A 144,179-nucleotide genomic window follows, 5' to 3' on the forward strand; every position below is an offset into this window, starting at 1 on the left:
GGCCTTGTTGCCCGGTGTCTGCAACCAAGTGCCACCTAGCTGTGTGAGCTTTTTCACAATTTGTCTAAATAACAATAATAATTCCGTGTCCAGAAACATCACCTGAGTGACGGTTTTCCACCAGCAATAATATATTCCGTATCCACTGTGACTACTGTATACGTTGCCCTTGCAGGCCTTGTTGCCCGGTGTCTGCAACCAAGTGCCACCTAGCTGTGTGAGCTTTTTCACAATTTGTCTAAATAACAATAATAATTCCGTGGCCAGAAACATCACCCAAGTTGTTGTTGTTTTGTAAAAATAAAAAAAATGCCAGGCAAAGGCAGGCCGCCACGCAGAGGCACTAGGGGCCGTGCTGCTATGATATCCTGTGGCCCTAGGAAATTGCCCAGTGTTCCGAAGGCACTTACCCTGAACTCCCAAAATGCTGAAGAGGTAGTTGACTGGCTTACACAGCACACCCCATCCTCTACCGTTTCTAACTTTGCCACAACATCCTCATCCTCCTCTGCCATGGACACCCCACCTACCACTTCCTCCACCACCACCGCCCCTTCTTCACTGGAGTCAGAGGAGTTATTTACTCATGAGTTTGAAATGAGTGATGCGCAACCATTATTGCCAGAAGAAGATGAAGGAGATGAGGACGTTACACCAGATATAACTCAGGCAGGCAACACAACAGAGATGGACATAAGGTGTGATGAGGTCCCTGCTGCTGCTGCCTTCTGTGAGCTGTCAGAAGAAATTGATGCATCTGAGGAGAATGATGATGAGGAGATTGATGTTTTGTGGGTGCCCACAAGAAGAGAGCAAGAGGAGGATAGTTCAGATGGAGAGACGGAGAGTCAGAGAGGCAGGAGGGGAATAAGACTTAGAAGAAGCAGGGACAGCTCGCAGGGAACAGTAGGGCAACAACATGAATCGGCACCTGTGGTCAGCCAGCCAACGCACCCGCCAGCTTCTACTGTTACCGCTAGAAAGCCCGCATCAAAAGGCTCAGCAGTGTGGCATTTTTTTAATGTTTGTGCCTCTGACAAAAGCGCTGTAATTTGCAATGAGTGCAGTCAGAAACTGAGTCTTGGGAAGCCCAACACCCACATAGGTACAACTGCTATGCGAAGGCACATGAACGCCAAACACAAAGCACTATGGGAGCAACACTTCAAAGGCAGCAGCCAAATGCTAAGCCACCCTCCTTCTGCTCCAGCATCTTACTGCTCTACCTCTGCTGTCCTTGACCCGTCTCAACCACCCTCCACTTCGCCTTCCACCTTGACCACAAGTTCTTGCTCATCTGCCCCCAGCCAAGTTTCTTTGAGGGCCATGTTTGAGCGTAAAAAGCCAATGCCTCCGAGTCACCCCCTTGCCCGGCGTCTGACAGCTGGCTTGTCTGCGCTCTTAGCCCGCCAGCTTTTACCATACCAGCTGGTGGACTCTGAGGCCTTCCACAAATTTGTAGCAATTGGGACACCGCAGTGGAAGGTACCCAGCCGCAATTTTTTTCCCAGAAGGGAATACCACACCTGTACCAGCATGTGCAGAGCCAAGTCACCGAATCTCTGTCATTTAGTGTTGGGGCAAAGGTCCATATGACTACTGACACATGGTCCTCCAAGCATGGTCAGGGCAGGTATGTCACCTACACTGCCCACTGGGTGAATCTGGTTATGGCTGGGAAGCAGGGAATGCGTGGTTCAACAACAGTGGAGTTGGTGTCACCGCCACGGGTTGCATGCGGGTCTGCCACCACCTCTACTCCTCCTTTGCTCTCTAACTCATCTTCTAAGTCATCTTCTAACTCGTCTTCTAACTTGGCTTCTTCCTCGGCTTCTTCCTCCTCTGCTGCTGTGTCCTCCTCCACACCTGTGCACCCCCAGCTTCCCATAGGCTATTCGACGTGCCAGGTACGCCGTTGTCAGGCTGTCTTGGGCATGACGTGCCTGGAAAGCAAAAACCATACTGGATCTGCACTCCTGTCATCTCTGCACTCACAGGCCGATCGGTGGCTGACCCCACACCAACTGAAAATTGGAAAAGTGGTGTGTGACAACGGAAGCAATCTGTTGGCAGCACTTAGACTGGGCAATTTAACACATGTGCCCTGCATGGCACATGTTCTAAATTTAATAGTCCAACGGTTTGTCTCAAAGTACCCAGGATTGCAGGACATTCTCAGGCAGTCCAGGAAGGTGTCTGGCCATTTCAGACGTTCCTACACAGCCATGGCATGCCTTGCTGACATTCAGCGGCGGCACAACTTGCCAGTCAGGCGTTTAATTTGTGACAGCCAGACTCGCTGGAATTCAACGCTCCTCATGTTTGAACGTCTGCTGCAACAACAAAGAGCCATTAACGAATATCTATTTGAACTGGGTGGTAGGACTGGATCTGCAGAGCTGGGGATTTTTTTCCCCCATTACTGGGTGCTTATGCGTGATGCCTGCAGGCTCATGCACCCTTTTGACGAGGTCACAAATATGGTTAGTCGCACTGAAGGCACCATCAGCGACTAGTACCCTTTGTGTTCTTCCTGGAGCATGCCGTGCGATGAGTGACAGATGAAACCGTAGACCAGCGTGACCAGGAGCAGGAAGAGTACGATTTGTGGGCGGAATCACCAGAACGAGCCCAGGCACCTGCTGCAATGCAGGGAGAGGTGTCAGAAGTGGAGTCAGAGGAGGAAGGTGGCTTTGTGGAGGAGGAAGACCAACAGGAGCAGGCTTCCCAGGGGGCTTGTGGTCACCTTTTGGGGACCCCTGGTCTTGTACGTGGCTGGGGGGAGGAGACGGTGGTGGATGAGGACGTAGTCCTTGATAATGAGGAAGGGGAGATGGATACCTCTGCATCCAACCTTGTGAGAATGGAGTCTTTCATGCTGTCATGCCTGTTGAAGGACCCCCGTATCAAGAGGCTTAAGGAGAAGGACCTGTACTGGGTCGCAACGCTACTAGACCCTCGTTACAAGCATAAAGTGGCAGAAATGTTACCAACGTACCACAAGTCCGAAAGGTTGCTGCATTTCCAAACCAGCCTGCAAAACATGTTGTACAATGCTTTTAAGGGTGATGTCACTCCACATTCCAGGGGCAGAGCTGCCGGTAATCCTCCCACGAGCACACCTGCAAGGACAATGCACTTTGGCCACTCTGTAACATCAGACAGTCCAAGGCAGCGCCAGAACCCTTCTGGATCCACCCTCAGAGAACACCTCGACCGGCAGGTAGCAGACTACCTGGCATTAACTGCAGATATCGACACTCTGAGGAGCAATGAACCCCTGGACTACTGGGTGCGCAGGCTTGATCTGTGGCCAGAGCTGTCACAATTTGCCATAAACCTCTTGTCTTGCCCCGCCTCAAGTGTCCTCTCAGAAAAGACCTTCAGTGCAGCAGGAGGGATTGTAACTGAGAAGAGAACTCGCCTAGGTCACAAAAGTGTGGATTACCTGACCTTTATTAAAATGAATGAGGCATGGATCTCGGAGGGTTACTGCACGCCAGAAGACTTGTTCTGACTGCCCATGCAGCTGTCCTTCTCTGCAAGTCGCTTGACACCACTCACAGCTGTCCTTTAGCGTCCTCCTCCGCCACCGTACAAACTAGGGTGCAAATCCTACTGGTTTGAGGCATGGATCTCAGAGGGTTACAAAAAAAACATAATTTTTCAGGAATGTACACATGCCTGATTTTTCAGGGTTCTGCAACAGCGGCAAAATTGTATCTTTTATGGTCACCGCAGGTGATCAATAAAGTAGTCCAAAACTGGGCCCACACTGCAGAATCAGTGTTTTTTGGTTCACTTCACTGACATTGAATTACCTCTGCCTGACCGTGCACGTGCGCACAAGCACGGTGACTGCTAAACACACCACTACAGAAATATTCCCACCGACAGGACGAACATTCTGGAGGTGACAAGCAACTAGTAAAAACTATTATTCGCTCACTTGACGGTATCATTAAAGCTTTTTGCGTTTTTTTTCGTTGCAGTAAACGCGGCGTTTTGTCTTTGTGTGTGAACTGGCCCTAACCTTTACACGACTTGATTGGCATGTAGACGCCGGACGTTTTAAAGCAGTTTATTACACAAGTTTAGGAATGTAGTGTGATTTGTGCCCTTTACTGCACAAAACGCAATGCTGTGTCAACAACGTATTTTTCAGAGACATTTTTGCCCTTGATCCCCCTCCGGCATGTCACTGTCCAGGTCGTGGCACCCTTTAAACAACTTTAAAATCAGTTTTCTGGGCAGAAATGGTTTTTCTAGGTTTTAAAGTTCGCCTTCCCATTGAAGTCTATGGGGTTCGCAAAGTTCGCGAACGTTCGCACTTTTTGGCGGAAGTTCGCGAACGGGTTCGCGAACTTTTTTTGTGAGGTTCGCTACATCTCTAATGCCCATACCTAGTGCTCTCTTACCTTCCAGTTTGTGCCTGTATGTTACCCAACCACTCAGATTGTAAGCTCTACGGGGCAGGGACCTCCTTCCTACTGTGTCTCATACCACATGGCACTTATATATATATATATATATATATATATATATATACATATATGTTTTTATTGTATTTATTTATTATATCACTCGTTCTCCCTGTGTTTAATTTTGTATTCTGTAAGACTGTACAGCGCTGCGTACCCTTGTGGCGCTTTATAAATAAAGTTATACATACATACATTTGGGGTTGTATTTATTAGCATTGGAGACAAACATTACGGGTGATGTTGCCATAGCAACCAATCAGAACTTTGCTTTTGTTTTCTAACGTATAGGTGACCATTAAACTCTAATTACAGATTGGTTGCTATGGGCAACATCACGGGTGATGTTTGTCTCCAGTGTTAACAAACATGCCTCTAAATGGAAGGAACACAATGGACCAGATTCAACCTGAGGAGAAAAAACTTATCTCATGGTTTATCATGCGAAAACACAGTTATGCAAAAATCTGAAGTAGGAGATATCTTTTTCTTCTTTTGTGCTTCTTGGATATACCCAGACAACTTACTTAAAGTTATGTATATAACATAATAGAGCTGTTTTGATAAGGTTACTCATCTTGCTTTTTTAATGGTTACTGTCAGAGCTCGTCTCTGGGCAATGGTCGGTGCATGTGCATTAACTAATTCGCTTGCAAGTATGCTGTTAAGCGCATACATGTTTATTCTCACGCATGTAAGTGTTCTCGCATGCACGTTTCGACGCACGTTTTGTTCGCACGCACTTGTGCGTGCTTTCTGTTGCATTCGCTTCTAGCGTAAATAGATGCCTAGGCCTATACTCTAGTGCGAAGTTATCATCTTTGGATGATACTGAGCGTTCCTGAATATCTCTGATCCTTGGACTTCTGACTTCGGCTTGATTCTGAAGTCTGTTGATCTTCTCGTTCTGACCCCGGTCTGTTTCTTGACTACTGCTCCCACATTAGTTACCTGCTATTGGATGCCAACCTGTGTTAAAAGGACTTTCATTTTCTGTATGTATATGTATATGTATGTATATCTTTATTTATAAAGCGCTACTTATGTACGCAGCGCTGTACAGTAGAATTCATTAATACAGACAGGGGGTTAAAGATAATGGATAAATACAAAGTACAACAATAAATACAAATAAATACAAGGTACAGTTGCAATAAGAGTCAGAAACACAAGATGAAGGAGGTCCCTGCCCCGTAGAGCTTACAATCTATATGGGAGGGGTAACTAACAGACACAAATAGGCAAATATAAGTGCTATAGGTCACAGTGGGTGACATTACAGTATAAGTGCCAGTTTCCAGATCAGGTGCTGGGCGAGTGCTCCATAAGGTAGTCTTTAAGTTTATTTTTAAAAAGACTGAGGGAGGATTCTCTCCGGAGGACATCAGGGAGGGAATTCCAAATGTAAGGGGCAGCCAGGCAGAAGGATTTAAGGCGGGAAACAGCAGTAGTAGTGGGGGGCGGAACCAAACGGTTGCTCTGCGAGGAACGAAGGAGTCGGCCAGGAACGTACGGAGACACCAGGGAAGAGATGTAGTGAGGAGCAGAGGAATGGAGGGCTTTGAAGGTTAAGAGAAGGAGTTTGTAAACTATTCTTTGTTTAACAGGAAGCCATGATAAGGCCTTTAGCAGGGGAAGGGCCTGAACTCTCCTGGATGAGAGGAGGAGAATTCTGGCAGCGGTGTTTAATATAGACTGTAGGGGGGAAAGATGGGAATTAGGGAGGCCGGTTAGCAGCAGGTTACAGTAGTCAAGTCGGGATAGGATGAGGGCATGCATGAGCAGCCTAGCTGTTACAGTAGAAAGAAAGGGCCGGATTTTGGCAATATTGCGTAAGAAAAAGTGACAGGTTTTGACAGTGGTGTTAGTATGGTCAGAGAAGGAGAGACTGGAGTCAAAGATCACCCCCAAACAACGCATGGAATTGACAGGGTTGATGAGGGTGCCTTCAATAGAGATAGAAAAGGGGGGAGTAGGACCAGGTTTAGGCGGAAAGATCATTAGTTCAGTTTTTGTTAGGTTGAGTTTGAGGTGGCGTTGGTTCATCCAATTGGAGATAGCCAGGAGGCAGTTAGAGATTTGAGTCTCAGTTTCAACTGTTAATGAAGGGGTCGAAAAGTAAATTTGGGTATCATCAGCATATAGATGGTATTTGAAGCCAAATGAACGGATAAGATCTCCCAAAGACAGCGTGTAAAGGGAGAACAACAACGGCCCAAGTACAGAGCCTTGGGGTACCCCCACATTAAGAGGAACTGGAGATGAGATTTTGTTAGCGTAGGAGACAGTGAATGACCGGTTAGAGAGGTAGGAAGAGATCCAGGATGCAGCCTGACTACGGAGACCAATCGAATGCAGAATTTGCATTAGGAGGGAGTGGTCAACCGTATCAAACGCAGCCGATAGATCTAGGAGGATTAGTACAGAAAAGTGACCACTGACTTTGGCAACCTGAAGATCATTCGTAACTCTGCACAACGCTGTCTCAGTAGAGTGCGCAGGCCGAAAGCCAGATTGCAGCGGGTCCAGTAAATTATGTGCATTAAGGAAGTTAGTGATACGGGAGAAGACAATGCGCTCTAAGATTTTGGAGGCAAGCGGTAAAAGCGAGACAGGACGGTAGTTAGAGAGACAGGACGGGTCCAGCGTGGCCTTTTTAAGGATGGGCTTGACACAGGCCTGTTTGAAAGAAGAGGGGAAACTTCCAGAAGACAGAGGAGAGTTGAAGATGTGAGTAAGAGCGGGAGTAAGCTCAGCAGCACAGTGTTTGAGAAGAGAAGAAGGCATGGGGTCTAGAGAGCAAGTGGTGAGCGGAGCCGACAACAGAAGCCGTGAGACTTCAGAGCCAGTTACGGGACCAAATGAGCTAAGACATGCAGAGGGGGGCTGAGGAAGGAGGAGCTGGTTAGTATTAGAGGGGGGAATTTGATTGCGGATGGACTCCACTTTGTTCAGTAAGAAATCAGCAAAGTCCTGGGGGGAGTGCATAAAGTCAGGTGATTGAGTCTGCGAGGGACGCAGAAGGGTATTGAATATGGAAAATAGGCGTTTTGGGTTGGATTTATTACTGTTTATGAGGGTGTTGTAGTACTCCTGTTTAGCCTTCGACAGGGCAGAATTGAGGCAGGCTAATAGGAATTTATAGTGGATAAAGTCTGCTTGCGTACAGGATTTCCTCCACATACGTTCCGCAGACCTCGCACAGGAGCGTAGGAATTTGGTCTGCACATTCAGCCAGGGGCGGGGGTTTTGCACCCGAGTGCGCTTAGGCTGAAGGGGTGCAAATGAATCAATAGTGGAGGCTAGTATTCTGTTGTACTCGCAAACCAGGGTATCAGGGTCAGACAACTCATTGAAGGAGGAGAGACTGGACCTGAAAGAGCGAGCTAAGGCCGGGAGATCTACGCCACGTGTGTTTCTAATTAATACAGCGGGGGAAGGAGCAGGTTGGGAAGGAGAGTGAGAGACAGAAAATGTAACGAGGTGATGGTCAGAGAAGGGAAAGGGGACACTGTTAAAATCAGACAGGGACAGATTCTCCTAGTACTCCTGCTATTCTTCAGCTGAACCTGTTACTGTACCTATTCCCAGTGTTCAGGTTCAGTGGAAAGCGCAGGAGAGGCTAGTCACCATCTGACTCATTGTGGAACCTGACACTTACATTGTGTAATGCTGTCTCGATATCAGGATATGTTTTTGCACATGCTCTCTTAATATATGTCCCACTGTGCTTCTCTAGTACAGTAATATACAGCAGTTTCCTCTGGTTTCATTCCAGTGAGTTTTAAATAAACTTCTCCTTTATTTGTGTCTCTCGATACTGTGATACGTCCCTGCAAGGACTGGGCATAGCGTGTATCAGCATCGTGCCTTAACCTTCCCAGCCACTCCAGCCCTTTCCCCGCAGGCTGACGGACCCAGTGAACTGCATATACTTTGGAGCTGTCAGTGAGGGAGGCTCCGGTCACTTTACAGGGCAGCTGAAGAACCTCTGATGGCTTCACAGTGACAGCACCGGGCTGTATCAGGGAGATCTCACATCTCACACCTACACACAATAAAGGAAAATTTTAGAGATGGCAAATTATTGCACAATCAATAGAATTTAAAATGTCACTCACATTGCAACAAAGTCAACACAGATGCTGAGTAAAGCAGATTCTTCATATTTATCATGTTCTCTGTTTCTTCTACTGCAACAGTGAGGTGACTTTTTCTACTCTTAGTATTTTAATAGGAAGTTCCATGATCATTTACATACATTATGTATAAGCAAAGGAAGCAGGCAAATATACACAGCAGCTGACATATTACATACATGCTCATTACTCAGAGGTAATTGTCCTGAACACCTCAATTCACTTTTACTGTAAAATAACCATTTTCAATGTTTTATTGCAGTGATTATACATGAGTAAAAATAGCACAGAAAAACCCACCACAGAGGTTATTTGCTTTCTGCATCAGAGTTGCATGAAAAAAAATCCCATGTATTAAAGCTACTTGCATCAACACAAGCTCCTTGCACTTCTGTATAGTTGTTGCATTAGAATCCTCAGATAACTTTTCCTCAAATCTTTCCTAAGTAGAAGAACATCAGCCCAACCCTTTTTCTGTCACCTGACAATTTCCTCGACTACATCACGGTCGGAAACAGAACAGCAGGTGGCGCTGTTGTAACAAAATGAATTCAAATTAACCGTACACATTGTCCTTTATATCTTCCAATCTAGAAAAAAAGAATGTAAATTGCTAAAGTGGTTAGAATAGCACTCTAGCACTAATCAATTTTACATTCACTTATTTTAAAGGTTTACTTATTGTTTCAGGGCGGCAATAAATATGTAGTATCTGTCAGCAAGTAAGTATGTAGATTCTCAGCAAGTCATTATTACAGTACAACCAGTTTAGAGTTCTAATTCCATTGCTTCATTATTCACATTATATAACCCTCTCTGCTTATAAAATTTATAGAGAGAGGGTGTGTGATCCAGTAGAGAAGCTTTCAAAAAGAATAGGGCTCATTTACATTTCTGATGCAAGGTGCTCCTAACTGGGGTGTCTGAAAGTGGTACAAGTTAGGGAACAGGAAGGGGGCACCCAGGAAATCTGTGTGCAAAGTGACAAAAAAAATAGAGAATTGCAGACTTTCTTTTGCAGTTTTCACACTGTCTTCCTTATCTATAATGTTTTTGCAACATAGCACACATATAAACAATAAAATGTTCATTTATATATACAGTTTATAATACAATTTTTGCACAATACGGCTCATTTACAAATGCAAGTACAAGTGCAAAGAGCTAAAATAGTACTTGATTCTATATATCCTTCTGTGAAACTTGCAGTGAATGCAATGCTGCTTTTTAACCTGCTCTGACTGCAAACAAAGGAACCCTGGAGTTGCCTTCAGTATAAACCAGCTGTTTTAATATAGTAGCACATTGAAAGTTACACCAATCAAACACAACTGCAGGGCAAAACATTTGTGCCAATACTTGAGCATGATTTTACAAAACAGGTCCTAATCAGCATCCAAATCAGTACACCATGTGGAAGTTGCAGGGGACCCAAGTTGCGTTGTGCCCAAATTATGCTGGAATTCTATGGTAAAATCAGTGGCACATTGTAGGATAATATTGTCCTACGTACATAAATGATCTCTTTAGTTTGCCATGTTTTTTACCCACAACACAGTATGTAGTATTCTTTCCTGTACTAGTTGTGCTTGCATCTGTAAGTTGGGTACATGACCTGAGTTTGTATGGAGGCATGTTATAAATCAATTGCCGGATACCTGGCTCCTTGAGGAATGAGCATTTAATACAGGCTGGCATTGAAATGAACATAAAATACACTACACTTGCGCATTGCAATAGAGTGAAAAACTGAACATTAACAAAAAGACGGCTTTTTCACTCTACTGTGCATGCATGGGCCCCACGGTTCCGAAGATAGAAGGAAGAGGATCGCTCCCTGGCAGTTATCCTTAGCCAGTGCAGTTTTCTTCTAACAAGAGCACCAACCCAGGGTATAAGGTAAGTGATTACAATTACTGGGGAACTTCATTAAAGGAAAAAGAAAGTCAAAGTCACTTGGGGGTGCCAAAATGTTAGGCACCCCCAAGTGACTTTGACCACCTACCTTTTACCCCGGGCTGGTGCCCCTGTGAGGAGGGAACAGCACCAGCCCGGGGTAGCTGCCGGCGCTTCCTTCTTCCTGATTCGCTGCGCGCGCATGCGCAGTAGAGTGAAAAGCCGAACTTAAACATTAAAGTCGGCTTTTCACTCTACTGCGCATGCGCCCACCGCTGGCATTTCAGCAACGGAAGCAGGAAGAAGGAAGCGATCCGCTCCAGGTACCCCGGGCTGGTGCTGTTTTCTCCTAACAGGGGCACCAGCCCGGGGTACGAGGTAAGCGGTTAAAGTCACTTGGGGGTGCCTAACATTTTGGCACCCCCAAGTGATTTTGCCTTTCGTTTTCCTTTAATACTACTTTTTAAAGTGATACTGACAGCCACTTAAAATTTTTTTACACCTGCTGTTGTGTTTTAATTTGTATCAGCTTTAATTCCTTATAAACTAAATCTGTAAAGTTTCTTTGCTTCATAATTATGGTAGCACGAATTACAAATCTGCAAAGCCCCTTCTGCTTTCAGTCGGTGTGTGACAAGCTCAGCTCCGTTGTCTATGTGTAATGGGGAGGGGGGAGGGAAAGCCCTTAGAAGCAGGCAGGCGCGAGAAAGCTTCAGCTGGCCTGCTATTTAATTCTTTGTGGGAAGAGCACAGAGGGGGGGCAGCCCTTTGAAGTAGGCAGGCAATGGAAAGATCAAGCCTGCCTGCTATTTAGTTCACAATGCCATGCGAGGAGCGAGTGAGGGAGGGGGAACTCTTTGAAGCAAACGGCAAGCTGAATCCTCCCAGTTTATGATGTAGTACTTTTGACAGATCGAGACGCTACAGTCGGGCTGCCAGACAGTCGGGTTCAGGATCTTCAGTAGGATTTATGTAGAGAAACAGGACTTTTAGGAAAAAACAGTCAACATGACCTATAGGTAGGTTTGGAAGTATGTTTATATTTTTATAAGACATTTTTTGGTGTCAGTATCACTTTAATATTACTTTTTTCTAATAATATTTGTCCCACTGGGCTTTTCTAATTAATATAAAGCAGATTCCTTTGGTTTTATTCCAGTGACTTGGGCGCGATGCGACGTGCAATGCGACGAGAAACTGATTGCAGACTAGGGGTAGGCAGGAGAGGCTCCTGCCTGGTGCCCCCCTATCGTTGCACCCTAGGCAGCTGCCTCTTCTGCCTACCCCTAGTTCCGGCCCTGTTTAGAAGCATATTTATTTATGGGTAAAAGGTAGGGTTCACTATTTGATAAATGCAAAGGACACAGCATCTATCTATCTGTCTGTCTGTCTGTCTGTCTATCTATCATCTATCTATCATCTATCTCTATAAGATATACAAAATACATTTACTAAAATGATTTCATTGTCAAATATCATAATGTGATGAATGCTATTTTGTGGTATTTTTCTAAAATCATTTATTTATAGGAGACATTTTATATGAAGTCCATTTTCAGTTATAATATTCATCCTCCCTCAAAATGTGAAATGATGCAAAAAAAAAAAAAAAGATGTTTTGAAAGCATTTTACCTCCTAAAACTGTCATTTTATGAGAGTTGCATAAACAACCTCTCAAGTCAGAAGCCAGAGTAAAATGAAAAATGGGAGTGTCACTTCAATCTCCCACAGGAAGTGGTCACAGCACTGACTGACAGGCTTTACTCAATAGTAGCAGGGAAAAACTCATCCCAGTTTCCTTCTTCTGTGTCTCTCTGCTTGTGCTGCTGCAGGGGGGTGAAAGAGGAGCAATCGGACTGCCTGTGACATTGCAAAGCCCCGCCCACCTTATGCATATTCACTGCACTTTAAGTAGCTGCTGCTCTGTTACTGAAGTCCATCAGGGCTGGTGGCTCCCAGCCACATACTGAAGAGTCTAAACCAGAAGCTTACAAAAGAGGTGGGTAGAGCACAGTTTTCAAGCAGTTATGGAAATATTTAAAACCAAAGGTATTAAAATAAAAGCACTTATTTCTATTCTACATTATTTTACATGGTTTAGAGCATTGTAAAAATGTATGGTATATGTCCCTTTAAAAAAGTACTGCATCCTTGTTTCAAACTTAAGGAAGTAGCCTGTTTACCATGGATTTATTTTGTATTTTTGCCCTTATTTTGCTGTCTCCAAGCGCTTTCTGTTGGCCAGGAATTGTTGGTGAATAGCTGAACACTCTTCTGAGTAGTCATTACAGCTAGTGATGAGTGAATCTGTGAATTTATCAAGGCGTGTATTTTATTTAACACCCAATTGCGGCATCTGATGCACTCCAGACCTCAGGTAATCTATGGGAAAAATTCAAGTGGCAGGTGTAAAAAAAAAATGCTAAACACTGTATTTTCACGTAGCATTTTCAAGGGGCTGCTGCGTTTTACTTTTGATTCTTATGGAGAAGTATGTGATCGCCTAAAAAAATACACAACTTGATAAAAACTCTGCTTTTTACATGAAGATGCCTGCAGATTACACAGTACTGTGTGTGGAAACCGATTTAAATCCATCCTTCATTTACATTTCTATGCACTGCAATCCTACATTCTGATATTGTCTGAGTTCCTCATTCTGTTCTGTCACTGTGTATCTTGCACAGTAATACATGGCAGCGTCTTTAACTTCCATCCCATTCATTTGGAGGTAGACCTGCTTCTTCCCATTGTCTTTAGTAATTGTAACTCTGTTTTTAAGTGAATCAGCTATAGCTGTGCTCCCATCAGGTCTTACAAATCCAATCCATTCCAACCCCTTCCCAGGAGGCTGCCTGATCCAGCTCACATAATAGCTAGTTAGCTCAAACCCAGAAACTGTGCAGGTCAGTCTGAGTGACTCTGAGGGTCTCACAGTTCCAGGACCAGACTCTTGTAATGTCTGAGAGAGGATACCTGCAAATAAGAGTGAGATTAACATGAAATATTTATTTAAAACAGTTACTTGGTGCTAAAATATATTCAGCAAATTCCTTACATAATGGGGCAAACACCAAGAAAATTAATAGAAAAATGCTGTCCATGTTAACAGAATAAGATGAATAAGATGCCTTACAAATACAAATCCTCTTTATAGTGCTGGAAAAAGTTAAGATTTGCATAGGGGATTTAACCAAAGATAAAACATCCTGAACTTTAAATTTAAAATAACTTTTTGACTAGCTTTGCTGCCCTCTGCTGTCTAATGGAATAGATAAGCCTATATGTACAGTTACATTAATGCAGTAACCCACAGCAGCCAGTCATCCTTTGCTTTACTGATTGGTTACTGCTGGGAATGTCCCCCTTACAGAGAAAACAGGACTTTTAGCTTGTTTTTGTGAAATATGGTGAGTTGTAAAACAATTGTACTATATGTATCAATGGAAATGTTTTCAAATAGCTTTTTCATGTTTTCAAGCATGCATTTAGTTTTGTTCTTCATAATACTAAAACATAATATTCCTAATGTTAATACATAATAAGTACAAGAACATTCATGTACCTTCATCACTTTTTCATTGTACAGTTAATAAAATGCATTTATAACCAAAGGGTTTGCTATTATAGCCTCTATATTCTCTTTTATTTAATACACTGGCACCCTTTTAAACATCCATGTTTGTACTTGTACTTGCCTATAACAGTTTTTTTTGGCTAGCTATGTCTGAAAGATGATTGATCAAGTAGGGAGACTTGTGAAGCTCGAGTATCCTTCACGTACAATGATCAGTGTAGCTTATTTAGCTATCTTAAAGGGTTTGTCAACCCAAATAATTTTTTGCCTAATAAAAGAAAACATAATTCTAAGCAACTTTGCAATATACATTTGTTACAAATTTGTATATATTATAGCTATTTAAAGCCGTGTCTGTCTTTTTCAAGTATCTGTCCTGGGGGTCTGACTGTTGAAAGACTGGCTTTTGCAACATTGTTTAAATAGTTAAGCAAATGCTGTTTTCAATAGCAATTACATTTAGAAAAAACATTTAAAGCACTCAACTTTTTTTTTGTAATTTAGAATTTTTATTGATTATTTCAGGCATGTAGAAATGACAAAATAACATGTGCAAGACATATGCTTTTTACAATAAATTCCAGAGGAAAAGAGTTATTGCAGTATTAGCTCACACCCATGGTAATGCTCAATTGTAGGCTGAGGTTAGGAAATGAAGCCTGTGCATAGTTAGAAAACAGTGGTCTAACAAGAAAATATATTTACAAGTAACTTGGAAGTTTCAAGTAAACGGCAAAACCTTTAGTAAAGAGAAAGAAAAAAGGAAAAGCCTGATTCCCTTGGGAGGAGTGACATTTTACAGTTATATATCAGGTTAACTAGAATTGCTATGCGGGGGTATTGTCTCCCTGACTGGGTAGGTTAGTTACATAATAGTCCCATCTGGACCATACCTTTTTCCATTTCTCTTGGCACCGCTGATACTGGCAGTCATAAAATCCATTTCCCTCATATCTTTCACTTTAATTAGTATATCTTTTAGTTTTGGAGAGTGCGGGTTTTTCCACTGCCATGGCCTGTATGCAGTTAGGATATTGTTTGTAAGTCTCTGTTCTGATAAAGTATTATCAGAGATAGGCTTGCCTACTAATGTTGTATAAATATCTAAGTGGATGTCCCTAAAAAAGACGTGGGATAGTAGCTTTTCCACTTCTTTCCATAGTGGTATAGTTTTAGGGCATTGCCATATTACATATTGTAAGGTTCCCATATGGCCGCACCCTCTTCAACATAGTGGAGATGTTCCTGGGAACATACGGCTAAGTTTCACAGGGGTGTCATACCAAAAGAACGTGGATTTATATATGCTTTCCTTCTGTCTGCCACACGCCACATTTTTTCTTGCATTATCCCAGATTTCTAGCCAGTCCTCTATCGGTAGAGTTGTAGAAGTAATCTCTTCCCATTCCAGCATAAATGAATGTTTGGGAAAAGGATCTTCAGGCAGCGCGGTCAAGCTACTATATATGATGGAGATCAGAGCTCTTTTGGGGACCCCTCTTACACAGAACCTCTCAAACAATGTAGTATAGGGGGGATTTAGATTCTTGGGGAGTCTGGTTTGTATAAAGTGGGAGATTTGGGTAAATTTTAAATACTATGTAGGGAGAATGAGGAATTTGTTCTGAATCTCCATAAATGTACACTGCTTGAGCGTTAGTGGCTTTAGGAAATCGTAGATTCTAAACAGCCCCTGTGAACCCCATTGTCTTTTAAATCATTCTGACATACCAGGGGGAAAAGATGGGTTAGCCAAAAGGGGTATTAAAGCAATCAACATTTATAACAAATTCATATTAGAAAGTTGCTTAGAATTATGTTTTCTTTTATTAGGCAAAACATTATTTTTTTGTGTTGACCTGTCCTTTAAAATTTTCCAGCTATATGTTAGGGCACACTGTTGCTGGGGATAAATTCCAAGCACTATAACATTTAGTACACCAATAGGTAGTCTGGGGGGGGGGGGCATTTACTAACTGCTGGATTTTTTTTTTCAATTTGGATTCTTAATGCTAAAAGTCACAAAAAAAGTAGCAACAATTTACTATTTGCCAGCTAAAACTTGCTGAGATCATGTAGAAGTCAATGGCAGATGTCCCTTCCCTTTCCTGAAAGATCCTTCTTTTGCCTCTAAACCTTTGCGGTTTCGGATTTTTGACGCTGGTTTTTGGGAACAATTCAAAAGATTTGGTACCTGTCTAGCTTGGAAGGGTTGAATGTGATGGGATTTTTTAACATACAATGGTTTTTTCAACTTTACTTAACTATGTAACTATGTCATTATGTCCTAATAACATAGTTACATTGTGCCTGCAATAATAGGATGAGGGAGGAGTCCCTGGGTCTGAGAGTGAGCAGGGAGCAGGGCTGGGTTGGCTGAGCCCACAAGGGTTGGGGCCTACTGAGATCCCATAATATGTATCCTACTGTTCATCTAGCACAGTAATATACAGCAGTTTTCTCTGGTTTCATTCCAGTGAGTATCAAATAAACTTTATTTGTGTCTCTCGATACTGTTGTAGGTGTCCCTGCAAGGACTGGACATAGCATGCACTGGCACTGTGCCATATCCCTCCGATCCACTCCAGCCCACAGGCTGACGGACCCACAAAACTGAATATATTTTGGAGCTGTCAGTGAGGGAGGCGCCGGTAACTTTACAGGGCAGCTGAAGAACCTCTGATGGATTCACAGTGACAGCACCGGGCTGTGTCAGGGAGATCTGACATCTCACACCTACAGATAATAAAGGAGAATTTTAGAGCTGCCAAATTATTGCACAATCATTAGAATTTAAAATGTTACTCACATTGCAACAAAGTCAACACAGATATTAAGTAAAGCAGATTCTTCATATTTATCATGGTCTCTGTTTCATCTACTGCAACAGTGAGGCGACTTTTTCTACTCTTAGTATTTTAATAGGAAGTTCCATGATCATTTAAATGCATTATGTATAAGCAAAGGAAGCAGGCAAATATACACAGCAGCTGACATATTAAACATGCTCATTACTTAGAGGTAATTGTATCCACTGTCCTGAACACCTCAATTCACTTTTACTGTAAAATGACCATTTTCAATGTTTTATTGCAGTGATTATACAAGAGTAAAAATAGCACAAAAAAACCCACCACAGAGGTTATTAAAGCTACTTGAATCAACACAAGCTCCTTGCACTTCTGTATAGTTGTTGCATTAGAATCCTCAGATAAATTTTCCTCACATCTTTCCTAATTAGAAGAATATCAGCCCAACCCTCTTTCTGTCACCTGATAATTTCCACGTCTACATCACGGTCGGAGACAGATGAGCAGGTGGCGCTGTTGTAACGAACTTCATTCAAATTAACAGTACACATTCTCATTTATATCCTCCAATCTAGAAAAAAAAGTGTCAATTACTGAAGTGCTTGGAATAGCACTCTAATCAATTTATTTTGATAAATTACTTTAATACTAAAATAGTACAGGTATGGGACCTGCTATCCAGAATGCTCGGGACCTGGGGTTTTCTGGATAAGGGATATTTCTGTAATTTGGATCCCCATACCTTAAGCCTGCTAAAAATAATTTAAATATTGAATAAACCCAATAGGACTGTTTTGCCTCCAATAAGAATTAATTATATCTTAGTTAGGATCAAGTACAAGGTACTGTTGTATTATTACAACGAAAAAGGAAATCATTTTACATTATAACATTAACATTTATTTATAAAGCGCCAACATATTCCGCAGCGCTGTACAATAAAACTTAGAATTATTTGCTTATAATGGAGTCTATGGGAGATGGATTTCCGTAATTCTGAACTTTCTGGATAAGGGATCCCATACCTGTACCTGATTCTATATATGCTTCTGTGAAACTTTCAGTAAATGCCAATGCAGCTTTTTAACCTGCTCTGATAAACTGCACACAAAGGAACTCTGGAGTTGCCTTCAGTATAGAGCAGCTATTAACTCTATGGCACCCAGAGTGCATTGCAGCAGTAGCTGAATTTGATTTCTGCCAAATGAATTGGATGCTAATGTCATTAATATAGTAGCACCAATCAAACACAACTGCGGGGCAAATCATTTGTGCCAATACTTGCGCATGATTTTCCAAAGGAAGTCCTAATCTGCATCCAAATCAGTACACCATGTGCAAGTTGCAGGGGACCCAACTTAGTGTGTGCCCACAATTATGCTATAATTCTATAAAAAAAAGCTGCATTGTGGGTAAAATCAATGGCACTTTTTAAGATAATATTGCACCACGTATGTAAATGATTCCTTTAGTTTTCCATGTGTTTTACCCGCAACACAGTGAGGTTCATTTATCAACATTAGGCAAATAGGAAACATCTAGGGGCACATTTATCAATGTACAATTGGGTCCGAATGGGAAAAATTAGTATTTTTTCTAATTTATAGAACTTTGGGTATTTTCCACAATATTTTCATTAATTTCCGCAACTTTTTCATGCTTTGCGTCAATTTGTGTGACTAAATCGTATTTGTCGCAATGACTACAAAAGTTTCAGAATTCATTCAAGCTTCAGTATCGTGACTTTCTTTTGGCCAGGTTGGTGCTGCAGAGTGCCATTGAGTCCTATAGGCTTCCAAAATCACGCATTGAAGGTTCAGAAAGGCTTTCATGTCATTTACGATCATTCGGATATGAAAATTTCATAACTTTTAATTCGTACCACAATATTTTCGTACAACCACAATACGAATTTTCACACAATTAGTGCACATCCGAATTTTTTCCAATCATACTTTTAATTATCCGAAATTCGGACTTTGATAAATCTGCCCCATAGTGTTTGCATTAATAATAATGCATCAGTGGTTATTGGGGTCTTCGGTTCCTGCTGTTTTACTATTAGTATGGTAATTTATATAATTCATTATATACAGACCCCAAAAAGAAGGACACATTAATGTCTTGTATATAGTGATAGGAGGGCTAACTAAGGAGGTAGAAATACAGAACTCTGTAAATTGAAGAAGGATACAGGGAGTTAGCAGCAAGGGGAGCAGCCTGTTGGCCATTTTTCAGGGCAGTTAGTCTGTAAAGCTGGTAGAGGAAGGCTGAGACAGGTGATACAAAGAAACAAGTGTGTAGCTGACTGAATACAATAGCGGACCTATTTATCATGCTGTGTAAAATAATTTTACTTTGGATAAACAATGTAAAGAGCTGTGTAAAATAAATGGTGCATTTATCAAGGTGTGTATTTTATTTAACACCATCTGACCACTGCATCAAGTTTCAAGTTTATTGTTATATACAAATAACAATGAAGCATCATTACTGTAATGAAATTTGTTGACCCGTGTTCCTCCCAACTTTACATAGACAAACAAAACAAAAAAAAACACAAATCTTGATGAAAACTCTGCTTTTTACATGGAGATGCCTGCTGATTACACAGTACTGTGTGTGGAAACAGATTTAAATTCCTCCTTCATTTACATTTCTCTGAATTGCAATCCTACATTCTGATATTGTCTGAGTTCCTCATTCTGTTCTGTCACTGTGTCTCTTGCACAGTAATACATGGCAGTGTCTTTAACTTCCATCCCATTCATTTGGAGGTAGGCCTGCTTCTTCCCATTGTCTTTAGTAATTGTAACTCTGTTTTTAAGTGAATCAGCAATATCTGGGCTTGCACTAGCCCATGCAGTTCCAATCCATTCCAGTCCCTTCCCAGGAGGCTGCCTGATCCAGCTCACAGCATAGCTAGTTAGCTCAAACCCAGAAACTGTGCAGGTCAGTCTGAGTGACTCTGAGGGTCTCACAGTTCCAGGACCAGACTCCTGTAATGTCTGAGAGAGGATACCTGCAAATGAGAGTGAGATTATCATGAAATATTTATATAAACCAGTTACTTGGTGCTAAAATATATACAGCAAATTCCTTACATAATGGGGCAAACACCAAGAAAATGAATAGAAAAATGCTGTCCATGTTAACAGAAGCTGTGTTTGGATAAGATGCCTTACAAATACAAATCCTCTTTATAGTACTGGAAAAAGTTAAGATTTGCATAGGGGATTCAACCACAGATTATAAAACATCCTGAACTTTAAATTGAAAATAACTTTTTGACTAGCTTTGCTGCCCTCTGCTGTCTAATGGAAGAATATACACACCTATATGTACAGTTACATTAATGCAGTAACCCACAGCAGCCAGTCATCCTTTGCTTTCCTTACTGTACTTGTGCTACACTGAGCAAAGATAATTACTGATTGATTACTGCTGGGAATGTCCCCCTTAGAGAGGAAAACAGGACTTTTAGTTTGTTTTTGTGAAATTTTTGTTAGTTGTGAAACAATTTTACTATATGTATCAATGGAAATGGTTACAAATAGCTTTTTCATGTTTTTAAACATGCATTTAGTTTTCTTCTTAATAATGTTAATACATAATAAGTACAAGAACATTCATGCACCTTTATCACTTTTTCATTGTACAGTTAATAAAATTCATTTATAACGAAAGGGTTTGCTTTTATAGCCTCTATATTCTCTTTTATTTAATACACTGGTGCCTATAAAAAAATTTTTTGGCTAGCTATGTCTGAAAGATGATAGTCCTAAGTAGGGAGACTTGTGAAGATGGAGTATCCTTCATATACAATGATCAGTGTAGCCTATTTAGCTAGCTTAATGGACTTGTCAACCCAAATAATTTTTTGCCTAATAAAAGAAAACATAATTCTAAGCAACTTTGCAATACTGGGATCCTGTAAAATGTATTCTGCTGTGCATCTCTAGCACAGTGATATACAGCAGTTTCCTCTGGTGTCAGAGTTGAGTACAGGGAGCACAGCCACAAGAGAGCACTGAAAGGAATCCCAGCCTTGTGGAGGTGGTACTTATAGGGTTCCCTCAGCTTGTGGCACCTACACATGCAACCAGTCAATCGCTAATGCCATTATTGACACAAATTCTATAAGAAAAACTTATGCTGAGATGCTGAGAACATTGCATTTTGACAAATGAAAATTACAATTTATGTGCATTTCATTCTCACTTGCACTTGTAGGTGTATAATTGGTGTCAAAGGTGGGGTGTACTGTAAACACCAAGGGGCCTATTTGTTATGCTGTGTAAAATAAAATTTGATGAAAAAAAGATGTAAAAAGCTGTGCAAAATAAATGGACAAGTTCGCTGTCCAAACACCAGATTTTACTCCATTATTTTACATATGTTCCGATTTTACGGTTTTTACGTGTGAAGCCTGGCGATGTATGCCAAATTTTGTCACCGTTTTTGACACTGCATAATAAATATGCTCTCAAATGTATTCGGATGAGTTGTACAATGTCCAAATAAGTTCAATGCAGTATCGTTGTGGGTTGAGAATACTTATAATACTTACCGTATATATTCGATTATAAGCCGATCCGAATATAAGCCGAGGTACCTAATTTTACCTAAGAAAACTGGAAAAACGTATTGACTTGAGTATAAGCCTAGGGTGGGAAATGCAGCCGCTACTGCTAAGTTTCAATAATCAAATAAATAATAAAAGGGCACCTAGCGTGACCCCCTGTGAACTCTTCATAAATATATCATGTTGGCAGCTGCAGATTAGGGAAAGGTGGATGGAGGACCCTTTGACCCTCCTGCCTTGAAGAGTTACAGTACAGGGAAAGAAAACAGGTACAGGGAAAGAAAAACTGCTGTGTGCGCACAATTCCAGTAACCAAATAATTAGCTAATCTCTTTGTAAATGTAGCATCTTCTTTATGAAATCCTCACAATTACAAGTATTTACAAAAGAGTACAACAGTGATTGAAAGACTCCTGGTTCCAGGCAGTGAACATACTTTCAATTTTACACAAATTAATTTTTTTGGGCTTAGATGCCCTTTAATACCTTTAAACTGCACTGAACATTAAAGGTCCAATTTTACCTACAGTGAAAATGGAACCATAATAATAAGATATTACTTACAGTTTAGGGGGCATTGACAATGTTACCAACTTTAAATAACTGATCGTTTGAGGTCATTAAATTTTTATTTACACACAATCTAGGAACATCATCCACAAAGCACAGAATTACTTGATTTTCATACAGAACAGCATCAACACTAATCCCTGCTCAACATCTCTACATGTTATCACAGCACTAGGCAAAGTACTGAACTTAAAAGACCTTTCAGTTGAAATGCTTTCCTGCTAAAGGGGACCACATTTATATAGACCATTATTTATATAGAGTCAACATATTTTAAAGACTTTACACAGATCATCTAAATCAGTCCCTGCACTAGGCAGCTTAGATCAGCAGATCAAAAGGGTCAATTACCTTTGAAGCCAATTTGCCAGCAATATGGATTCGTAGATGGAGATTGTTGTTGTGCGCACCCCCCCTCCCGTGGACTGACAAACGGACGTGCGTGCGGGACAAATGGTTATTCATAGATGGAGCTTGGTGTGCAAGCTCCCTCCCCCCCCCGTGGTCTGACGAACGGACGTGCATGTGGGCCGAATATGGATTTGTAGATGGAGCTTGTTGTGCACACCCCCCCCCCAGACGGCCGTGCATGGGTGCGCACAACAAGCTCCATCTACAAATCCATATACTCAAGTATAAGCCGAGGGTTCGTTTTTCAGCACATTTCTGGTGCTAAAAAACTCGGCTTATACTCGAGTATATACGGTATAAAGTTCACACACATTTTTTTCCGCAAATGGTTGTTTGCGCGTGTTTTCCCCAAACACGTAAATTTTGCACTGCTGTGCCCGTCTTTCCTTTTTTCCTAGCAAATAACATTGCGATTTGCATGAGCATGCCCTCTGTGCGTATTTATTATGTGCAAATATAGTGATGACTTTCTCTTTGTGAATATAAATTCAAATTAGCGAAATCAGTTTAGCAAATATTTTTTCTGCCACTAAAGTTTAAAGGACATTCACACTGCAAATGAAAATTTTGCACTTATGTTTGCACATTAAATGCACCAGTCTTGTCCAGCTTTATTAATATAAACATGGGCAGGACAAATATTTTCACAGTTTGAATAATTCTGCGTTGTGTGAATTTTTTAAATGACTCCCACTGAATCCACAGGACAGCAGTTCTGAGCTCTTTTTGCCTGCCAAGCCCACCACTATTGCAAGCCAAGCCCACTTTGGTACTAAAGAGGATGTCAGTGCCGCTATGTCCTTATACAGGGTTTATTTTAGGATATCCTGTCAATTACTTTGCCCTGCATGCACGGTTTAACATTTAAGTTCTTAGGTATCACAAACCTTTTACGTGAACTCTCATTATAGATTATTATCTTTTCTCTGCTCATTCTCTGTAATTCACAGTTCTATCTCTGTGAACAATTCACAGCTTGAGATATATATATATATATATATCAAAAAGGAGAAAAGCAGGCACTCACGTTTATAGAGGATCTCAGATGCCTGGGTGCAGTATACAAAATTGTATAGGATAATTGAATATAGATGCCGCACTCACAGGTCTTAGTGAAAATAAAAGGTATTTATTGTGACAGACTAAGTCTGTCACAATAAATACCTTTTATTTTCACTAAGACCTGTGAGTGCGGCATCTATATTCAATTATTATATATATATATATATATAATCCACAAAAAGACCAGCAACACCAGGATTTTTTAGTTAAAAACCAAATGTGTATTAAGTAGGAACATACAGTCAACTTAATATACATTTGGTTTTTCACTAAAAAACCTTGAACACATTGGCCTCATTTGGTTTAAATGAATATTGTTCATTTCTATGCTTCCTTAACCAGTGTTAGATGTTCTTTGCTACATCAGTCCACTACCTTTGCTGTATTTTTACTGTTTTATTTATTGTTATATCTGATATGGTTTATATATCTGTACAAAGAATTTTCTGCATTTTGGTATATTTACATAATTTTTAAATTCACCTTCACCGATTTGGTTATATTGGCAAATATGGTTTAAGTATATATGTTATATTATGTTTTTGGGAGATTATATCCTCTCCTTGGTGCAGGGCTGGGTTTGACACATGGTTTCTCATGTGACTCCATAGTAACACCTCATTGGGTCTGATCTGAGTTTGTGATTTATGGCAAGCCTGCAGTCTGAAATTGCCTAAGTTCCTCATTCGCTTCTGTCATTGTGTGTGTGTCTTGCACATTTATACATAGCAGTGTCTTTAACTTCTGCCCCATTCATTTGGAGGTAGGCCTGCTTCTTCCCTTTGTCTTTAGTAATTGTAACTCTATTTTTGAGTGAATCAGGGACAGTTGTGCTCCCATCAGTCCATGCAACTCCAATCCATTCCAGTCCCTTCCCAGGAGGCTGCCTGATCCAGCTCACTTGATAGCTAGTTAACTCAAACCCAGAAACTGTGCAGGTCAGTCTGAGTGACTCTGAGGGTCTCACAGTTCCAGGACCAGACTCTTGTAATGCCTGAGAGAGGATACCTGCAAATAAGTGAGAGTAACATGAAAACATTTCATTTTAATTATCCATACTAAACAACTAAAATATTTGTGAGAAATTCCTTACATAATGGGGCAAACACCAAGGATATTAATAGAAAAATGCTGTCCATGTTAGCAGAAGTTGTGTTTGGATAAAGTGTCTCAGAAAGGATACAAATCCTCTTTATAGTCCTACAAAAAAAGTTAAGATTTGCATAGGGGATTCTGCTACAGATTATAAAGCATCTGGAAATGAATCTAAAATATTGATGACCTTTGTTGCCCTCTGCTGTCTAATGGAAGAATATACACGCCTATATGTACAGTTACATTAATGCAGTAACCCACAGCAGCCAGTCATCCTTTGCTTTCATTATTGTAAACTGATTAAAGATAATTGCTGATTGGTTACCTAAGAGAGAAAAGAGCATTTCTTGCACATTTAGCTTGATTTTGTGATGTATGGCAAGTTGTAAAACCACTGTATAGTATTTTTCAAAATTGCTTTAAATAAGTTTCTTGCCTAGCCGTGCACGTATAGATTTCTTCCTGAGGAGGGAAACTTGTCAGGTGGGGAGTTATCAGTAAGCGAAAAGCTTATGATCAGAATTAGTCCTGAAAAATACATTGTTTTAGTATCATAGGGCCAATAATGTTTACGCGACAGTATATTTTAGGGAGATGCTGACAAAAGGATATGACTTTGGTTACTGCCATGGAGTGACTTACAAAAAACACTGGCACATTGTTTAGATACCACCTACTGGTAGGTACACTTAAGCTGGCCATTCACACACCAATATAATCATACAACACATAGTTTTGTATGATTTTCAGACCATGTGTGGGCTCCAAATTATTGTCCTGATAATTTCCGTATCATGGCAGTTGGTCATTTAGTCAATTGGGCAGGTTATAAAATTTGAGTTGGGTAACAATAAAATCTGTTAATGTATATTTTATCTGACAATATGCTTGGGAACCTACAATGCATTTCCAGGAAGTCCTCGGAAAAAGACTAAAATCTAAATGTGCATGGCCACCTTTAAGGAGTAAACTCCACGGGAGATTTTGATCAGTTTTTGTCGGTCAGATTTAATCTGATCTTGTCATGAAACAGAATGCAACACTATGCAATACAACACGAATTTGTAGGATTCTACAAAAGCTGATCTCCACAGGCTGAAATGTAAAGCTGGACCAGTCAAATGGTGTGCTTTGCTCCAGCATCTACGTCTGACAGTCAGTGTTTTTCAATGAGAAAAAAAAAGTCTGTCAGATACCATCAGATTTTATCTCGTTGGATGAAGATGCAGCATTCTGCCTTCCCTTCTGATAGTCATGTTGTGTCGGATGGCAAATGTTCCATGTAATTTACACATCAGTCCTATTATATTTTGACCCAGGTGACTACATCCGACTTGTAGGATGCATTTTGTCAATCTGACACCATCCGACAAAGGCTCCTGTGGAGTTTAACCCTAATGATTTGTATAAATGTGGTTACAGAAGTCTACAAGGTACCCAAAGGTAGAATCTCTAATAGAGAGGCTCTGACTAATATTTTAATTAAAACAAGTGGTGTACGTACTTTTAGTTCTCTTTTAATAAGAACAAGAGCTGGGTATCCTCAAGGTTCTATGGCTTGTCTAACAGCACATGATAAATTAAAATATCATTAGGTACAAGAGGGGTTAATGCTGACTTAACATTATTTCAAAAGAAAACAATGAAAATTTATAATAACTCTCTGTAAGTCCAAGAGGCATGATTAAAGAAATTAAACCAGGTTGGTTCCTGGAACTGCATTGGAATTCAACAAGTTCTTTTAATTCAATTTAAAATGCATGGCAGTCACATAAAAAAGTATATTTTGCGTTTATATGTGTTTTTTTAAATGCAAGTATGTGTGTTTTTGTGCACAACCCTCTATTCTATTGTGTTCTGAACGCACGCCAAGCACAAAAAAAATGCATGTAAAAAGAATGCTAAGAAACAATTACAATAAAATGCAGTCCTGTATGCATGAATGCAGCATATAATGCAATCAATTAGCTGTTACATTTGTTGTACAGCAAACTCACAAAAAATGCATGTATGTAATAGCCATTATGTGTTTAAATGCCGACTGACTTGAGTCTACACGTAATAGTCACATATTTATCTCTCCTGCAGGGTTACTGGTACTTGTAGGCTAACTTATTTGAAGGCAAGTTGCGGGTGGCGTGCGGGTGGGGACCAACAGTCTTTGAATCCCCAGCCCTCCACAGCAGGCAGTGGTGTGGTGGTCTGCACTTTAGCAGTGTGGACATTTTCCACATGCCAGTCTAAAGACCAGACGGTAGCAGTTTGCCAGCTCTGCCAGCAGAAAGTTCATAGGGGGCAGCTATAGTTACATATGGGAATATCAGCTTTAAGTTCACATATGAAACGTCATTATAGGATGATGTGGGAGCAGCACTGAGGTGGCAGGGCACCGGGGGGCAGTGATGCTTCCTGTCCACCTCCTCCCATTCCTCAGGGAATAGGTGCTAGCTCCCCCTCCCCTGGAGCATGGGAAGAGGATTCAGAGGCTCATAGTTGGAGGTGGCCACTGTGCAGCTCTGCCATTTCTGCAGCCCCCTCTGCCTCCTCCTCCTCCTTACTGCCATCTTCTGCCTGGCCCCTGTCCCACCAGGTTTCTCTCCCCCTGCCACCCCAAAGTGCAGCGGCTCAATGCCTGCCTTGCAAAGCTTCTGGAAGTGCAGTTGCTGCCCTATCAGCTGGTTGACGTTGCCCCCTTACGACTGCTGATGGCTTGCACTACCCCTAACTGGTGGATCCCCAGCCGCCATTATTTTGCCAAGAAGGCTGCCCTCAACCAGAAGGTGGTGGAGAATGTGTCCCTGTCCCTCGATCATGCTGTTGGTGGCAGGGTTCACTGTACCACAGACACGTGGATCAGCAGGCATGGGCAGGGGTGGAACATATCCTATACTGCACACATATCCTATACTGCACACTAGGTCACCCTGATGAGTGCTGGGGAGGGTGCAAGCAGGGGTTCTCTCCTCAGGCTAGAGGCTAGTGGTGATCTCATGGATTTGTGGAGAAGTTTCTTTGAGCCTCGACAGGCAGTAAGCCAGGGCAGCAGCAGCCGAAGTCTCCACCAGCAGCAGCTAGAGAATATGGTGGCTGACTTCCTGGGAGCCTGGTTTAATCCTACATATGGACCACCAGTAGTGTTACCTGTTGGCTTTTTGTCACTAATTAGTAAGGTCTCAGTCTATTTATGATGACCAGTGATGAGTAATTTATCCATATCTCTCCTTTTGATTTTATGTTTGATTGCTGTGGTCATTGTGACAGTACCGGTATGCACATACATCATTATACTTTTTGGCCCTTAGATTGTGGTACAAATCGGTTTTGAACTATAGGCTTACGTCACTAGTTTTGCCTATTTAATGATTGGAGGGCGTGATACTCGCCCCTTGTTTGCCCCTGATGAAGTCACAGCTGTGACGAAACGCGTAGGGTAGTGGGGGCACAACGCTATTAGTTAGGTAGTGAGCTAATTGATCCGGCACGCTTGTGCTGTGCGTAGGCGGCTCTTGATAGCCGCAGGTAGCATTGAGGCGAGACAGCGAGCTAACTATTCCGGCACGGCTGCGCTGTTTGTAGGCGGCTCCTCATAGCCGCAGAATAAAAGAGAGGTAACGGAGAATTCTGGCTGTGTACTTAATGGAAGCGGCTCCTAGGAGCCGGAGTCAGGACTTAGGATGGGTATCAGAGTGGAGCGGGGTGTAGCCTTGTGTGGGTACCTGCCGGGGCAGCATTATCTACTTGGGGAGTGGTTTGACTTTACTTGATCGGCTTGGTAAAACCGTTCTCAGCATGGGGGTGGTGGATGTTGCTAGGAGCTTGGGTTACAATTAACGATCATGAATTAGCTTTGATGGTAGTACGTTAGCGCCAATGTTTCCTGACACTCTCCCCTTGTGTTTGTTTATTTATTTATTTAACTATATACTTTATGATTGTATTATAATTTTTCCCTCATGTGCCCTTAGGCTACCTCCGTTCGTTGTCCCTCCCTTCTGTTTTATCAGTTTATGTGTGTATATAGATACAGATACCTCTTTTAGGCCCAACAAATGAATTTATAGCTATAATTACTACGCACATTTATCCACTCCCTCCTCTATAACTTAGGATGTAAATATATGAAATCAACTTTTAGTTGTCGGCCCCTACCTCAATCATGTTCTGATATCGATTATGTATGCATTAATCATGGGAATTTTGCACTCAGAACATGTGTTTTAAGTACCAGGAATTGGTTTTAATCATTTTTTGCACTAGTTGACACAAACTTATATATGTTGACAATCATTTTATGTTTTGGAGATTTGTATTAAAAGTTACGTTTTAATTCTATCAGATAAAGCACAAAAACAATTTCTCTGGTTTGTCGTTTGACACTGTGGGTGTGCAGCACACATTCCTGATGGCCCCATGGGCTTCTGGGTATTGAGCCTCTACCAATGGCCAGAACTGGCACAGTACACTCTGGAGGTGCTGGCTTGTCCCCCTACCAGTGCCCTGTCAGAGAATGTCTTCAGTGCTGCAGGTGGGGTGGTCGCGGAAAAGCAGACATGGCTATCCACTAGCAGCGTAGATATGCTTATATTTATTAAGAGGAATGAGGCATGGATAAGCGGGGATATCCAAGGATGTCCGAGATCAGCCTCCCCTCCTCCTCTCATATGTACCTTACTCTTTCTAATGCCTCATCCTCCTCTATACTCTCTTCTCATAGTCTCCTTCTCACTAGTTTTGCCTATTCCCCCTCTGGTTCATATCTGTGCTGCTACTGCTGCATTGTCTGCAAATTTATTCTGGCAAGGCTCCTACTGTCTGTCATTGTCTCTCTGTAATATGCACTTTTTATCTTGGTTAAGACTAGCTATCTCTCAAGCTGGGTCCTACCCTCTAGTGTCTACAGTTTGTATAATCTGTAGAGACACCTGCAATCATGCTAATAAGTCTATTTTAACAAGTGCTCAAATGCCTCTAAGCTGCTGCTGTCACAGGCCTACTAATCTGTTGTTGTCACAGGCCTAGTTATTTTTCTAAATCGTGCTGCCTTTAATGTCTCTAAGGGCTCTGGCACACGGGGAGATTAGTCGCCCGCGACAAATCTCCCTTGCCGTGGGTGACTAATCTCCCCGAAAAGCCATCCCACCTGCGAAAATGTAAATCGCCGGTGGGATGGCATACGCTGCGCAGGCGATTTCCCAAAATCGCCAAAATTGCCTTGCGAGGCAATTTTAAATGCTACAAAATTAGCAAATGCTACAAAATTGATGTGCACATATAAAATCAATCAATAAATCAATGTTGGCGTTTGGTATCATGTAAAAATTGGCGCACATACATGGGCACGCTTAAATTTGACGCACAAGAAATGCTTCACATGATGCATTACAGAATACATTAAACTTTCTTCTTAATAAAAAAAAAAGTTTCTTAATAAAAATACAGATGCTGATTTTCTAGAATTTAATTATTATTCAAAATGCATTCACCGCCACACATCTTATTTTGCTCTTTTTGAGCAAAGGTGTATTTAGGTGAATACTTTGAAATCAGGACCAGGTGACTGCCATATTATTGCAAAGAAATCAGCTATCAATTAGAAATGGTCTGCTGCAAGGAACACTCTTAAAGTTGTCCCTGCCCCATACCTGCCATGCTTATAGATGTCCCTGCCCCATACCTGCCATGCTTATAGATGTCCCTGCCCCATACCTGCCATGCTTATAGATGTCCCTGCCCCATACCTGCCATGCTTATAGATGTCCCTGCCCCATACCTGCCATGCTTATAGATGTCCCTGGCCCATACCTGCCATGCTTATAGATGTCCCTGGTCCATACCTGCCATGCTTATAGATGTCCCTGCCCCATACCTGCCATGCTCATTGATGTCCCTGGCCCATACTTGCCATGCTTATAGATGTCCCTGGCCCATACCTGCCATGCTTATAGATGTCCCTGGCCCATACCTGCCATGCTTATAGATGTCCCTGCCCCATACCTGCCATGCTTATAGATGTCCCTGCCCCATACCTGCCATGCTTATAGATGTCCCTGCCCCATATCTGCCTTATATATGTCCCTGCCCCATACCTGCCATGCTTATAGATGTCCCTGCCCCATACTTGCCATGCTTATAGATGTCCCTGCCCCATACCTGCCATGCTTATAGATGTCCCTGCCCCATACCTGCCATGCTTATAGATGTCCCTGCCCCATACCTGCCATGCTTATAGATGTCCCTGCCCCATACCTGCCATGCTTATAGATGTCCCTGGCCCATACCTGCCATGCTTATAGATGTCCCTGGTCCATACCTGCCATGCTTATAGATGTCCCTGCCCCATACCTGCCATGCTCATTGATGTCCCTGGCCCATACCTGCCATGCTTATAGATGTCCCTGGCCCATACCTGCCATGCTTATAGATGTCCCTGGCCCATACCTGCCATGCTTATAGATTTCCCTGCCCCATACTTGCCATGCTTATAGATGTACCTGCCCCATACTTGCCAAGCTTATAGATGTCCCTGCCCCATACCTACCATGCTTATAGATGTCCGTTGCACATACCTGCCATGCTTATACATGTTCCTGCCCCATACCTGCCATGCTTATAGATGTCCCTGCCCCATACCTACCATGCTTATAGATGTCCGTTGCACATACCTGCCATGCTTATACATGTTCCTGCCCCATACCTGTCATGCTTATAGATGTCTCTGCCCCATACCTGCCATGCTTATAGATGTCCCTGCCCCATACTTGCCATGCTTATAGATGTCCCTGCCCCATACCAGCCATGCTTATAGATGTCCCTGCCCCATACTTGCCATGCTTATAGATTTCCCTGCCCCATACTTGCCATGCTTATAGATGTACCTGCCCCATACTTGCCAAGCTTATAGATGTCCCTGCCCCATACCTACCATGCTTATAGATGTCCGTTGCACATACCTGCCATGCTTATACATGTTCCTGCCCCATACCTGTCATGCTTATAGATGTCCCTGCCCCATACCTGCCATGCTTATAGATGTCCCTGCCCCATACCTGCTGTAAGGTTTGATATAATATCCTATATTCTTATATTCATATAATCATATATGCATGTATTTTGATAACTTTGATACACTTTGATGCTTAGCATATCATACTCCATTTTATAAATGTATCTCCATTTTGTAACAGCAAACAGCAAGGTTTGAACATCACATAATAGTTGTTTTTCCCAAATAGTACCCTGGCACAGCTTACACCTTACGAAATATAAGCCTTGAAAAATAACTTAATCTTATCTGTGCACTGACGTCTTTTCTACTCCTTGTGTCCTCCTTAAAATTCCTGTCCCGCATTAGCCATCCTTGAAGGCCATCTTTGAAGCAACAATAGTCTTTTTCTTATTTGCTATAACACACCCTTATGTAGTTACGTGTGCACCGAAGGTTATAAAAGTGATGATCACTTAACAATAAATTGGACAAGATTGAACTTCCATTGGAGTTGTGTCGTTCTTGTCCCCGTATACGTCTTGGTCCTGCCAGGAGGTCTCCCTTTGGATTACTAAATTTACAGTCGGCAGTCAGGAACCTTACACCTGCCATGCTCATAGATGTCCCTGCCCCATACTTGCCATGCTTATAGATGTCCCTGCCCCATTCTTGCCAAGCTTATAGATGTCCCTGCCCCATACCTGCCATGCTTATACATGTTCCTGCCCCATACCTGCCATGCTTATAGATGTCCCTGGCCCATACCTGCCATGCTTATAGATGTCCCTGGCCCATACCTGCCATGCTTATACATGTTCCTGCCCCATACCTGCCATGCTTATAGATGTCCCTGGCCCATACCTGCCATTCTTATAGATGTCCCTGCCCCATACCTGCCATGCCTATAGATGTCCCTGCCCCATACCTGCCATGCTTATACATGTTCCTGCCCCATAACTGCCATGCTTAAAGATGTCCCTGCCCCATACCTGCCATGCTTATAGATGTCCCTGCCCCATACCTGCCATGCTTAAAGATGTCCCTGCCCCATACCTGCCATGCTTATAGATGTCCCTGCCCCATACCTGCCATGCTTATAGATGTCCCTGCCCCATACCTGCCATGCTTATAGATGTCCCTGCCCCATACCTGCCATGCTTATAGATGTCCCTGCCCCATATCTGCCTTATAAATGTCCCTGGCCCATACCTGCCATGCTTATAGATGTCCCTGCCCCATATCTGCCTTATATATGTCCCTGGCCCATACCTGCCATGCTTATAGATGTCCCTGCCCCATACTTGCCATGCTTATAGATGTCCCTGCCCCATACCTGCCATGCTTATAGATGTCCCTGCCCCATACCTACCATGCTTATAGATGTCCGTGGCACATACCTGCCATGCTTATAGATGTCCCTGCCCCATACCTGCCATGCTTATACATGTTCCTGCCCCATACCTGCCATGCTTATAGATGTCCCTGGCCCATACCTGCCATTCTTATAGATGTCCCTGCCCCATACCTGCCATGCCTATAGATGTCCCTGCCCCATACCTGCCATGCTTATACATGTTCCTGCCCCATAACTGCCATGCTTAAAGATGTCCCTGCCCCATACCTGCCATGCTTATAGATGTCCCTGCCCCATACCTGCCATGCTTAAAGATGTCCCTGCCCCATACCTGCCATGCTTATAGATGTCCCTGCCCCATACCTGCCATGCTTATAGATGTCCCTGCCCCATACCTGCCATGCTTATAGATGTCCCTGCCCCATACCTACCATGCTTATAGATGTCCGTGGCACATACCTGCCATGCTTATACATGTTCCTGCCCCATACCTGCCATGCTTATAGATGTCCCTGCCCCATACCTGCCATGCTTATACATGTTCCTGCCCCATACCTGCCATGCTTATAGATGTCCCTGGCCCATACCTGCCATTCTTATAGATGTCCCTGCCCCATACCTGCCATGCCTATAGATGTCCCTGCCCCATACCTGCCATGCTTATACATGTTCCTGCCCCATAACTGCCATGCTTAAAGATGTCCCTGCCCCATACCTGCCATGCTTATAGATGTCCCTGCCCCATACCTGCCATGCTTAAAGATGTCCCTGCCCCATACCTGCCATGCTTATAGATGTCCCTGCCCCATACCTGCCATGCTTATAGATGTCCCTGCCCCATACCTGCCATGCTTATAGATGTCCCTGCCCCATACCTGCCATGCTTATAGATGTCCCTGCCCCATATCTGCCTTATAAATGTCCCTGGCCCATACCTGCCATGCTTATAGATGTCCCTGCCCCATATCTGCCTTATATATGTCCCTGGCCCATACCTGCCATGCTTATAGATGTCCCTGCCCCATACTTGCCATGCTTATAGATGTCCCTGCCCCATACCTGCCATGTTTATAGATGTCCCTGCCCCATACCTGCCATGCTTATAGATGTCCCTGCCCCATACCTACCATGCTTATAGATAGTTACATAGTTACATAGTTACATAGGGTTGAAAAAAGACCATTGTCCATCAAGTTCAACCCATCCGAGTAAACCCAGCACACAACCTATACTAACCAATCTATACACTCACATACATAAACTATATATATACAACCAGTAATACTAACTGTAGATATTAGTATCACAATAGCCTTGGATATTCTGCTTGTTCAAAAACTCATCCAGGCCCCTCTTAAAGGCATTAACAGAGTCTGCCATTACCACATCACTAGGAAGGGCATTCCACAGCCTCACTGCCCTCACCATGAAAAACCACCTACGCTGCTTCAAATGGAAGCTCTGTTCCTCTAATCTATAGGGGTGACCTCTGGTGCGCTGATTGTTTTTATGGGAAAAAAGAACATCCCCCAACTGCCTATAATCCCCTCTAATGTACTTGTACAGAGTAATCATGTCCCCTCGCAAGCGCCTCTTTTCCAGAGAAAACAACCCCAACCTCGACAGTCTAACCTCATAGCTTAAATCTTCCATCCCCTTTACCAGTTTAGTTGCACGTCTCTGCACTCTCTCCAGCTCATTAATATCCTTCTTAAGGACTGGAGCCCAAAACTGCACTGCATACTCAAGGTGAGGCCTTACCAGGGACCTATAAAGCGGCAAAAATATGTTCTCATCCCTTGAGTCAATGCCCTTTTTTATACAAGACAGCACTTTATTTGCTGTAGTAGCCACAGAATGACACTGCCTGGAATTAGACAACTTGTGATCTACAAAAACCCCTAGATCCTTCTCCATTAAGGATGCCCCCAACACACTACCATTCAGTAGATAGTTTGCGTTTATATTATTCCTACCAAAGTGCATAACTTTGCACTTGTCAACATTGAACCTCATTTTCCAGTTTGCTGCCCAGTTTTCCAATTTTGTCAAATCGCTCTGCAAAGCGGCAGCATCCTGCATGGAACTTATAGTTTTGCACAATTTAGTGTCATCAGCAAAAATAGAAACAGTACTCTCTATGCCCACCTCCAGGTCATTAATAAACAAGTTAAAAAGCAAAGGACCAAGGACTGACCCCTGCGGTACTCCACTAACCACACTGGCCCAATTAGAAAATGTTCCATTTACCACCACTCTTTGTACTCTATCCTTCAGCCAGTTTTCTATCCAATTACAAATATTATGTTCTAGGCCAATATTCCTCAATTTGATCATTAACCTTCTGTGCGGTACTGTATCAAACGCTTTAGCAAAATCTAAGTAGATGACATCAACTGCCATTCCAGCATCAAGGTTCCTGCTCACCTCCTCATAAAAGGCAACTAAATTAGTCTGGCAAGATCTGTTACGCATAAAACCATGCTGGCACAAACTAATAGTATTGTGAACTGCAATGTATTCAACTATCCTATCCCTTATTACCCCTTCCAGAAGCTTTCCTACTACTGATGTCAGACTAACAGGCCTATAGTTTTCAGGCTGAGAACGAGATCCCTTTTTAAATAACGGCACCACATTAGCAATCCGCCAGTCTCTCGGCACCATGCCAAACCTCAACGAATCCTGAAAAATTATGTGAAGAGGCTTGGCAATCACAGCGCTCAGCTCATTTAATACCCTGGGATGAATCCCATCCGGTCCTGGACCTTTGTTTACCTTTACATGTTCAAGTCTCTTTTGAATTTCCTCCTGAGTGACCCATGCGCCAGTAGCTAAATTACTAGCACTGGGTATATTAAAAGGGAAGCCTTCATTATCTGGCTCCTCAGATGTATAGACAGATGAAAAATAAGAGTTCAAAATTTCAGCTTTTTCCCCGTTCTCATCAACCAACGTACCTCCCCGTGATAATAAAGTTCCCACCCCTTCTTGCTTCATTTTTTTACTATTCACATGGCACATACCTGCCATGCTTATACATGTTCCTGCCCCATACCTGCCATGCTTATAGATGTCCCTGCCCCATACCTGCCATGCTTATAGATGTCCCTGGCCCATACCTGCCATGCTTATACATGTTCCTGCCCCATACCTGCCATGCTTATAGATGTCCCTGGCCCATACCTGCCATGCTTATACATGTTCCTGCCCCATACCTGCCATGCTTATAGATGTCCCTGCCCCATAACTGCCATGCTTATAGATGTCCCTGGCCCATACCTGCCATGCTTAAAGATGTCCCTGCCCCATACCTGCCATGCTTATAGATTTCCCTGCCCCATACCTGCCATGCTTAAAGATGTCCCTGGCCCATACCTGCCATGCTTATAGATTTCCCTGCCCCATACCTGCCATGCTTATAGATGTCCCTGCCCCATACCTGCCATGGTTATAGATGTCCCTGGCCCATACCTGCCATGCTTATAGATGTCCCTGCCCCATACCTGCCATGCTTATAGATGTCCCTGGCCCATACCTGCCATGCTTACAGATGCCCTGCCCCATACCTGCCATGCTTATAGATGTCCCTGGCCCATACCTGCCATGCTTACAGATGCCCTGCCCCATACCTGCCATGCTTATAGATGTCCCTGGCCCATACCTGCCATGCTTAAAGATGTCCCTGCCCCATACCTGCCATGCTTATAGATGTCCCTGCCCCATACCTGCCATGCTTAAAGATGTCCCTGGCCCATACCTGCCATGCTTATAGATGCCCCTGCCCCATACCTGCCATGCTTATAGATGTCCCTGCCCCATACCTGCCGTGCCTATAGATGTCCCTGTCCCATACCTGCCTTGCGTATAGATGCCCTGCCCCATACCTGCCATGCTTATAGATGTCCCCGCCCCATACCTGCCATGCTTATATATGTCCCTGCCCCATACCTGCCATGCTTATAGATGTCCCTGCCCCATACCTGCCATGCTTATAGATGTCCCTGCCCCATACCTGCCATGCTTATAGATGTCCCTGGCCTATACTTGCCATCCTTATAGATGGTGGTTACAGCACATACCTCAGCCTGTATAATGTGTACTGTACAAGTGCAAGTTCAGTATTACTTAGACTAAAATTGCCAGCTGAATGGAGACGGGGCAGAAGCTCTTGAATCACCAGAAGCTCCCAAGCCGGCAGAAGCATAGTGAATAGAAGGTCCTCTAACAGTGTAGGGAAGGAGGGTATTTCCCATTAACACCAACACAATATGGTGAATTTTGACCCTGGTTTGTTAATTTTCACACAAAGTGAAAGCAGCAGATTTGCTCAGTCACCACAACAGTCAACAAAAAAACAGGGCCGGAACTAGGGGTAGGCAGAAGAGCCACCTGCCTAGGGTGCAACAATTGGGGGGCGACCCCTAGCCCGCACTCGCTTCTCTTGCCCCCGCCGGTTGTCATTACGCGGTGGGGACAATGACTCCCACCACAAAAAACATCCACTGACTTCAAAGAGTTTAGGGAATTTTTCATCTCAACAAAGCGGGACATAATCCCTCATCCCTAAATAGTGTCTTTCACACCAATATGGACCCATGGCCTTAGTTGTGGCAGGTCCAGGCTGACAGGGTTTCCCTGTGTTCCTGTGTAAAATTATGCTCAATTCATGAAAACAAGCTTACCAGCCAATATGACACCCATCACAAGTTGCTAAGAAGCATGGACTTGCAAGTACCTTTGTAAATAGTGTTAATACACACTCAATTTTGTGTCCTTTTTAGCACTAGTTGTGTTCACATCTGTAATTAAGCCCTTAAGTGTGGTATGTGTAATAAACGATAGTAGGGGTCATTTATAAACACTGGGCAAATTTGCTCCTGGGCGGTTACCCATGGCAACCAATCAGATGTTTGATTTTATTGTTGTGCTTGCAGCTGGTTAAAAAAAGCCTAGGAGTAAATTTGCTCAGTGTTTATAAATAAGCCCTAGTAAGTTTGCCCAGTGGCAGTATCCCATAGCAAGCAATAAGATGCTTGCATTTAAACAGGTGACCAGTAAATTCTACATGCTAATTGGTTGCTTAATTGTGCCTCAAATGTCAGGTTATGTTTTTACACATGCTCTCATAATATATGTGCCACTGTGGATCACTAGCACAGTAATATACAGCAGTTTCCTCTGGTTTCATTCCAGTGAGTTTTAGATAAACTTCTCCTTTATTTGTGTCTCTTGATACTGTGATACGTCCCTGCAAGGACTGGGCATAGCGTGCGCTGGCATCGTACCATATCCCTCCCAGCCACTCCAGCCCTTTCCCTGCAGGCTGACGGACCCAGTTAACAGACGCTACTTTGGAGCTGTCAGTGAGGGAGGCTCCGGTCACTTTACAGGGCAGCTGAAGAACCTCTGATGGCTTCACAATGACAGCACCGGGCTGAGTCAGGGAGATCTGACATGTCACACCTACACATAATAAAGGAAAGGTTACATGGAACAGATCATTTTAATAAAAAAATGGTGCAATTTTAAAATGAAACTTACATTGCATTAAGGACAAAACTGCAATAAACCACAAGAGGTTTTTCATATTTCTCATAGAGAGAAGCACACTCTTCAGATGCTGATTTTTTTTGGCTTCTTATCTCAGAGTGTGGCAGTGATTTTCCATAAGTGACATTTCAATAGGAAGTTGCCTGGTAATTTACATATAACCTCTCTATGCAAAGGAGCAGGTGGGTATATAGATAAGCTCTCTGGTACTTTATTTGGTACACATTATTTTACATAAGTTCCGATTTTACTCTGTATTTTTTACGCGTGAAGCCTGGCGATGTGTGGCAAATTTTGTTGCCATTTTGACTCTGCATAATAAATCTGCTTCCAAATGTATTTGGATGAGTTGTACAATGTCTAATAAGTTCAATGCAGTATTTGTTGCGAGTTGAGAACAGTGGGGGTCACTTCTAAAGTTCACGCAGTGCTTATTTTTTTTGCAAATGGTTGTTTGCGCATGTTTTCCCCTAAACACGTAAATTTTGCACTGCTGTGCCCGTCTTTCCTTTTTTCCTTGAAAATAAAATTGCGATTTGCATGAGCATGCCCTCTGTGCGAGTTAATTATGTGCAAATATCGCCCTGATTTTCTCTTTGTGAATATAAATTCGCAATTAGCGAAATCAGTTTAGCAAATATTTTCTCTGCCACTAAAGTTTTAAGGACATTCACACTGCCAATAAAAAATTTACAATTATGTTTGCACATTAAATGCACCAGTCTTGTCCAGCTTTATAAATATACACACCGGCAGGGCAAATATTTTCACAGTTTTAATAAATCTGCGCTGTGCAAATTTTTCAAATGTCTCCCACTGAATCCACAGGACAGCAGTTCTGAGCTCCTTTTGCCTGCCAAGCCCACCACTATTGCAAGCCAAGCCCACTTTGTGTGGTACTAACCCTCGTCCTGTTGTTAAAGAGGATGTCAGTGCCGCTATGTCCTTATAAGGGGTTTATTTTAGAATATCCTGTCAATTATTTTGCCCTGCATGCATGGTTAAACATTTAAAGTACAATAAAAGATTATTATACAGTAAATTAAAAGTAAGTCTAAAGGCATTATTTTTAAGTACTTACTGCATATCTAAATTCCCAGATCCCTGCTTGCTTCTCTGAGATATGGTGCTGGCAGCCTACAGCAGTGTGACATCACTGAAATATCTCTGTCCTTCCTGTAGGTGCCAGCGGCAGCCTTCCTACTCTCTGAGCATGTGTGTAACTTGATCCTGTCTCCTGTTCTGAGCTACACATGCCCACCAGCCAATCAGAAGCTGATCTGGCAGAGGGGGGGGGGAGGGAATGAAACACATGTGCAGTATGAAGCAAGGAGGGAAAGGAAGGGAGAATACCTTTTAAGAGATGGCTGCCTGTTCTAGAAAATGTGAAGTAAGTGTGACTGAGTAAATATTTGATTAGGTGAGCCAAAAGTGTGGCGTTTTTAACAATAGGAGGACTATTGGGCAGTATGCTTTTTAAACTTTGACTTGCATTCTCCTTTAATTCCCAGGTTAATGTCAGACGAGGCGCCTGGTGTATATTTTCGCAAGCTGAAAATAGCTTGCCGAAAATAGCGCCATCCGCCTCCTACTTGTGCCTGCACCCGAATGAATGAAATACGCTCGGGTGCAGGCACATATAGCCGATATCTGCCGAAGATACGAAGTTGCGCGTTTTTTGGCTGATATCGGCTACATGTGCCTGCACCTGAGCGTATTTCATTCATTCGGGTGCAGGCACAGATAGGAGGCGGATGGCGCTATTTTCGGCAAGCAATTTTAAGCTTGCGAAAATATACGCCAGGCGCCTCGTCTGACATTGGTATCACAAACCTTTTACATGAGCTCTCACTATAGATTATTATCTTTTTTCTGCTCATTCCCTGTAATTCACAGCATATATATATATATATATATATATAGGATTTTTTATAAACAAGTTTATAAACTTGTGATAATTTTTAAAAGAGTGTGCAGGTCGTGAAACTTTTTTGATATATATATATATGTCACGAGCGATCGCCGCCGCTCCCTACCCTCTGACATGCGGCGGCGTCCTCCTTCCCGGCGCGGCGCAGAATCCAAAATGGCGGCGCCCAGGACCCCACGTGGGCGCAAGGACGCCAGCGCGGTGACGTCACATGCTGTGGCGCCAAATTCAAAAATAAAAAGATGCCGGAGACCCAGGTTCAATGTAGAGTATAGCTTTTTATTGTTATTGTGTTCCTGGGTTTCCTAAACTAATCTGCTTCATCTGTTGCTGTTCATCTGCCTGTTCCTGACCTTGAAACTTGCTGCCTGCCTTATTGTACCTTTGCCTGAACCTGACTTCTCTATTGGATTTCCCTGAAACTGTACTTTGCCTGGACTCGCTGGAAACGGACTTCCTCCTTGATCCTGACAAGACCCCCCCCGGTGGGTACCGAAGGCCCCCGCTGACATTATACTCGGGCCATGGATCCTGAGGAAGCTGCGCCGGACGTCGGAAGAGCCCTTCGCGGGCTGGCGTCCCGTATGGAGGCGTATGAATCCCAGCAAGTCAGAATCGGGCAAGTACTTGATTCTATATTGTCCCGTTTGCCCTCTACTCCCGCTGTCGCGGAAATTCCTCCTGCTGTGGTAGCTTCTCCGCCAGTGATGTTGTCGTTCCGTGAGCCGCGAATTCCTCCTCCTCCTCGCTACAGTGGCGACCCTCAGGCCTGCAGGGGATTCGTGACTCAATGCCTGATCCAGTTTGAGTTCCAACCTTCCCAATTCTCCTGTGAGCGAGCGAAGGTGGGTTACGTTATGTCTCGTCTGGAGGGCAAACCGCTGGAATGGGCAACACCTCTCTGGGAGAGACACTCACCACTGACGTTTGATGTGAATGAATTTCTACGGACGTTCAGAACCATCTTTGATGCCCCTGGTCGGGTCGCTACTGCCTCTTCACGCCTGCTGCAAATCCGTCAGGGTAATCTCGGTGCCAGCGAGTATGCCATAGACTTTAGAACCCTCATGGCGGAAACATCCTGGAATAATGAGGCTTATAAGGCAGTTTTTTACCAAGGTCTGTCACCTCGCCTGAAGGATGACCTGGTATCCAGAGATATTCCTGACTCCCTTGAAGATTTGATCGCCCCCGCTATTAAGGTGGACTCTCGCCTTAAAGAACATCAGGCTGATAAAGAGCGAAATAAAAAATCTCATCCAGTGCTGGCACCGCGCTTCCAGAACCCTATGATACCCCCATCCTCTCTGCAGTTTACCACTTCCCCTTCGGAGGAACCCATGCAACTCGGGAAGGCTCGACTTACTGCACAAGAGAAACTTCGAAGACGCCTTTCTGGCCTATGTCTATACTGTGGCGGACAATCCCACTTAGCTGCTTCCTGCCCTGTTAAGCTGAGGAATACTCCTGCTCCAAGTAAGGCTGTTGTTTCCTTTGCTGGTAGCGTTGTTCCTAAGTCTTCGGAGCATTCTCACCAATTTCATGTTCCTGTGCAGATCCTGCTGTCCTCCCAGGCAATACCAGTCTCAGCCTTCCTTGATTCCGGAGCTGCAGGGAACTTTATGGACTTGGCATTCGCTAAGAAGTTTTGCATTCCCCTCTTTCCAGTGACTCCTCCCATACGGGTCTTTGCCATTGACGATAGACCCCTCTCCACGGACACCATTACGCTATCTACGGGTGAATTATCTGTCCAGATTGGAGTACTACATCAGGAGAAGATGTCATTCCTGATCATTCCTTGTCCTTCCTCTCCTGTCATGCTGGGTTTACCATGGTTACGACTTCATAACCCCTCCATCGACTGGTCAACCGGTCAAATCTCCCGTTGGAGTCTGCACTGTCAAAGACATTGTCTAATTTCTCAGCCCCTCCAATGGGTTACAGTCTCTTCTACGAGCCTCTCATCTTTGCCCTCCGTCTACAGGGACTACTCCGATGTTTTCTGCAAAAAGTCAGCAGAATTCCTTCCCCCGCATCGGCGGTATGACTGCCTCATTGATCTCCTTCCTGGAACCATGCCACCCCAGGGGTGGACTTATCCTTTATCCCCTGCAGAGACTGCTGCCATGAAGGAGTATATTTCCGGGAACCTCCAGCAAGGCTTTATCCGTCCTTCTACCTCCTCAGCAGGAGCTGGCTTCTTTTTTGTCGAAAAGAAGGACGGTGGACTCCGTCCCTGTATTGACTATCGGGGTCTCAATAAAATAACTATTAAAAACAGATATCCCTTACCCCTTATTACTGAACTTTTCAACCAACTTAAGGGGGCCAAGATTTTCTCTAAGTTGGATCTCCGCGGAGCTTACAACCTCATCAGGATCCGAGAGGGCGATGAGTGGAAGACGGCTTTCAATACTCGTGATGCCCTTCGGCCTCTGCAATGCCCCCGCCGTCTTTCAGGAGTTCGTCAATGATGTTTTTCGGGACCTCCTGGGGAAGTCTGTTGTCGTGCATCTGGATGACATCCTCATCTTCTCTCAAGATTTGGAAACCCATCGCTCCCAAGTCAAAGAAGCTCTTTCTCGTCTTAGGAAAAATTCCCTTTTCGCCAAATTGGAGAAATGTACCTTCGAAGTTCCAAAAATCTCCTTCCTTGGCTACATTATTTCGTCTGAGGGCTTCAAGATGGATCCTGCCAAGGTATCAGCTATCCAGAAATGGCCACTTCCCCAGAGTACCAAGGCAATCCAGAGGTTCATAGGCTTTGCGAACTATTACCGCCAATTCATTAAAGGCTTTTCTTCCCGCATTGCTCCTATCCTCTCCCTCATCCGTAAAGGAGGGAAGCCCAATTGTTGGCCTCCTGTGGCCCTTGAAGCCTTCCAGTCCCTGAAAAATGCTTTCATCTCTGCCTTTGTTCTTCGGCACCCAGAGCCTCTCCTACCCTTCTTTATTGAAGTAGACGCCTCTGACGTCGGGGCAGGTGCTATCCTTTCCCAGAGACATTCCGCAGATGGTAAGCTCCATCCATGTGCATACTTCTCCAAGAAGTTTTCCTCCGCCGAGCAGAATTACGACATTGGGAATCGTGAACTCCTGGCTATCAAACTCGCCCTCGAGGAATGGCGTCACCTCTTGGAGGGAGCATCTCATCCGGTCACGATTTACACTGACCATAAGAACTTAGAATTCATACAATCCCTCAAGAGACTAAATCCCCGTCAGGCGAGATGGTCTCTTTTCTTCTCTCGTTTCAATTTTGTCCTGACGTATCGTCCTGGGACCAAGAACCGGAAGGCAGACGCCCTGTCACGAAGTTTCTCCCCAGAGGATCGCCTTCCTATAGAGCAAGATCCTATCATCTCTCCTTCCAGGATCATCGCTACTGTATTACCCCAATTTGCTGAACAAATTATGCTTTGCCAGTCTGCCGCTCCTCCAGATACCCCCATTGGAATGGCTTTTGTACCCCCTGAGTTACGCCTTCCCATTCTCCAGCAGACTCATAGCTCCAAACAAGCCGGCCACCCTGGGTCTGAGAAAACTCTTGAGCTCCTTCGACGCCTAGTCTGGTGGCCGACCATCCGCAAAGATGTCAGAGACTTTGTCGCAGCTTGTACTGTGTGTGCCACCACTAAGGCCAGCCACTCTCGACCCTGCGGTCTTCTGCATCCATTGCCAATACCCTCTCGCCCATGGACTCATTTGGGTATGGACTTCATTGTGGAGTTGCCGCCCTCTTGTGGGAACACATTCATTTGGGTGGTGATAGACCGCTTCAGCAAGATGGCACACTTCATTCCCTTGAAGAAACTCCCCTCTGCTGAAGAACTGTCTCACCTCTTCTTACAGCATATCTTCCGTCTACATGGCTTCCCTGTGGAAATCGTCTCCGATAGAGGTTCCCAATTTGTCTCCAGATTTTGGCGCTCCTTGTGCAAGTCTCTGGGAGTGTCTCTTCAGTTCTCCTCTGCCTATCACCCTCAGACCAATGGGGCAGCAGAGCATGTGAATCAAGCTCTTGAACAATTCCTGCGAAACCATGTTTCTCTCTGCCAAGACGACTGGTCGGATCTACTCCCGTGGGCAGAATTTGCTCACAACAATGCCAGTCACTCCTCCACCGGAAGATCCCCTTTCTTGTCTGTATATGGTCAGCATCCTTTAGCCTTCCCTCAAGATTTTCTCCTCTCCGATGTTCCCGCTGCGGATGACCTTGCAGCTCACATGTCTGTTATCTGGGCTGCCACCAAGTCTAATTTGGAGAAGAGCTCCCTGGTACACAAGACCTTTGCTGATCGTCGGAGAAAGCCTTCCCCTCCATACAAGGTTGGTGATAAAGTCGGGCTTTCTTCTAGGAACATCCGCTTGAAAAAAAAAAGTTCGCGAACCTGTTTGCGAACTTCCGCCGAAAATTGCGAATATTCGCGAACTTTGCGAACCCCATAGACTTCAATGGGAAGGCGAACTTTAAAAAATAGAAAAGCCATTTCTGCCCAGAAAACTGATTTTAAAGTTGTTTAAAGGGTGCCACGACCTGGACAGTGGCATGCAGGAGGGGGATCAAGGGCAAAAACCTCTGAAAAATTGACACACGCCGTTTTTCGAAATGATCGGTAATTTTGCGACTTTTTCGTATTTTCCGGCGCTTTCGTAAAGTTATCGTAAGTTTTGCGACTTTTTCGGAGCTTTCGTAACGTTATCGTAAGTTTTGCGACTTTTTCGGAGCTTTCGTAACGTTATCGTAAGTTTTGCGACTTTTTCGGAGCTTTCGTAACGTTATCGTAAGTTTTGCGACTTTTTCGGATCATTCGTACCGTTATCGTAAGTTTTGCGACTTTTTCGGATCATTCGTACCGTTATCGTAAGTTTTGCGACTTTTTCGGATCATTCGTACCGTTATCGTAAGTTTTGCGACTTTTTCGGATCATTCGTACCGTTATCGTAAGTTTTGCGACTTTTTCGGATCATTCGTAACGTTATCGTAAGTTTTGCGACTTTTTCGTACCGTTATCGTAAGTTTTGCAATTTTTTCGGTGCCGGCGAACCGTTCGCTACATCTCTAGTGATCAATCCCGTGGCTGTCCGTCTGCAACTGCCCCCTGAGATGTGGATTCCCAACGTGTTCCACGTTTCCTTATTGAAGCCTGTAGTGTCCAACCACTTCTCCTCTGCTCAGTCCCCTCCTTCTGCCGTCCTCGTGGATGGTCAGCAAGAGTACGAAGTCGAGAAGATTTTGGATTCTAGGCTCTCCAGGGGATCTCTCCAGTACCTCGTCCAATGGAAGGGCTTTGGCCCTGAGGAATGCTCCTGGGAGAAAGACTCGGATGTGCATGCTCCTCGCCTTATGAAAGCCTTCCATGGTCGATTTCCCCAGAAACCTCGGTCTGGTGGTCCAGTAGCCCCCCGTGGGGGGGGGGTACTGTCACGAGCGATCGCCGCCGCTCCCTACCCTCTGACATGCGGCGGCGTCCTCCTTCCCGGTGCGGCGCAGAATCCAAAATGGCGGCGCCCAGGACCCCACGTGGGCGCAAGGATGCCGGCGCGGTGACGTCACACGCTGTGGCGCCAAATTCAAAAATAAAAAGATGCCGGAGACCCAGGTTCAATGCCCGAGTATAGCTCTTTATTGCTATTGTGTTCCTGGGTTTCCTAAACTAATCTGCTTCATCTGTTGCTGTTCATCTGCCTGTTCCTGACCTTGAAACTTGCTGCCTGCCTTATTGTACCTTTGCCTGAACCTGACTTCTCTATTGGATTTCCCTGAAACTGTACTTTGCCTGGACTCGCTGGAAACGGACTTCCTCCTTGATCCTGACAAAGACCCCCCCCCGGTGGGTACCGAAGGCCCCCGCTGACAATATATATCAATCCCAATAGTGTCTGCACTCCAGGGCTCAATATTCTGCGGGGTGCACAGCCAAAATTTAAGTATTTAACAAAATAATAATCCGTGGCCGGCACACCCTTCAAATTTTATCAAAAATTTATTGAAAACATATTGTTTAAAACTGACGTTTCGGTCCTCATTAGGACCTTTCTCAAAGATCTTTGAAGGGTGTGCCGGCCACAGATTATTTTGTTATATATATATATATATATATATATATATATATAAATGCCGTTTTTACATGATGATGCCTGCAGATCAGACACTGGTGTGTAGTGTCTTTGGTCAAAGATTTTTACACAACATAATAAACAGGCCCCTAAGTGTTTATACCTAAACATCCTTCTATTTTTCTTTTACATTTCTGTGCATGGCAAGCCTGCAGTCTGAAATTGTCTGAGTTCCTTATTCTGTTCTGTCACTGTGTGTCTTGCACAGTAATACATGGCAGTGTCTTTAACTTCCATCCCATTCATTTGGAGGTAGACCTGCTTCTTCCCATTGTCTTTAGTAATTGTAACTCTGTTTTTAAGTGAATCAGTAACAGCTGTGCTCCCATCAGCCCATACTATTGCAATCCATTCCAGTCCCTTCCCAGGAGGCTGCCTGATCCAGACCACACGATAGCTAGTTAGCTCAAACCCAGAAACTGTGCAGGTCAGTCTGAGTGACTCTGAGGGTCTCACAGTTCCAGGACCAGACTCTTGTATTGTCTGAGAGAGGATACCTGCAAATAAGCGAGAGTAACATGAAAACATATAATCTTAATTATCCATATTAAACAGCTAAAATATTTGTGAGAAATTCCTTACATAATGGGGCAAACACCAAGAATATTAATAGAAAAATTCTGTCCATGTTAACAGAAGTTGTGTTTAGATAAAGTGACTCAGAAAGGATACAAATCCTCTTTATAGTCCTACAAAAAAGTAAAGATTTGCATAAGGGATTCCACTACAGATTATAAAGCATCTGGAAATGAATCTATAATATTGATGAGCTTTGTTGCCCTCTGCTGTCTAATGGAAGAATATACACGCCTATATGTACAGTTACATTAATGCAGTAACCCACAGCAGCCAGTCATCCTTTGCTTTCATTATTGTAAACTGATTAAAGATAATTGCTGATTGGTTACCTAAGAGAGAAAAGTTTCTTGCACATTTAGCTTGATTTTGTGATGTATGGCAAGCTGTAAAATCACTGTATAGTATTTTATGAGTAGAACTATTTTCAAATTGCTTTAAATAAGTTTCTTACCTAGCCATGCATGTATAGATTTCTTCCTGAGGAGGGAGGTGGGGAGATATCAGTAAGCGAAAAGTTTATGATCAGAATTAATACTGAAAAATACATTGTGTTAGTATCATGGGGCCAATAATGTTTTCGCGACAGTATATTTTATAGAGATGCTGACAAAAGTATATGACTTTGGTTACTGCAGTGTAGTGACAAAAAACACTGGCACATTGTTTAGATACCACCTACTGGTAGGTACACTTAAGCTGGCCATACACACACCAATATAATCATACAAAACATAGTTCTGTATGATTTTCAGACCATGTGTGGGCTCCAAATTATTGTCCTGATAATTTCCGTATCATGGAAATTGGTTGTTTAGTCAATCGGGCAGGTTATAAAATTTGAGTTGGGTAACAATAAAATCTGTGATTGTATTGTTTATCTGACAATATGCTTGGGTGACCTACAATGCAATACAAGTCCTCGGAAAAAGACTAAAATCTAAATGTGCATTGCCACCTTTAAGGACTAAACTCCATGGGAGATTTTGATCAGATTTTGTCGGTCAGATTTTATCTGATCTTGTCATGAAACAGAATGCAACACCATGCAACACCATGCAACACCATGTAACACCACCAGATTTTGTAAGATTCTACAAAATCTGATCTCCATAGGCTAAAATGTAAAGCTGGGTCAGATAAAGTCGAATGGTGTGCTTTGCTCCAGCATCTACATCTGACAGTCAGTGTTTTTTAATGAGAAAAAAAAGTCTGTCAGATACCATTAGATTTGATTTCGTTGGATGAAGATGCAGCATTCTGCCTTTCCTTCTGACAGTCGTGTTGGTTGGATGGCAAATGTTCCATGTAGTTTACACATCAGTCCTATTATATTTTGACCCAGGTGACTACATCCGACTTGTAGGATGTATTTTGTCGATCTGACACTACCCGTCAAAGGCTCCTGTGGAGTTTAACCCTAAAGATTTGTATAAATGTGGTTACAGAAGTCTACAAGGTACCCAAAGGTAGAATCTCTAATAGAAAGGCTCTGACTAATATTTTAATTAAAACAAGTGGTGTACGTACTTTTAGTTCTCTTTTAATAAGAACAAGAGCTGCGTATCCTCAAGGTTCTATGGCTTGTCTAACAGCACATAATAAATGAAAATATCATTAGGTACAAGAGGGGTTAATGCTGATTTAACATTATTTCAAAAGAAAACAATGAAGATTTATAATAACTCTCTGTAAGTCCAAGAGGCATGATTAAAGAAATTAAACCAGGTTGGTTCCTGGAACTGTATAGATATTCAACAAGTTCTTTTAATTCAATTTAAAATGCATGGCAGTCACATAAAAAAGTATATTTTGCGTTTATATGTGTTTTTTTAAATGCAAGTAGGTGTGTTTTTGTGCACAACCCTCTATTCAATTGTGTTCTGAACGCACGCCAAGCACAAAAAAAAATGCAGTATGTTGCATGTAAAAAGAATGCTAAGAAACAATTACAATAAAATGCAGTCCTGTGTGCATGAATGCAGAATATAATGCAATCAATTAGCTGTTACATTTGTCGTGCAGCAAACTTACAAAAAATGCATGTGTGTAAGAGCCTTATGAGTTTAAATGTCAACTGACTTGAGTCTACACATAATAGTCACATATTTATCTTTCCTGCAGGGTTACTGGTACTTGTAGGCTAACTTATTTGAAGGCAAGTTGCTATTTATTCAACTCTGGGCGTGCGGATGGGGACCAACAGTCTTTGAATCCCCAGCCCTCCACAGCAGGCAAAGTGGTGGTCCGCACTTTAGCAGTGTGGGCATTTTCCACATGCCAGTCTAAAGACCAGTCGGTAGCAGTTTGCCAGCTCTGCCAGCAGAAAGTTCATAGGGGGCAGCTATAGTTACATATGGGAACATCAGCTTTAAGTTCACATATGAAACGTCATCATAGGATCATGTGGGAGCAGCACTGAAGTGGCAGGGTGCCGGGGGGCAGTGGTGCTTCCTGTCCACCTCCTCCCATTCCTCAGGGAATAGGTGCTAGGTCACCCTCCCCTGGAGCATGGGAAGAAAATTCAGATTCATGGTGGGGTGGTCATGGAAAAGCAGACATGGCTATCCACTAGCAGCGTAGATATGCTTACATTTATTAAGAGGAATGAGGCATGGATAAGCGGGGATACCCAAGTGCCCATCAAGGATGTCCGAGATTAGCCTCCCCTCCTCCACGCATATGTACCTTCCTTTCTAATGCTGCCTCATTCTCCTCTATACTCTCCTCTCATATGTACCTTACTCTTTCTAATGCTGCCTCATCCTCCTCTGTACTCTCCTCTCATAGTCTCCTTCTCACTAGTTTTTCCTATTCCCCCTCTGGTTCATATCTGTGCTGCTACTGCTGCATTGTCTGCAAATTTATTTTGTCAAGGCTCCTACTGTCTGTCATTGTCTTTCTGTAATATGCACTTTTTATCTTGGTTAAGACTAGCTATCTCTCAAGCTGGGTCCTACCCTCTAGTCTACAGTTTGTATAATCTGTAGAGACACCTGCAAACATGCTAATAAGTCTATTTAACAAGTGCTCAAATGCCTCTAAGCTGCTGCCGTCACAGGCCTACTTCTAATCTGTTGTCATCACAGGCCTAGTTACGCTATTTTCTGTCCTGCTGCCTCAAATGCCTCTAAGCTGCTGCTTTCACAGGCCTACTAATCTGTTGTTGTCACAGGCCTAGTTATTTTTCAAAATCGTGCTGCCTTTAATGTCTCTAAGGGCTCTGGCACACGGGGAGATTAGTTGCCCGCGACAAATCTCCCTTGCCGCGGGTGACTAATCTCCCGGAAAAGCCATCCCACCGGCAAAAATGTAAATCGCCGGTGGGATGGCATTCGCTGCGCAGGCGATTTCCCAAAATCGCAGAAATTGCCTGCCCCATACCTGCCATGCTTATAGATGTCCCTGGCCCATACCTGCCATGCTTATAGATGTCCCTACCCCATACCTGCCATGCTTATAGATGTCCCTGCCCCATACCTGCCATGCTCATAGATGTCCCTGGCCCATACCTGCAATGCTTATAGATGTCCCTGCCCCATACCTGCCATGCTTATAGATGTCCCCGCCCCATACCTGCCATGCTTATAGATGTCCCTGCCCCATACCTGCCATGCTTATAGATGTCCCTGCCCCATACCTGCCATGCTTATAGATGTCCCCGCCCCATACCTGCCATGCTTATAGATGTCCCCGCCCCATACCTGCCATGCTTATAGATGTCCCCGCCCCATACCTGCCATGCTTATAGATGTCCCCGCCCCATACCTGCCATGCTTATAGATGTCCCCGCCCCATACCTGCCATGCTTATAGATTTCCCCGCCCCATACCTGCCATGCTTATAGATGTCCCCGCCCCATACCTGCCATGCTTATATATGTCCCTGCCCCATACCTGCCATGCTTATAGATGTCCCTGCCCCATACCTGCCATGCTTATAGATGTCCCTGCCCCATACCTGCCATGCTTATAGATGTCCCTGCCCCATACCTGCCATGCTTATAGATGTCCCCGCCCCATACCTGCCATGCTTATAGATGTCCCCGCCCCATACCTGCCATGCTTATAGATGTCCCCGCCCCATACCTGCCATGCTTATAGATGTCCCTGCCCCATACCTGCCATGCTTATAGATGTCCCCGCCCCATACCTGCCATGCTTATAGATGTCCCCGCCCCATACCTGCCATGCTTATAGATGTCCCCGCCCCATACCTGCCATGCTTATATATGTCCCTGCCCCATACCTGCCATGCTTATAGATGTCCCTGCCCCATACCTGCCATGCTTATAGATGTCCCTGCCCCATACCTGCCATGCTTATAGATGTCCCCGCCCCATACCTGCCATGCTTATATATGTCCCTGCCCCATACCTGCCATGCTTATAGATGTCCCTGCCCCATACCTGCCATGCTTATAGATGTCCCTGCCCCATACCTGCCATGCTTATAGATGTCCCTGGCCTATACTTGCCATCCTTATAGATGGTGGTTACAGCACATACCTCAGCCTGTATAATGTGTACTGTACAAGTGCAAGTTCAGTATTACTTAGACTAAAATTGCCAGCTGAATGGAGACGGGGCAGAAACCCTCCTGAACCACAAGAAGCTCCCAAGCCGGCAGAAGCAGTTGTAGCATAGTGGATAGAAGGAGGGTATTTCCCATTAACACCAACACAATATGGTGAATTTTGACCCTGGTTTGTTAATTTTGACACAAAGTGAAAGCAGCAGATTTGCTCAGTCACCACAACAGTCAACAAGAGATAAAAACAGGGCCAGAACTAGGGGTAGGCAGAAGAGCCACCTGCCTAGGGTGCAACAATTGGGGGGCGACTCCTAGCCCACACTCGCTTCTCTTGCCCTCGCCGGTTGTCATTACGCGGTGGGGACAATGACTCCCTGCCCCCGCCCGCCCCCCGCTTGCCGGAATTGCACATGTGCGCACCCGGGGGGAGATGGAGGGGAAGGTACAGGGGCGAGGTGGTTAAAAATAAGAGAAAATAATTTTTTGGTAGCCCAAAAGCAGAAAAAAGGGTTCTGCAAACCTATATTGACTATATAGACTATATTGTAGTTTGAAACAGAAACAGTGCCACATCAAAAAAAACTTGTGCGACAAAAAGTGTTGCTGAAAAAAGGCCCATATGCTTTAATGTGTCAACATTTTTCGTCGTTTTGTGAATTTTCACATGGTTTCGCACATTTTCTGGTGAAGCGTAACGGAACAAATTCCCTCATCATTATTTGTAATTTGAAAGCCATCTGTATAATTTTACTGGGCAGTAAGCATTATTAGAACAAGGTAAAAAAATACAATTTTACATTGTACATACACATGTATTATACATATATGTATACATTATTTATATAAATCTGATTCCCGAGCAAGGTGCACAGCGCAGTCTCCTCTGCTACTCCTTAACTTGTCGCAGTGAAAAAACACCTACTGACTCTAATGTATTTTGTGCAAAAAAAAAACCACCACAAAAAACATCCACTGACCTCAATGAGTTTAGGGAATTTTTCATCTCAACAAAATGGGACGTAATCCCTCATCCCTAAATAGTGTTTTTCACATCAATATGGACCCATGGCCTTAGTTGTGGCAGGTTCAGGCTGACAGGGTTTCCCTGTGTTCCTGTGCAAAATTATGCTTAATTCATGAAAACAAGCTTAACAGCCAATTTGACACCCATCACAAGTTGCTAAGAAACATGGATTTGCAAGTACCTTTGTGAATAGTGTTAATAAACACTGAGTTTTGTGTCCTTTTCAGCACAAGTTGTGTTCACATCTGTAATTAAGCCCTTAAGTGTGGTATGTGTAATAAACGATAGTAGGGGTCATTTATAAACACTGGGCAAATTTGCTCCAGTCAGATGTTTGGTTTTATTTTTCTGCTTGCAGCTGGTTAAAAAAAGCCTAGGAGTAAATTTGCTCAGTGTTTTTAAATAAGCCCTAGTAAGTTTGCCCAGTGGCAGTATCCCATAGCAAGCAATATGATGCTTGCATTTAAACAGGTGACCAGTAAAGTCTACATGCTAATTGGTTGCTTAATTGTGCCTCAGATATCAGGATATGTTTTTACACATGCTCTCATAATATATGTGCCACTGTGGATCACTAGTACAGTAATATACAGCAGTTTCCTCTGGTTTCATTCCAGTGAGTTTTAAATAAACTTCTCCTTTATTTGTGTCTCTCGATACTGTGAGGCGTCCCTGCAAGGACTGGGCATAGCGTGCGCTGGCATCGTGCCATATCCCTCCCAGAAACTCCAGCCCTTTCCCCGCAGGCTGACGGACCCACAGAACTGCATATACTTTGGAGCTGTCAGTGAGGGAGGCTCCGGTCACTTTACAGGGCAGCTGAAGAACCTCTGATGGCTTCACAATGACAGCACCGGGCTGAGTCAGGGAGATCTGACATCTCACACCTACAGATAATAAAGGAAAGGTTACATGGAACAGATCATTTTACTAAACAAAATGGTGCAATTTTAAAATGAAACTTACATTGCACTAAGGACAAAACTGCAATAAACCACAAGACGTTCTTCATATTTCTCATAGAGAGAAGCACACTCTTCAGATGCTGATTTTTTTTGGCTTCTTATCTCAGAGTGTGGCAGTGATTTTCCATAAGTGACATTTCAATAGGAAGTTGCCTGGTAATTTACATATAACCTCTCTATGCAAAGGAGCAGGTGGGTATATAGATAAGCTCTCTGGTACATACAGTAATTCAGTTTTGAAGTAAATCTCAATAATAACAGCAAGTACTCTGCCACAACATAAGTAATTACTTAAAATAAACAAGTAACGCTTTTGTGATGTCTTAAGGGTCGCCCAGAGACTCTTTAATAAACCAAGTGCAAATTCAAAGCACAATCATTCATTCAAAAATTGTGTGTGCATTATATGCACACACAATTTTGCACCCATACAAACTGCATGCAAACTGAGCATAGTGTTAATGAGAAGTTTCAGCCTGTTATAATGTACTGCAGGAATTTGTAGGGTAGAGTTGAGTACAGGGAGCACAGCCACAGGAGAGCACTGAAAGGAATACCAGCCTTGCGGAGGTGGTACTTATAGGGTTCCCTCAGTTTGTGGCACCTACACATACAAGTCAATCGCTAATGCCATTATTGACACAGTGCACTAGAAGTGATACGATTTATTTACAAATAAGAAAAACTTATGTTGAGATGCTATTTATTATGCGCCTTTAATGATGCTGGAATTGCAGGGAAGAACATTGAATTTTGACAAAAAAAAATTATAATTTATGTCCATTTCAATCTCACTTGCAATTGTAGATGTATAATTGGTGTCAAAGGTGGGGTGTACTGTAAACACCAAGGGGCCTATTTGTTATGCTGTGTAAAATGAAATTTGATGAAAAAATTATGTAAAAAGCTGTGTAAAATAAATCGAGAAGTTCACTGTCCAAACGCCAGATTTTACTCCATTTTTTTACATAAGTTCCGATTTTACGCTGTATTTTTTACGCATGAAGCCTGGCGATGTGTGGCAAATTTTGTTGCCATTTTGACTCTGCATAATAAATCTGCTCCCAAATGTATTCGGATGAGTTGTACAATGTCTAATAAGTTCAATGCAGTATTTGTTGCGAGTTGAGAATAGGGGGGGTCACTTTTAAAGTTCATGCAGTGCTTATTTTTTTTTCCGCAAATGGTTGTTTGCGCATGTTTTCCCCTAAACACGTACATTTTGCACTACTGTGCTCGTCTTTCCTTTTTTCCTTGAAAATAAGATTGCGATGCCCTCTGTGCTGGTTTATTATGTGCAAATATCGCCCTGATTTTCTCTTTGTGAATATAAATTCGCAATTAGCGAATCAGTTTAGTAAATATTTTCTCTCCCACTAAAGTTTTGAGGACATTCACACTGCAAATAAAAATTTTACAATTATGTTTGCACATTAAATGCACCAGTCTTGTCCAGCTTTATTAATATAAACACGGGAAGGGCAAATATTTTCACAGTTTTAATAAATCTGCGCTGTGCACATTTTTTAAATGACTCCCACTGAATCCACAGGACTGCAGTTCTGAGCTCCTTTTGCCTGCCAAGCCCGCCACTATTGCAAGCCAAGCCCACTTGTACGTGGGGTACGTGTGGTACTAACCCTCGTCCTGTTGTTAAGAGGATGTCTCTATGTCCTTATACAGGGTTTATTGTAGGATATCCTGTCAATTATTTTGCCCTGCCTGCATGGTTAAACATTTAAGTTCTAAGGCTAATGTCAGACGAGGCGCCTGGCGTATTCAGCTTGCCGAAAATAGCACCATCCGCCTCCTACCTGTGCCTGCACCCGAATGAATGATGAATGAAATACACTCGGATGCAGGCACATGTAGCCGATATCCGTCAAATATACGAAGTCTCGCGGTTTTTGGCAGATATCGGCTACATGTACCTGCACCCGAGCGTATTTCATTCATTCGGGTTCAGGGAGGCGAGTGGCGCTATTTTCGGCAAGTGATTTTCAGCTTGCCAAAAATATACGCCAGACGCCTCGTCTGACATTAGCCTTAGGTATCACAAACCTTTTACATGAGCTCTCACTATAGATTATTATCTTTTTTATGCTCATTCTCTGTAATTCACAGCGCATATATATATATACAGTATAAATGCTGTTTTTACATGATGATGCCTGCAGATCAGTCAGTGGCATGTAGTGTCTTTGGTCACTGATTTTTACACAGCATAATAAATAGGCCCCTATATTATACCTAAACATCCTTCTACAGTATTGTTCTTTTACATTTCTGTGCATGGCAAGCCTGCAGTCTGAAATTGTCTGAGTTTCTTATTCTCTTCTGTCACTGTGTTTCCTGTACAGTAATACATGGCAGTGTCCTTAACGTCAGCCCCATTCATCTGGAGGTAGACCTGCTTCTTCCCATTGTCTTTAGTAACTGTAACTCTGTTTTTAAGTGAATCAGTAACAGCTGTGCTCCCATCAGCCCATACTATTGCAATCCATTCCAACACCTTCCCAAGAGGCTGCTTGATCCAGACCACATGATAGCTAGTTAGCTCAAACCCAGAAACTGTGCAGGTCAGTCTGAGTGACTCTGAGGGTCTCACAGTTCCAGGACCAGACTCTTGTATTGTCTGAGAGAGGATACCTGCAAATAAGCGAGAGTAACATGAAAAATTTCATCTTAATTATCCATAATAAACAACTAAAATATTTGTGAGAAATTCCTTACATAAAGGGGCAAACACCAAGACTATTAATAGAAAAATTCTGTCCATGTTAGAAGAAGTTGTGTTTAGATAAAGTGTCTCAGAAAGGATACAAATCCTCTTTATAGTCCTACAAAAAAGCTAAGATTTGCATAGGGGATTCCACTACAGATTATAAAGCGTCTGGAAATGAATCTAAAATATTGATGAGCTTTGCTGCCCTCTGCTGTCTAATGGAAGAATATACACGCCTATATGTACAGTTACCTAAATGCAGTAACCCACAGCAGCCAGTCATCCTTTGCTCTCATTATTGTAAACTGATTAAAGATAATTGCTGATTGGTTACCTAAGAGAGAAAAGAGCATTTCTTGCAAATTTAGCTTGACTTTGTGATGTACGGCAAGTTGTAAAACCACTGTATAGTATTTGATGAGTAGAACTATTTTCAAATTACTTTAAATAAGTTACTTGCATAGTCATGCACATATATATTTTTTCCTAAGAAGGTAAACTTGTCAGGTGGGGAGTTATCAGTAAGCAAAAAGGTTTATGATCAGAATTAATTCTGAAAAATACATTGTGTTAGGGCCAATAATGTTTACGTGATAATATATTTTATAGAGATGCTGACAAATGTGTAAGACTTTGGTTACTGCAGTGGAGTGACTTATAAAAAACAATGGCACATTGTTTAGATACCACCTACTGGTAGGTACACAAAACATAGTTCTGTATGATTTTCAGACCATTTGTCTCCAAATTATTGTCCTGATAATTTCCGTATCGTGGCAGTTGGTCGTTTAGTCAGTCGGGCAGGTTATAAAATATTGTTTGGGTAACAATAAAATCTGCGAATGTATTGTTTATCTGACAATATGCTTGGGGGACCTACAATGCATTTTCAGGAAGTCCTCGGAAAAAGACTAAAATCTGAATGTGTATGGCCACCTTTAAGGACTAAACTCCATGGGAGATTTTGATCAGATTTTGTCAGTCAGATTTTATCTGATCTTGTCATGAAACAGAATGTAACACCATGCAACAATGGTTTTTCAATGAGAAAAAAAGTCTGTCAGATACCATCAGATTTTATCTCATTGGATGAAGATGCAGCATTCTGCCTTCCCTTCCAGTCGTGTTGGTTGGATGGCAAATGTTCCATGTAATTTACACATCAGTCCCATTATATTTTGACCCAGGTGACTACATCCGACTTGTAGGATGCGTTTGGTCGAACTGACACCACCCGTCAAAGGCTCCTGTGGAATTTAACCCTAAAGATTTGCGAAAAGGTGTCGTGCAACCATTTTGTTGTGCATGACTTTTTTTGATGCTATTGCGCCTAATTTGATGTGACCATGCCTATTTTGACACACACATGCCCAATTTGATGCTACCACAACTTTTTTTTTGACAAATTTTTTCACTGTGAATTTTCACTGAAGTTTTGCAAAACAATTGGCGAAATGCGGAAATTCACTGCAAATCCATGCCTGGAAAAAAAATTTGCTCATCACTTGTAGTGACGAAATTATTGGTGTATGTGCCTGTTTAGGAATGCAGTCTATTGCAAGTTACCTGTCACAGGGACACTCATATTTAATAAGCAGACATAAAATCAATACGCACAAATGGTTATCTGAGAATTTAATTTTACTAAAACATTTAGTAAAATACCAAATAATAGTGTAGTTATAAAATATTTACACAAAATCAGGACATGATAGATCCCTTTCAAGGGGACCTGTGTGTATGCATACCTTTGATACCTTTGATCATTCACACATATTTACTTCGCGCCGAGTACAAAAGATTCAGATTCATTCAAGCTTCAGTATGGTGACTTTTCTTGGGCCAGGTTGGAGCTGCAGGGTGCCATTGAGTCCTATGGGAGACTTTCCTTGGGCCAGGTTGGAGCTGCAGAGTCCATTGAGCCCTATGGGAGACTTTCCTTGGGCCGGGTTGGAGCTGCAGAGTGCCATTGAGTCCTATGGGAGACTTTCCTTGGGCCAGGTTGGAGCTGCAGAGTCCATTGAGCCCTATGGGAGACTTTCCTTGGGCCAGGTTGGAGCTGCAGAGTGCCATTGAGCCCTATGGGAGACTTTCCTTGGGCCGGGTTGGAGCTGCAGAGTGCCATTGAGTCCTATGGGAGACTTTCCTTGGGCCGGGTTGGAGCTGCAGAGTGCCATTGAGCCCTATGGGAGATTTCCTTGGGCCAGTTTGGAGCTGCAGAGTGCCATTGAGCCCTATGGGAGACTTTCCTTGGGCCAGGTTGGAGCTGCAGAGTGCCATTGAGCCCTATGGGAGACTTTCCTTGGGCCGGGTTGGAGCTGCAGAGTGCCATTGAGCCCTATGGGAGACTTTCCTTGGGGCGGGTTGGAGCTGCAGAGTGCCATTGAGCCCTATGGGAGACTTTCCTTGGGCCGGGTCGGAGCTGCAGAGTGCCATTGAGCCCTATGGGAGACTTTCCTTGGGCCGGGTTGGAGCTGCAGAGTGCCATTGAGTCCTATGGGAGACTTTCCTTGGGCCGGGTTGGAGCTGCAGAGTGCCATTGAGCCCTATGGGAGACTTTCCTTGGGCCAGGTTGGAGCTGCAGAGTGCCATTGAGCCCTATGGGAGACTTCCCTTGGGCCGGGTTGGAGCTGCAGAGTGCCATTGAGCCCTATGGGAGACTTTCCTTGGGCCAGGTTGGAGCTGCAGAGTGCCATTGAGCCCTATGGGAGACTTTCCTTGGGCCAGGTTGGAGCTGCAGAGTGCCATTGAGCCCTATGGGAGACTTTCCTTGGGCCAGGTTGGAGCTGCAGAGTGCCATTGAGCCCTATGGGAGACTTTCCTTGGGCCAGGTTGGAGCTGCAGAGTGCCATTGAGCCCTATGGGAGACTTTCCTTGGGCCAGGTTGGAGCTGCAGAGTGCCATTAAGCCCTATGGGAGACTTTCCTTGGGCCAGGTTGGAGCTGCAGAGTGCCATTGAGCCCTATGGGAGACTTTCCTTGGGCCAGGTTGGAGCTGCAGAGTGCCATTGAGTCCTATGGGAGGCTTCCAAAATCATGCTAAGTCTGAAAGTTTTGCCCGCCGCTTACGAGCGCTCAATACGAAAAAGTCGCGACAAAATATGAGCACATCGTAATGGCTATGAAAAACTCGCGTTTTTGCGTGAATCGTATTGGTAACGAAAAAGTCGCGAAAATTTCCGAAAAGTCGTAAAGGCGCCGAAAAAAACGCAAAAAATACGAAAAAGTCACAAAATGTTCGTTTTCCAATCGGAATTTTTCCAATTCGGATTCGTGGGTTAGTAAATGTGCCCCCTAGTGATGATCGAATCTGTCCCATTTTGCTTCGCCGAAAAATTTGCGAAGCAGTGAAAGATTTGCGAAACACAGCTACTGCACAACTTTTTTGACGTGCACGACTTGTTTGTTAAGCAACTTAAGAAACAACAGACATACCAAAATCCTAGTATCTAAATGCTATAATAAAGGTCAGTTCCCTTTAAAGTCTTTCAGTTCTGTTCATTCCTGATTACTAGGGGCGCCTCTATAAATGGGAGGTGTTCCACTGTTTACATTTCTTTGCTGTAATTCAGCATATCAAAATTGTCTTACTTCCTCAGTATTTTCTGTCACTGTGTATCTTCCACAATAATATGTGGCAGAATCTTCATCTTCCATCCCATTTATTTGGAGGTAGACCTCAAGTCTACTAATAGACTAAGCCAAGTCACTTCCTCAGAAGCCAAATAACATGCTTAAGCCACCATGTGTTTCACATTTTGAGCTCTGCCCCACCATCAGCATCTCTATCCACTGGTCCTTGCACTCCATAATAGTCCTGTGTTCCTCCCATAAAGACTGCTTGAGTTTGGCAGGCCTGTGTATGAGAAGCAGGTGGGGGTGACAGTTAGGGCAGGTTCCTTGAGTGTCCCCAATGTTTGAGATGCCATGCACAATTCTGTAGTTTTGATTTAAAGGAGAGTTAGAGAGTTATATTCTGACACAATTTGCATCTGGTCTTCATTTTTTATTATTTGTGTTTGTCTAGTTGCTAGGGTTTGAATTGCCTTAGCAACTAAGCATTGGTTTGAATGAGATACTGATATATTTATGAGAGAGGACCTAAACAGAAAATTTATAAAAAGTAACAATAACAATGAAATTGTAGCCTCCCAGAGCAATAGTTTTTGGGTTGCTGGGGTCCCATCAGCCCATACTATTGCAATCCATTCCAACACCTTCCCAAGAGGCTGCTTGATCCAGACCACATGATAGCTAGTTAGCTCAAACCCAGAAACTGTGCAGGTCAGTCTGAGTGACTCTGAGGGTCTCACAGTTCCAGGACCAGACTCTTGTATTGTCTGAGAGAGGATACCTGCAAATAAGCGAGAGTAACATGAAAAATTTCATCTTAATTATCCATAATAAACAACTAAAATATTTGTGAGAAATTCCTTACATAAAGGGGCAAACACCAAGACTATTAATAGAAAAATTCTGTCCATGTTAGAAGAAGTTGTGTTTAGATAAAGTGTCTCAGAAAGGATACAAATCCTCTTTATAGTCCTACAAAAAAGCTAAGATTTGCATAGGGGATTCCACTACAGATTATAAAGCGTCTGGAAATGAATCTAAAATATTGATGAGCTTTGCTGCCCTCTGCTGTCTAATGGAAGAATATACACGCCTATATGTACAGTTACCTAAATGCAGTAACCCACAGCAGCCAGTCATCCTTTGCTCTCATTATTGTAAACTGATTAAAGATAATTGCTGATTGGTTACCTAAGAGAGAAAAGAGCATTTCTTGCAAATTTAGCTTGACTTTGTGATGTACGGCAAGTTGTAAAACCACTGTATAGTATTTGATGAGTAGAACTATTTTCAAATTACTTTAAATAAGTTACTTGCATAGTCATGCACATATATATTTTTTCCTAAGAAGGTAAACTTGTCAGGTGGGGAGTTATCAGTAAGCAAAAAGGTTTATGATCAGAATTAATTCTGAAAAATACATTGTGCAAGAAATGCTCTTTTCTCTCTTCTAACATGGACAGAATTTTTCGTAATGGCTATGAAAAACTCGCGTTTTTGCGTGAATCGTATTGGTAACGAAAAAGTCGCGAAAATTTCCGAAAAGTCGTAAAGGCGCCGAAAAAAACGCAAAAAATACGAAAAAGTCACAAAATGTTCGTTTTCCAATCGGAATTTTTCCAATTCGGATTCGTGGGTTAGTAAATGTGCCCCCTAGTGATGATCGAATCTGTCCCATTTTGCTTCGCCGAAAAATTTGCGAAGCAGTGAAAGATTTGCGAAACACAGCTACTGCACAACTTTTTTGACGTGCACGACTTGTTTGTTAAGCAACTTAAGAAACAACAGACATACCAAAATCCTAGTATCTAAATGCTATAATAAAGGTCAGTTCCCTTTAAAGTCTTTCAGTTCTGTTCATTCCTGATTACTAGGGGCGCCTCTATAAATGGGAGGTGTTCCACTGTTTACATTTCTTTGCTGTAATTCAGCATATCAAAATTGTCTTACTTCCTCAGTATTTTCTGTCACTGTGTATCTTCCACAATAATATGTGGCAGAATCTTCATCTTCCATCCCATTTATTTGGAGGTAGACCTCAAGTCTACTAATAGACTAAGCCAAGTCACTTCCTCAGAAGCCAAATAACATGCTTAAGCCACCATGTGTTTCACATTTTGAGCTCTGCCCCACCATCAGCATCTCTATCCACTGGTCCTTGCACTCCATAATAGTCCTGTGTTCCTCCCATAAAGACTGCTTGAGTTTGGCAGGCCTGTGTATGAGAAGCAGGTGGGGGTGACAGTTAGGGCAGGTTCCTTGAGTGTCCCCAATGTTTGAGATGCCATGCACAATTCTGTAGTTTTGATTTAAAGGAGAGTTAGAGAGTTATATTCTGACACAATTTGCATCTGGTCTTCATTTTTTATTATTTGTGTTTGTCTAGTTGCTAGGGTTTGAATTGCCTTAGCAACTAAGCATTGGTTTGAATGAGATACTGATATATTTATGAGAGAGGACCTAAACAGAAAATTTATAAAAAGTAACAATAACAATGAAATTGTAGCCTCCCAGAGCAATAGTTTTTGGGTTGCTGGGGTCAGTGACCCCATTTGAAAGTTACAAAGAATCAGAAGAAAAAGGCACATAATTCAAAAAGTATGCAAAATAAATAATAAAGATTAACTGAAAGGTTGCTCAGAACAAACAAAGTAAACTTAAAGGTGAACCACCCCTTTAACTGTAGGGGTGCTTTAAGCATCCACCAATAGTCTATATTTTTTTGGCTTTGCTCAAGGCCAAAGGAGCAACTTCACAGTGCCAGAAAGCAAACTAAGGTCTGGGTATTTGGTACTGATATGAATATTAAAAATACCCTTGTATCTTAATATTTATAGTATTTCAGTAATACTAGAGACAAATCAAATTAAGAGCAATGCTGTTGGAATTACCTTGAATGAGCTGTATGCTGGGCATTTCAAGGCTAAATGAAAATTGCAAATTCTCAAGTTCTTTAAAGAAGCTGTGAGGTTAAAAGTAAAAACAACTGTACATCAACAAATGAATTGTTCACTTTGCATAGATGGCCGGCTTGTGTCATATATGTCATACTTCGCTGGTTGCAGAATTCTGTACAGGGTTGGCACTATATGCATCACTGTGCCTTGCACAGTAATAAACAGCAGTATCTTTGGAGACAAGGTTTTTCAGTTCCATAAATGCCACATTTTCTGCATTGTTTCTTGTAATCACTAAACGACCTTCAACTGAACTGGCATACACTGTTTTACTGGCATCATACCAAATAGCTCCTAACCACTCCAAGCCTTTCCCTGGTGCCTGCCGGATCCAGTGCATCCCATGCTTGCTGAAGTCAAAACCAGATCCTCGGCAAGTTAGTTTAAAGGAATCACTAGGCTTTTTAACCATCTGGGATTCTTCTTGTGTTAAGGCTGGGTCAGAATTTACACCTGCAATATATAAGAAAGATATATGTAATACTGCTGCAACTGCAGGTATCAGTCTCTGGATCTGATTAGTCCTTCAGTGCCTACCTGGAATCAGAAAGAAAAAGAGAATACATAATATCAAATCCATAATTTTAGAAATGTTTTAGCAGATGAACAAGTAAAAAACAGGGAGGATTTAATATTTATAGCACAACACTTCTGTATTTAAATACTCTCATTTGCATCTGTGCTGTGACTATGTAAAGCCTACAGACACTCTCTCTACATGGATCTCTCTATATGGATACTGTATAGCAGGGACTAGCAAAGGCATGTATAATTAAACTCATTACCAAAGCTTTAGAGTAGAAATTACTGTATTTTATAGCTTCTCCATTGAGAATGAAAGAATATTTTTATAAATGAAATGGGTGATAAAGCTTATTTTCTTTTAGCATCACTTCCTACATTTAGGTGAGTATTTACGAGTGCAAAAAGGCACACCAGTGGGGCTACTTGCACAGTTTGGGAACCACTGCTCTAAGGACCACTGCTCTAAGGTATTCCTTTGGCCATTATTAGGTATTAAGGGAATTTGTCAATGCAAAATTACCCAGCAGGGCATTCCACAACCTAACTGCCTTCACCTTCAGTTATTCTGTACCTCAAGCCTAAAGGGATGGCCTCTCAAGTGCCTCTTTTTCAGAAAAAAAACAGCTTCAACTTTCCCCATAGTTTAGTTGTTTCATTCCTTACACCAGTCTAGTGGTACATCTCTTTCCAGCAGATTAATGTCCTTCTTTAAGGAGAAATACCTCCCCCCCATTCAGTGCCCTAAATCAGCCCCTCTCCCTGCTCTCTCCCTGCAGAGTCTATTACATGGAAAAGTGCCCCTGTATGTAAACCTAACATAGAAATGCAGAGGCAAGTTGCAAACTTCTGTATCTTCAGACCCTTTCTCTGTCTCTTCGCTGACGGGCAAAGCTTTCTGACACATGCGCAGTTGGCACTAATTCCAGAATAGCTCCAAATGCACATGCACCAGAAGGCTTCTTAGAGGCAAACCGACAGAAAAAGAATCCAAAGATACACCTGTAAACTGCTGCGCTACTCTGCTCCTATATGCCAGGTTTACAACCAGGGATGATTTTCAATGTAATAGACTCTGCAGGGAGGGGAGATAATGGAGGGCAGTAGATGGGGGCTGTTATTTGTTGGGGGTAGTTCAGCTTTCAGGACTGGAGCCCAAAACTGAACTGCATACTTAAGATGATGCCTTAACAGTGATCTATAAAGAGGCAAAATTATGCACTCACCCATCAAGTAAACCACGTGGAGAAGCAGAAACACGGAACAAGGGTCAGAAACACAGTCAAAGGGAACACAATACAGCAGGTCACTGGAGACTAATTCAGCAACTAGGGGGAACATTTACTAATCCATGAGCGCTCCGAAGGCGTCCAAATGTGTTTTTTTCGTAATGATTGGTATTTTGCGATTTTTTCGTAAATTGTCGCAACTTTTTCGTAGCCGTTACGACTTTTTCGTAAATTGTCGCAACTTTTTTGTAGCCATTACGATTTGCACGAATTGTCGCGACTTTTTCGTAGCCATCACGCCGAGTATGAAAGTTTCGGATTCATTCAAGCTTCAGTATCGTGACTTTCCTTGGGCCAGGTTGGAGCTGCAAAACGCCATTGAGTCCTATGGGAGGCTTCCAAAATCATGCAAAGTCTGAAAGGTTTGCCCGCCGTTTACGAGCGCTCAATACGAAAAAGTCGCGACAGTATACGAGCAAATCGTAACGGCTACGAAAAAGTCGCGACAATTCGTGCAAGTCGTAATGGTTACGAAAAAGTTGCGTCAATTTACGAAAAAGTCATAACAGCGACGAAAAAATCGCAAAAAATACGAAAAAGTCACAAAATGTTAGTTTTCCAATCCAAATTTTTCCCATTCGGATTCGTGGATTAGTAAATGTGCCCCTAAGTGTAAAGGGGGTCGCATAAAATTATCAGAAGGCCAAGGCCGTGGAATAGTAGAGCATAGTTACATTATGTAACAGGATATTTATTTATACTGCAAGGGGCTATTCTCTGTCCTGAACCCTTTTACATTACAGTCCCTACTCTGGCAGCTGACAAATGAGGAATATAAACCTATCTTCTTGGTGAATCTAAGAACCGCACTTGCTCATTAAGTCTGACTACTAGGGATGCACCGAATCCATTATTTTCGGATTTGGCCGAACCCCGAATCCTTCGGGAAAGATTTGGCCATGTTTATGTGACAAAAGTCCACGTGATTTTAAGGATTCAGTTTGGCCAGGAGCATGGATTCGACCAAATCCTATCCCTGCTGAAAAAGGCAGAATCTTGGGCGAATCCCAAACTGAATCCAGGAATAGGTGCATCCCTACTGACTACCACACTCAGCGGCATATTTATTATAGTGTTTAAGCCAACATCACCAGTGATTTTGCCCATAGCAACCAATTAGAATTTAGATTTGAACAATCACCTACAAGTTAGAAAACAAAAGCAAAGATCTGATTGGTTGCTATGGTGATGTTGGCTTACACACAATAATAATTTTATTGTTTATTTTAAACACATTTATGTGACAAAAAGTCACATGATTTTAGCGATTTAGTTGGCTGAATCCAAATCCTGCTGAAAAAGGCTGAATCTTGGGCGAATACCAAACTGAATCCTGGATTCAGTGCAGCCTTAATAAATATGCCCCCCAGTGTACTATAACAAGATGGTAGTCTGACACTGGCTACCCCAGCTTAACTTACCAGGAATAGTTACATTAGAGTATCTCTCTCATTTTAACCAGGAACTGTTAAAATACCCCTGGGCCAATGGAGAATACTTCCCACAGGGCATAGGCTACTGACTGGGCGACTTTCCAAGTAGTAGGGGAAATGTGCATTTTGGAGCTGAAAAACACCTGTCATGAACAGTGTCCTGGTAACCAGGGAATGGTTACACTGACCTCACATGCAAATGTACCCCAAAAGCAAGGTCTTGGATGTCATGCTTACTTTGATCACAGGACCACAAAATACAATAAAAGTACATTTTTATTAAATCATAATATTTTATTTTTTCCCTAGTCTTTGTAAAATGATCCTGCCCTGTAAACTTAGCCTGACTTTTTAGGTTACAGTTAGTGGGATTCTGCTGCCTCTTACTGCAAAATTATGGAAGTACAATAGAAGTTTTTGTCACTGTTTTCTTTGTTCCCTTGTCACTGTGTGTCTAGCACAGTAATACACGGCAGTGTCTTCAGCCTGTAGATTGTTCATTTGCAGATATAACTTGTTGTTAGTATTGTCTCTGGAGATGGTGAATCTTCCTCTAACTGAATCAGCATAGTATGTGCTACCCCCATTAGGGTGAATTTCACATAACCACTGTAATCCTTTCCCAGGAGCCTGTCTAACCCAGCTCATCCAGTGGTCACTGAATGTGAAGCCAGAGGCTGTGCAGGACAGTTTGTGAGACCCTCCCAGCTTTATCACCACTGGGTCTGACTGGGCAAGTTGCACATCAGACTTAACACCTGGAAAACATGTGAAATAAAGAGATTGGATAAAAACTGCACTGACATATTTCATTTTTATTGTTAGATTTCTCTTGACAATCCTTACCTGATAAGCAAAATACTGAAATAAAAATTCCAATCCACCTCATGGTAACTGGCTCAGAGTCCTAGGCTAGGAAGATATACAGGTATACTATATTAATTGAACATATATAACTGCTCTGCTTTATCTGAGACCTGCATGAGAGAACAGCAGAAAATTTGACAGAATTTGCATAGCGCTTCCATGATTTGGTATAACTGCAATGGCCTTTTGTCTCTTTTCATGTATATTGTATAAAACTCTATTACTCACCAAATGCAGAAAACTGTGTATCCTATAAATCAATTAAGTCTTTATAGATCTTTATAGATCTTACATCCATAGCATACATTGTGTTGGGGCAACCCCCAATGAATTCAATTATTAAGTCTTTTTACCAGGATTGTGCTCTAGTTTGAAAAAAAAACAAAAATGCACTGGTCCAGGAATGGGGTTATTTAATAAAAGACACTAAGATGCAGTAACCCATAGCAAACAATCAAAAGGTACCATTTAACGGTCACCTGTTTAAAGGGGTTGTTCACCTTTGAGTTAACTTTTAGTATGATGTAGAGAGTAATATGCTAGGACAAACTGCAATTGGTCTTCATTTTTTATTATTTGTGGTTTTTCAACCAATTTTGTACTACACCCAGCACAATATGCCTTTTGTCTGGACTGTAGGGTTAATTTATGACTCCAAGGTGCAGTATTAGGTGCAAATATCAGCAACTAATTACATCAGTCAAAACACCCTTCACTTAAGTAAATGTACCAACTATCACTCCTCTACACTAGGGGCAGATTTATGAAATCACGAGTTCGAAAGCAACATATGTTGCAAAATAAACTAACCCTGAACCAGGAAAGAATTACCTGTCCCTGAAGTACTGCACAATTCATCATTCATATTTTATATCTGTAGGAAAGAATGTATACATTAGTTATCCTAATCCTGGCACCTATTTATGCTAACATATTCATGGATTTTATTGAAAATACACATATCTTGGTGGGTGAATATTCTCAATTTATTAATACCTACTTAAGATATGTGGATGACACATTTCTGATTTGGACGGGTTCAGTTAATAAATTACATGACATGAGTAACGTCGGATCCTGACCCGCCCTTCTCCCAACCAACACCCCCTTTTACCTCTTTACTTACCATCCCCAATAAACACACGAACATCAATTCTTGGGATAAAATGGCCGCAGAAAATTTATTAACAACAATCAAAGTTTTAATTTAAAACATAACATAAATAACAAATGTGAAACAAAACATCTCAAACATAACACAAATGTTTGTATAACAAACAAACCAACTTTTAAATAACCAAACACTGTAACAATCCAATAACTGCGCAGCGCAACTGGCGCTGCCAGCTGCCCTTCTAGCCCGGAACCAACTACCCAACAAACTCACCTCCTAATCCACTTTCTTACCCCTGAGGTTCCAAGCATGCCAGCCCCAATTAACTATAAAACTCCCCTCCTAACCCAACCATTGTTTTCCCCCAACTCAATCACCCCACCCTCAACACTCCTCTATCTCCACCTCTATAGGGAGGGAGGGTGGGCGTTTTACTATGCTGACTAAAATGGATTGAGAAGCGGGAACGGTTTACCAGCATTTATACCTTTTATGAATCAACGAATCACCTGCAACTGGGAGTGGCTAAGTCAGTCCAACGTATCTGTCATGCCCCTGCTTCCCTACGTTACACTACGGGTCATTGGGCTACTGGAATTTCAGGGTTAGTTTATTTTGGAACATATGTTGTTTTAGACCTAAGTGACTTTTTACTATTGGTATTATTATACAACGCTGCTCTTTTATATTACTAGGTAACTATAATAAGTGTGGAAGAAAAAGAAATCATTTTTCTGTGAGAATTGCTGTGTGTAATTTTGATAGGTGGTATATATAAGGATTTATTTTAAAGCATTTTCTAATTTTTTACAGAATGGATTAAATACTATTGGAATTATGTTTACTTTTCACTTATAGACAATTGTTTTTCTTATTGAGAATTGACACTATGAATTCTGTTTCATAGTTATCTTGGTATGGTATCTTTTTAAGATTTTTTTCAAATGTTAAATAGGTTAATCATGTATGTTAATGAAGTGTGAGGCTATTTAGTCATGTTCACTACACTGGTTTGTATGTCTCACGAAAGGGGTACACCCCCGAAACATTGCTGCTGCATTTTGAAGAACTACTAATGCCCATCTGAGTAACTGCACTGAGCACGCTATTCTGCCATTCTGCCATTTATAAGGGATTGCTCAATCTTCACTGTAAGAGTTCATGACAAAAGTAAGCTAAAAAGGACCCAGTTACAGTGTTACATAAATACTGTATGGTATTAAATCTTTAAATGCTATTAAAGATACTCGAAGAAAAAAGTGAAGGGTTTATGTATCTGGAGATTGCTATTGATCCATTCACCTCTTAATATATATAATTTATTAAAAAAATTATATATATATATATATATATATAAAAAAATATATATATATAATGAACAAAACATGAATCGCATCGCTCAAGTGGGAGGGGCCAACACCAGCCAATCAAATTTTACCCATTGACTTTCATGGGAAAATTGAAACTGCTGCCAATCTTACAGCTTTGAGGCTACACTCCCCAAACTTGAATCATGGGGTCAGCCTGAATGAAAATATGATGATTGTTGGATGCCCACAAGTGGGCGGAGCTGTGAACAGCCAATCAAATTTTACCTATTGATTTGGTGGAAATCCAACCTGCTTCCAGTCTCACAGTAATAATACCAAGGTCCCCAAACTTTGCAGGGTTAGGCACCAGGTAACTGTGGTTCAAGGTAAGAAAAAGTGGGCGGATTTCACCTATTGATTTTTATTGGTTCCCAAACTTTGCATAGTCAGTCACTGGGTGACTACGCATTTAAGGTTTTTTTGTAAGTGGGTGGAGCCACCAACAGCCAATCAGATTTTGCCTATTGACTCTAAATGGGGAAATTCAACCTGCTGCCATTCTCAGAGTATTAACACCAGGGTCCCCAAACTTTTCACAGTTGGTCACTAGGGGACTGCAGTTTTAGTTTTGAAAAAGTGGGCGGGGCCACCAACAGCCAATCAGATTTCACCTATTGAATTTTATTGGTTTGATGCCAGGGTTCGCAAAATTTGCACAGTCAATCACTGCGTGACTTCGTCCTCAAGGTTAGAAAAAGTGGGCGGGGCCGCCAAAAGCCAATCACATTTCTTTCATTGTTTTCAGTGGGGAAATTTTAACTGCTGCCATTCTCACATGTTTAATGTCAGGGTCCCCAAACTTTGCACAGTCAGTCACTGGGTGACTACATTTCAAGTTTAGAAAAGTAGGCGGGGCCAGCAACAGCCAATCAGATTTCACCTATAGACTTCATATGTTTAAATTTAAACTGCTGCCATTCTTTAAATATTAATACTAAGGTCCCTAAACTTTGCAGCGTTAATGACCAGGTAACTGCGGTTCAGAGTTAGAAAAAGTGGGTGGAGCCACCAACAGCCAATCAGATTTTAACTATTGATTTTCAATGGGGAAATTCAACCTGCTGCTATTCTCACAGTATTACACTAGGGGACTGCATTTTTAGGTTTTAAAAAGTGGGTGGAGCCACCAACAGCCAATCAGACTTTACCTATTTAATTTTTTTGGTTTAAATTTAAAATGCTGCCTTTCTCACACTATTTATGTCAGGGTTCCCAAACTTTGCACAGTCAGTCACTGGCTGACTACATATTCAGGGTTAGAAAAAGTGGGCAGAGCCACTAACAGCCAACCCATTTTCGCCCATTAAATTTAATTGGTTTATATTTAAAATGATGCCATTATTTAAGCAATAATTCCAGGGTTGTTAAACTTTCCAAAGTTAGTCATTGGGTATTTGCAGTTCAAAGTTAGAAAAACCAACAGCCAATCGCATTTCACCTATTTACTTTCAATGGTAAAGTGTAAAATTCTGTCAGTCCCACAATTTTTATGCCTGAGTCCCCAAACTTTGGCACTGGGGGCTCAGTTCAAAAATAGGAAAAATGGGTTGGGCCACTTACAGCCAATCAGATTTTATCCATTGAATTTTATTGGTTTAAATTTAAAATGCTGTCATTCTCACACTTTTTATGCCAGGGTGCCCACTGTCAACTCAAGGTTAGAAAAAGTGGGCACACCCACCAATCACAATTTACCTATTCACTTTTATTGGTTTAAATTTGCTGCCATTCTTTAACTATTAATCCTAGGGTCCCTAAACATTGCAGAGTTTGGGGTATATTTATCATGCTGTGTAAAAAGTGGAGTAAAACATCACCAGTGATGTTGCTTATAGCAGCCAATCAGATGCTTTGCTTTCATTTTCTGACTGTTGAAATCTAATTACTCATTGGTTTCCCTGGGCAACATCACCAGTAATGTTTTACTCCACTTTTTACACAGCATGATAAATATACCCCTTAGTCACTGGGTAACTGCAGTTCCAGGTAAGAAAAAGTCAGATGTCACTCGTTGACTTTCAGTGGGGAAATTTAAATTGCTGCCATTCAGACACTATTAAAATCAGGGTCCCCAAACTTTGCACAGTAGTTTTTACTGTAAAACTGTGCTCCAAGGTTAGCAATACTGGGTGGAGCCAACAACAGATTAGATTTCATTCAGTGACTTCACGTTTTTCAAACCAACATGAAGTTTGTTCTCAAATGTCCCTTCCTAGTTAAGTTATGCCGTTGTTATTGCATTACAAAACTGAGCATTAGTTATTAAATTTAGGTGAAACCAGCTCCTGTTTGTAGTTTATTTGTTATGGTAATGAGTTCCACTACAGTGACTGTGTGTGAATGCTTTGCAATATTAGTCTGCTGCCCTCTGCTGCATGATTGTGAAAGAGCAATGGAAGTATTTGCCAATCTTCTCTGTGTTCCTTTGTCACAGTGTGTCTCTAGCACAGTAATACACGGCAGTATCTTCAGCCTGTAGATTGTTCATTTGCAGATATAACTTGTTGTTATTATTGTCTCTGGAGATGATGAATTTTTCTTTAACTGAATCAGCATAGTATGTGCTACTCCCATCGCTGCTAATAGCAGACACCCAGTGTAATCCTTTCCCAGGAGCCTGTCTAACCCAGTGCATCCAGTAGTCACTGAATGTGAAGCCAGAGGCTGTGCAGGACAGTTTGTGAGACCCTCCCGGCTTTATCACCACTGGGTCTGACTGGGCAAGTTGCACATCACAATAGACCCCTGGAAAAGATGAGACACACGTTAAGTATAAAATGATATTAGGGATAATATTTTGTTTTAGAGTGAGATTGACCTCCAGAATTCTTACCTAATAAATTCAATAATAAAGTAAATGAAAGAAGTAAAGCTCTCATAATTACTGAGTCTGGATCCCAGGTCTGGAAGATAAATGCTGATCTCCTTTCACTTATCTGACTGCTCTGCTTTATCTGGGATGTGCATGAGAGGTTACAGACAATTTGACTGCTGTTTGCATACTGTCCCTATAAATGTATATACTGTAACTGGATATGAGTATCTGTTTTCTCAGACCTTAAGGTTTAGCCTTTAACTTATAAAACACACAAAGTTTTCACTACATTATACAAATCACAATGAAGTGTATAATTTAGAGCTAAATTAAAGAATGGTATTACGTTTGACTAAGAAATTGTGTATTTTAGCACGAGGAATATTACAATTTTGTGTATACAGAATTTAAAAGGAAATTGATTTTGCAGTGTAAGATGTAATGTAATGTAATATTATAATACACTAGTTAAATAAGTGATCCCCAACCAGTGGTTCGTGAGCAACATGTTGCTCCCCAACCCCTTGAATGTTGCTCCCAGTGGCCTTAAAGCAGGTGCTCATTTTTGAATTTCTGGTAAGGAGACAAGTTTTATTGGCATAAAAAACAAGTATAATTGCCAAACAGAGCCTTCTGTAGGCTGCCAGTCCACATAGGGGCTACCAAATAGCCAATTATAGCTCTTATTTGCACCCCCAGGAACCTTCCATGCTTGTGTTGCTCCCCAACTCTTTTTCCATTTGAATGTGGTAAAAAAGGTTGGGGATCCCTGAGTTAAATTATAGCATTGCTCTAAAAACCAAAACAGGAGACATTAGCAATAGTGATAAGCAAATTTTTTCAGCAGGCATGGAGTTGCAGCAAATTTCCGCATTTCGCCATTGCCGAATTGTTTCGCAAAACTTCCGTGAAAATTGTAAAAAAATGGTGTGGTCGTGACAAAATTGGGCGCGGTCACGGCAAACTGGGCGCAGTCGCGCAAAAAAATGGCGCAGTTGCGTCAAAATTGGGCGCTCATCACTAATTAGCAACCCAAACAGAACATAGCTTCTGTTGCTTAACAGCATTACAAAACATGTCACCACCAACCTATAGAAATATGCCTAAATTTATACTAAATGTCCAGAAGCTATAGATTGTACCATTATGTACAGTGTTTGGTGAGATAAATCACAATAATCAATGGAACTTGTGTATAATATAGTGGATAATGTCCCCTTACTGTAATGTTTAAAGATATTAGAAGTCACCAAGACATTCCATACCCATATAAATGCATGAGGCCACATGCCAAAGGGGTACATTATCTATTATAATCTACAAGTGTGGAAACATGCCAACTTTATAAAGACTAATAAAGACAAGATGCTATATTTTGAGGTCTGTAAATTAGATGGAAGCACATTAATATTTAAACATGTTAGGGCTCATTAACATCTGTAAGTACAATTTTGATTGCAATCGCCATGTTTTTTCCCCCATAATGCAGCATTTTTGCCCAGAATTTCAATGGTATGGTGGTTACAAGGAGACATTGTACCTGATGCAATTGTGGCAGATACCTCGAAATTAATGCAATTACACCCTCACTTCACCGTAATCCGGACACAACCGGGCCGAAAGTTTTCCATGTTCAGTTCACAACAGTGATATGTGCACCGCTTGGTCTGGAAGTGATGGTAGCCCCAGGCTTTGTGTCAATAGGAGCAACTGTGCTCAGTTTGTATAATTTCTGTCTTTTCTTGGTGCTAGGTAGAAAGGGGAGTTAGGTTGATTCATTGTTTCTGGGGGTTATCCCTATATTTTAAATATGCAGCTATTGGATCTGATATGCTGTACATTTGTTGTTTTTTCTTGAATTTCTCTGGTTCTTGTTATGGTTGGTGCCTATTGTACTTTAGGAATTCTTTGCCAGTTAAGTCTGTTTTAGTCATATTGTTCTTGTGTTAAAAGTACATAATGTATGCTATTGTTGAGTGGGGCATATTAAAGAGGCACCTTAAAGCTGCTGGCCTTTTTTCTATTTTCTATTTTTCCCACTTAGGGAAAATCCCCCCAACTAATGAGGTTTTTTTCCTGAAACCCCACATGAATTCCTTAAGTCACACTTGCTTTCCTTTTGGTTGAGCAATATATCTGCCCCAAAGCTGAACAGGCTTGTTAGACTGTCTAGGGACATTGTGTCATTGAGTCATACAATTGGTTTGTTTTTTTCACATGTTAAAGCTTCTGTTTTGTATGGCTGATCTCCTTTTCCTTCTTTTTTTTAGGTATTATGTTTTTGCAGATAAAATTCTTTTGTTCTAGGGAAGTCTTTTGTTGGTCCAAACATAATGGTGTGGGGATATTTTTTGTCTTTTAGATATCTGTCAACACTGCTTAACATGCAATGCAATATATGTGACATATTCCTTTGATTTTTTCTTGCAAACAGATGTTCTATTCTATATTACTAGAAAGTTGCTAGAATTTTGGTTAGTTAGTTGTATGGAATTCTTCATGTGAAAAACTTGTTGCCATCTCTGTAAAAACCAAAACCTTTTTGAAGAGTTTGAGTATTTTTACCTTTCCTTGTCGTTAAGGGGTATTTTTATTAAATGTTTCATAATAAAGGGAGAGTTAAACAAAAATCTTGAAAACCATTGCTTTTGAATGTAAGTTTGTCTTATTAATGATTAATATGAACTCCTGCTGTAGATAGGTGGTGTAGATTCTAACATCTTTGGCCACACCCCTTACATGCACTTCACAAACATTCAACTAGCAGGAAGGTAGGTTTTGCTGGGACAAAAGTTTGAACTTGATCAAGTGGCACTGTATGTTTATGAAACATGTCTTGGTCCCAGAAAAAAACATTTTTGTTCAGAAACTTACACCTCTGCCTGCTAGTTGTTGCACTTGTTGGACTACTGACATTTTTTTGAAAGTGACCTTGTTGGTGGCAGAACAGAACTAAAATCCATGCATTATGTTGCTGCTGTAATGAACATGTGACCTGTAAGGCGGTGTGCGAAGTAAAAAAATGCAACATTTTTTTGCAAAATTCCTGTAGGTCTCTGCACACTTTGTTTATCCTTTGCAAGGTGCACTGCTCTTTTGCGCCCCTTAGTGCTCTTGTACTTTTGCCATGGGGAATTATTACCTCTTTGATCTTCTACCTAGACATAGTTGTTCTCCATCCTAAAAAGTGGTGAGTGGTGACATCCTTCCATACTAATTAAGATATTGCTCTTCCTGTGTTTCCCCAATCCCTTTGATAAACAACAGAAGATATAGAGCAAGCTGCATATGGTGAGATATTTGAAGGATTGTTTACCCAGTGATCTGAATTATATGTTCACTTCAGATCAACAGAAGCATTACTGGTTCTTCCAAATCGTATAAGAAAGGTACCTCTAAATCTAAAGGTGGATCCAATATGTATCTTAAAGGCATTTGAGCCTTTGGCAGTTTCCTGGGTGTGCAGGCTCCATCTCTCTCTCTCTCTCTCTCTCTCTCTCTCTATATATATTTTTTTTTATTTTTTTTTTCATTTATTTATTTATTTTGGCTGCATATTACATAATAACTTTCTTTTGCTGCACAGTACATGCACCATCAATAGCCAGTGGGGGGGACACCCCCTGAAAACCGCATTTATGTCTTGATCAAAGTGGCTGGAATAAAGTAATAATAAATACATGGAGATAGACATGCAGCAAAAATGACTGATTGAATAAAATTGTTTTTATACGTTAACAGATTAAGTGAGGAGATCCAGATCCACACACACTCCAAAGAAAATAACCCAGTTATTACTCCAGTTTATGTATACCTATTTGGCCATTTGGAGTGGGTTATGTTGGGTTATTAATGAAGCATATTTGTAATAGTGAATGTATTAATAATGGAGATTTATTCATGCATTTAATTTGTAAAGTTGCTAAGGTATTAGTAAGACTTATCTGGTGAAACTGAGGCCTTGGTTGGTGCATCATAGTAAACATATATTTACGTTTTCCACTATTTATTTATTCATTTATATATTTATGAGCTAATGAATTATGTTGTGAGCATTTTGGGTATGGCTGGAGTGAGCAACATGGTTGAAGTGATATTTTTAATAGGAACTTAGATATTTGTATTGCCATCTTAAGATTGGTTATTTATATTCATATTTTGTTTTTGTTTTGTATAATCCCCCATATGTAATAAATGGCACTAAGTTTGCCCCAGTAGCAGTAACCATTAAGATGTTTGCTTTTAAACAGGTGACCAGTAAATTCTATCTGCTAATTGGTTATTATGGGTTACTGCTCCTGCGCAAACTTAGCTCATTTTATTACATAACCCCCCTTGTCAAAGAAATACCAGTGACCAATGTTCCCCCTCAGCTTTGCACTTTGTGCACACGCAAATTATGAGACCAGTGCACACAACAAATTGTGGTGCACACAAAGAATTTTGTGAGAAAACACAATGTTTTGTATTTATTTTGAATTGAGCACATCGATTTTAAAAATGTGCGCATAAGTTTAAAATGTGTGCACAAAATAAATGTTGTGTGCACATAGCCAAAAAGGAATTAGAGGGAACACTCCACAAAACTAGGGATGGTCCCTAGTTTACTTGATTAGTTCATGATAATACATTATTTAATTTTATTTCAATGTTTATTAGTTAGGCTAGAGTCAGTCATTGTTTCTGTAGGCTGCCTTCCCATGTTAGTCGCTGCCCCCTGCTGCATGCTTTTAAAATAGTGATGGGAGTTTTTGCCAGTCTTCTCTGTGTTCCTTTCTCACTGTGTCTCTAGCACAGTAATACACAGCAGTGTCTTCAGCCTGTAGATTGTTTATTTGCAGATATAACTTGTTGTTATTATTGTCTCTGGAGATGATGAATCTTTCTTTAACTGAATCAGCATAGTATGTGCTACTCCCGCTGCCGCTGCTAATACGGCACACCCACTGTAATCCTTTCCCAGGAGCCTGTCTAACCCAGTCCATCCAGTAGTCACTGAATGTGAAGCCAGAGGCTGTGCAGGACAGTTTGTGAGACCCTCCCGGCTTTATCACCACTGGGTCTGACTGGGCAAGTTGCACATCACAATAGACCCCTGGAAAAGATGAGACACACAGTAAATATACAATTATATTAGGGGAAGTATTTTGTTCTGGGGTAAGATTTATCTTAGGATCTTATATGATTCTTACCTGATAAACTCAGTAATGAAATAAAATAAAGAAGGAAAGCCATCATAATTACTTATTCTGGGTCCCAGGACTGGAAGATAGATGCTGATCTCCTTTATCTCATCTGGCTGCTCAGCTTTATCTGGGATGTGCATGAGAGGTTACAGAGAATTTGATTGCTATTTGCATACTGTCCCTATAAATGTATATACTGTAACTGGATATGAGTATGTCTTCCTCAGATTCCAAGATTTTGCCTAACTGTGTATCATTTCTAACCCTGGTAGTGTACCAATATTTTATATTTTAAATGGGCAAACTCATGTGTGTCCATTTAATTTCATGTGTGTGTGGATGAAACATAGGACAGTTCTCACTAAATAATGGAGTGTATAACTTAGTGCTAAATTGTGTCTTTTAGCCTCAAAATAATATAATTTTGTATATAAATAATGTGAAACATTTTGCTTTTTGCACGTGACAAGTTTATTTGTCACGTCCAACCAAAAGTTTTGCTGTGATTAGAGAAATAGTACAGTGTACTTTAATTCACAATGAGCCATGGATACCTGTATAATGTATAGTGAATAAAGTATCCCCTGTTGTAAGATATAAGGGTATTAGAAGTCACAGAAAAGTTCCATGACCATATTAAAAGACTGGTGATTTCTAATATCTTCATTTTTCAACAGGGGATATTTTATTTATTATAATGCACAAGTTTGTGACAGAAATTATATCACTTAACACCGATTATAACTGATGACATCACTAAGCACCATTTAAGGATATCATTTATGGCTTTGCTTTTGTGTATTATATCCTTATAATCTACATTTTACTACTCTCCATCATGCAGTTTATATCCTTATGAATTGTGTGCTCTGAGGTCAGAAAGCATCATGTGTAGTGACAGACTCTGCTACAGCCTGTCCATATCAGCTTTATCAGCACCCACAGCACTGCCTGCCATGGCTGCTATAGGCTAAGTCTCCCACTGCACCCCCATTACTGTAGCTGTCTACATCTGTGCACCCACTGCTGGCTTAGCACAACCCCAGCACACCCATAATAACAACTGTTGTCTTTGCACTGACCATTTCCCTTAGCACATGCAACTATCCTTGCCCATCCATTGCCACATCACTCCTGAACCCCTGTCACCCCTGCATACCCACTGACCGAGCTAGCACATTCTTTGTCTCGCTGCCAAACACAGAAGTAGCTGTCTGCATCAATTGCCATGCAATAGGGATGGGTTTGGGACCAACACAGAAAAAAGTATACAGAGGGAGCAGCTGTACAGGCAGTAAAACCTCCACTGCATAGATGATATCATTATAATATAGGTTGCTGGTGAGGAGGCTCTGCTATTATTCCACTCTAAACACAATAATTTCCCCCTACCCTATTTCCAGTTACATATCAGATTTTCTGAACAATAATAATAACTCCATACAACCTTCCATAATCAGGGGCAGCAGAAGATGTTTTTGCTTGGGGGGACCAGGAGAAGGAGGATTTGCAGCATGCATAGTGTGCCGCCGATAATTTTTGGACACGCCCACTTTTTGTAGCCAAAGAGAGTCCCCCTGAAGCCCACCTGCACTGTCCCACTCCCGCCTGAGCAGCCTATCTCTCTGCCTGTGCTGCCCACCCCTCTGCCTCTGTTTAGCCACAAGGAAAATAAAAAAGGCAATCATGTCACAGCCCAGAAAGCTTAAATATCTTATTGTACAGAATTTCTTGAAGCCCAGAAGATGGTGATATGGACCCCTGTAAACACACCCAGTACTGGACCTGTACCCACATATACAGCATGATTAGGGTACAGATACCATGCTCCCAAATGAAACACCATATACAATCTTAAAATGTGTTTTTTATTTAATTAAATGCATGGAATGTCCCACTACAGGACTGTGTGTTGGGGAAACTGGACAGACCCTCCTAGATAGAATATGCACAGATTTACAATTAAAAACAGGAAAGCAGAATGTCCAGTTGGGGGATATTTCTGCATGTCCCTGGGACACCCACCTTCCCAAAGACACTAATACTTCAGGAGAACATGGACAGGTATGTACAGTATGAATTTTTTATGTAAAAAGTGCCACATGTGCACACATCACTGTACAGTGGAACAATACATTCATAGAACAAACAGAGGTCAATACAATAATAAAAGAAAATGTAATTATAAAATATAGTTTAAGTTTAAGTGCTGGGTGTTAAAAAGACAAGGGGAAGTAGGTACCTGCCCTGTAGCGCTTTTGTATCTATCTATCATCTACCTATCTCTATGGTAGTATAGCACCACAAATAATATTGTTTTCTTGTTCTAACAATAGCTACTAATATATACAACACTTTTCTGTGTGAGGTAATTGAATGCAAATCTATGTACTTTCTGCCCTTTGCATCTTTATACTCTTATATATGTGGCAGAAATTTAAATGCTTTAATTTGCATGCCTTTTGTGCAGTATTAATAGCCATGTTTGGAAGGGGGGGGGCTGTATTTTTGCAGTTATGCATCTCTTATTTTCAGGATCATAAGTTTTATTCTACAAGAAAAGAAAGAGAAAACTGAAAAGCAAAGAGCAGAATGTAAGTGGAGAAAAAGAATATGAGACAAGATCTAGAAGGTAAAAAAGAAAAAAAATAATTCAGAATTCTAGAATGTCAGTAGGTGGATTGGCAGCATGTCTCCTAACGCACCCTTTGTACATAACCTTATACATCTTTAAAATACTGTATTGCAATGCTAGGCATCATGCATGACAGTGAAAATATTGGTGACCGTGGCTTTTCAGACATCCAAATAGGGCATGATGAGAGGCACAGTCTGAAATTTAGAATGAACCAGTTCATCCCATAGCTACTTAAAGGAGAATGCAAGTCAAAATGTAAAAAGCATTCTGCCCAATAGTCCTCCTATTGTTTAGTAAAAACGCCACACTTTTGGCTCACCTAATCAAATATTTACTCAGTCACACTTACTTCACATTTTCTAGAACAGGCAGCCATCTCTAAAAAGGTATTCTCCCTTCCTTTCCCTCCTTGCTTCATACTGCACATGTGTTTCATTCCCTCCCCCCCCCTGCCAGATCCGCTTCTGATTGGCTGGTGGGTATGTGTAGCTCAGAACAGGAGACAGGATCAAGTTACACACATGCTCAGAGAATAGGAAGGCTGCCGCTGGCACCTACAGGAGGGACAGAGAGATTTCAGTGATGTCACTAGAGTCTTCACACTGCTGTAGGCTGCCAGCACCATATCTCAGAGAAGCAAGCAGGGATCTGGGAATTTAGATATGCAGTAAGTACTTAAAAAGAATGCCTTTAGACTTACTTTTAATTTATATTAACCTTTCATTGTCTTTTAAGGTGAACCCAGAGGTTGTACAGGACAGTTTGTGAGACCCTTCTGGGGAAAACACGACATAGATTCCTGGAAAACATGAAATCCGGGTATGTAAAATTGGGGTTCTACTGTATGGGTTAAACATTGTTATTCATTATTCATGGTATGGAGAAAATACCTCAAATACAAGTATGGAATCTGTTATCTAGAAACCTGTTATCCAGAAAGCTCTGAAATATGCGACTGCCAGTTCCAATAGAGCCCTAGTTCAAATAACATTTCTTAATTTTTGACCAATTCGATTTTTCTCTGTAATAAAAAGACAGTAAGCCTCATTTAAAATAACAAACGGAAAGCACTAAAATTAATTCAAAAGTGAGTGTATATGGATGCCACTCACAAAGGTACTTATACAGTACCTGCTCCTAACATCTTGTGGAAGTGCCAATGAGCCTGCCGACCTGTTCTGATGAATTAAGCGCAAGTGAATACACTGGTGCAAAGAAACCCCCAAATTACCTCCAGCTTGGACTTGGCTGTGGTTCCAGGGTACCACTGAAAGGTTTTATCAATAGGTGCTACTGGCTACTTGTTGCACCAAGTGGATCAGACTTCAATGCAGTTATTAAAGCCGCACTCCTGCAGTGATACCATTCTAACAGAGGTATTGAGATTCTTTTTTACATTCATATTGGAATAGTCACAGCTTAGAATGCTCATATAATTAAATGAAAATGTAGGACGGTTTGCTTCTGAAAATTATACTTTGTACAGCATGGTTTGTTAAAAAAAACAAAAAACGAAGCTTACTAGTTAGTATTTAATGGATAGTAAGCTATAATTAGTCTATGTCTATGGAAAGACCATTCTATTGTTTTTTTACTACCTTTAAGGTTAGGTGATCCATATTATGGAAAGACCCATTATCTGAAAAATGCTATATATTAGTATTCCAGACAATGAGGGGCAGATTTACTAAAACTCAAAACTTTCTTATGTTTACTTTTAAGAAACTACGGAAAAAATAATTTCCACAAATGGCAGTCATTCTGAACCGATGAAAAAAAGATGCGGGAAAAATTGGTGAAAACTGCTACTTTTGTTGCATAATAACTGCAACTTTATTGTATTATCACACAGAAGCCAGCATCAAAAAAACCCGCAGACTTCTAAAATGAGAAAGCAAAGAAAGATCTTCCAATTGTAAAGGAGACATCTGCCATTGACTTCTACAGTACATGATCTTGACTGGTTTTAGTTGGAGTATTTTTGGAGTCGGAATTGGCAGAGTTTTGTAGCATAATAAATCTCGGTAAAGTCATGTCTTTTTTTTTCTTGACTTTTTCGGGTTTATGGTAACAAAAAACCTTATTAAATTCCCCCCTCATGAAACCATGTGTGTATACTATATGTGGTTTGTGACATAGATATGTTTTTAACCTATTGTGCAATAAGAAGTAAACATGACAGAATCGGAGAAAAATATATCACTGGCTGCAGCCAACAGAAATATCATCACAGACAACAGTGCATTTGTATCTTCTGCACATTACCTGGATGCATGTATGTTAAATTTGCTGCATGTTCAATAATTCAAATGCATAGCTATCAAAAACAGTAAAGCATCATAACACAGTGTAGCCATCTTGCCAGCTTGTGCCAAGACTACCACATATTGCAATTTGACAGCATGAGCCAAGCAGTTGGACAGAGCTCCAGCCTGCCTATGTAATATTGATACCCAAAGTTTCAAAGCTTTCATACACTGTATATGGATCTTATAATATTCTTTATTCAGTTTGGAGAGTGCCACATTACTTCTAAAACAGGGATCATCAACTTTGTTTTACCCATGAGCCACATTAAAATGTAAAAAAAAGTTGGAGAGCAACACAAGCATGAAAAATATTACCGGGGGTGCCAAATAAGGTCTGTGATTGGCTATATGGTAGTCCCTATGTGGACTGGCAGCCTAAATGATGCTCTGTTTGACAGTACAACTGTTGTTTATGCAACCAAAACTTGCCTCCAAGCCAGAAATTTGAAAAGAAAACTTCTTTAAGTCCACTGGGAGCAATATCCAAGGGGTTGGGGAGCAACATGTTGTCAAGCCACTGGTTGGGGATCACTGTTCTAGAATATCCATTCTCTTTATTGCACAAGTAGAGTATAAAGTACTTACAGTATAATGTAAAAGCAGTGCTGTTATTTGAAAAAAAAAAAAATAAACTGTTGTTGTGTATGTGGTGGTGCATGCTTTCATGGAATCATTTTGTATGGCTAGTCAGTTGGTTCTTTTCATATCCACTCCATTGCCCATTTCTTAATATAATATGTTCCAGTATATTGAATATTCAGTCCCTATTTCTGAAGAAATAAACCCCTGGATTATTCAGAATTTACACTGTGGCTTGACTTGTTTTACTGAACATCTCTGTGTTTTGTCAAAATAGTTATTTGTGCCAGTCCTGACAGTCCAAGCACAGCCCTGAGAGCAAGTTGGATTTTGTAGCAAGATAAAAAATAGAAGCCAATAGCGTTTCGACATTGGTGGATTATATTGCTAAAAATTCGCTGCACAACAAAAAATTGACACCCACATTGGAAATTTTTTTTGTACGCATCAAAGAATTGACACGTGAAACTATTTTTTTTTTCTGTGAACCAAAATGGGTAATATGTTCGAAATACAGGAAACAGAGGACTAAGCACTCACAGGTCTTGATGAAAAAAAAAAATTCTTGATGCAAAAATCGACGTTTCGGTCACAATTTAGGACCTTTCTCAAGAATGCCTCATGGTGTCCAAACCCCCATTAAATATGCCGTGGTTACATTTGGGGCCAAATGACATCACAGTGATGTCACCCATCCTCCACAACAAGAAATGTATTGATAAACAAACTAAACATAAGAAAAATGTAAGAAAAAGGAAAAAAATGTGTAGGAATAAAGATCCCCATACACAGGCCGACTATAGCTGCCGATATCGGTCCCCGATTCGGCAGCTAATCGGCCCGTGTATGGGCAGAACAGAGCGGCCTGGCCGACCGATATCTGGCCTGAAATTGGCCAGATCTCGATCGGCCAGGTTAGAAAATCTGGTCGGATCGGGGACCGCATCGGCTCGTTGATGCGGTCCCCGAACCGACTGCCCCATAACCACAAATGTAATCCGATCGTTTGGCCCCAGGGCCAAACAATCTGATTTTTTTTTTTTAAGTTACTTGCCACCCGTAGGTGGGGATATCGGGTGAAGATCCGCTCGCTTGGCGACATCGCCAAGCGAGCGGATCTTATAGTGTATGGGCACCTTAAGTACTGGTATGAAGTGTACATACCAGGTTGAAACATATTATCAGGAAGGAGCATACGTAGCAATTTGAATGTGTTACATTACATAGTGGCTTGTAGCAATGTAACCAATATAGAATCACAAGGGTAGGATTGTAGCTGTGTAGGACTGGAAAAAAAATACTTACAAAAGACACACACAGATCACAGGAGAGAAGTGCAACCAACAAACCATGTCCACATGGTGCACGTAGGAGCAGGAGCAAGTCATGTATAAGGAAAGGCAAAATATTCATCAAGATATAAGAGCTAAAGGGGCTTTAGAACTGGCCATTTGGGGAGCAAAATACATCTGAAAAGGCAATATGTGTGGCCATGACAGCGAATGTGTGTGTCAGTTGGGCAAGTTAATTTAAGGAGCGTAAAATGTGAGAGCTGAGTCCCCAAAGGGGGGTATACACCCCAAGGTTTAATTAGGGAAAACTGCATTCCCACCATAATAGAACTAAGAATTAAAAATTACAGCTTACATCCTGAGGAGAACTGCGTCCCTAGTGGGGGGCATATGGGAGGGAGCCCAACATAATTGGGGACAATTGGTGCCATCAGAAGGTCAGTATAAGGGTCTATGAACTCCTGACCTGCAGCACAGTGTATGAGAAAAGCACAAAGACAAATTGACACACAAAATGGCTTGCTGTGATCTTGTGTTTTGATTGATGCTCTGCTTATGCCCTTAGCAAGTAAATAAGATGTCTCATGAGATTTTCTCATTGCAAAGTGATTGTCCCTACTGGTGAAACACTATGCCCTTTCCAACTTGTTACTTCAGTGTTCCTAACCTTGGCCCGACTTCTAGTGCTGCTTGCATTGACCTGCTGCCTATCTGACTTTATAACTTATAAAAATGTTTAATAATAATGACTTTATAACTTGCCTTCTGATATGCCTGGATTTTACCTGGTACTCCTGCCACTGGTTTCATCCATGTCTCAACCCTCGATACTGTATACTCTGTGGGGGTCATTTTTACACACTGGACAAATTTGAGCCTGGGCAGTAACCCATGGCAACCAATCAGATGATTGATTTTGGTGGTGAACCTACAGCTAGCTGAAAAAAAGCTAATTACTGATTGGTTGCTATAGGTTACTGGCCAGGTGGAAATTTGCCCAGTGTTTGAGTCCCTGCAGGAGAGGCTGTATTATCACCAACTTCCTTCCATTACGGCAAAATCTTTCCTGCCAAGGTGCATGAAAAGGCAATGACAAAAGAACAAACAAGGGTCATTACCCTGTGTCAAATTAGCTTTCTATAATGTCATAATATATTGCTCATGTTACGAAGAATACATGTGAGTTTAGATTATTCTGTACTGGGAATCTTATTAATCGTATTTTTAACCACATTATCATGAAATGTGGTAGAAGCCTGGAAAGGCATTTTAGTAGAGTTCTATCATGAATGATTAACACGCTTTGTCAGACATCAGCCTAACATATGTGATTATCTGTTAAAAATAGGGGCAGGCCAAACCTAGCCTAGAAAACCAGGTCAGCCACCTCGCCACTTCAAACTTCACCTGTGGACACATGCCCGTGCATTGCTTTTGTGGGGGGGGTCATTGCCCCCACCGTGCAGTGACAAGCAGTGGGACAATGACATGCAGACTAGGGGTAGGCAGGAGAGGTACTTACCTGGCGCCACCTCATAATTGTGCCCTAGGCAGGTGCTTCTTCTGCCTACCCCTAGTTCCAGCCCTGGTTAAAGAAGTTTTTTCAGCAACAGTATATTATCATAAAAATGCATAGCTAACTTCCCAGCTACATCATATTGCAGAAGCTTTAATTCTGAACCTCCTACTCTGTCTGTGTAATATTGCTACCTAAAGCTTCAGAGCTTTCATACAATGTATAAAGATCTTATAATAGTCTTTATTTATATTCGAGAACAACACTTTACTACTATAAAATCCATTCTCTTTATCGTACAAGTAGAGTATATTGTACTTATGCTGTAAAAGCAGTGTTATTACTTATATATATAAATAGTTATTTATGTGTGGGTGCTCTCTAGTGGTAGCATGGATTTATGAATCAATTTTGTACGACTAGTCAGTTGGTTCCTCTCACTGTGTCTCTAGCACAGTAATATATGGCAGTATCCTCCACTTTTAGATTGTTCAGTTGCAGGAATGCTGTGCTTTGTGAATTATCAGTGCTAATGTGGCACTTTCCTTGGTACGAGGGTGAGTAGCGTGTATCTGCATCTGATGGATCTATTGCTCCCACCCATTGCAATCCTTTCCCAGGAACCTGCTGTATCCAGTGTATCCAGCGGCTGGTGAATGAATACCCTGATGTCTTGCAGGACAGTTTAACACTCTCACCGGGGGATTTAATTTCTGAACTTGGCTGAACAAGCTCAATATCAGACTTGACTTCTAGAAACAAGAAAACAGAAAGGTTTAAATCCCAGAGATACTGTCAGTTTATAACTGAGCCTGTGTGAGACCTTTCCCACTTACCAGGGAGAAATGAGAGGCACAAGATAAAGCACAAGACAAACATGGTATCTGTTGCTGAACTAGCACAATACTCTGATGGAGAATGACAGCCCCACAATTCCTGCTTATCAAGCTCAAGACAGGAAGCAGAGTATTGATTTGCATAAAGTAATCAGAGAAATATAAATCCTTCCAAGAAATCATTAGTGTACTACTGTGTTGATTAATGTAAATAGCTTAGCCTGCTCTATTCTATTCACACTAATTTGAAATCAAATTCCTCTTAGATACTTTGTCAAATGACAAAGCAGCAGCATCTGTCAGCATTGCTAAGGGTCAGATCTGTACAGATGGGTATGGGGTCTTCCCATCTGATATTTTAGTCATTCAGGTATTTAGGTATACAAATTTGTATAGATCTGTTACACCTAGAACTATGACTACTAAAATCACTAACTTACCAGCCTATGGCACAACCTCCAATTGTCAGAAGTCCTTAGAAACATATTCACCCAAGTGTCCTTTACATTGTAATTCTTTCTTTTTTATGCATGGTGTAAGGTAGTGACTTTTCTTTATTATGCATTATGGGGTAGTCATACACTCATATATATATATTAAAGCTAAATATGTATCTCAAGTACCATTAGTGATTCATCATTGAACAACTATTGCTGCTGAGTTCAGTGAGATGTATACACTTATGCCTAGAGTTTGACTACACTCCATAGTAGATAATCAGTCCCCAGTAGTGATGAGGGAATCCCGTCCCGTTTCGCTACGCCGCAAAATTTGCGAATCTTTCAAAAGATTCGCGAAACAGCGAAAACGTTGCGCGTCAAAAAAAATTGTCGCCTGTGGCTATTCTTTCGTTGTGTGGCTATTCATTCATGTATATGTTTGCTCTAAGTCGTGTCTCTGTCCCAGTAACCAAATTCTACAGGAGGTGTAGTGATTCAAAAATCCTTAAGTTAAGCATGCACTTTCTCTGGAGGTCTACTAAAGTGCTGGTACCACTGGGAACTTTTAAAAGCTACTTTTATTATATTACAACTGTAAATCATAAAAATCCAGAACAATACAAAGCTGAACATGTTTCATGCAGCTCTCTGCACTTCATCTGAGGCAAAACGTTGTCAATGGTACACATTGGTACCAATGGCAAGTTAGAGATGGGGGGGAGACCTCAACAATGATTTTTAAAAATCTAGTTAAAAAATCTGAGGGCAAGGACTTTCAAACAAGCTAATTATAACAGAGATGTGTCACAAGCAATGTTAAGAAAGCAGAGGGAACTTAGGGAGACTAAAGCATGGCTGAGAGATTGGTGTAAGGATGAGGGTTTTGGGTGGAGAACTGGGCTGATTGGCTACAGACTCTTTGCCAAAATGGGCCGACCTCAATGATGATGGGGCAGCTGCTTTGGGTGTAAATGATGGCTAGAGGGTTGTAGGAGATTTTAAACTAGGCATGGGGTAAGGTGCAGTGTGTAATTGTGGGGAAGATAGAGTAGATGAGGTATTGAGCATAAAAAGTGAAAATGGAGGTGAAGATTTGGTTGGGGTTTGTGTATTTACACAATTTACACATATAATTAAATGTATGTTTACATAAGCAAGAAGCCTAACTGGTCAAATGGGAGAGCTGGAGGTACTAGTGTTTAAGGAGGGGGTGTGTCTGTTTGTAAAGGAGGATTTAAAGTCCAATATAAAGGAAGAAGTGATGATGGAAAATGAGGGAGCCAAAGCTTTATGGGTGATGCTTTTCATAGATTGAGTCCAGCAAATTAGATGTAGGGGTACACCATAGACCCCCTTAAGTTAGTAAAGAAGAAGAGCTTAAGCTCCTGTTGCAAATAGAAAAGACTGCTAGGTAAATGATAATTACCCTGATATTGACTGGAGCAACAGTCAGCATAGTTGGATGGAGATTCTCTAACAGAGTAGGGCAATGTATATGCTGAACTAAAAACCCCTTAATCCCCATGTCTTCCTATTGACATCAATGCAAAGTTTTGTGGTTTCCTACATTACTACATAACCTAGTATTAAGTTGTTCTAAGGTGTAAAACAATTCTGTTCTACAGCTCATTGAAATGTTAGTTGACATTGACTGAGTGTGATTGGTTACAAGTCATTCATATCATTCCAGCAATTGGGGTTTGACAATGAATTCATTTTAAGGTCTTTAGTGTAAAATCAAACCTCCTGTAACTCAAAATCAAACCCAGCAACCAAACTTTTCCATAAGATGGTAATTAAAAAAGTAAAAGTAATAACAACATAATTTGTTTTGGAAAAAATAGGAGGTGTTTCTGTTGTTTATTACAACATGTTTATTAAAAACTTTAATAAAATAATTTCCATTTAAGGTAAAAAAAAAAACCCAACATTGCACCACTACAAATGGGCAGGCCCACCCCCAATTGTCAGCGTAGGCATGTACAGCTTCTCCAGTAGGGGTACTCCCTGACCCAGAAGCAAGACCAGCGCCAGGGAGCCCCTCAGTGGTTGATGTTAAAATGAGCTTTGCCTGGTTTATATCTGGCAGAAGGCAGAATCAAAACCACGAGGATTCCCAATAGTTGTTCCAGGGCCTGCCATCTATCACATGGGGTCTGCATTGCTGCCATCAACAGAGAGTAGTAATGCCATCTCTGACACCAAAACAAAATAACTGTTTACATAATCTCCTTTCTGATGGAACCCCTCCTCTTTTAACTCTTATATCGTATTTTATGACAGAACTCCCACAACAGCATTCTTGCATTCTCTGTGGCTATCTGTGTGGTGGCGCCATACCACTGTGGCTTGACTCATAGGTTCTGTGAGAAAGTGCCCCAGCAGGCATGAAACACGTTAGGCCATGTTTTTTATGTCCTAATAAATGATTCGAAATTTTATTAATTTTGTTTTGGAAAACTCATATTATATTTTTAGTGTGGCCCACACTATTGGTCTTGTCAGTAAGTAGTCTTGCACTGCTTGTAAAAGACATAAAGTTAACAGTAGCCAAGACCCTTTACTCAGCTGAGTTGGTTTTGGGGCCCTTTGGAGGATAGGAGCAAAAGGAATATTTGTCACTGGTCCATTGGCCTTTGCTCTTTTTGCAATCTACTACTGCAGTGCTGTACAACTGGCAGCCTCGCTCTGTGTGGCCTCCCACCTGTCTGGCTGCTGTGACTGCTTACCTTTGTGTAAGCTTTAAATGGTATCAGTACTGAGATTAAATGGCCCTCTTCATGGTTTACACCTCAGGTTCAGGCGGTAAACCCCTGTATTGCACACACAGGTAGTACTCTGCCTGCCCTATGCTGTGTGTGTGCCATACTCTGCCTGCCCTATGCTGTGTGTGCGCCATACTCTGTCTGCCCTATGCTGTGTGTATGCCATACCCTGCCTGCCATATGCTACCTGTGTGTGCCATACTCTGCCTGCCCTGTGCTGCCTGTGTGTGCCATACTCTGCCTGCCATATGCTGCCGGTGTGTGCCATACTCTGCCTGCCCTATGCTGCCTGTGTGTGCCATACTCTGCCTGCCCTATGCTGCCTGTGTGTGCCATACTCTGTCTGTCCTACCCTGCCTGTGTGTGCCATAATCTGCCTGCCCTACCCTGCCTGTGTGTGCCATACTCTGCCTGCCCTGTGCTGCCTGTGTGTGCCATACTCTGCCTGCCATATGCTGCCGGTGTGTGCCATACTCTGCCTGCCCTATGCTGCCTGTGTGTGCCATACTCTGCCTGCCCTGTGCTGCCTGTGTGTGCCATACTCTGCCTGCCATATGCTGCCGGTGTGTGCCATACTCTGCCTGCCCTATGCTGCCTGTGTGTGCCATACTCTGCCTGCCCTATGCTGCCTGTGTGTGCCATACTCTGCCTGTCCTACCCTGCCTGTGTGTGCCATAATCTGCCTGCCCTACCCTGCCTGTGTGTGCCATACTCTACCTGCCCTATGCTGCCTGTGTGTGCCATACTCTACCTGCCCATACAGCCCTTTTGTGGCTTCATTTGTAGCCTCTTATTTACCAAAACTATTATTTTTTGGATTATAACCCTCTGAAGGCTTTTCCAGTAAGATATTAAACATGCTGTGAACTATTGCAAATGTTAAAATATGGCATTTTTTCCACTTAAATACTTTAATTGAGAAGCTATATTAAAAACATGCAGAGAAAAAGTTCACAAAGGAAAAAATATTTGTATCGTGTAAGCTTTTATATGATGCATAAAACTGTAATATCATACATGTATCCAGATTGGAGAACATCAGTTCTTTACTATTATGAAATCTATTCTCTTTATTTTACATGTAGAGTATACTGTACATATGCTGTAAAAGTAGTGCTATAACTTGAAAAATATATAGAGTTATTTATGTGTGGGTGCTCTCTAGTGGTAGCATGGGTTCATGGAATCATTTTGTATGACTAGTCAGTTGGTTCCTCCCACTGTGTAGCTTCTAGCACAGTAATATATGGCTGTGTCCTCCACTTTTAGATTGTTTAGTTGCAGAAATGATGTGCTTTGTGAATTATCAGTGCTAATGTGGCTCCTTCCTTGGTACGAGGGTAAGTAGTGTGTCTCTGCATCTGATGGATCTATTTGTCCTATCCATAACAATCCTTTACCAGGAACCTGCTGTATCCAGTTTATCCAGTGGCTGCTGGTGAATGAATACCCTGATGTCTTGCAGGACAGTTTAACACTCTCACCGGGGGATTTAATTTCTGAACTTGGCTGAACAAGCTCAATATCAGACTTGACTTCTAGGAACAAGAAAACAGAAAGGTTTAAATCCCAGGGATACTGTCAGTTTATAACTGAGCCTGTGTGAGACCTTTCCCACTTACCAGGGAGAAATGAGAGGCACAAAATAAAGCACAAGACAAACATGGTATCTGTTGCTGAACTAGCACGATACTTTAATGGGAGGATGAGAGCCCCCAGTTTCATCTTATCAAGCTCAAGACAGGATGTGCAGACTAAATTTGCATACACTAGGGGGCTGATTTACTTACCCACGAACGGGTCGAATGGAGTCCGATTGCGTTTTTTTCGTAATGATCGGTACTTTGCGATTTTTTCGTATGTTTTGCGATTTTTTCGGATTCTTTACGAATTTTTCGGATCCAATACGATTTTTGCGTAAAAACGCGAGTTTTCCTATCCATTACGAAAGTTGCATAAAAAGTTGCGCATTTTGCGTAGCGTTAAAACTTACGCGAAAAATGCGCAACTTTTCGCGTAAGTTTTAACGCTACGCAAAATGCGCAACTTTTTATGCAACTTTCGTAATGGATACGAAAAACTCGCGTTTTTACGCAAAAATCGTATTGGATCCGAAAAATTCGTACAGAATCCGAAAAAATCGCAAAACATACGAAAAAGTCGCAAAATATTCGTTTTCAAGTCGGAACTTTTCCAATTCGGGTCGGATTCGTGGGTTAGTAAATCAGCCCCTAAGGCAGGGGTCCCCAACCTTTTTTACTCGTGAGCCACAGTCAAATGTAAAAAGACTTGGAGAGCAACACAAGCACCATAAAAGTTCATGGAGGTGCCAAATAAGGGCTAAGATTGGCTATTAGGCAGCCTCTATGCGCGCTATCAGCTTACAGGAGGCTTTATTTGGTAGTAAATATTGTTTTTATTCAACCAAAACTTGCCCCCAAGTCAGGAATTCAAAAATAACTACCTGGTTTGGGAGCACTGAGAGCAACATACAAGGGGTTGGTGAGTAACATGTTGCCCCCGAGCCACTGGGTGGGGATCACTGCACTAAGGTGTATATATGTATATAAATATATCCTTTAGCATTCCAATAGTTTTGTATACTACAGTACTTTTCAAAAGTAAGATTCAGAAGGGTTAATCAGTCTGGGTTTAAAGGTAAAATAAACCCTAAAAGCAAATATTGGTAGAAATGCCAAATTTTAACTTACTGTAACAGTTTACAGTTTCAGAATCTCTATAGCAGCATTAATTCAAACATTCAAAGCTGTTGAGGAGCTCCCAATCTTGGATTTTGTTAGGATTGTCAGTGACACTGCACATGCTCAGTGTGCTCTGGACAACTGTTGAGAAGCTAAGCTTAGACATCATTGCAAAGCATCAAGCAGAACATGCAATTCACATGTCATAGAAGCTGATGCAACAGGGCTGATTAAATTCTGATGCAAATTGTCCTGGTTTCTGAGCTGCCATTGACCTGCCATATAATGCTCAATCTCAATTAATTACTGATCAGACTTCTATTGTGACATTTATATTCTATATGTACAGTATATTGTGTGTCTGTCACAAAGTTCAGTAACTGACAGCAGCACAGAGCATGTGCAGGGAATCAGTAGAAAAGAAGATGGGGAGATACTGGGGGCATCTTTGGAGGCACAAATCTTAGCTGCTAAACGGCTGTGGTTGCCTTTTGCCTATTGCACTTTGATATGTTAAATATTTTATGCAGACTTTTAAAAATATTTTCAAACACATACTATCACCCTTCACATAAATTCAGCTGCATGTAGGGTTGCCACCTCTCCTGCCCGGGAACTCTGGGCAGGGAGGTGGGACGTGACGTCACCAGGCGGGGGCAGGACTATGATGCAGCGAATGGCGATTGGTTAATCGCTGCATCAATTATTTTGAGAATCCTGCCCGATTTTCCAAATTGGGAAAAACAGGCAGGCAGTTTTGACCTGGACAGTCCTACCAAAACCGGGCTGTCTGGGTCAATCCAGACAGGTGGCAACCCTAGGAGCATGTTCTGTATCAGCACACAATGAAACATGAAATTTAATAACTAATAACTCTGTTATTGAAAGTATTTTTGGTTGTAGAAGTGTTAATTTAGCACCCTATTGCCTGCAACTATATTTATAACAACTAACCTACAGTATGTTACCAATGGAGATTTTCCATTTTATGCTAAATCAATGTCCATTTCCAGTTGGCACTTATTCCATCCTGTACATAAAAACCTTATCCAATGTAATCTTTTTTTCAAATACCAAGGCTAAAAATGTCTAAATACACATAAAACATGTGAGATAATGTACTGTTAATGCATCAGCAAGACGTGTGCCTTATATCTGCCACTAATACCCTGAACTGTGGGAACACCTCCCAGTGGATAACAGGATTTAAACCTTGTCACAGTCTATAGCACAGATGTATAATCATTTTGACAGCTGAATTAGAGCCGATTACACGTATATAACTCGTGCTACACAGTGGGATTTGAACTATTTTTTTTAGAGGCTGGTAACATATGACTAGAACAAGGGACTAGACAATCTTTGAAACGGGTGCTTTGGGGCAGTTAACATAAAAAAACTTTCATAAAAACAAAAAGCTAGTCCTTTATTATTATATAAATAGTTTTTGCCTTTATGTTGACATTTAGGGGTTGATTCACTAAAGGTCGCTAACGCTTATTGCATGCTTTTTTGCATTAAAAAAGCATGCAATAATTAAGTCCCGATTCATCAAAGTCATTTTGCATGCTTTAAGATGCATATCACATAGGCAAAAAAAAACACGTTATTTAACTCGCATTGCATTAATTCTCGCATAGAAATAATACTAACGCATGATTCACAAACACATATAAAGTGTTTAACGCGCTAAATAAAGCATTAGTCTGTGCGAATATTAATACCTACTTGGGGCAGGTGGTACTTAAATAAAATTGCGGTTCATGAGCTTTTGGCAACACAACATGGACTTTGCAGCGGGATTTTTTCAAGTATGTGTTGGCCCTAGAGTAATGCATCCTTTTTTCAGGGGACTGCGGAGACTTGTTCCCTCCCTTACCAACCTTCTCCCCTATGCAAACCCTTGACACAGGATGAAGTACACGGACACCAAGATTTTTTGTGGGTAGGGTTCGGCCACAGCTTTATTAAAGAGATACAAAAGACAAATAGTCCTCGCCATGTATTTCAAAAACTTTCCCAACTTCACCAGAAACGTAATTGTTATTATAACGGATGCCGGCCACTGCAAACGCAGTGGGCATGTGGAAAACACCAAAACAACCGGACATAAAATGGCCAAGGACTATCCCCACCTTTGCTGTGACATATTGCTCTTTTTCAAACATAGAACAGATATACATACCATACTATATAAAATTTTTTTTTTTTTTTTTTTTTAATAGCGACCTGAAAGGCAAAACATGAACCTGCGAATTAAGCAACATCCCTGGCCTATTGGTTCGCTAGCTAGGCGCGCTAGCTAGGCACGCTTGCTAGGGCGGGGGGGAGGGAGATGCTCCTACTAGTTGCAGCTGCTGCTGGTGAGTGAAACGCTGCGGGGTGGAACTGTGGAGCAAGGAAGGGGGTGGGGGGAGCAGTGGGAGTATACTGTTTTTTCCCGCCTGTGACATGGAAACGTTAACCCCTTCAGTCCTGGAGGGAATTCTGGCCCTTTGCTATCTCCTCAGTCCCTCAGCGCTTTCCTTAGGCACTTCAGCGCTGTCCAAAATGGTCATTTTCAGAACAGTAGTTTTCCGAAAGCACATGGCAAAATATATTGCGCGCAGGGGGAATTAACACAAGAAAAATGCTCATCGCAAGTTAAATAACGCAAAGAACATTGCGTCTTAATTATGACGCCTGTCCTTTTAGTGAATCGAGTCACAAAAAATAAGAAGCGTTAAAATTTTTAATGCATGCTAAAAATAGCACTCGTTTTATCGCCCTTTAGTGAATCAACCCCTTAGAGTGTTTATGCAACTTTTTTTGTAAATGGTCTGTTAGCTTGTGCTACAGTACAGTGGTGTAACAATAAATGAAGCAGGGGCCCCAGACCGAGGAGTCTGCTTCCTCTATCGTTGCATGGCTCCCCTTCCTTCCACCTGCTCTCTTGCACCCCCCCGGCCAGCTCGCATATAAATCCCCACTCCCAGCCAGCAGAGAGCTATGCTTCAGCAGGCCGGAGGATGAAAAAAAGAGCAGGTGGAGGGTTTTTATGTTTTTTATTAAAAACTTCAGAAGAAAGAATTAACATAACTCAGACCGACATGCCGGCCAATAATTACAACTTACAACCAAAATTCACCCCCCCAGTCCAGGGGGGGCAGGGGCTGGTAGGAATTGCTACTCTGTGCCTGGCTACTTCTTAATTTTTTTTTTTGGAGGGCCTGGCCCAGAGTAGTTATGCCTCTGCTACACTAGCTGGCTTAATATACCTAATGTGTTCCCATTATAGATGAGCTTTGTTTTCATTATGTTTCTCTTTAAGATAAAGTTTTCCATTATTGTTTATACTTGGATGTCAAAATTATAGGGTAAAATTTTGTCACAGCTTATATTTGGGAATTTATTGATTCCTTTACATATAGATTGTAAGCTCTACGGGGCAGGGACCTCCATCCCCTTGTGTCTTTGACTCTTAACTTATTGCAGCTGTATTTATCTTGTATGTTTCTGTATTTATGGTTGTACTTTGTATTTAACTATTATTATCTTAATAACCCCATTTGTATTAATGTGTTCTACGGTACATCGCTGCGTACATAAGTAGCGCTTTATAAATATAGATATACATACATTCCTTTACATGGGTATTTGGATATGAAACAGTTAAGACAATCGCTATTGCTGGTTTATGTATGTTGAGGTTATAAAGCTAGATTGTTTGTTGTTATAGGTATAAACAGACCACAGGAATTAAAAAATGTTGTTCTAAATAAAGCTGTGGCTGACCTTTACCATACCTCCCAACATTTGAAAAATGAAAAGAGGGACAAAAAGATTTGGCGCACACAGCACGGCAATTTTTTTTAGTATGCCCACTTTTGTGGCCACGCCCCAATTACCACCCCATTTTTTAAATTAATTTTTTAAATAAGTGAAATAGTGCCCCAATGGTCCAATAGACAGTACCCCCCATGGACAGTGCCCCCCATAGAAAGTGCCCCCAATTGACCCCATAGACAGTGCCCTTAATTGCCCCACAGACAGTAGCCCCCATACACAGTGCCCCCATAGAAAGTACCCCCCATACACAATGCCCCATAGAAAGTGCCCCCAATTTCCCCCATACACAGTGCCCCCAATTGCCCCCATACACAGTGCCCCCCATAAACAGTACCCCCATGCACAGTGCCCCCCATACACAGTGCCCCCATACACAGTAGCCCCCAATTGCTCCCATAGACAGTACCCCCCATACAAAGTGCCCCCATACACAGTAGCCCCCAATTGCCTCCATAGAGAGTACCTCCAATAGACAGTGCCCCCCATAGACGCTGCTTCTTGTGGCTCCTGCTCTTTATGCGGCTCCTTCTACGGCGGCGACAGGCCCTTTTATAAGGTTGCACCCTGTATGTACGTGTGACGTCACATATACGCACAGGCGCAGCCTTATAAAAGGGCCTGTCGCCGCGGTACGAAGAGCCAAATAAGAAGCAGGAGCCACATAATGAGCCTGAGCCAGAGCGCTTGGCTGCAGCCAGCGCATCCCGCTGTCCTGGATAGTTCAATGAATGTTCTGCATTTCCGTAATGCGGGACATTCATTGAACAATCCGGGACAGCGGGATGCGCTGTAAAAACCGGGACTGTCCCGCGAAAAGCGGGACAGTTGGGGGGTATGCTTTACCCACCCCCCCCCAAAAAATAATCATTTTGTAGTTAGACAGATAAAGGAGGGAATTAGTCTCCACAGTTTCAGTTTGCACTGAAGAAATATTATATGCAAAAGTGGCTGCTTTATCTTTCTAATGGTAATTCACCAGCCTGAACCATGAGAAATTTCTCTTGGTGAAAATAATTCATATTTTGCAATGGAGAAATTTTTCCTGGGTAAAGATATGAGCTGCACTGCAAAGAGAATGTTTGCCAGAATAAAGTTAATTTAACAAAAATTGTCACGCTCTCCTTTTAGTAAATTGGTGATGCTGTGGACAATTTTCATTTTTAATGTTAATACTCTAAATTTTACTTTTCATTTATGGGAGAGTAAAGCATGCATTTTTAAACACAGAAAAAAAAAATGCCTGCTAAATGAGCTGTTATATCCATACTGTTGTAAATAATATTATATTATTTACCATTGGCAAGATATACCTTTGTAATCAAGCAACTCTCAGCCATAAAGTACCCTCATGTGAATCTGACAGAAAAGCCAAACTAACATAATGGTACGTTATTGCCCTACAGTGTCGGGCTGTGAATGTACAAGTAAAGGTTTTTGCAGCACAGCTGTGAGACTGTTTGTCACTGTGTCTCTTGCACAATAATATACAGCTGTGTCTTCTGGTTGTAGGTTATTCATCTCGAGATGTGACATGGCCTTATTATTGTCTCTTGAGATGGTGAATCTCCCTTTCACTGAGTCAGCATAATGTTTATTAGTTCCACCTGGGGAACTAATAGCAGACACCCAGTGTAATCCTTTCCCAGGAGCCTGTCTAACCCAGTGCATCCAGTAGTCACTGAATGTGAAGCCAGAGGCTGTGCAGGACAGTGTATGAGACCCTCCCGGCTTAATCACCACTGGGTCTGACTGGGCAAGTTGCACATCACAGTGACCCCCTGGAAAAGATAAGACATAAGGAATATGTTAAGAAAAATGTAATTTAAGGAAATTAAGTTTTTTTTATGTTAAATTTCTGAACATTCTTACCTGATATACAAAACAGCGAAATGAGCAAGCCAAAAAAGGGTTTCATATTTACAGAGTTTATGTTCTTACTCTGCATGTTAAATGTTAATCTGTTCTGTCTCATCTGCCTTCTCTTGCTTTATTTGGGACAGTCAAGAGCACAGTAGAAATTTGGTTGCCATTTACATAATGACATCAGTGTGGGTGGAGACTTGGAGAGTTTTAGCCCCAAACATAATAATTCACTTTACAGATATTAGATCTTTCCTTGTACTCATCATTACAGTTAGTGATGTGCAACTGTAACATTCTCCCTTGCCACAGCTCAGCAAAAATATTGTTTTTGATGCTGGGTCTTGGGAGTCTGGTACTTATGAGCAGTAAGGTGGCTAAGATTGGGTTAGCTACAGTATGTAACTTTAACAGTAGGATATCATTCATACACATAGATGTACTGAACAGATAACACAACATTATATTTCTTTTCATAATTAACACCTGCCTTTCCTGTATTCCTACTGTAGCCCTTTTTTGGTACTACTAGCAAGTTCTATGACTCGAATAGGCCCAGCACAGAAATCGCTATTGCGCACAATGGGAAATGTCATTAATTCCTTTACTGGAAAATGAGCAGGCAATGTGAACAACAGCGAGAACAGTTTTCAAATATAAATAGATGCAGATTAAGGGTACATTTATGATTGCTCAAGCCTTTCACCTCAAGCAATCATAGGAAACCCTGCGTAGTTTGCCTTTAAATTAACTTTTAATATGTTGTAAACATTGATTTTCGGAGACAATTAGCAGCTGGTCTTCATTTTTTTTAATGGTTTTCAGTTATTTAGCTTTTTGTTCAGCAGCTCTCCATTTGGTATTGTAGCAGCTATCTGGTTGCTAGTGTCTTTTTACCCTAGTAACCAAGAACCTGCACAGAAAGATAAGGAATAACAATTAACAGTTGCCCTACAGAGCAATCGTTTTTGGCTGCTGGGGTCAGTGACCCCCATTTGAAAACTGGAAAGTAGCAGAGGCAAATCATTCCAAAACTAAAAAATAAATAATGAAAACCAATTGCAATGTTGGTATGAATTGGGCATTTAATAACATACTAAAAGTTGACTTAAAGGTAAACCACCCCTTTAAGGAACTCACTCAGTTTAAAAATCTCTTATTGTTTTATCAGTGTATCAGCTATTTAATTTCATTGTAAAACTACCTGCCTAGTACATTAATCTGTCCTGTACGATCCTCTGTGTAACTGCCTGAGGGGGCTGCCATGTTTTTGTTGCAAAAGTCTGTGGGTGTTTGAAAGCACCACCCATGAATTTAATTTGAAAAATGCAGCCAATCACAACCGTGTTGCTTTTCCTGCTCTGGTGCCCTTTCTAATTCCCAGTATCAACATGGAGTATCCTAACACTGCTGTGAATAGTTTAACTGTGTAGTAAGAGTATCAATATCATGTAATTTGTTAAAAGCAATGACAAGTGTCCCAATTGTGGTTAATAAATCTGTTAAATATACCCAAACATAATGTTCATATAGATCTAGTTACCACACATGATGCTGATACTATTACTGCTCTGCTGAACTATAACTCTTCACAGCAGTGTCAGCTCGGAATATTCCATTTTGGATTGATCTAAGAAGCAAGGTTTATGCAGGCAGATGTGTACAGCAGAAAACAAATGTAAACTCTCACTTTAACAACAAAGGGTTGGAGGCTGTGATCTAGTCATGTGGCGGGCAGAAATGCGTCATTTTGGGCTGTATCTGGCATCAGTGAGCAGAAAGGAGATCTGATGATGACGATAGACTTGAAAGATGCCTATCTTCATATTCCTATTCACCCCGAAAGCCAGAAGTTTCTCAAGATAGCAGTTTCTCTGGGTCCAGTTTTTCACCATTTACAATTCAGAACTTTTCCGTTTGGGATAACATCAGCTCCAAGAGTCTTCACAAAGGTCTTTGTGGTGCTTGTGGCAGCGCTGAGGCAAAGGGTGTGTTTGTGGTGCTGTATCTAGATGATTGACTGTTGAAAGTTTCCACACTGGGTCAGCTGATGGATCATCTGGAGTTGACGCTATCTTTACTCACAGCTCATGGTTGGATTATAAACAAAAAAAGTTTAATCTGTTACCTTCCACCTCTGCCAAATTTTTAGGATTTATCTTGGACACAGATCCAGAGCCTCTGTTTAGCAGTGAGCAGTCTCAGGGGAGTCCATTCAGTGTCCATTCGGTGAGCTATGAGAGTCCTGGGGTTGATGACCTTATTCCTGGAGGCAGTTCCTTGGGGGAAAGCAAGTAATGTAGGACACACCTGTACATGGGAAATACAATAATTGCTTTCACATTTTCCCAAAATTAAGCAGAATCAATATGAGTAATGTAATTTACTTGGGGTGATTCCAATGTTAGTGTAGGGCAAGGCATTTTCAAGGTTTGTCACCTGCAGTAGCTATTTTTTAACAGTGCAACAAATCTTTATTATATACATAAATGTGTATGAAGTTTCCTAATTGTCAATGAAGCTGCCAGTGGTGTATTATTATTTAGTGTTGGTTTCTTCCTGACAGTCCTCCATTGTGCTCCTATATCCTTATAGAAGGACAGGACAGTGCCTCAAGGGGTATTATTGTAAACCATATAGTATTGAAGTACAGTAGGTCAGTGGTATGTCCGCTAAAATAGGGTTAAACAATCCAAACTGAATGAAACCAAAAGTAGACAGTGATGTCTAAATTTGAAGTGAGGCATTGAGCTACTCATTCAGTTCCACATTTTTTGATAGGCTACTGCAACACGTGGCAGATTCTCAGTCTGAGGCCTATGTGCCTGGACCTGGGCCGACTCAGTAACTCCAGGTGCAGGTACATCAAGAAGCTTAAGAAGCGTAGGGTGCATTGTCAGGCTGCATTTATGTGCAGGCAGAGAATCCGCCATGTGTGGCAGTAACCATAGGCTTCTGAGTTTTTATGGGGTAAACCATGAGATGCGTTTTCCCTCATTGGACATAATCTGGTTTGGAGTACTTTAATATGTATAAGTTATATTGTCACTTTGGTCAGAAAGAATTATGCCTTGGCTGCTTGCTTTCTAGGTCAAAGCTTTATGCTGTGCAGGCAGGGGCAGGTCGAGCCTACCGGGCGCCCTAGGCAACCCGCCCGGCCACCTCGCCCCTGCACCTGTGCTAACGCAAACACCACCCCCACCCGGTTTTGGGCATTTCGGGGGGGGGGGGGGTTTGAGAAGCGATAGTTCATTACCCCCGCCAAATAATCACAAGCGGCGGGGGCAATGAAAATGGAGTGCACAGGCTAGGGGTAGGCAAGAGAGGCTTCTGCCTGGCGCCCCCTAGTCGTTGCACCCTAGGCTGCTGCCTCTTCTGCCTACCCCTAGTTCCGGCCCTGTGTGCAGGACTTTACGCAAGTTAATCATACATTTTTTTACTACAATTTCTATCGTGAATTTTGATTTACACAAAAATTAAGCCTGTTTAGTGGAGCATATTTTTTTTTTAAAGCAAAGCAGTTTTGCATATGTTACATTAGCAACTCTTTTGATATACTGTATATTCATCAAATAATGCATCACTTATTCAGGAGAACAAAAGTTAATTCTTTACTGAGATGAAATCCATTTATTCTACATGTACAGCAAACTGAACTCATGCTAAAGTAGTGCTATTAAATAATAAAGTTATTTGTGTGATGGTGCTCTCTAGCGGTAGCATGGGTTCATGGAATCATTTTGTATGACTACTCAGTTGGTTCCTCTCACTGTGTCTCTAGCACAGTAATATATGGCAGTATCCTCCACTTTTAGATTGTTCAGTTGCAGGAATGCTGTGCTTTGTGAATTATCAGTGCTAATGTGGCACCTTCCTTGGTACGAGGGTGAGTAGCGTGTATCTGCATCTCCAGGATATATTGCGCCTATCCATTGCAATCCTTTCCCAGGAACCTGCTGTATCCAGTGTATCCAATAGCCAGTGAATGAATACCCTGATGTCTTGCAGGACAGTTTAACACTCTCACCGGGGGATTTAATTTCTGAACTTGGCTGCACAAGCTCAATATCAGACTTGACTTCTAGGAACAAGAAAACAGAAAGGTTTAAATCCCAGAGATACTGTCAGTTTATAACTGAGCCTGTGTGAGACCTTTCCCACTTACCAGAGAGAAATGAGAGGCACAAAATAAAGCACAAGAGAAACATGGTATCTGTTGCTGAACTAGCACAATACTCTGATGGGGAATGACAGCCCCCAAGTCCTGCTTATCAGACTTATAAGACAGGATGTACAGACTGAATTTGCATACAAGAAGTATTTATTTATGCACCCTTTAAAATTCTGACAGTCGTTCAGTGTACTACAGTGTTTCATAATAAGGTTATACAGACAGTTTATTTAATTTTACGCCAAAAATTAAACCTGCCCTGTGCTATATGAATCCCTTGAATCAAGATTTTTAGTCAACAGACAGAGATGCAACAACTTTCTTCAGCAGGACCCAGGGTTAATCACAGCCTATATCTGCAGAATATACTAAAGCTTACTAATCAGAGGGGAACTTTAGGAATAAAATGCCATTTACTACGAGGGAGAGAGAATAAAATCAGAAGGGTTAATCAGTCTGTGTTTAACCAACTTATTCACCATGTTAACAACATTGTAGATGACAAATTATTTCTTTTATTATGTTGGTTTGAAAACCCAACCTACTGTTCTTCCACTTCAGCTTATTCTTCCGCTTTTTCTTCTTCTTCTTCTTCGCACCCTCTATTTTCTAAATGCTGCTCCTCCTACAGTTTTAGGGGTACAACACCCAAACTCTCTACACTTCTTATAGCAGAGCAGGTTGTTTGTGCTTTTTTAAGCAATCCCACCCCCCGTCTTTTTGTGGCGCCACTCTGGACACCCCAATTTTCCCATTGACTTTGACAGGGAAGATTTTCTGCTGCCACAATTACAGCTTTGAAGCTACACCCCTCAAACTTGAATAACATAATCATGGGGTCACCACGAATGAAACAGCAACATTTGTTGGATGACCCAAAGTGGGAGGGGCCAACAACAGCTAATCAAATTTCACCATTTGACTTTAATGGGGAAATTGAAACTGCTGCCAATCTTACAGCTTTGAGGCTACACTCACCAAACTTGAATCACAAAGTCATGGGGTCAGCCTTAATGAAGCTATGATATTTGTTGGATGCCAAAATTGGGGAGAGCCGCCAACAGCCAATCAGATTTTACCTATTGACTTTCAATGGGGAAATTCAACCCCAGGGTCCCCAGACTCTTCACAGTTGGTCACTAGGGGACTGCAGTTCAAGTTTTGAAAAAGTGAGCGAAGCCACCAACAGCCAATCAGATTTCAGCAATTGAATTTAATTGGTTTATATTTATACTGCTGCCTTTCTCACACTATTTATGTCAGGATTCCCAAACCTTGCACAGTCAGTCACTGGGTGACTACATATTTAAGGTTAGAAAAAGTAAGCAGGGCCACCGACAGCCAATCATATTTCTTTAATTGATTTCAGAGGGGAAATTTTAACTGCTGCCATTCTAACGTGTTTAATGTCAGGGTTCCCAAATTTTGCACAGTTTGTCACTGGATGACTAAGGTTAAAGATTAGGAAAAGTGGGTGGAGTCACCAACCATCAATCCATTTCCACCTATTAAATTTCATTGGTTTATTTTTAAACTGATGCCATTATTTAAGTATTAATTCCAGGGTTGTTAAACTTTGAAAAGTTAGTCACTGGGTATCTGCGGTTCAAAGTTAGAAGAAGTGGGCGGAGCCACCAACAGCCAATCACATTTCACTTATTTACTTTCAGTGGTAAAATGTTAAACGCTGTCAGTCCCACAATTTTTACGCCTGAGTCCCCAAATATAAATAAGTGCAATTCTCTGAGTCCCCAAACTTTGCAGAGTTGGTCACTGGGGGACTGCAGTTCAAAATTAGGAAAAGTGGGTTGGGCCACCCAACACCCAATCAGATTTCATTCATTGAATTTCAATCATTTAAATTTAGAATGCTGTCATTCTCACACTATTTATGCCAGGGTGCCCACTGTTTGTCACTGGGGGACTTTGACTCAAGGTTAGAAAAAGTGGGCACACCCACCAACCACCAATCACAATTTACCTATTGTCTTTTATTGGTTTAAATTTATGCTGCCGTTCTTTAACTATTAATCCTAGGGTCCCTAAGCTTTGCAGAGTTAGTCACTGGGTAACTGCAGTTCCAGGTAAGAAAAGGTGGGCGGAGCTACCATCCACCAATCAGATGTCACTCATTGACTTTCAGTAGGGAAATTTAAATTGCTACGATTTAGACACTATTAAAACCAGGGTCCCAAACTTTGCGCAGTGGTTTGGTCCAAGGTTAGAAAAAGTGTCATTCAGTGACACATTTTTCAAACCAACATAAAGTTTGTTCTCAAATTTCCCTTTCTAGTTTTCTGAATGCTTTTTCTTAATAAATATGTATATACTTTTTGTACTGTCCTATTTCAGTGGAAACTTACTTTACTGAACATATGTGTATTTTGTTTTGACAAATGATTGTTTGTGCCAGTTCTGACAATCCAAACACAGGCCTGGGTTCCTGGGTTTTGTAAAAGCTCTGAAAATGTGCTTGTGTTTCACATTGAAGTTCTTTTTTCCCTCTCACTGAAACCAACCCAATAGAAAAATATTAAAAGGCAACAAGAAATAATTTTATAATGCAACCCAACTTAAATCCTCATTAAAAGGCTGAGGAAATCTAATGAGCAGACAGTGGAGAATCTATATCTGTAGTGAATCTTACTAATCTGAGGAAAGTTTTATGTATAAAATAAAATTTCTAGGAGGGAACACAGAGTATTCAGTGGGTGGTAGCACAAAAGTAAGAATAGGAAGGGTTAAGCAGTCTGGGTTTAAAGGTAAAGTAAACCCTAAAAACAAATATAGGTAGAAATGTCAAATTTTATATACTGAACTTACTGTAACAGCTTAAAGGTTCAGAATCTCTATAGCAGCATTAATTTAAACATTCAGAGCTGTTGAGGAGCTCCCAATCTTGGATTTTGTTAGGATTGTCAGTGACACTGCAGATGCTCAGTGTGCTCTGGGCTGTTGAGAAACTAAGCTTAGGGGTCATTGCAAAGCATCAAGCAGAAAATGCAATCCACATGTCATAGAAGCTAATGCAACAGGGCTGATTAAATTCTGATGCAAATTGCCCTGGTGTCTGAGCTGCCATTGACCTGCCATATAATGAGAACCTCTATTAATTACTGATCAGACTTGTATTGTGACATTTAAATTCTGTATATCCAGTATATTGTGTGTCTGTCCCTAAGCTCAGTAAGTGACAGCAGCACAGAGCATGTGCAGGGAATCAGCAGAAAAGAAGATGGGGAGATACTGGGGCATCTTTGGGGGCACAGATCTTCCCTGCTAAAGGGCTGTGGGTGCCTTGGGCTGGTACAAAACAATACATCATAATGTGTCTATGAAGATTTTCATTCATCCAGGTCATGGTATATCTAGTATAAATAAATTTGAAGCAACTGGACTTGTTTACAAAACACTAAACTAGTCCAGTTGCTTCAAATTTATTTATACTAGATACATCATAATGTATAGCAGTTTTACCCTAATTCTTTGTTAGTTCATTAATTAATTATGTTATCAGGTTGTGGATTACAAATAATTTCTTATATTTAACTATAACACATAACTATTGCACATTGACATGTTAAATATTTTATGCAGACTTTTAAAAATATTTTCAATGACATACTATCACCCTTCACATCAAATCAGCTGAATGTAGGGTGATGCTGTGAAAAATGTTCATTTTTTATTTTAATACTCAAAATGTAATTTTCAATTATGGGAGAGTAAAGCATGCATTTTTAAACACAGAAAAAAATGCCTGCTAAATGAGCTGTTATGTCCATATTGTTGTAAATAATATTATATTATTTACCATTGGCAAGATATACCTTTGGAATCAAGCAACTCTCAGCCATAAAGTACCCTCATGTGAATCTGACAGAAAAGCCAAACTAACATAATGGTACGTTATTGCCCCACAGTGTCGGGCTGTGAAAGTACAAGTAAAGGTTTTTGCAGCACAGCTGTGAGACTGTTTGTCACTGTGTCTCTTGCACAATAATATACAGCTGTGTCTTCTGGTTGTAGGTTATTCATCTCGAGATGTGACATGGCCTTATTATTTAATAAGATTAAAGGACCACATATATAACACTGGCACACCTATACCTAATAAAATTTAACCTTTATTAGAAAAATCTTTAAAACATATTGGTTTAAAAGGATAGAAAAGCAAGAAGAAAGAAGAATTTCTAAAATAACTACTCTATGCCTTAGTAGTAGATTACACTGACATGTCTGTGACACTTGTCACAAAACTGCTCTCTTGAGGTTTCTAAAGAGTTTCCTCAAATATTGTAACGAATGTAACAATTCATTCAGTGTCAGCAGTTCTGCTGATGCTCTTGACTGAAGCTTTAACTTTGTTACAGAGAACTGGTAATTGTGTCAAATCATTTAGCTCACTTGATAGCGAGAGTGTCAGGTAAGTTTTAACCTGTTTATTTTACAGGATTCTATGGTTCAAATCCCGGACCCATCAAATTACTTCACTCTAGGTATTTCAAACGAAAATTTATGCTTTTCGTGTTCATATTTCTTAATTAATTAATTATTATATTGTGTGTGGTTTTTAGTTTGTTGGTACAAACGGTCAGCATATATAACCACTGCGTCTGGAGCGCAAAGGAAAAGGAGAGCACGGTAAGTTTGTAGCCTGTTTATTTCACAGGTTCAGATCCCGGATCTCCTGAATTATGCCCCTCAAGTATTAATAAAGACTAGAAAGCTGTTGACATGTTTACGTTTCTTTATTAATTTTGGCTATTATAATATTATTTCCTTTTAGACCGAAATATATGTACCCAAATCAGTTTGTAACGTGCATCATCATTGTACACAAAGATAAAGATAAGACTCAATCCCAATACAGTCCCAAGCTATCAGTATAAACTCCGATTTCTTATCAGATATCGTCTGTGTTGGTACGTGAATAGGCTTGTATATAATAAATTAGATTTGTGATCTAGGTGAAAATTAAGGTCACTATCCTAGGGCCAGCACAGATCAGTCCAATAGTCATTGGCCGTTAGTCTGAACTCTAACTCCCACGTATTGGTTGAATCGGGGAGACTTCTACTTCAATTCTGGTCCGCCACGTTTATTAAATGCAAGGCGAATGCTGGCTTAATTAGAGTAGAAAGTTCCTAGGTAGTGTTGAACTTATTTTCACTGTCTATGCCTTGCCTGCCGGCACTGAGCGTGGTAGGATCTCAGAGAGGTGCGTGATTGCTTAAGAGCGGATGTTTTAGTGCAAAGGCGAATCTAATTATATCTGTCAGTTTGATATTTAGCTGACTTTCATTGGTCTCACAGAGGTCAGAATAAACTCCCTGTTGTCACTTGCGGAAAATCTCCGTTTACAATCCCCCGCGTATCATTATATAGCACATCCACAGGCCTCACTTCTCCCCCCGCTATTGGTTTCTAATATCAAAAAACGAGGTTTAAGGGATGCGAGGATGTTCTCTCTCAGCTGGAATTTGAATCCCTAGGCCTATACCTCAACGGGTTTACCTCGGCGCAGGAGAGAGTTGAATATCCTATATTTGACACCCGGTACTTTTTCGGCACCGGGGATGATAACCCGGGATGTACACACCGCCCAGTCACAATTCCCAGAGCATAAAGTCAGGGGTCTTATTTAAAGTTGCTCTCAATATTAGCACTAATGACTTAAGTCTCCAAAAGAAACATTTCTTTTACCTCGGCACATGAATCGCCCGTATAGCTATATACTCCTCCCAATCACAACTTTGACGGTGAGGATTCAAGACAACGTTCTAACTGCTAGGTTAATGAGATCCTTGTGCCTACACCTTGTATTCCTTTACCTCGGCACAAAGATTTGAAATATCCACAACGGATCAAAAACTTGATCTCAGCAGTCTAAGTCGGCCTCGGCGCTAAGAGGTTTAATTAATTGTTACAAATCCCAGGTCTACTATTCATTATTTTAGTAATTATATCCTCGGCACAGGGGATAGTTGAATATCCTATAATTAACAGCAGTAGCGGGGATAATAACCCGGGATGTGCTCGCTGCCCGGTCACAGTTCCCAGAGCATAGGATCAGATGTATGTTCAAAATTGCTCTCAATAATAACAACACTAAATCTAGGCCTACGAATAGACGTGTCTTTTACCTCGGCACAAGAATCACCCATACACCAATATATTCCTCCCAATCACAACTTTGACGGTGAGGATTCGAAACAACGCTCTCAATTTTCTCAATTCTAGATTGGTAAGATTCTTGTGCCTACACCTTCTTTTTCCCTCGACAATTCGATCGTAATACTAGATCTGAACAATATAAGCCAGCCTCAACACAAAGTGGTTAGATTAATCTATTAATATAAATCCCATGCCTACCATTCACTATCTTAATACCTCGGCATGGGAATGGATCGTGTGAGGATAAACACCTAATCACCGTTACAACAAAGATCAAGACTTGTGAGCATCAGTCTAAAGTTTAAGTCAGTCATCCCTTGTGCCTACAACTCAGTAGTGTTTACCTCGGCACAAGGGTAAATGGCATAGAGTCTACACGCCGACGCGCGTTTCGCTCGAAAGGCTTTGTCAAGGCAAATGATTTGCCTTGACAAAGCCTTTCGAGCGAAACGCGCGTCGGCGTGTAGACTCTATGCCATTTACCCTTGTGCCGAGGTAAACACTACTGAGTTGTAGGCACAAGGGATGACTGACTTAAACTTTAGACTGATGCTCACAAGTCTTGATCTTTGTTGTAACGGTGATTAGGTGTTTATCCTCACACGATCCATTCCCATGCCGAGGTATTAAGATAGTGAATGGTAGGCATGGGATTTATATTAATAGATTAATCTAACCACTTTGTGTTGAGGCTGGCTTATATTGTTCAGATCTAGTATTACGATCGAATTGTCGAGGGAAAAAGAAGGTGTAGGCACAAGAATCTTACCAATCTAGAATTGAGAAAATTGAGAGCGTTGTTTCGAATCCTCACCGTCAAAGTTGTGATTGGGAGGAATATATTGGTGTACGGGTGATTCTTGTGCCGAGGTAAAAGACACGTCTATTCGTAGGCCTAGATTTAGTGTTGTTATTATTGAGAGCAATTTTGAACATACATCTGATCCTATGCTCTGGGAACTGTGACTGGGCAGCGAGCACATCCCGGGTTATTATCCCCGCTACTGCTGTTAATTATAGGATATTCAACTATCCCCTGTGCCGAGGATATAATTACTAAAATAATGAATAGTAGACCTGGGATTTGTAACAATTAATTAAACCTCTTAGCGCCGAGGCCGACTTAGACTGCTGAGATCAAGTTTTTGATCCGTTGTGGATATTTCAAATCTTTGTGCCGAGGTAAAGGAATACAAGGTGTAGGCACAAGGATCTCATTAACCTAGCAGTTAGAACGTTGTCTTGAATCCTCACCGTCAAAGTTGTGATTGGGAGGAGTATATAGCTATACGGGCGATTCATGTGCCGAGGTAAAAGAAATGTTTCTTTTGGAGACTTAAGTCATTAGTGCTAATATTGAGAGCAACTTTAAATAAGACCCCTGACTTTATGCTCTGGGAATTGTGACTGGGCGGTGTGTACATCCCGGGTTATCATCCCCGGTGCCGAAAAAGTACCGGGTGTCAAATATAGGATATTCAACTCTCTCCTGCGCCGAGGTAAACCCGTTGAGGTATAGGCCTAGGGATTCAAATTCCAGCTGAGAGAGAACATCCTCGCATCCCTTAAACCTCGTTTTTTGATATTAGAAACCAATAGCGGGGGGAGAAGTGAGGCCTGTGGATGTGCTATATAATGATACGCGGGGGATTGTAAACGGAGATTTTCCGCAAGTGACAACAGGGAGTTTATTCTGACCTCTGTGAGACCAATGAAAGTCAGCTAAATATCAAACTGACAGATATAATTAGATTCGCCTTTGCACTAAAACATCCGCTCTTAAGCAATCACGCACCTCTCTGAGATCCTACCACGCTCAGTGCCGGCAGGCAAGGCATAGACAGTGAAAATAAGTTCAACACTACCTAGGAACTTTCTACTCTAATTAAGCCAGCATTCGCCTTGCATTTAATAAACGTGGCGGACCAGAATTGAAGTAGAAGTCTCCCCGATTCAACCAATACGTGGGAGTTAGAGTTCAGACTAACGGCCAATGACTATTGGACTGATCTGTGCTGGCCCTAGGATAGTGACCTTAATTTTCACCTAGATCACAAATCTAATTTATTATATACAAGCCTATTCACGTACCAACACAGACGATATCTGATAAGAAATCGGAGTTTATACTGATAGCTTGGGACTGTATTGGGATTGAGTCTTATCTTTATCTTTGTGTACAATGATGATGCACGTTACAAACTGATTTGGGTACATATATTTCGGTCTAAAAGGAAATAATATTATAATAGCCAAAATTAATAAAGAAACGTAAACATGTCAACAGCTTTCTAGTCTTTATTAATACTTGAGGGGCATAATTCAGGAGATCCGGGATCTGAACCTGTGAAATAAACAGGCTACAAACTTACCGTGCTCTCCTTTTCCTTTGCGCTCCAGACGCAGTGGTTATATATGCTGACCGTTTGTACCAACAAACTAAAAACCACACACAATATAATAATTAATTAATTAAGAAATATGAACACGAAAAGCATAAATTTTCGTTTGAAATACCTAGAGTGAAGTAATTTGATGGGTCCGGGATTTGAACCATAGAATCCTGTAAAATAAACAGGTTAAAACTTACCTGACACTCTCGCTATCAAGTGAGCTAAATGATTTGACACAATTACCAGTTCTCTGTAACAAAGTTAAAGCTTCAGTCAAGAGCATCAGCAGAACTGCTGACACTGAATGAATTGTTACATTCGTTACAATATTTGAGGAAACTCTTTAGAAACCTCAAGAGAGCAGTTTTGTGACAAGTGTCACAGACATGTCAGTGTAATCTACTACTAAGGCATAGAGTAGTTATTTTAGAAATTCTTCTTTCTTCTTGCTTTTCTATCCTTTTAAACCAATATGTTTTAAAGATTTTTCTAATAAAGGTTAAATTTTATTAGGTATAGGTGTGCCAGTGTTATATATGTGGTCCTTTAATCTTATTAAATTTCTATTCTCACATTTGAGCACCCTATAATAGAGCTGTAGTGCGAGGTTTCTCCAACTATATGGCCTTATTATTGTCTCTTGAGATGGTGAATCTCCCTTTCACTGAGTCAGCATAATATTTAGTAGTTCCACTTGGGGAACTAATAAAAGACACCCACTGTAATCCTTTCCCAGGAGCCTGTCTAACCCAGTGCATCTCATAGCTACTGAATGTGAACCCAGAGCCTGTGCAGGAAAGTGTATGAGACCCTCCCGGCTTAATCACCACTGGGTCTGACTGGGCAAGTTGCACATCACAGTGACCCCCTGGAAAAGATAAGACATATGGAATATGTTAATAAAAATATATTTTAAGGAAATTAAGCTTTTTTGATGCTACATTTCTGAACATTCTTACCTGATATACAAAACAGCGAAATGAGCAAGCCAAAAAATGCTTTCATAGTTACGTTCTTACTCTGCATGTTAAATGTTAACCTGTTCTGTCTCATCTGCCTTCTCTTGCTTTATTTGGGACAGTCAAGAGCACAGTAGAAATTTGATTTCCATTTACATAATGACATCAGTGTGGGTGGAGACTTGGAGAGTTTTAGCCCCAAACATAATAATTCACTTATCAGATATTAAAGCTTCCCTTGTACTATTACAGTTACAGTTACTGTAGCAACTGTAAAATTCTCCCTTCCCACAGCTCAGCAAAAATTCTGTTTTAGATGCTGGGTCTTGGGAGTCTGGTACTTATGAGCAGTAAGTCCTAGATGGGAATGTGGTTAAGACTGGGTTAGCTATGTAACAGTAGGATATAATTCATATACATAGATGTACTAAACGGATAACACAATATAATATTTCTTTAAATTAACTTTTAATATGTTGTAAACATTGATATTCTGAGGCAATCAACAGCTGGTCTTCATTTTTTATTTTTTTATAGTTTTCAGTTATTTAGCTTCTTGTTCAGCAGCTCTCCATTTGGCATTGCAGCAACTATCTGGTTGCTAGGGTCTTTTTACCCTAGTAACCAAGAACCTGCACAGAAAGATAAGGAATAACAATTAATAGTTGCCCTACAGAGCAATCATTTTTGGCTGCTGGGGTCAGTGACCCCCATTTTAAAACTGGAAAGTAGCAGAGGTAAATCATTCCAAAACTATAAAAAAATAATGAAAACTAATTGCAATGTTGCTATGAATAGGGCATTCAAAAACATACTAAAAGATAACTTAAAGGTGTATCAGCTTTTTAATTTCATTGTAAAACTATCTGCCTAGTACATTAATCTGTCCTGTACGATCCTCTGTGTAACTGCCTGAGGGGGCTGCCATGTTTTTGTTGCAAAAGTCTGTGGGTGTTTGAAAGCACCACCCATGAATTTAATTTGAAAAATGCAGCCAATCACAACCGTGTTGCTTTTCCTGCTCTGGTGCCCTTTCTTATTACCAGTATCAACATGGAGTATCCAAACACTGCTGTGAATAGTTTAACTGTGTAGTAAGAGTATCAATATCATGTAATTTGTTAAGAGCAATGACAAGTGTCCCAATTGTGGTTAATAAATCTGTTAAATATACCCAAACATAATGTTCATATAGGTCTATTTACCACACATGATGCTGATACTATTACTGCTCTGCTGAGCTATAACTTTTCACAGCAGCGCCAGCTAGGAATATTCCATTTTGGATTGATCTAAGAAGCAAGATTTGAGCAGGCAGATGTGTACAGCAGAACACAAATGTAAACTCTGACTTTAACAACAAAGGGTTGGAGGCTGTGATCTAGTCAAGTGGCAGGCAGAAATGTGTCATTTTGGGCTGTATCTGGCATCAGTGAGCAGAAAGGAGATCTGATGATGACGATAGACTTGAAAGATGCCAATCTTCATGTTCCTATTCACCCCGAAAGCCGGAAGTTTCTCAAGATAGCAGTTTCTCTGGGTCCAGTTTTTCACCATTTACAATTCAGAGCTTTCCCGTTTGGGATAACATCAGCTCCAAGAGTCTTCACAAAGGTCTTTGTGGTGCTTGTGGCAGCGCTGAGGCAAAGAGTGTGTTTGTGGTGGTGTATCTACATGACAAGGGGACTCCTCAATTTCCCTTCGCCTTCAGCCATCCCTCTGAACCCCATTGTTACATACATTAATAAAACACCAGGAGACGGTAATGGGTAAAAAGAGGCCACAGCATTTATTTACATTTTATCAAATAAATAGGACCTTGCCAGCCTCACCCCAAGGCAATATTCGAAGCCAGAATTCCATAAGAGATCGCTACTATGCTCTGCTGTTCCTTACTGAAGACTTGAGATCAGCACTATGTCATTATATCCACCACTGAGTATTAGGCTGCCTCTACCTACAGAGAGGATGGCCCCAAACTCTGCTACCAGCAGGAGCTGCATCTCCCACCATGAGAGAAGTTCAGCAGCCCTGCTGCCGGTCCTGAATCTGCAGTGCCTCGATGATAGGAAATCCAAGCAGGCTGTCACCTAGCACAAGCAGTAGTAGCGTCTGTATCAATCAACCCACCGTGCAGTCAAAGGAGAGAAGCTCCTTTCTCCCTCTTCTAAAATTTCCTGTGCAGTACTCTGGCAAGGTCCTACCGCCACAACGAGCCCAACTGAAAACCTTCAGTTGGGTTCGTCCCCACCATAAATTTTTAACTATGTTATAAAACATTTCTTTTTGTATCACACATACTGTACCACAGGATAGAATAAAATTGGCCATTAGCTCTACGGTATAAATACAAATCATTTTTTTATTTATTTATTTTTTTAAATATCATATGTATGCAAAACATAAATAAATACTTTCCTTTATTGAAATACCTTTAAATCCATGACCATGTGCAATTACCAACATGGCCAGTTATGGATGTATATTTTTTGGACACGTTACAGCAAGGCAAAACTTCCCACTAGGATGCCTGGCATATCAGCCCAAATAGTTCTCAACTAGAGGATTTGATGAGCACAAAAAACAAAAACCACTGGAGCATTCTATTGGCCAAGAGACTAAAAATTTGTAGCATTATTTTGCTGCAAATTACCATGTATTCTGCCCATGTGGTAGACTAGGATGCAAACACGGCTTTTCAAAGGCAATCTGATTCCATCCTGGATACCAAACTTGCACTTCTATTAATAACAATGGAGCACAAGTCAACCAACCACTTACCATGCCCTCCAGCTGTACACGCCTAGCTCAGAGGGTAAGATCAACCAACCACTTACCAAGCTGCTCCATAGCTGCCTGTCCTCTCTGTGGAGACCTCCCTCCGGCTGTACTTGCCTCGCTCAGAGGGTAAGGTCATCCAACCACTTTGCCATACTGGTCCGGTAGCTGCCCATCCATACTGTGAAGACCCAGCTCAGAGACCCCAGCTCTGAGGGTAAGGCCAACCACCACTCCACCATGCTGCTTCCATAGCAGCCCTTCCACACATGTGGAGACCCAGGTCAGAGACCCCAGCTCTGAGGTTAAGGCCAACCACCACTCCACCATGCTGCTTCCATAGCAGCCCTTCCACACATGTGGAGACCCAGGTCAGAGACCCCAGCTCTGAGGTTAAGGCCAACCACCACTCCACCATGCTGCTTCCATAGCAGCCCTTCCACACATGTGGAGACCCAGCTCAGAGACCCCAGCTCTGAGGGTAAGGCCAACCAACCACTCCACCATGCTGCTTCCGTAGCAGCCCTTCCACGTTGTGGATGCCCAGCTTCGAGGAAAAGGTCAAACTGCTCCTGTTGCTGCTCCCGTACACTTGCTGTTCCTGTACACACTACCGCAGCTCTGAGGGTAAGGCCAACCAACCACTCCACCATGCTGCTTCCGTAGCAGCCCTTCCACGTTGTGAATGCCCAGCTTTGAGGGTAAGGCCAAACTGCTCCTGTCGCTGCTCCCGTACAGACTACTGTGCTTTTTGCCACAGCCCATCCCTTTGTGCAGAGACCTCCATCCAACCTTGCAAGCCTAGCTCATAAGGGCCCAGCTCAGGGAAAAAGGCCAACCAACCACTTTTTCTTAGGCTTTGATATTATAGTCACTGTAGTGACAACTAGCCACAGAAAGAAAGAAATAATAACCTTGTCGAGAATGGGGGCTATTAGTTTCTTGCCTGCTTGTATGCCCTCCCCCCCAGGTGATCAAATCATATACTGACAGTGGGGAACTGCTTTCTGCCCAGAAAATTTAAAAATAAGTTCTATGAATTAAAGGCTAGCATTGTGCCAGGGAGCTATGTGATCAGCTTAAATATACATATATATATATACATACATATATATATATACACATATAAGCTACAGTAAGCAGGCCTCTATCATATAATCTTGGGGTTGCTAATTCTATATAATTGCACAGATATGGTGAAATTGTATCTACCCCCCAATTGCAAGCTGAGTGCCCTGAAACTGCAAGCGACATTGTGCTAAGCGTATGGTATTTTCACAGGAGCTGTGGCTTTCTTATACAAACCTTTTTTCAGAGGGAATGCTTGCCAGTAATAAACCACCATCCGCCTTCATGGACTACCTGGCATGCCAGCCACCCAACCGTTAGGGGTTGGGTGGGCAAGTGTAACCAGGCAGCCAATTGTCAACACTCCTGTGGGACCCAAGCCCATCAAGCACCTGCCTCGCTAATAGTCGGCTGCATCCCAGCTAAGCTACAATAGGCAGGCTCTGTTTTTTATACTTACCCATCAGACTCCTACTAGTTGTACTAATAGAGGATTATACTATATTTAGGTTCTGTCTGCAGTAGCAGCAGATTGTCCTCTGAGCATGACCTGAAATCTGTGACTCAATAAATTAGAGGTAAGGATCCTACTAAAGGCTGCTAAATCGAGAACTATATCTATAGAAATACCATGCAATGTACAGACTTCTTAAACCAAAGCCTGGGAAAGTTACTATATTCAGGCTTTGCCCTATTCCTGACTAAGCTCCTCTCTGTAAACTCAAACTACTGCTCTCTGTGTACTTTGATGAGTTGCAGTAGCAGCAGCTCAGTGTCACAGCCTGGATTTCTATATTTAATAGAGAGGATGCCTTTTTGGACTCAGGCTGACTCCCCTGCTGCCCAAGTGACTACAGTGCAATTAACTGCTGTAGCAACAACAAGGAAACGACTATTGAGCAGCCTGCCCAAATAGTTCTACCCCCAATGCTAGTAGTATAATGAGGAGTAAATTTGTATATACTTCAACTAATAACATTATGTAAAAGGAGAGGTCTGTACATGGTCCATGATACACTCACAGGGGCAATAGTACTGTAATCCCCTCCTCCCTCACTCTCTCTCTATATATATATATATATATATATGTGTGTGTGCCGAAACACAGTAGAACGACTTCTGCCCTAGGTACACAGCCTGAGTGTAGCCTCTACAGGAATGTTGTCCAAATAACTAGATGGCTATCTGGCAGGTTCTGCATGGGTTAATAATATATAGATAGATGACATCCGCAACTGGATAAGGCCCAGTAAATTTAGAGGTAAAACTCTGACAGCAGGCTGCTGAATCAAATGATTATATCTATAGAACTACTGTATAATACGTAGTGTTAGTAAAACAAAGCCCAGGAAAGTTACTGAATTCAGGCTTTGCCTTATTACCAACTGAGCCCCACCTCCAACTACAGCTCTCTCTGTATACTCCAACTGTAGCTCTCTGTATACTCCAACTACAGCTCTGTATACTTCAACTACAGCTCTCTGTATACTCCAACTATAGCTCTCTGTATACTCCAACTATAGCTCTCTGTATACTCCAACTACAGCTCTCTGTATACTCCAACTATAGCTCTCTGTATACTCCAACTACAGCTCTCTGTATACTCCAACTACAGCTCTCTGTATACTCCAACTATAGCTCTCTCTGTATAATCCAACTACAGCTCTCTGTATACTCCAACTATAGCTCTCTCTGTATAATCCAACTACAGCTCTCTGTATACTCCAACTATAGCTCTCTCTGTATACTCCAACTACAGCTCTCTGTATACTCCAACTATAGCTCTCTGTACACTGTAATGAGTTGCAGTAGCTGCAGCTCAATGTCACAGCCTGGATTCCTATTTAATAGAGAGGGTACATTTTTGGGCCCAGGCTGACTTCCATGCTGCCTGAGTGGCTACAGTGAGATTAACTGCTGTAAAGCTGCAAACAAACAGCAAGAGACTAACAAACAGCTGCCCAAATAGTTCTACCCCCAAAGCCCGCAGTATAGTGAGGAGTTAGTGTGTATATACTGCAGCTAATAACAATATATTAAAGAGAGAGCTCTGCCTCATGTTTCTACCTGTTCAGAAGATAGGAAGTGAACTCCTTCTTTTGTGACATCATATCCCTATCCTTCTCCACCCCCAGCCCAGCTTTCCCCCTCCTTAACATACTGCTTCTCACCCAATCACAGCTGCATCTGATTTTTCAATCTTTAAACATAAACCAGTGTAATCTGGCTGCTGGTCATTCGGATCCCTTGTCATGCAGCCCCTGCGTTTATAGCTTCAGGGCTTCCTTGATTGACTGTTGAAAGTTTCCACACTGGGTCAACGGATCTTCTGGAGTTGACAATATCTTTACTCACAGCTCATGGCTGGATTATAAACAAAAAAAAGTTACTGTTACTTTACACCTCTTCCAAATTCTTAGGATTTATCTTGGACACAGATCCAGAGCTTCTGTTTAGCAGTGAGCAGTCTCAGGGGAGCCCATTCAGTGTCCATGAGAGCTATGAGAGACCTGGCATTGATTATCTTATTCCTGGAGGCAGTTCCTTGGGTGAGAGCAAGTAATGTAGGACACACCTGTACCACATTACTTGCAGCGATTTTGCTGAATCGCAGGGAAATACTGTAATTGCTTTCACATTTTCCCAAAATTAAGCAGAATCAATATGAGTAATGAAATTTACTTGGGGTGATTCCAATGTTAGTGTAGGGCAAGGCATTTTCAGGAAGGTTTGTCACCTGCAGTAGCTATTTTTTAACACTGCAACAAATCTTTGTTATATACATAAATACTGTATGAAGTTTCCTAATTGTCAATGAGGCTGCCAGTGGTGTATTATTATTTAGTGTTGGTTTTTCCTGACAGTCCTCTATTGTGCTCCTATATCCTTATAGAATCTTTTTAGCATAGGAACAAACATAATGCAGAATAAACCCAACTTAACACTAGATGAATAAAAGCTTATTGCCACCCCTGGTAACCAGTGAGATTCTCAACTTGCCTCATGGCAGCAGCGCAGACAGTGCCTCAAGGGGTATTATTGTAAACCATGTAGTATTGAAGTAGGTCAGTGGTATGTGCGCTAAAATAGGGTTAAACAATCCAAACTGAATAGAACCAAAAGTAGACAGTGATGTCTAAATAAATGATCTTTGATCTGCTTGATATGTTGACTTGTAAACAAATTTTGCATAGATTGAAGAGCTGCCTGTAAACACAGGAAACACAGAATCAGGATTATGGCCCATTTATTTGCTGCCCAAAGATTCTACATTGTTTGTTTCTAGGCTTATGGTACCATGTAAGTTGGGTAGATTTGGTATGAGATCCATATATTTTTTTCACAATGAATATACTGGCTCATTTAGCAGGTCCAGATTAAATTTGAAGTGAGGCATTGAGCTACTCATTCAGTTCCACATTTTTTGATACTGCAACACATAGCAGATTCTCAGTCTCAGGTCCATGTGCCTGGACCCGGGCCGACTCAGTAACTCCAGGTGCAGGTCTAGAAGCTTAAGAAGCGTAGGGTGCACTCTCAGGCTGCATTTATGTGCAGGCAAAGAATCTGCCGTGTCTGGCAGTAACCATAGGCTTCTGAGTTTTTATGGGGTAAACCATGAGATGCGTGTTTCCTCATTGGACTGATTCTAGTTTGGCGTACTTTAATATGTATAAGTTATATTGTTACTTTAGTCAGAAAGAATTATCCCTTGGATTATAACCCTCTGAAGGCTGCTAGCTTTATGCAGTGCAGGACTTTACGCAAGTTAACCATACATTTTTTACTACAATTACTATTGTGAATTTTGATTTACACAAAAATTAAGCCTGTTTAGTGGAGCATATTTTTTAAAGCAAAGCTGTTTTGCATATGTTACATTAGCAACTCTTTTTATATACTGTATATTAATCGAATAATGCATCACTTATTCAGGAGAACAAAAGTTAATTCTTTACTGATATGAAATCCATTCTATTTATTGTACATGTACAGCAAACTGAACTCATGCTACAATATTAGTGCTATTATATAATAGAGTTTTTTATGTGATGGTGCTCTCTAGTGGTAGCATGGGTTCATAAAAACATTTTGTATGACTAGTCAGTTGGTTCCTCTCACTGTGTCTCTAGCACAGTAATATATGGCAGTATCCTCCACTTTTAGATCGTTCAGTTGCAGGAATGCTGTGCTTTGTGAATTATCAGTGCTAATGTGGCACCTTCCTTGGTACGAGGGTGAATAGTGTGTCTCTGCATCTGATGGATCTATAAGTCCTATCCATTGCAATCCTTTCCCAGGAACCTGCTGTATCCAATTTATCCAGTAGTTGGTGAATGAATACCCTGATGTCTTGCAGGACAGTTTAACACTCTCACCGGGGGATTTAATTTCTGAACTTGGCTGAACAAGCTCAATATCAGACTTGACTTCTAGGAACAAGAAAACAGAAAGGTTTAAATCCCAGGGATACTGTCAGTTTATAACTGAGCCTGTGTGAGACCTTTCCCACTTACCAGAGAGAAATGAGAGGCACAAAATAAAGCACAAGACAAACATGGTATCTGTTGCTGAACTAGCACAATACTCTGATGGGGAATGACAGCCCCCAAGTCCTGTTTATCAGACTTATAAGACAGGATGTACAGACTGAATTTGCATACAAGAAGTATTTATTTATGCACCCTTTAAAATTCTAACAGTCGTTCATTGTACTACAGTGTTTCATAATAAGGTTATACAGACAGCTTACTTAATTTTATGCCAAAAATTAAACCTGCCCTATGCTATATGAATCCCTTGAATCAAAATTTTTAGTCAAGTGACAGAGATGCAAAAACTTTCTTCAGCAGGACCCAGGGTTAATCACAGCCTATATCTGCAGAACATACTAAAGCTTACTAATCAGAGGGGAACTTTAGGAATAAAATGCCATTTACTACGAGGGAGAGAGAATAAAATCAGAAGGGTTAATCAGTCTGTGTTTAACCAACTTATTTACCATGTTAACAACATTGTAGGTGACAAATGATTTCTTATATTATGTTGGTTTGAAAAACCCTACTGTTCTTCCACTTCAGCTTATTCTTCCGCTTTTTCTTATTCTTAGTGCCCCCCATTTTCAACAGTTTTAGGGGTACAACACCCAGACTCTCCACACTGATTCGCTCTATAGCGGAGCAGGTTGCTTTTGCTTTTGTGCTCCGAACACCCCATTTTTCCTATTGAGATTTTCAAACTGCTGCCACTCTTGCAGCTTTGAAGCTACAACCCCCAAACTTGAATAACATAATCATGGGGTCACCCCGAATGAAACAGCGATATTTGTTGGATGACCCAAAGTGGGAGGGGCCAACAACAGCTAATCAAATTTCACCCATTGACTTAAATGGGGAAATTGAAACTGCTGCCAATCTTTGAGGCTACACTCACCAAACTTGAATCACATGGTCATGGGGTCAGCCTGAATGAAATTATTATATTTTTAGTATGCCCAAAAGTGGGCAGAGCCACCAACAGCCAATCAGATTTTACCTATTGACTTTCAATGGGGAAATTCAACCCCAGGGTCCACAAAATCTTCACAGTTGGTCACTAGGGGACTGCAGTTTTAAGTTTGAAAAAGTGGGTGGAGCCACCTACAGCCAGTCAGATTTCACCAATTGAATTTCATTGGTTTATATTTATACTGCTGCCTTTCTCACACTATTTATGCCAGGGTTTCTAAACTTTACACAGTCAGTCAGGTCCAGGGTTGTTAAACTTATTTGCGTATTTGCGGTTCAAAGTGGGCGGGGCCACCAACCCAATCACATTTCACCTATTTGCTTTCACTGGTGAAGTGTAAAATGCTGTCAGTCTCACAATTTTTACACCCCAAACTTTGCAGAGTTGGTCACTGGGGACTGCAGTTCAAAAATAGGAAAAGTGGGTTTGGCCACTAACAGCCAATCAGGTTTCATTCATTGAATTTCATTGATTTACATTTAAAATGCTGCCATTCTCACACTATTTATGCCAGGGTGCCCACTGTTTGTCACTGGGTGAGTTCGACTCAAGGTTAGAAAAAGTGGGCACACCCACCAACCACCAATCACAATTCACCTATTGGTTTAAATTTAAACTGCTGCCATTCTTTAAATATTCTTTAAATATCACTGGATAACTGCAGTTCCAGGTTAGAAAAAGTGGGCTATTTAAATTGCTGCCATTCATACACTATTAAAACCAGGGTCCCCAAACTTTGCAGTGTTTTTTACTATAAAAACTAATGTGGTCGTGGGTGGAGCCAACAACAGCCAATCAGATTTCATTCAGTAACTTCACGTTTTTCAAACCAACATGAAGTTTGTTCTCACACTTCTCTTTCTAGTTTATGAATGTATTTTGTATTTTGAAACACCTTGACATTGTTCTAGTTTCTACTCAATACATGTAGAATATTAATGGCTTTGCTATTCTATGGGGTAGTTCTGCACTAATGTATACTGTGAATAGGTGATTTTTGGCAATTTTTTTGCAGCTAATGCACTAAATGGGCAAATGTTCTTGCATTTTTTTCTTCTGCCAAATACATTAAAGTCAATGGGTAATTTTTCTCCACTTTCTTTTCTCAAGTCAAATGCATTGAAGTCAATATATATTTTTCTCACTTTTTTTTCCTTGCGAAACAAAACACATGTCAACATTTTGGTGCAGTTTTGTAAAAATGTTTGCCACTTGTGTAAACACACTTGCAAATCTTTACTTGACTGCAAATCTTTACCAGACAACAAAATTTACTACTTTGTGCAACATGTTCTGTATCAGCACACAATGGGGGTCATTTATAAACTTTGGGCAGCTCATATTTGTTTGCTTTGTGCATAGTTTCCACTAAAAGCCTAAATATTGTGTTGCTATGCCTGTCTTTCCTGGGAGATGTGAATTGTGCACAAATATTTGCAAATGAGATGGGTGTTTGCGTGGCCACTATATATGGTCTTTGTGTGCGCATATAACATTGATTATAATTTTGTGAATATAAATTTCCAATTTGCATAAATTGTTTAGCGAATATTTTTCTCCGCTACAGGAGAATGTGCACATAAATATTTCCTTTGGGCAGTTAACATCACAAAACTTTTAAAAGAGCAACTGGCTTGTACTTTATTATCATATAGATTGTTTGGTGCCTTTATGTTAACATCCAGAATATTCTTTGACACACATAGAGCAATAAGAGAAGGATATATACAAAATATTTGCCATTGACACAGTCCAATCAGAAAGCAATGTAAACACTTATAAACACGTATTTAGCTCTCCTGCACACAGGCATTTTTTTTCTTTGTCTAAAAATGCATGCTTTACTTTCACACAATAACAAAGGGTTAAAGTCCCACAACTTCACCAATTTACTAAAAGGAGAGGGCGGTTAAGCAAGTTTTCACATGGGGCTAGCCATAATCCAGGGTGCCACAGCCACGTGACATATGCTCTGGTAAATTTCAGTCACACTTTACTGCTGAGCTGCAAGTTGGAGTGATATCGCCCCCTCTCTTTCCCCCAGCAGCTGATCAGCAGAACAATTGGAAGGGAGCAAGATAGCAGCCCCAGTATATCAGAATAACACTGAATAGTAAGAAATCCAAGTCCGTCTTGGGACTCCTCCAGTTACATGGGAGTAGAAGAAACAATAGGTTACCTGAAAGCAGTTCTAATGTGTAGCGCTGGCTGAGACTCAGGCACAATGCACTGAAATGGCTGCCTACACACCAATATTACAACTAAAAAAATACATTTGTTCTAAAGGGCTTAAACTGGTACCTTAAATCTGACGGTGTATGGCCACCTTAATTTAGCTGCAACCAGGTCCCACATCAGACACACCTATAAGAGTAATTTTTATCACCTCTACCAGCTTGGTTTGTGTTCCCATGCACTGAGTGGCATCGAGTGGCATCAAGTGACTTCACATGAAGTCTAGATCCACTTCTCTCAGCCCTGTGTTTTTCCATCAGGAAAACTACAGAATCCGCTTCAGTGCAGCCAACAGCGGCGAAGCATAGGTCTCCCGGTAAAATGCCTGCTTTCACGTTTTACAGGCGGATCTATGCTCCACTCCACCACTTGCGATTGCCCCTGAAGTGGATTCTGTAGTTTTCAATGCAAGCACATGGGCAGCATAGAAAAGCGGATCCGCTTCTTTCAGCCTACACAGGCACACACAGGCAGCATAGGGCAGGCAGAGTATGGCACACACAGGCAGCATACAGTGACACAATGGTGGCATTGCTCCTACAGTCTGAGGTGTGAACAGATGAACAATGTGGGGTCTTACAGTCTGAGCATGAGGTGTGAACAATGCAGGGATTAAAAAGTGTGAACAGTACAAGGAAATTACATGTTTAAACAATATAAGGGTTTACAACCTGAATCTGAGGTGTGAACCATGCAGGGATCCAGTTATTTTCAGTACTGGTGCCATTAACAGCTTACACATTGGTCACAGCAGCCAAACAGGTGGAGAGTCACACAGAGGGGGGCCACGGGCCACCAGTTGGTCAACACTGACCTATAGCAAGCACTCAGCCTGGAGCATTTACTGGTCACCTGTGTAAAAGCAAACAGCTAATTTGTTGCTATGGGTTACTATATCTGTGCCTTTTATTATATATAGCAGGTAGAGGAAAGGAAGGGCTCATTTATACAAAGTCAACTTCATGAATTCCAGGGTGCCATAAAGAGCATAGTAAATAGTAAAAATGCTGAAACTTTGATTCCAGTTTTTGTAAATAAGATTTGTTGCCCCCAACTGCATGACTGTGGAACCAAAAGATCAGAGTTTTTGCTGCACTGCTCTGAGACTATATATCACTGTGCAGCACAGTAATACACGGCAGAGTCTTCAGTTTGTAGATTGTTCATTTGCAGATATACCTTGTTGTTATTATTGTCTCTGGAGATGGTGAATCTTTCTTTAACCCTTTTACTGCCAGCCATTTTGGTCAAAGCGGAACTTGTATTGCCAGACAGTTTTTGAACATTTTGCACTGTTTCACTTTAGGGGCCTTTCCTCGGGGGGACTTTTAGTTTACCAAGGAAAACAATATATCGTTTTTTTCAGAACAACCTAAGCTTTCAAAATATGGTAGAATTTTTGTGTAATTCCAATTCTGTAACAAGATATAGGCTTCTAAATGTCTAAAAATGCAAAAAAAATCAAATTTTCCATAATATAATCACACATACTAGAAACAAAAATTATTTTATGCACGAATATACAACTGATTTGGAAAGTCCCATGTCTCCTGAACGTGCCAATACCAAATATATATAGTTTTATGGAGATTTCTCACTTGTATAGGTCAAAAACTCCCAGCAGTACACTACCAAATTCCCAAAGCACTGCTCCAAAAAAACTGCATACTTTGGATTTCAAGGCCAAAATTCCACTAACAGAAGGGTTATCCCAGAAAATTGTACATTTTTGGAAAGAACAGATTCTGGGGAATACAGAATAGGCACAACTGTCTGTCTACTCCAAACTATCAAGTCGCAATGCTTTCCTAAAGTTATTGGTTTTTATCAAAATTTGTGATTTTTTTTAAAAATCGCTTCAAAGCTTCTAGTCTATAGTATCTTATCTCCTACAGGTCATAAAGTAACCAAATAAAACACCCTAAATATGAATGCCTGGGGTCCACTGAACAGTTTGATGCCCAATATGTATAGGTTTACCTAAGTATGTGGCATGTAGGGGCCCCAATGTGAACATACCCCATATGAACTGTCATTTCTGTCATTTCAGCTTCTGCAAAATCAACACATTTACATCATTATATGTGGGATGAAGCTAGTAAAAAGTACGCTCACCCCAGAAAGTCATATATTTTTGGAAAGTACACATTCCCCCGAATCTAAAATGGGTACCCATGTCTTTCTACTCCAAAGTACCAAGCCGCACAGCTTTTCTAAAGTTAGCAATTTTGATGACATTTCCAAAAATCCCCTCAAAGCTTCCACTTTGCAGCATCTTATCTCCCACATAGCATTAGGTACCAAGATAAAACACCCTGAATTTGAACGCCAGGGGTCCACTGAACAGTTTGATGCCCAATATGTATAGGTTTACCTAAGTATGTGGCATGTAGGGGCCCCAATGTGAACATACCCCCATATGAACTGTCATTTCTGTCATTTCAGCTCCTGCAAAATCAACACATTTACATTATTATATGTGGGATAAAGCTACAAAAAAGTACGCTCACCCCAGAAAGTCATATATTTTTGGAAAGTACACATTCCCCCGAATCTAAAATGGGTACCCATGTCTTTCTACTCCAAAGTACCAAGCCGCACAGCTTTTCTAAAGTTAGCAATTTTGATGACATTTCCAAAAATCCCCTCAAAGCTTCCACTTTGAAGCATCTTATCTCCCACATAGCATTAGGTACCAAGATAAAACACCCTGAATTTGAACACCAGGGGTCCACTGAACAGTTTGATGCCCAATATGTATAGGTTTACCCAAGTATGTGGCATGTAGGGGCCCGAATGTGAACATACCCCCATATATACTGTCATTTCTGTCATTTCAGCTCCTGCAAAATCAACACATTTACATCATTATATGTGAGATAAAGCTACAAAAAAGTACGCTCACCCCAGAAAGCCATATATTTTTGGAAAGTACACATTCCCCCGAATCTAAAATGGGTACCCATGTCTTTCTACTCCAAAGTACCAAGCCGCACAGCTTTTCTAAAGTTAGCAATTTTGATGACATTTCCAAAAATCCCCTCAAAGCTTCCATTTTGAAGCATCTTATCTCCCACATAGCATTAGGTACCAAGATAAAACACCCTGAATTTGAACGCCAGGGGTCCACTGAACAGTTTGATGCCCAATATGTATAGGTTTACCTAAGTATGTGGCATGTAGGGGCCCCAATGTGAACATACCCCCATATATACTGTCATTTCTGTCATTTCAGCTCCTGCAAAATCAACACATTTACATCATTATATGTGGGATAAAGCTACAAAAAAGTATGCTCACCCCAGAAAGTCATATATTTTTGGAAAGTACACATTCCCCCGAATCTAAAATGGGTACCCATGTCTTTCTACTCCAAAGTACCAAGCCGCACAGCTTTTCTAAAGTTAGCAATTTTGATGACATTTCCAAAAATCCCCTCAAAGCTTCCACTTTGCAGCATCTTATCTCCCACATAGCATTAGGTACCAAGATAAAACACCCTGAATTTGAACACCAGGGGTCCACTGAACAGTTTGATGCCCAATATGTATAGGTTTACCCAAGTATGTGGCATGTAGGGGCCCGAATGTGAACATACCCCCATATATACTGTCATTTCTGTCATTTCAGCTCCTGCAAAATCAACACATTTACATCATTATATGTGAGATAAAGCTACAAAAAAGTACGCTCACCCCAGAAAGCCATATATTTTTGGAAAGTACACATTCCCCCGAATCTAAAATGGGTACCCATGTCTTTCTACTCCAAAGTACCAAGCCGCACAGCTTTTCTAAAGTTAGCAATTTTGATGACATTTCCAAAAATCCCCTCAAAGCTTCCATTTTGAAGCATCTTATCTCCCACATAGCATTAGGTACCAAGATAAAACACCCTGAATTTGAACGCCAGGGGTCCACTGAACAGTTTGATGCCCAATATGTATAGGTTTACCTAAGTATGTGGCATGTAGGGGCCCCAATGTGAACATACCCCCATATATACTGTCATTTCTGTCATTTCAGCTCATGCAAAATCAACACATTTACATCATTATATGTGGGATAAAGCTACAAAAAAGTACGCTCACCCCAGAAAGTCATATATTTTTGGAAAGTACACATTCCCCCGAATCTAAAATGGGTACCCATGTCTTTCTACTCCAAAGTACCAAGCCGCACAGCTTTTCTAAAGTTAGCAATTTTGATGACATTTCCAAAAATCCCCTCAAAGCTTCCACTTTGCAGCATCTTATCTCCCACATAGTGTTAGGTACCAAGATAAAACACCCTAAATTTGAACGCCAGGGGTCCACTGAACAGTTTGATGCCCAATATGTATAGGTTTACCTAAGTATGTGGCATGTAGGGGCCCCAATGGGAACATACCCCCATATGATCTATCATTTCAGCTCCTGCAAAATCAACACATTTACATCCTTTATGTGGGATAATGCTACAAAAAAAGTACATTCACCCCAGAAAGCCATATATTTTTGGAAAATACACATCCCCCCGAATCTATAATGGGTAAATATTTCTTATTGCTACAAAGTACCAAGCTGTAAAGCTTTCCTAAGTTTGCAGATTTATATGACATTTTCGAAAATCGCATAAAAATGTTGCAATTTGCCGCATTTATCTCACACAATTTCTTGATAAAGATCAGATAAAGACAAATCACCCCAAAAAGGAACACCAGAGGTCTACTGAACAGTTTGATGCCCAATATGCATAGATATACCAAAGTCTGCGGTATGTACTGAACCCAAAATGAAAATAGCGCATAAGGATTTCTCGCCTGCCAGCTCAGCTTTTGCACACAGAGCCCCCTGTCAGTGTATTATGTGCCAAAACTTCCCCTAACCATACAGTGACCCCCACAAAACCATATATTTTTGGAAAGTACACATTCTGACAAATCCAACAAGGGTAAAGAGTCCTTTCTACACCAAAGTACCAATCTGCAGAGCTTTCCTAAAGTTATTGGTTTTTATGACATTTCAGAAAATCGCCTAAAAATGTTGCAATTTGTCGCATTTATCTCACACAATTTCTTGCGTACAAAGGCAAGTCACCCCAAATAGGAACACCAGAGGCCTACTGAACAGTTTGATGCCCAATATGCATAGATATACCAAAGTCTGCGGTATGTACTGAACCCTAAATGAAAATAGCGCATAAGGATTTCTCGCCTGCCAGCTCAGCTTTTGCACACAGAGCCCCCTGTCAGTGTATTATGTGCCAAAACTTCCCCTAACTATACAGATCCCCCACAAAACCATATATTTTTGGAAAGTACACATTCTGACAAATCCAACAAGGGTAAAGAGTCCTTTCTACACCAAAGTACCAATCTGCAGAGCTTTCCTAAAGTTATTGGTTTTTATGACATTTCAGAAAATCGCCTAAAAATGTTGCAATTTGTCGCATTTATCTCACACAATTTCTTGCGTACAAAGGCAAGTCACCCCAAATAGGAACACCAGAGGCCTACTGAACAGTTTGATGCCCAATATGCATAGATATACCAAAGTCTGCAGTATGTACTGAACCCTAAATGAAAATAGCGCATAAGGATTTCTCGCCTGCCAGCTCAGCTTTTGCACACAGAGCCCCCTGTCAGTGTATTATGTGCCAAAACTTCCCCTAACTATACAGAGACCCCCACAAAACCATATATTTTTGGAAAGTACACATTCTGACAAATCCAACAAAGGTAAAGAGTCCTTTCTACACCAAAGTACCAAGCCGCAAAGCTTTCCTAAAGTTATCGGTTTTTATGACATTTCAGAAAATCGCCTAAAAATGTTGCAATTTGCCGCATTTATCTCACACAATTTCTTGCGTACAAAGGCAAGTCACCCCAAATAGGAACACCAGAGGCCTACTGAACAGTTTGATGCCCAATATGCATAGATATACCAAAGTCTGCGGTATGTACTGAACCCTAAATGAAAATAGCGCATAAGGATTTCTCGCCTGCCAGCTCAGCTTTTGCACACAGAGCCCCCTGTCAGTGTATTATGTGCCAAAACTTCCCCTAACTATACAGATCCCCCACAAAACCATATATTTTTGGAAAGTACACATTCTGACAAATCCAACAAGGGTAAAGAGTCCTTTCTACACCAAAGTACCAATCTGCAGAGCTTTCCTAAAGTTATTGGTTTTTATGACATTTCAGAAAATTGCCTAAAAATGTTGCAATTTGTCACATTTATCTCACACAATTTCTTGCGTACAAAGGCAAATCACCCCCAATAGGAACACCAGAGGCCTACTGAACAGTTTGATGCCCAATATGCATAGATATACCAAAGTCTGCAGTATGTACTGAACCCTAAATGAAAATAGCGCATAAGGATTTCTCGCCTGCCAGCTCAGCTTTTGCACACAGAGCCCCCTGTCAGTGTATTATGTGCCAAAACTTCCCCTAACTATACAGAGACCCCCACAAAACCATATATTTTTGGAAAGTACACATTCTGACAAATCCAACAAGGGTAAAGAGTCCTTTCTACACCAAAGTACCAAGCCGCAAAGCTTTCCTAAAGTTATCGGTTTTTATGAGATTTCAGAAAATCGCCTAAAAATGTTGCAATTTGCCGCATTTATCTCACACAATTTCTTGCGTACAAAGGCAAGTCACCCCAAATAGGAACACCAGAGGCCTACTGAACAGATTGATGCCCAATATGCATAGATATACCAAAGTCTGCGGTATGTACTGAACACAAAATGAAAATAGCGCATAAGGATTTCTCGCCTGCCAGCTCAGCTTTTGCACACAGCCCCCTGTCAGTGTATTATGTGCAGTAACCCCCCCCTAACTATACAGTGACCCCCAGAAAACCATATATTTTTGGAAAGTACACATTCTGATGAATTCAAAATAGGTAAAGTTATTTTTGTACACCAAAGTTACACCTGGCAAAGCTACGCTAAAAACAGATCAGGAACACTTATATAGGGATAAAATGTGATAAAACCACAAAAATTGTGCAAATCAGTGAAACAACAAAATAAGTTACATGACAGTGTAATTAGTGGCCAGAATATCTGATCCAATAGTTACGCTGTCAAAATAAACAGTTTTTAGGTAAAAGAAAATAAAAACAAAGTGGTAAAATGAAAAAAAAAAAAAAAAAAGCAAAACAAAAAAAAACCAAAGTGTTTGTGTATACATGTGTGTACATGTGTAAAAGTTGTGTGATAGTGTGTAAGTGTGTATATGAGTGTAAATAAGTGTATAAAAGTGTGAAAAATGAAAAAATAAAAATAAAAAATAAAAAATAAAAAAATGCTAAAATGTGTGCTGTAAGTGTGTGTAAATGTATGTAAGTGTGTATAAATGTATGTAAATGTGTGTATAAGTGTGTAAAAGTGTGTAAATGCAATAAAAAAAAAAGTCCTTACCTGTTCCTGAAGACCGATCGCCTCCTTCCTCATTTGGGCCGGCGCTGGGGGAGAGGGAGGAAGCAGGAAGCAGCAGATGCGATGCGATCGCATCTGCTGCTTCCTGGAGGGTCCTGCGAGCGATCGGCTCGCAGGACCCTGATGACAGCCCCCCTGGCACATTGCCCAGGGGGGCTGTCATTGTTAGAAGCCTGTGCCGCCGCTGCAGAGGGCAGCGCTTAAACGCCAACGACGTATGAGACACGTCGTTGGCGTTTAAGCCCTTTTACTGCCAGCACGTATGCCATACGTGCTTGGCAGTAAAAGAGTTAACAGAATCAGCATAGTTTGCGCTACCCCCATTAGGGTGAATTTCACATAACCACTGTAATCCTTTCCCAGGAGCCTGTCTAACCCAGTGCATCCAGTAGCTACTGAATGTGAAGCCAGAGGCTGTGCAGGACAGTTTGTGAGACCCTCCCGGCTTTATCACCACTGGGTCTGACTGGGCAAGTTGCACATCACAATAGACCCCTGAAAAAGATGAAACATAATGGCAGTTTTAATAAAATGACATGGAATAAATTATATTATAATATCCAATACTTTTTGAATATTATTACCAAATATAAATGACAGTAAAATTGAAAATAAAACAAGCAATGACTGCATTTTCCCAGCGTGAGTTATGAGCCTGGGAGTTGGCTGCATCATGACTACTTTTCTATGCTTTATCTGGGAGCTATAGTTTTGTAACAGAACATTTGAATGTTGTTTGCATAACAAACAGCATAAATATATGGTTCTTCTTAATACTTTCTGGTTGTAATTACAGTGATCACTTAATCAGGTGCACTAACCCCATTACAATAAGGCTTTGTTGAATAAATATATGAATATAAGATAAGAATATAAGAAAAATATTGTTTTCATTTTTTTTTTATAAACCCAGTTTCAGTAATAGCCCTCCCTGCTTTCTGCATGCTCTTTTGCGCATTTCCATGTGGTTAGCACATTACGAGTACATTTCAGGCATAATAAGTGCCACATTGTCATTGTTTAGAGGAAAAGTTTTCACAATATTCTTTTCACATTGTATCATATATGTAGTTTTAGCTAATGGCTTGTGGTTTACCAATGTTAATTAAGGACTTCTATGCCCTACTTTTTAAAATTTTCCTATAGATTTGCCTAAAGCATATATTTCAGTTACTTTGTTTTCAGTGCCAGCCATTTTGGTGAATTTTACACTGTTACAATTTTAAGTGTATCTAGGAAAAATTAGATATTATTTTTTTCCAAGACAAAGTTTCCTAGAATTTGTGTAATTCCACTTCTCTAACACAGAGAAATATATCTGAAATATATTTTATTGTAAATCTGTAACATAGTCATTCAAAAATAAAGCGACCAAATACTCAATATTACATGCAATATTATTATAAAAGAAAGCATATCTTCTAAAAAAAAAAATCAAAAAATGCTTTATATGGCCTGTTAATTTGAAATGTTCATGTCAGCACCAATCTCAAAATACAATCATCTCCATATACATCCTTTATATTCCTATACTAATAGTTTGTAATATAGTAAGATTTTGGATTCATTTTCCTACTGTATATAATTTCATTTAAAAAGTGTCTATGGGAGATATTGCTAGCAGTATTAGTATAAGGTGCTATTGGCCGTTTTGTAAAAATAGCAATTAGATGTTTCAAGACCCCTAAAACCCTTAAACAGTTTTTCTTATTTCTTCTTCTGTAATTCTGTATCTGTAGTTTCTTTTATCAATCCTATTTCTCTTCACTTCCCTTAGTTAATTCATTTTGTTTGATATCTAAATAATAATTGTGTGCACCTTATCTGAGTCCATAAGGGCTAAACTCCACGGGAGATTTTGTAGGACGGTTTCTGACGGTATCAGCAGAACACATCCTACAAGTTGGATGTAGTGGATTAAGGTCTCTGGCACATGGGGAGATTAGTCGCCCGCGACAAATCTCCCTGTTCGCGGCCGACTAATCTCCCCAAAATGCCATCCCACCGCGATTTCACTGAAATTGCGCTGCCGAGTATGCCATCCTACCGGCGCAGGTGGGATGGAATTTCGGGGAGATTAGTTGCCCGCGAACATGGAGATTTGTCGCGGGTGAGTAATCTCCCCGTGTGCCAGAGCCCTAAAATTCAAAAATCTGATGTGTAAACTACATGAAAGGATTGACATCTGACACAATGCCTGTCGCAAGGGAACGCTAATGGTGTCTAACAGACTTTTTTTCTCATTGAAATACATTGACTGTCAGATGGAGACGCAGGAATAAAATACTCCATCTGACTTTATCTGATCCAACCAGGTGCCCCTGCAGGAGGTTGGGTGGGTGCCCCTGCGGGGGGGTGGGGGGGAAATACTAGCAATTTGCGAACTTCAGTATTTGCTATAAATCTAGCAAAAGACAACACTGCTGAATAATTTATATCAATAAATGTAAAAATTAGAAATGTTTATTGAAATGTATATTGGCAAATTAATTATGGCTAATTAATTAATTTCATTTATCTGCATTATTTTCATTTTATATTAACAGTTAACCTACTAATACTACACTTATATGTATCATTCTTCCTCAGTCAGACTGACTTATTTTGGTTGGCTTATCAAAGATACAGTATGTCACAGTACCTCAGTATTATCTGACATAACTTTTTTATTCCAGTTACACAGATCCCCTGTAGCAGAACAAGGTAACGTTTGTCATAGGTAGCTCACTTTTTTTAACATGTTATGTATATGATGGCAAACTGGGTATCACCAACAGATGAAAAGTTAATCTAAGCAATGCATGTGAATTTGACAATGCAAACTTATTTAAGTAGGAAAATACTGATTTCATACAATATTAATAACATTTAAAATAAATTAAAAATAAATATTATTTTATTGGATATATGTGGGTTTATTAGCTGACAGCTCAGGATGCAGGACTTATTCACTACCCTTACTAATCTTTAGGAACAGTTTGAAGGCACTGACAACATAAATATGATATTGCCAGCTTTATGAGACCCCACTCCTAAGTATGACCCTTAACATTTCTTACATCAATACTGATTAGCAATTTCTTGTTAAAACAATATGTTACTGCTATCTGTTATGCTTACTGTGGTGCTGCGCACAGGAAACAGCTTCTAAAATGTTTGACAAACAGCAGTCGCTGCCTGGTGGTTACATGAGCACTGTTGTTGCTGGGTGCTTTTCATGCTCAGATCTATACACTGGGGAGACAAAACAACCTCTCTATAAGAGAATGGGCCATCATAGGAGGGCTAACTCCTCAGGACAAGACTTAGCCGTCTATCTACATCTCAAGGAAAAAAGACACTCCTTTAAGGACAGCAATATGCATATTTTGGACCAAGAAGATAGATGGTTTGTAGACCAATAGTGCCTGCCTGTACTTTTGGTCTATAGCAGAGAATGCAGTTTGACTATTTGAGTATTAGAGAACATTTTTAACAGCCTAGGATGCCTGACCATTCAGGCCTGGATTTGTGGCAAGGCCACAAAGGCCTGGGCCTAGGGCAGCATAAATTTAGGGGCGGCATGCCGCCCTGCCACGTTAAACTTTGCTCACATACGGAGTACTAGGGATGGGACACGAAAAACACATCAGTGCGTCCTGAACCCAGTGCTCCGTATGTGAGTGAAAAGGGGATTCACATGCGCGCTATCTGGGTTGGGGGGGTTGCTTGGGGCGGCGTCTGGGTGCCACAAATTAAAATCTGCTGATGTGACCTTTATAATGAATAGTACAGATGACTTGACATAGGACACAACTTCTACTACCAGTATTGCTGCCTATTCCTAGCCAGTGTTTATTTAGCAGGTCTTTTTCCACTTAGGATTGAGTGAGCTCTAGTGGCCCAGGATGGGATGGCAGTAGCCAACTGCATGTAGTGCAGGAAACAGATGTCTCAAAATTCTACGCATAAAACTGTCATTCCCATGAAACAGTTGAAACTCAGAAGCAATAAATAATTACTGCAATGGGCTGTGCAATCAGATGTGCAAAACATTTATTTTTTTTATCGTGGTTTACATTTTAATGCCAGCACAGTCCCACATTGTGTTATCCTTTATTTGATTTACAACTGTAAACAGGTTGCACATTGTTTCCTTTCATATTCTATGACGTGACTGTTTTATCTTAGCCAGATATTAATATTTATTTAAAATTTTTAGTTTGGTGTGAAACCTCTGTTCTAATGTGATTGGCAGACACGAGTGTTCATTTTATAGCAATGTCGTTATTTAGTTGGTTTTTCTCATTTGAGAAAAGTCCAGTCCATTCCATCCCATTTCAGGAGGTTGCCTTTTCCAGAGCCATTTAGTAGTGATGAGTGAATCTGTCCTGTTTTGATTTGCCGAAAAATTCGTGAAACTCTGAAAAAATTTGCAAAATGGCAAAAAATTCATGAAACGCAGAAAATTCCGCATGTCAAAAAAAATTGTGCGTGACAATTTTTTTGCCGCACATAATCTTTTTTTACACGTCCTTGGATGCAGCACATCTGATTCCCCTGCTTTATCTGGGAGCTGCAGGTTTTTAAAGAAAGTATTTAAGAAGAAAGAAGAAAGTATTTACATGCATAGGTATTTAAACTGATTTAAACTATCCTTTTTTTTAAGATAGATAGATGTAAAATTAGGTCACATGCTCTCATATACATTTTTATACATTCCAAAATAACCGCCCAGCATGCCCTTCTGCTTTTGTTTATTTTTTTCTTTTGCAAGTCTGCTTGAGGTTCTGGACAACGCAGTTCAGTAATACTGTAATCCTAGAATTTTTTTTAAATAGAGTTTGTTCCACTTACAAGTGGAACTCACACACAAGTGTCAGTTGTACAGTTAAAAAAAAAGTTTTCCAGAAAGGTTTGAAATGATGTATTTTTTGGGCTTATTCTATATTTACATGATTTCATGCAAGTGAACATTGACAACACAGTAAACAAGGGTAATAATACATTTGTTTCTCCTGGGTACATAGAAATAAGGGCATAATTATAATAGACCTCTCCCCTCACCACAAACGCACACAATTATATTATCCCTTCACTTATAATTTTATACTGGAAACAAGCCAACAGACACTTTTAAAGAAACAGAAAACTTCCCTGCTATTAAAATCTATATTAAGCATTTCAAGTTAAACACGTGTAGTAGTGTAACTTTAGGGAGGCAGGGGTGCAACTGTACCTTGGTCTGCCTGGGACACCAGTGCAAAGATGACAGGTACAGTGTGTGCGCGGATGCACATCCTAGGAGGGAAGTAGTTAGGGGGTCTGGGTGCAAAGTTTCATTCTGACCCACAAGGAGGATCATTATGACACTTAACAGGAACAGTATAACTTATTTTCAATATGAGTTCAGTAACTAGGGCTTGTGCTGACTATACATTTTCCCTATTGCTTTTCATCACCATATATCACCATCACCAGGGCAAACAGGGAAGCTAATACTACAGCAGGGAGCAAGCTTTGTTGTGGGATCTCATGCTACAGACACTGGTTCAATTCCCTGTGATCTTGGACAAGCCACTTAAATGAATAGTTTAGTGTAAAAATTAAACTTTGTACAATAGATACTGCACATAATAAAACATGTTTTCTATATAGATAGTTAGCCAAAAATGTAAACTAAAGACTGGAGTGAGCAGTTGTCTAACATAATAGCCAGAACACTACTTCCTCCTTTACAGAACTCTAAGCTTTAAGCAGTTAGTAAGATATCTGTCCACTTCAGCCTTTATAGATAACATTTTTACCTTACTATATTACAAATATTTTTTATTTTGCACAGTCTATTTGTTTTACCCTGTTTCATTTTTACACTGAACTGTTCCTGTAATCTTGTGTTGTCCCAGCAAACTTAGGGACAGATTTATGAATGATTGAATTCAAGTTTCTTTTCACTAAAACTCACAAACTGGTATTAGAGATTCCGAATGTTCAAGGATTATAAAACTCAAAAAGAGTTATCCATACTGATGAGCAAATCTGTTCTGCTTCGCTTCACCAAAACATCAAAAATTTGTGAAACACATTGAAGTCAATGGATTTTTTTTTTTTTTTACAAATCACAACTTTTTAGCCAATGGGCCAATGGAGTCTATGGGTGTTTTTCACAGTGAAAAAATTTGCTCATCACTAGTTCATCCATCATCCAACAAACAGTTAACATTGACATTGGTTAAAGAATATGTGCCACATGTGGCTTCTCTTGTGTGGTGTACTTGTTGCAATGCCTGTGTGGTTTGGGCCATGTCATGCAAACCTCAATGGAAATAAATTTAGAAATTCAACAACACACAGGGAGTATTAGGTACTTTAAACCAAATACGCAAACAGATACACACATTTCTAGACAGTTTAATGGGTGCAAATATAACCCTGCACAGCTTAGGTGGTGTGATCTAGAAGATATGGCCCATGGACATGATGCAAAGACTCCTTAAACAAAAAGGTATATGGATAAAAAAATGATTCTTGGAGCTTAAAATCTTTCTTGTAAGTCTGATTATTTTGCTTTACTTTTTCAGGCCCTGAATATAGACCACAGTCATGTAAAGATAATGGTAAGACTTATAATGCTGGTGAAATAAATAAGTGTTATATAAGTATTTATAAGTCTAAGTGTTTGCTCCTGGGTAGGTATAAGGGCAATGGTCCGCAAGTGCGCAGAGCAAAGTGCAGTTTCGAGTGCAATTGCTTTATTTTTTTCCCACAATGCAGCATTTTTTCCAGCATCATTGCATATGCAAGAGGGCAATGAGTTTGAGGCAATTGCGCTGTGTCTGGCATAACTGTGTCTGATTCACCAAAATTTAAACAACTGCACATGCACTTTGTTGCAAATTGGGTGCAATTTTTCTAAATCATTTCCATTATGGCATCATTTCCATGATTTGGAAATGGCATGGAAGGCAAGAAGGCCTGAGTGGTGCAACTCAGGGGAAGTACAAGGTCCACATTTTTATATAAGTACCTATCATTAAAGTGTTTTTACATGCAACTGACAACAGGGAAATTATAGAGCCGCAACTGCAATTGTGGATGTATATGAGCCTTATAATCTTTTATACAGACCCTGGCACCCTGTAATGTGAATTTGTTGTTTCTATGTTTTATGTCTACTAATCTTAACATAGGTTGTACTTGTCCTTCAGGTGGCAGTATATGGATCATGGGACTATAATTATCACTAATGAAAAATGGACTTCTGTGGATATATAATGAACAGTGGTTATTGGACTTTGATAGACACTAATGGACTTCCCTTTATCCAGTTATTTTCTGGGAAACTCAAACCAATCAAGACTTGGGGGATGGAACTGTGATCTGTGATACACACTTGATAAATGGCAATGGGCCTGAAAACATGTTAAGTACATTACTATTAAGCAGTTTGTCTGCATTAGTTTTGCTCTACTCTTTATTCAAAAGGGAAAAAAACTGCCTTTCTATAATGCTGACTTTGATTATTTTTTTTTAATTATTTTTCCTATGTTCCTAGTGTTCATTTAACAATTTTCCCAGCAATAATCTTTACATCTTTAGAATATCCATTTAAAATCTATTTTTGTCTCAACAACTTTTCTTAACAACATCAAGAAATGTTAAGAAACATTTTTTCCGTAACAATTTCCAGAGTGATAAAATGTTTCTGGTATGTACATTTGCTTTTATCTTATACATGGGATTTTATATTAGCTTAGCTTTAGCTTATCTTTTTTGTCCCCTACTGGAGAATTGTGGAAGTGCAAGATTCATGTATTTGATGCACTGCTCTGTGTTCCTTTGTCACTGTGTCTGTAGCACAGTAATACACGGCAGTGTCTTCAGCCTGTAGATTGTTCATTTGCAGATATAACTTGTTGTTATTATTGTCTCTGGAGATGATGAATCTTCCTTTAACTGAATCAGCATACTGTATGGTGCCCCCGCCGCCGCTAATATAAGACACCCACTGTAATCCTTTCCCAGGAGCCTGTCTAACCCAGCTCATCCCATAGCTACTGAATGTGAAGCCAGAGGCTGTGCAGGACAGTTTGTGAGACCCTCCCGGCTTTATCACCACTGGGTCTGACTGGGCAAGTTGCACATCACAATAGACCCCTGGAAAAGATATGGCATAAAGATAGTTTATTATAAGTGATAGCTTAAGAAATGTAATTATCCAATATCTTCTGAACAGTCTTACCTGATAAACATGACAGGAATATTAAGAAAACAAGCAATGACTTCATACTGACAGTGTGAGTTATGGGTCAGGCAGTTGGATGCAGCACATCTGATTCCTCTGCTTTATCTGGGAGCTGCAGGTTTTTGTAAGAGCTCAGTAGGAAATGTAATTGTTATTTGCATAATTTGGTTGGAGTTCATATAACCAATATGATTTCCTATTCTCCCTCCTGAAGGCTCTTTTATATGATTGCACTGTTCCTAAATTGACTAAGGATGTAAGCAATTGCAGTGGTGGAACAAGTTTTTTTTAATCTCTTACCCCTTTTATAATCCAACTTTTAATTAGACCACCCCAAATCTCATAACACATAGCGATGAGCAAACTTATTCGCCAGACATGAATTCACAGCGAATTTTTGTGTTTTGATGTTGTTGGATTAATTCACGAAACAGGCTTAAAAATTTGGAGCAGAAAAATTTGGCACGCAACAAAAAAAAAAAGTTGTAAGCGTAAAAAACATTTCTCGCCCATGTAAAAAAAAATGGTTGCCCTTGTAAAAAAAAGTGGTGTACATGTACGGCAATTATTTTAGGCGTACATCATTTTCAATGTTTCGCTAATTTTTTGCTGTTCTGAGAATCTTTTCAAAGATTCGCAAATTTTTTGGAGTAGCAAAACGGGGCAGTTCGCTCATCACAAATAACACAGCGTAAACTGAGCCCTTAAAGATTTAGATTTATCCTCTGAAATTTTTTTTTATTTTACATTTAACTTTTATTTTTTTAGTAATTTCTAAAATATTTTGTATTTCAATGGGGAAATGTTATAAAAGGTCTAAAGTTTGCCCACATCTTGTAACCCATAGCAACCAATCCAATATGTGTTTTAAAACAGCTGACAGTAAATTCTACCTGTTGATTGGTTGCTATGGGTTACTTAACAGACAATGTCACATGTAAAGTTTTGTCATGCGGACAAAACGCAGACAATTTCTTTCCATTGTGGAGGCTCAGAATCCCTGCAGGAGGAACACTCAAATCATGTAATCTGTTGGACAGACACACACTTATGACAGGTAAGTTAGGTATAAAGGGACACCTTAAAGAAACAGTTCAGTGTAAAAATAAAGCTGGGTAAAACAGACTGTGCACAATAAAAAAATATTTGTAATATAGTTAGTTAGGCAAAATCTATAAAGGCTGGAGTGAGTGGATGTCTAACATAATAGCCAGAACACTACTTCTTCCTTTGCTGCTTTCCAACCTCTAAGTCAATGACTTGAGGGGGGCCACATGGGACAAACTGTTCAGTTAGTTTGTGAGCACACAGGTCAGATTTCAAAGCAAACTAACTAAACAGTTATAGTATATAACTGTTCAGTTAGTTATGTCCCATATGGCCCCTCCTCAAGTCACTGATTGCTTACTGACTGCTAACAGCTTAGAGGAGGAAGTAGTGTTCTCTCTATTATGTTTGACATCTGCCTGCTTCAGCCTTTATAGATTACATTTTTGGCTAACTATATTGAAAACATTTTTTATACTGTGCAGTTTACCCAGTTTCATTTTTACACTGAACTATTCCTTTAAATCCCCCAGTTTCCCTATAAAGACAACTCAAGGCATGTGAGGTTGGGTAGGAGATAAAAGTATATAAGTTTGCTAGATAGTGTATGTAAAGTATAAAATATAAGGTATAGGTCCAATATTCTATCTTACAAAATTACAAGGACCTGGCATGATTGTGCTGACTAGCTAAGCTCCCACAGGCACAGAAAGTTGTAAAATGGGTATCATTTACTTTGAGTTAAGGTATTCCATCATCTATAAAAGGCTGAGACTTTCAGGGTCTCATCTGAAGCTGTTTGTGACACATTTCAGTTATTGTTCTGTGTTGCTGATAGCTTCCACAAGACTCTGCATTTGATTTCCAAATATAGTGTCTGTTATTCTGAGAACCTTGTCTCAGGGTTTGAGACAATAAGTTTCTGGTCAGTTAAAATGACCAACAAATGACCAAGAATGTCTTTGTACGTTACCTAAGGCCTGGGCCAGTGCCGGATTTCAAATTCAGCCGCCCCTAGGCCGCCCCCCATTCGCGCCCCCTGCGCATGCGCGAACAAACCCCCCTCCCCCCGTGCCGCGTTGACGCAAGCGAGCATGCGCAGGCATTTAACTCTCATACGGAGCAGTGGGGAGAAATCCCCATTGCTCCGTATGGGAGCAAAATGTCAAAATTTCGTTGCAGCGGGGCGGCATGCCGCCCCTAAATTTGTGCTGCCCTAGGCCCGGGCCACAAATCCGGGCCTGGCCTGGGCTGTGGATTCTGGCAGTGCCTGAGGGGCTGCTTAAGATGCCACAGGCAGTCACTATTTAGTGGGCTGGTGGGGGGATCTTTGGGACTCTTTTTGTTGTTATTGAAGGAGAAGGAAAGGTAAAATCACTGGGGAGTGCCAAAATGTTAGGCACCCCCCCCCCAGTGATTGTAATCGCTTATACCCTGGGTTGATTCTCCTGTTAGGAGAAAACCATACCCCGGTCTGGTGCAGTGCCCAGTGGTAAAAGATAAGTGATTACAATCAATGGGGGCCTTGTGCAACATCTCCAAGTTTATACATTTAGAACTTTACATTCAGTAAAGTATCAACTAATGGATTGTGGAAGTATGGCCACTGTTAAAGGGATATGGCCCCCAGTACCAAAGGGCATATATAATGAGCAACTACAAAAAAAAGAAGTATCCCATAACACAAACTAGTATGTAAAAATATAAATGTATTCAGATCTTCATGTGAAAACTTAATACACATACAAACTCCAAGGTGGATAATTATCAGGGATTATAACACTGATTGCAGTAATTAGGAGGTAAATTCAAACTGCTGTCACTGTGCTGCTCTCCTGTTAAATTACAAAGTAGCATACTGTTCTACCAGTGCATCACTACTAGGGTTGCCATCTTTGCCAGGCTAACATCATCATGCAAACCGCCAACATCATCGCGTGGTGATGTTTCATGCTGTGTAATGGCGTCAGGGATGGGGTTCTTGCATCCGTCGAACGCAATTCAGAGAGTTTCAACATTCTGATAATGTTCAATTGTCAAAACCGAACAGGTGGGAACTCTTATCATTACTGAACCACCAACAGGGGTGTTGCTAGGCACACAATTCTAATTAGTGCTTCTATGCAACCTATGGGGGCATTAGCTCAAGGGCATGTATATTAAGGGCCATAGTGTTAAAGACATGTGTCAAAATGAATGTATAAAAGATGTGTTTGAGCATAGGCGGATTTTCAATAAGGCTAGGGGAGGCTAAGCCTCCCCAAACCTGCTCTGGCACCCTAAAAATAAAATAAAAAAACCTGGCTCTGTTTCTGCGCTGTCCTGCAAATCTTCTCCTGTCCCTGCAAGCTCCGGGTTCTGCTCTTATCAGCTGTGCTCTGATTGGATCTTTCTTCTTGTATATTCTCCAATCAGAGCACAGCTTTCTTGACAGACAGTAAAATTGACCAATCAAGACACAGATGCAGACAGGGATCGGGAAATTTTGCAAACTGCAGAAATGAAGACTTAAAAAAGAAGAATCTGCAGACTGTAAGTTTACCCATGAACCAGCTTTGAACTTTGCTGCAGTTTTCATCCCACAGGTAACTATACTGTATATGTTCTAAAGACTGACCCACTAGCTGGAATTAAATTGTTTTTTGTCATCTGACATTTATAATATCCCCTACCCTAACAGATGGAAGGTAAGTTAATTTTTCCCCCTGACAAAGCTCATTGTGCTTTTATATATTTGTTATGGTTTTTTGCACGTTCTATTTTTTTTTTACTTTTGTCATTGTTTTTTTCATTTATAGTAAGTTACAGTGGAGCCAATGCTGTGTATCAGTGCCAGTGTTATAGTGCCAGGGCCTGAATATCTGCCATCTGTACCCACTGCTCCTCATGGCATATAATGTGCTGGGTTTGTATATAAAGACTGCGTCTCGCTGTATATAACGTGCATGGGATGTCAGTACCTGCTGCCTCACTTTCTATAAAGCTAACTTAAACACATCTAATGGGGAGGTTCACTTTTAAGTTAACTTGTAGTATATTATAGAATGGCCTATTCCTAGCAACTTTGCAATTGGTCTTCCTAGTTAATTTTATATAGTTTTTGAATAATTTGCCTTTCGCTTCTGCCTCTTTCCAGCTTTCAAATGAGGGTCACTGACCAAAAAGTATTGCTCTGTGAAGCTACAGTTTTATTTTTCCATGCAGGCCCCTTAACTATTCATATTCCCATCTCTTTTTTAAACCACTACCTGGTATATAAGACCCTAGCAACCAGATAGCTGTTGAAATACCAAATGGAGAGCTGCTGAACAAAAAGCTAAATAACCGAAAAACCAATTAAAAATAAAAGAGGACCAATTGCAAATTGTCTCAGAATATCAGTGTCTACATCATATTAAAAGTTAATTTAAAGGTGAACTACCCCTTTAACCTAACTGAACACAAATGTATAGAGAACCCCTAACAGAAGTGCACGTATGAATGCTTTTACATCCTAAGCATTTTAGGGTTAAAAAAATCCCCCCCACCCGCACTTTTGCACAGTATCCCTGGGAGTCAGTGGGAACTGCCAGAGGTAGTTGGGAGGTTAATTTTTTACACCAGCAGTGAATCCACTAAGTGTCACATTAGCTGTAGGTCAGTCTGTGTATGGGCCATCTTTAGCCTCCCCAAACAAAAAAGTCATTGTAATCACTAATAAAAAAATTGGATTTCTATGGACACTAATGAGCTGTGGGTATTGGACTTTGAAAAGACTACTGTTTAGTGTTTACTAATGTGTTCCCTACTGCAAGATTGTGGAAGTACAGGATTTATGTATTTGCTACACTGTCCTGTGTTCTTTTGTCACTGTGCGTCTAGCACAGTAATACACGGCTGTGTCTTCAGTCTGTAGATTG

At 41.1% G+C, this 144,179-nt stretch overlaps 7 gene segments (V, D, J or C); all 7 read right to left on the minus strand.

Moving 5' to 3' along the window:
- Window positions 1-53,226: 53,226 nt before the first annotated feature.
- On the minus strand, window positions 53,227-53,764 carry LOC116412162. The segment is given in 2 exon segments: window positions 53,227-53,591; window positions 53,671-53,764. Coding segments are annotated over 2 exon segments (420 nt in total).
- Window positions 53,765-55,947: 2,183 nt separating this feature from the next.
- LOC116412164 lies at window positions 55,948-56,448 on the minus strand. The segment is given in 2 exon segments: window positions 55,948-56,318; window positions 56,403-56,448. Coding segments are annotated over 2 exon segments (417 nt in total).
- A 29,828-nt stretch (window positions 56,449-86,276) lies between these two features.
- Window positions 86,277-91,619, minus strand: LOC101732959. The segment is given in 4 exon segments: window positions 86,277-86,605; window positions 86,690-86,761; window positions 91,295-91,432; window positions 91,517-91,619. Coding segments are annotated over 4 exon segments (642 nt in total).
- Window positions 91,620-97,813: 6,194 nt separating this feature from the next.
- Window positions 97,814-98,339, minus strand: LOC116412174. The segment is given in 2 exon segments: window positions 97,814-98,202; window positions 98,294-98,339. Coding segments are annotated over 2 exon segments (435 nt in total).
- Window positions 98,340-106,364: 8,025 nt separating this feature from the next.
- LOC101733168 lies at window positions 106,365-112,030 on the minus strand. The segment is given in 3 exon segments: window positions 106,365-106,521; window positions 111,656-111,893; window positions 111,985-112,030. Coding segments are annotated over 3 exon segments (441 nt in total).
- A 7,816-nt stretch (window positions 112,031-119,846) lies between these two features.
- Window positions 119,847-120,419, minus strand: LOC101733218. The segment is given in 2 exon segments: window positions 119,847-120,263; window positions 120,348-120,419. Coding segments are annotated over 2 exon segments (372 nt in total).
- Window positions 120,420-144,103: 23,684 nt separating this feature from the next.
- The window catches only part of LOC116412182, a 5,581-nt gene continuing 5,505 nt past the window's right edge, over window positions 144,104-144,179 (minus strand). The window contains 1 exon segment of the V gene segment in view: window positions 144,104-144,179. This exon segment is cut by the window's right edge and continues 96 nt beyond it. Within this exon segment, the coding sequence occupies window positions 144,104-144,179 (76 nt within the window).

This window comes from Xenopus tropicalis, chromosome 1, assembly GCF_000004195.4.
Source record: "Xenopus tropicalis strain Nigerian chromosome 1, UCB_Xtro_10.0, whole genome shotgun sequence".
Lineage (NCBI taxonomy): Eukaryota > Metazoa > Chordata > Amphibia > Anura > Pipidae > Xenopus > Xenopus tropicalis.